At 43.1% G+C, this 144,179-nt stretch overlaps 2 protein-coding genes and 1 long non-coding RNA gene across 3 annotated transcripts in view; 1 reads left to right on the top strand and 2 right to left on the bottom strand.

Moving 5' to 3' along the window:
• Positions 1-7,642: 7,642 nt before the first annotated feature.
• On the bottom strand, positions 7,643-8,458 carry LOC113999414. Its single transcript, XR_003544868.1, has 3 exons — positions 8,232-8,458; positions 8,033-8,137; positions 7,643-7,921 (listed from the first exon to the last, which is right to left on the bottom strand). It is a non-coding gene; the product is annotated as an uncharacterized LOC113999414 (long non-coding RNA).
• Positions 8,459-17,591: 9,133 nt separating this feature from the next.
• Positions 17,592-76,171, top strand: PHF21B (PHD finger protein 21B; the record flags this gene model as incomplete). Its single annotated transcript, XM_039386207.1, has 12 exons — positions 17,592-18,089; positions 38,619-38,711; positions 51,013-51,357; positions 53,750-53,872; positions 58,377-58,428; positions 63,544-63,620; positions 66,218-66,272; positions 69,795-69,817; positions 71,131-71,289; positions 71,966-72,041; positions 72,839-72,942; positions 75,181-76,171. Coding segments are annotated over 12 exons (1,830 nt in total), but the record flags the coding sequence as incomplete, so codon positions are not given.
• Positions 76,172-88,562: 12,391 nt separating this feature from the next.
• Positions 88,563-144,179, bottom strand: part of ARHGAP8 (Rho GTPase activating protein 8) — a 60,147-nt gene continuing 4,530 nt past the window's right edge. Inside the window, exons 2-13 of the mRNA XM_027742682.2 lie at positions 132,015-132,112; positions 128,223-128,360; positions 123,421-123,508; positions 120,757-120,888; positions 119,215-119,301; positions 115,285-115,383; positions 114,092-114,202; positions 109,973-110,046; positions 98,912-98,989; positions 98,200-98,328; positions 94,953-95,056; positions 88,563-89,231 (exon numbers count right to left, since the gene is read on the bottom strand). Of these exons, the coding sequence (XP_027598483.1) occupies positions 89,034-89,231; positions 94,953-95,056; positions 98,200-98,328; positions 98,912-98,989; positions 109,973-110,046; positions 114,092-114,202; positions 115,285-115,383; positions 119,215-119,301; positions 120,757-120,888; positions 123,421-123,508; positions 128,223-128,360; positions 132,015-132,051 (1,275 nt within the window). The 5' untranslated portion in view covers positions 132,052-132,112 and the 3' untranslated portion in view covers positions 88,563-89,033. The remainder of the gene's footprint in view (positions 89,232-94,952; positions 95,057-98,199; positions 98,329-98,911; positions 98,990-109,972; positions 110,047-114,091; positions 114,203-115,284; positions 115,384-119,214; positions 119,302-120,756; positions 120,889-123,420; positions 123,509-128,222; positions 128,361-132,014; positions 132,113-144,179) is intronic.

Here is a 144,179-nt window from a genome sequence, read left to right on the forward strand (position 1 = left end):
CATCCCTCTGGAGGGCCCCAGCTTATTTAAAGGCTGAAGTGAGCTGTGGGACTGCTTAGCTTGTTTTTGACTTCACAGAGCTGGAAGGAGCGTTGAAGGAGTAGGATTTCTCTGTGGAGCAACCAGCCATATGGGGAGTTTGTGTAATATCTCCTTGTGGGGAAAGGAATGAAACAAGATCGTGATTCTCTCTGTTCCTTCTTTAGAAAGTCCCTCATTATAATCCTGCTCCTGGAAAAGTCCCCACCCTCTGACACGGGGAGCCAACCACCTTCTTAATCGCAGGCACTCCCTTGTAACACACACACACACACAATGCATGGCTCCACGCCAGGCTGTAATTTGTTTTTGACATCTATCTACTGACTAATGTGACAACCCACACAAGTATTTATTTCCAGAAGGAGGAATGCATAATGAGAGCTGTAGCTCTCCCAAGTTCTGAAGAGCCGTTTAATGAAAGGAGGGGGAAAGAGCAGCCTCCCACCCTCCCTCCCCAATGACAGGTTTTTCAAAGCCCCAGCACCAAATGCAACAACTTTGAAGTTGGCCTCGTGCATTTTTTTAGCTGCCATTTTCTCTCTGCTGTAGCTTCAGAGAAGCTGGTATTTGTTCTTTGTTGGGCTGGGGGTATTTGGGGACTTAAAAGAGAGACGTTGCCAGGATGTGAATGGCTGAGAGCTGGAAAGGCAAAAGCCTGGATCACACACTGCACTGCACATGAATGCCACATGCTCCTGCACACTCAGCTCCCTAAGGCTGATTAAAATACAGAAATCCTGGAGCAACAAGGCACCCATCAGGAATTCTGGCCATACCAGAGGCCCCCACAAACCCAGCAACCACTGCAGGGCAAACTCCTGAGCAATTCCAGTCAGAGACTGGGCTGAAGGCTTTAAGGGGGAGGGAAGGAAATTTAACTGTCTGAAGGGGTGGCCAAAGGAAACAGGGGATTTGCTGTTTCCTGAGAGCCTCCTCTCAGGGCAGGATGCCTTCTCTGGGAGGCCAGGCTGTACCTGAGAATAAGTTATGGGTCTCTAATGGGTTGAATGCCTTAGTGGTGTGCTGTGAGATGTCAGGCTGGGTGAGCTGGATCACCCTTTGTAGCCTGAGGGTCTATGGCTAGAAACGTGCTGGGTTTTCTTCCCTTCAGCTGTCCTAGTGCCACTCCTGGGTCTTTGCTTGGATGGGAACTCAGTTTATCCCAGCAGAGGTCTGTCAGTGCACTGCTGAACCTTCAGTGCCTGCAGATGTGATGTGATGGAATGTTACAGGTACCTGGCTCAAAGGCTCATGTTCTTTCAACTTACTCCTACCTATCACTGTCACCTTAGTAAGTTTAAAAGCAAAACCAGTCATAAAAGAGTTTCCAAAGCTATATTACCAGAGCAGTGCATCTTACTGGATGTTTAACACAGTGCCACAGGTGAGCTTCCCTCTGGCTCAGCTCTTTGTTAGAAATAACTGTTCTTTGAATATAAATGTAGTGTAACTCAAATGGGTTTTATTTACACACGATTAGTTAGTATAATGCATTAATTTTTTGTGAGGCAACTCTCTTCTGGGAAAATCTCATGACCTGAATCAAGATAATTTGGCTTCTGTGCACAAAATTCTGAAGGAAAAATACAACTTTCTGATGGGTCCTCTGGCCCTGTTAGGTTTTGTCCTGGTTTTGAGCTGGGTTCAGGGATCAACAGAACAAGCATTGAATTTCCCAGGAACATGACGAGCTGATTTGGCCCCAGACATAAGGTGAGGCTGTCAAAAGTGATCCCTTATCTTCTACCCCAACCTCAGTGCCCTCTGTGGGTATGGGTGTCCTCACAGGGGAAAGCAGAATCATCATCCCTGTCTTCCAGGAAAGGAACATCTGAGCTAACAGGCAGCTATTGTCTGTAGCTGGGAAAAAGGCATAAGTAGCTAGAAGCTAAAGCTGAAAATAAGATGAGGATTTTTCAAGATTGAAAGTCGTTAACCTAGTAAAATAGTAAATGCTATTACTTGAGATACTTAAATTGAGGTTTGACTTTGGTTTCAGGGTGGCTTCTGGGAAGAAAATGTAAACTTCATGCAAGAATTCCTGACTTAGGTTTTCTGATTTCTATGTGATAATTACTCAAACAATCCTAAAGTTGCCTTAAAACATTCAGCTGTGCATGTGGTCGTGTCCCCAGCACTGTGTGGCAGCCCAGGAGATGGAAACCAACGTTACAGTGATTGTCTTAAAGGTTCCTTGCCTTTCCTTACTGTACCAGGCCCAGAGCTACAGCCCCTTGCCTATCAGTTATTGGCCAGTTGACAGAAACCAGGCATTTTGAGAACTTTTTTTCCGCTTCAACGTGAAAAGGGTTTAAAAGTCACTTTAAAAATACCTCTGTATGAAATTTTGAGAAATCCTCTCTCATATTTCCAGCCCTTAAAAAGAATCACGAGCGATTAAAAAAAAATGGAGGTGTCTAATTATAGTTTAGTCACGATGATGCGAGGGCAGATTTTTGTTGCCATGAGTCAATTTTTGTTTGTTCTCGTGCTCTTGGCCAGGAAACCGAGTTTGTCCAGATCATTTTGCCCTGTCTCCTGCATAGTTGTAAAAATCCTTGTTGATAAGGTCACATCCGAGCTTCATTGCTCAGCATGAGCAGTCTTAACAGCATCAGCCACCCTCCCAGCCAAAGCTGCTCTCAGGTTACCTTGCAGCCTCTCAGAAAAGGCAGAACGTGTTTGAAGCCAAATTAAATGCTAACAGCAGCTATTCAGGAGTTTCCTCTGAACATCAGGAGATGTTCAAGCTCTAAGGCATAAAGGCTTGGACGAAGGCAAGGTGATTCTGATTCGTGGTTGGGAACGAAATTCCCACAGCTCGCTCACCACTGTCCTCCCACTGTCCTAAAATCTCTGAATATCTCACTGAAATATCCCAATTTCATGCAAACACGTCTCCCGAGATGAAGAACAGTGCATTTGCATTTGCATGACTAAACACTCCACTGTTTAATTTCCTGGGCTAGAATTCTCCAAATTTCATCACCTAACAGGGATATTTAATTGAGAAGCCCAGTGGCAGTGACAGAGCTCAGAGGAGAGTTCACTGATCACCTGGGATGATTTTTCCCTCCGAGGTGCTTGTTTATCTCCATGTAAAAGCACCAGTAGGATGTTCCCAGAGAAAGTGTGGGGCTGCAGGGTCCCCCCAGGGGGAGTGTCTTGCTCTGAGAGTGGGCACCTCATCTCCCCTTTGTGTAATAAGGGCAGCAAGGCTTGTCTGGAGATGTGTATTTGCCAGTCCAAAACAGTTGGTTTTGTTTTCCTCAAACCTAGGGTTGCCCTTGGAACAGCATAAGGACTGCACTGGCTGCTCTGAAGCCACACTTGTCAGGATCAAAAGCCTGGTTTTATTTCCCCCTGTATTCCACTCATTCCAGACTGGACTTGCCCTGTTTTCTGCAGCTTATGCATGGGTGGCACTGCAAGCCCTATTATACTCACAGACTGTGTGTTAACTGGCAAACTCTCTTAGGAAATTGCTCACGTGTGTTAAAGCACATTAAAAACCAAAACTCAACACGAATGTCTCAGTTGAGAACATATGTGCCCTCTTTCAACATATGCACCATCTTTCATTCATCCACACCCTCCCCAGATAAACAATCTACTAATAAACTTTCACTGTGTGGAGTTTTGGAGTGGAAATGCTGACAAGCCCTGAAGTGCAGTGATGTTAGTGGCTGATGCTGATATGATGAGTAGCAGGAGATGCAGTTGTGCTCACTGCTAAAATACCAGGAGCTCCACTTGCTTTCCAGCTTGGAAAAGTTTCTGTTTGCAGGTTGCTTTGCCCATGGGTAGATTTGGCTACTGCTGAGTTCAGCAGCCTCTGTCTCCTGCCACTTTGTCCACCTGCACATTAAGAAAGCATCTCTGATGCTGTACTTACTTCTTCCTGAAACTTTTAGTTGACAAACCCGAATGCACCTGCCTTCAGCACAGCACTGCATTCCAGCCCAGCCTGCTTTTGGTTCCTGGAAAGAATGCTGGCAAAAACCCCTGAAGTTTTGAATGCCTGCCCCTCAGTGTCCAGTTTCCCCCTTGCCTGCTCTCTCCCTCTGCATTTGCCTGACTTTTTTTTAGTAATTACTGCTGAGTTGTTTTTTTGATGGCTCCTGTTCCTGTGATTTATTTCTTATTCATCATGTCAGCATAAGACTGGGAGTAGTGTCTTGTAGGTGGATGTGTCTACTTGGGGAAGTTAGTGTATATTAAGCTGAGGTGTGAACTTGTAGTGCATAAGCTCTTTTGGTGAAGGTTGTCTCTAGGTAGGAATTGTTATTAGAATTATTAACTTTAACAGTGTCATAATTTTTATAATATAGAGATTTATTTTCCTAGAAATGGCTGTTGAATATACAGAATGTATTCCCTGACAAGCTATAAATGCTTTAAGACAGGTCAGATTTTAGATCTAAATGACTTGACAGAGACCTATAATCCTCTGAGGGTTGAGAGGGTAATTTATTCATTGTGTCCATGCAGCCTTTAGCCTCTCTGCTGAGTCTGCATGTTATCAGAGGTTGTGTTGTAGGCAGTGGTCACACAGGCTGCTTTTCTTCAGTTCCCCAGCTGAAGCAAATGAGTGTTGATTACTGCTGGAAGGAGCATTATTAAACTTGTTGGCCTTGCACCGAGAGGCACAGTGGCTTTGTGCTTCGTTCCTTTGGCTGAGGTGCATTGTCCTGACGGGCTCCTGCATATCTTCTGGTTCTTTCTTTTACTCTTTAATCCCTTCTTTTCCATTGCCCATTTTCCTCACAGTTCCTTGTGAAGTTGCCCCAACACCAGCACTCTCCTGGAATGGTGCTTTTCCCTCCTCCTTCCCCCTCCCTCCCCAGTCCCTCCTCCTACCACACTGGACCAGTTGTTTCTGCAGCGAGGGTGTGATCTGAGGTGGGCAACTGATCTCATTAAAAAATAGATTTTTTTTCTTTTGCCAGGTTAGCTTTAATTAGCAGGGCTACTGGTTTGTTGCACAGCTGGTTTTAGATTTGATTAGTGGAGCTACTGGTTTATTGCACAGCTGTCTGAAAGCTGGTACAGTCACATCAGCTGGGGTGTCACAGGAGGAGGATCCTGAGACCAGGAGACAGTTTTCCCTTGGAAGAACTGAGTTTATATTGGTGTGCCATGTTTGGTACAACATGGCCTATCCCCCTCAGCTCCTGGAGAAGGCCATCATTATTAGGCTTTATCTTATTTTTCCACGGTTCCTTTTAAAGGCTTTAGTGCTTTAGAGAAAAAAGGACAAAAAGCAGGTGGAAAGCAGGAATAAAATGATGCAGGGCTGGTTGCAGTCACAGTGTCTACAGAGAAGCTGTGCAGAGAGCTGCTTCTTCCACATTGAGTGTTGTTAACATCCTCACCTCCTGCTCAGCTGGAATCCCCTGGAATGAGCTAAGATCATTTTGCCCCTTATCTGGCCCGTTCTTTTTCTCCATCATGCCTTTGCAGTTCACACAACTGCAGCCCAAACTTATTCTGGGGTGGGGGCTACACCCCAGGTGATTTTGGAACATGGGAACTGGAACAAGGACTTCCTTTTTCTTTCCTACTTGAACTCAGATCTCTGGGGGCTGCTGCACAAACCTGCCACCAATCTCCTTGCCTTGTGCTCCACTCTTGCAGAAGGAAAGGTGGAAACGGCCTAAATGGAAAGGTAAAAAAAAATTAGGTGTGCTGGAGAACTGGAGAGCCAGAGCATCAGTTCTTCCTGACCACCCTGCCAGGTTTTGTACTCAGCTTCTTTGCAAAATGGCTTTGATCAGAAGAGAAGCTGTGGGCTGGGATAAAAGTTCCAGGCGAAGGAGCTGGTTGATGGAGGTGTGGAGTTGGTATTAAGTGCCTGTGATGTTTTGCACTCAATGGGAAATGTTTATTGTGATCCTTAAATACAACAAAGTCGTGGGAAAAGTTTACTGCAGCTTCTCTCAGTCTCTTCTTGCCTTTCTTTCGTGCCCTCGAACCCTTTCTCTACACGCCCGGATCTGTCACTGCAGCTCCCTACAGAGCTCCCATGGCTGGAGCATCCAAGTGCTTTCCACCACCATAGCAGGAAACAGCACACAAAATGTCTCTCTTTCTCCTGTCGCTGTTCCTGGGAGTAGTTCAGGAACTAGTTCAGACACGACTTCAGACTAGGGGCTAAATTTTGCAGATAATTCCCATTTTATCTGTGTGTTGTATAATCATCTCCATCTTGATGTGTGAAGGCAGAGGCAGAGTTGCTGTGCAGTGTGTCCTTGCTTTTTCCTTAGCCGTTTTTTTCCTCTCCTGTTGTTGTTTTGAAATGGGCCCAGTCCCTTCTTTCTCTATTCTAAGTTCCATTTTATTTACTGCCATTGGCACGATCTGCATTATTTATTGCTCCTTACTCTCTCTTTGGCCTCTGGAATAATGGTTGTGGAGTATCTTAGTTTCAAGGATCTACACAGTGCTTCATTAACAGCTCTTTTGTCTCTTTTTAATCTTCTTTCCCAACACTGCTGCTGGGTACCTTTCTTTCCCTTTAAGCATTATCTTATCATTTGCAATTCCATTAAGTTACGGTGAAAGCATATCATTCCCTTGTTTCTTAAATTTACACAATATTTTCAACATCTGCTAATATATTTGTACAGTTCAGTCATTCTAAATAGTTTTTTTTTCCATGCATTCTCTGAAGTCTCATTAAAAGAAAAATATTACATGCTGTATCCCCCTCTTGTTATGACTGATCAATTATCTGTACCTAGTCAAGTGGTATTACTTGGGATTCTCACTCTGTCTAAGTTGGCTGTTGATTTTTCACATGTGCATACTCACAGAGCATTCTTTGTCAGACTGGGGGGGGATTAGGGAGGGGAGGTTAATTTTTTTATCTGCCTAAACCACCCATGTCCCTGGAGGAACTAGGCCATTATATGTCCCCATGTAAAAGTAAAGCATTCAAGAGTGCTCTGAGCACATGACAGAGGGCTTGGAGTTCCTACTTTTCAGTATCCCCTACTTCTGTAAGAGGGGATATTTTGCCAGGGGCTCTTCATCCAGCCAGGTTTTGAACATCACCTTGTGTTTTTGATAGGACATTGTTTGATAATCTGCCTCTTGGAACACTCCCTTCTGGAAAGGCAGAACCTCCCTCCCCTCCCCGGTGCTGTGGCAGCCAAGCTAACCTGCCTGTGCCTTCAGCTGGATACACAGGGCAGTGGGACTATTCCCATTTCTGTTTGGGATACCCCACAGGGCAAATGAGGTGGTGCCACTGAAGGAAAAATGAAGTGAGGAGCGAAGGTGCTCTTCCAATGACTAAAGTTTTGTGTTTGTGATGTCAGGGTTCAGTTTCCAGCTCTGACTCCATACATTCTGTGAGTGTGTTTTTGACCTCAGTTTTAGCACTCAGAGTTGCTCCCTCTGGAGGGAATTTCTGTGAATGTTGCAGAGATGCTCTGAAATCCCGGGAAGGGACAGACAAAATCATGGAGAGTGTCATCCTCTATATATCGTGTGTTCAAAAGTAGGAAGTCTTGAGATGAAAGTCCATTGTCAACTCATCCTTCTGATTTCCTTCTGCAAAGCACCTGCACAATTGTTTATAATTCTCACTCCATAATTTATAATAAATAGTTTTATGTTATGATGCAGGAGGAGAATCTCTCAGATGTTGTCCTCTTCAACCCCTTTCTGTCCACTGTCAGTGGAGCTCCAAGACAGCTGTTGTGAGAAAGTTGGCCTTTTGTGTGTCCCTTCTCCCTTTCCTTCCAGCTTCTCTGAACACCTTTCTTCTTCAGACTTGTAGCACCTCTTTCCAGAGATGCAGTTATCAGTGGTGTGTTTGTTTGACTCTGGCCTTTGCTACATTTCTGGCTCTGGAGATTGCTTTTTATGCAACCTGTGGAAAGGAGAGTACATGTGATTACCTTTGTGCCCTCCACTTAGTTCCTTCTGTGGCCAGGCCTGCACACACAGACCCAAAAAAATACTTGGAGCTGTGAAACCTCACCTTCTTCTCCACAAGGGTTCCTTTGGAGGACATGAGAAAATATCTCCAGGCAACATTAGCTAAACAGGGCGATGTTGCACCACCTTTGGTTTGACAGCCATAATCCTGCGGGATTGGGGTAAAATCATGTGATTTAACTTGGCTTTAATGACAAATAAACAGCATTTAGTGGATGCTGGCAAGTTCGTTTTCACAGTACCTCAGTGAGGGAGATATTATCCAGTTGGGAAGTTAAGGCAAAGGGATTTCTGTAGATCTGGGAAGACAGCTCTGGTCACACCTCGGCCCTGATGTGCTTAGGCAGCAGCAGACACAGAGGTTGGGCTGGAAGGACCCTGCTCTTGGTCAAGCCAAAGGGTTCTTCGTGAGTAAAGGGTGCTGATACCAGATGGGTTTTGTAAAATACCTGTTCATAACGTTGCCTTCCTCTTTTGCCCTCTGAACTAACCGGGCTGTTCAGGTTCTGTGACCAAATCCTGAGTTCCACTGCATTCCTGTGCTGACATTCCCTTGCCAAAAGGAGCGGGAAGGATCCCTGGGTGCAGGGGTGGCTGTGCCTCTGGCCACTGCTGTCCTCGGCAGGTGTCCACGAGAGCCTGGGTTGGGAATGAGGTGTCCAGACGTAGGCACTCAGTTTGGGCTTTTTATTTCCCCTTCTGCTTTTTTTGCTTTCACCAAAACTGTGCTTGGGAGTGATGGAAAATTGGAAGTTTGCTCGGAGCGGTTCCATGAGTCCCATGGAAACGTGCCTGCCATAGGAAAGCAGCAATCACTCCAGAGGAACACAGTCATCCTAAAAACTCCTGCTGTTGGGATGAAACCTGCACATGTGGAATTGCTGGGGAAATGTCTACACCGGGTCTGGAGAGGAAGCAGGGATTTTTTTCCTTTCTTTGCAACTTATCCAGAATTTCTGATGGGAATGCTTCACAACTGAAGCTCTGCCTCCCCTTGGGGGAAACGCAACCATTTAACTTCTTTCTTCTTTCTGTGTATACCCAGGAACTGATGGTTTGGTCCCATGGGAAGCCTGTATCTGTTCACAGTTACGTTTGCTCATTTCAGGAGGATTCTGTGTTAGCTGGGGAAAAGAGGTGTGTGTGGGGGGGGGAGGATTTGGTTTGGTTTGTTGCACGGCCGGTCCTTCCTGCCACACCAAGGAAGATGTGCATCCCCAAATTTGATTTTAAGCCGGGGTGAAGGAGGGAGAGAAATCAAAGGAATGATTATCAGGTCGGGGCGGGGGTTGGGGCTGGTAGGAGGAATGGGGGGGAGGGAACGTGAATCAGGAGGCGGCAGCGTTGGAACTGGAGACAATAAATTAGTCTGATTTATTGTTGGTTTTTCTGATTGCATGCAGTTGCATCTTTTTTGCCTTGCTTCGTCATAGGAAGCAGTGCGTTTTTAAGCAAAAGTGAGAAGCCCCTGAGTTCACACGGACACACAGGATGCAAACTTTAATGACATTCATGAAGAGCAGAAGAAAATAGTGAGGCAGAGTAGTGAAACAAAGGGAGGCAGGACAGCGAGCAATGTGAGCTTTGATGCCGTTAGAAAGGGTCTGGATCCCGTGATTTATCTAAAGATGACAAGATGCCCCTCTAAAAATGCAAATGTCTGCCCTGCATCTTGTAGCTGTAATGAATGAGTTTCACACAATGGAAACATTCAACTTGTTCTAGGGCGCTGACTGGGGCTCCATATGCTGAGCTGCGTGTTCCTGGCCTTTAATCACTCTGCCTTTGTTTACCCCAAACTTAAATTAGAAGCGCATTAGTGTTTATGTGGTGTTCACCCGCGGGTTGGGGGTTCGGGTGTTTGTTTGTAGACAGTTGTTTTTGTTTTTCACCAGCAAATAAGCCGGATGAATGCAGCCCTCCTGAATTCATGGGACGTGGCAAATCCTGGGAACCTGCGGTTGGCAGCAGCAAAAGGATGTAGATTTTGAGCTGGTGGTGGCAAGTAGGACCCGGGCTTTGGGGCTGGGTGAGAGCCCGTGTGACACGACGGGGAGCCATTTAAACCCTCCTCTGACCTGCCGAGGGGGATGCCTGTGTGCTTTCTGCTTTATTCAGACTGAGACCAAGCCAAAGTTTTCCTCTGTGGCAAGTTTGGGTTTAAAAGAAGCATTTCAGAGCCGTGCAGACCTGCTCCAGGGCACAGTGACCCCCACCCGAGGGCTGTCCTTGCTGGGGGCTTTGGCTCGGGCTGCATCTTACTATTAGCAGTTTATTGTACATTGTTTTCCTTGGGATTAAGGGAGATCCATCCGTCAAATAAAATAGGGAACCAACTACTCTTTGCATGAAGATTTTTTTGGGAGGGGTTTATCCCCCACACAATATATTTAATTTCCTGGATGCAGATATCAGCGTGTGTGCGAGTGGGCACGCGTGTAACTCTGCTGCAAGTTTTAAAAGCTCTGTTTCTGGCAGAAAAGTGGGCTAATTAATAGGAGTAGGAGACAAAATGCCAGCTTGTAGATTTGTTTCCCCTGCAGAAATCGCCCCCCCTGTTTCACTGCTCCTTCTTGATCTGATGTAACAAGGAGAGAGAGTCAGCTGTGAATCAAGAGCCTTGTTCTCATTTCCTTGATCATTGACATGGTTTGAGAGAGAGAAAGGAGGAGGGATTATTTGTGAGGTTATTAAAAAAAACCCAACCCTAGCTCCCCCTCCTCCTCTCCTCCAAGATGCACAGGCACTTCCAGAATGTTCCATAATATCAATCTGACTTTTCTCATTAAATATCGGCCTCTTTCCCCCCTACTCCGTTTTAGTTTAAAAGTGCTGTTTACACGTCGCTAAGCAGCTAATTCCGAGCTTTGACGATAGATTGCCAGTTAGCAATGCAGTTGAAAGCATTGGGTTTTGCAGTCAGCAAGCTGTTTAATGGGCTCAGAAATTAAAGGCTAATTGCACTTGAGTGAATATGTGCATTTCTAAGCCCACTGTTACCATCGTTGGGGTATTTACCAGTTCGGAAAATTGTCACTTTACATAAATCTGCTAATTCTTCCTTGCTGCCCTGTCCTGGAGAGCAGCCACACCGAGAGTTTGACTTTAATCGTTGCCTGTCCTCGCGTTTCTGCGCCATGGTTTCGCCTGCGGGATCGTACAAGTTTGTTCACGTAACACTCAGGTTGTGTCCCACCCCCCGGGAAAGAGAATGGCACGTCGATATTCCCGCTAGGATATCCAGGAGATAAGGAACTCGACTGTCTTTGGAGGAACGCAAGGGTAGAATTGGAAGCGGAAAAAGTTTAGCTGTTGCGTGCTGCAGTGTGCTCCTGCAATATATAAAATTGCTGATGTGCAGAAGAGCTTGTGAATGCTTCTAAACCAGATTTTTAGCATCAGTAATCCTAATGGAAGCCTTTCCCGGAGAACGTGGCTGGTCAGAAAATCCAAAGCCGTTGCACTTTATAATAGAAAGACTGTTTCGATATTTCCTGGCATTTGCTTCCCTTCTAATTAATGTCGTACCCAGAAGGGGTAATCATTCAGCCATCTTTCCAGCTTAAAAAGAGTCAAAGATTAAAAAACAAACAATTACCCACTGTAATTAATTTGAGAGGGGATTTTGGGGGGTATGTCTGGGGGGACGCTGGGGTGGGGTGTTGTGCGTTGTTCCCCTCTTCTGTTCCAGGCAGTGTTTGTCATTCTTTGGCAGGAACGACTAATTTATTGTCTGACTCTCCAATCTGGATTCATACCGGGTAGCTTTCAATCCCTCCCCCGCCGCCAAAACTCTTCTGATGTGCTGTGTATTTGTTTGGGAGGGGAAAGAGAAGGGGGGGAAGGGAGAAGGTTATATGTTTCTGACCTGCTTTACTGCTTTTCAACTGCAAGTAAATTAATGCACACACTAGATTCCCCTCTGCTGTGCTGATTGGATCCTTGTGCCGATTAAATATTTCACACTGATAGAGGGATGCTGAAAGCACTCAGCTGGTAATGCAGTATGTACATCAGTGATACAATAACTGACTTTCAGGTTAAAGTCAAACAAAACCCCCAGTTTGCTGCAGTTTTGATTAGAATGAGTTTCACTTTGAATTTAAATCCTCGAGCCTGCTGCAGCGATGGCTAATTAACTGAGATCTGATAGAGGCAAAGGAGTACATTCTTACTTCTAATGACAGGCAGGCAGGAAGTTGTCAAAAAAAAAAAAAAAGGAAAGAAAAAGAAAGAGAAAGGAGAAGAAACCATCAGACAAAAGAAGCCTTAAAAAAAAATACTAATGCTGAGATTGTACTTCAGCACACGTAAACCTCCCTGCCCGTGTTCCACACTCAGCCTCCTTTGGCTGAAAGTCCGCCCCTGGAAGGGCTGTTTCCATCGAGTCCCAGATTTTCTTCAGCTTTTTTTTTTTTTTTTTTTTTTTTTTTTTTTTTTTTTAAATCCTCCTAACAAAAACTAACACCCGAGTCCCACCTAGTCGGGCAGTCGCTACCTCCTTGTTTATCAGTCGTGCTTTTTGGGGGCTTCCTGTCAGGGGGACAGGAGCAGCCGGACTGGGGAGGAGGAGGAGGAGGAAGAGGAGGAAGGCTGCCTGCCCCCGGGTACCGCACATCACCCCGCGCCGCGGTGACCTCTCCCTGGGGGTCATTACAATACTTCTGTCGAACAATTTCTCCTCCCTCCCCTCCTTTCTCCCCATCCCTGCCCCCCGCCCCGGCTTGGGCGTCGCAGGGAGAGCGCTTGCATCAAACTGACAGGTCATTTACCGAGCGATTGGCAGGGGGAGCTGCCCCAGCCTTCCTTAAAACGCTCCTCCTCCTTCTCCTCCTCCTCCTCCTCCTCGGCTGCACGTCTCGAACACCATTACATCGAATCCGGTGTTTCTGGAAACAGCGCACAGAACTTTTCCATGCGTGATCTTCGTCCTTGTTCCTACGAGAGCCTGCTTTAATGTCTCCTCGAGGGCTGTATGCAATAGGAAGCATTTTTTTATGGGAGCCCAGGGATAAAACACAGACCGTGGAGCCTTTTGCCTCCATGAACACCCACCAACCTCCTCTGGGTGCCCCTGGGTGGGTGTGTGCTCAGCTGAAGCCCTGCTCGCTTCTGTTTCAGTGTGTAAAGTCATGCGGGTTATTGGCTCATGGCTTAAGGTGGAGATCAGGCAGGTTCAGCCGTGTATATGGGAAATATGTGGATATTCATAGGACTGGATCAAAATCCTAAGACGCTGTACTGAAGTGCCACAGCCCGTCCACACTGCATTTGTTTGTTGTCACTCTCTGAATATTAAATATTGTGACAACTGGGTAAATGAGCAGAGGCCATGGCCCTCATTGCTGGAGAAGTCTGTTCAGCTGGTTTGCATGCAGGGCTTTAGATGAGTGCTGAATGTTAAATTATTAATTGACAAGCCATCATTTTGGTTTGAAAGTGGATGGCCAGTGTTCTGCAAGCTACATAAACTCTCAGGGTTATTCAAAATAAACTCTCAGGGTTATGCTAAATAAACTCTCAGGGTTATGCCAAATGTTTTCTCACAGCCATGGGGCCACTGAGGGAAAAGAACTGGTACTGCTCTGAAAACAATTGCAGTTTTTCACAACGAAACTGCTTTGTCAGGGTGTCACACTAGAAAGATTAATGGACTGAAGTCTCTATCACAGCACACAGGTGTTAAAATATAAATGTGATGGGCAGTGAATTTTAGGTCCTTTTTAAACAGGTCCCATATTTTACTGGGGAAATGTGAGGGTTTGGTGAGAGGCATGTGCCCGTTTTAAATCCCTGCCGTGGCGCAGGGCAGCCAGGAGCAACTCCCTTGCAGAGTATGGCGTGTTCCTGTTTGAGCTGGATGTGTGAAGGCAAGTTGACACCAGATCAGTAAAGGCTGGGAGATGTGCTGCAGCAGAGGGAGAATGAAGGAGCCAAACCCTCACAGCGGACGTGATGCTGTCTGTGTGGAGTCTGGCCGGAGCCTGCGTGTGTCCTCTTGCACAGCCGCCTGCAAATCCTTCCTCCCGTTGCTCTCCCCGTCTCTTCATTCCCCAAACAGAATGATTTGTGGTGTGTGAGAGCAGAAGCAGCATCTGAGTAACCAAATTTGAGGCTTTTAAACTGTTGCACGGCTGCCTCGTCCCCTGCAAACCTTCCCAGCACGGAGCTGGGTGGGAAGGAGGGGACGGGGAGGGGTTTTAACACGCACAGATGAACGGAAAGGCCACAGGTATTTTGATACATATGGAAAAAAATATTAGCTCTGCTTTGAGACGTTGAGCCCGTGCCACGGACAAGCTGGGAAGTCATAAACAAGTGGCAGCTTTCCAGCACGTTGTGGTGTGTTTGCGTGTGACCGGCATACATATTCCAAACTCGGGATTGCCTGTGGCGTCCTGCGGCGAAAATGAAAGTTGTGTTGCTATTGAAAAGGCGCCGCTTCGAAATTGGTGTATTGTGAGGGCTATTATGCCGAGGATGAGAAGCAGAGACCTGCTTTCCAGCATTTAAAGCCAATATTTTTTTTTGCCTTCTTTCCTCCCCCCACCTCTCTTTCGGCTCTCCCATTGTATCAGCACGTTTTCTGCTGCAGTGTCCAAAGCTCGCTTAGTGTCTTATTGTTCATCATTCCAAAAGTGTCAGAGAATATGTTATGCTGACTGACTCTCAAAATGCAGATTTTCTTTCTCTTTAAAAACCAAGACTATTCTTTTTAATTAATCTGGCAGAAATAGAATGCAGCAGATGCAGGTTTTGTTGAGGATTTTTTTTAATCTCTCGTATCATAATCTTTGTTTCTGCCAACACTCCTTTATCAACGTCTTCTCAGCATTATAAAGTAAAAATGGTTGTTACAAAGAAAAACCACCTCGTAGCTCATCTCTTAACTAACATAATCTGATTAAGGGGGTTATTTTTAAAGTTTTGGCAGGTACATTTTAGAAAATTAATAAATGAGGCACAGAAGAGATGCTGTTGCTGCTTTTCCCCAAACAGACAGTTTCTGTAACTCTCTTTTGGAAGCCCATCTTGAGCACCTGATCCCTTGTGTATGCTTCCATATTTAGGTTCTAAGATTTGCAGTTATTTAAATAAATTTATCATGACATTGTTCCCTCGGGAGGTCACAGACGTGGCCCGATTGGTCCTTGCGAGCCCATTCCAGGGACACAGCGTTTTCCCTGTATTTGCTTAGAAAAGCCACAAAACCTGAATTAAAATGAAAGTTTCCCATTAGGAGATGAATGTTCAGTTTTACAAGCATTATCCCAGCTTAGACTGAAAGCAGCAGTAACCCTTATTTCCTCAGCTCTCCTGGTTGCGTACACGTGAACAGGCGGCACTGTCAGACTATTAGGAAAATGTTAAATTCATCACATGCAAAGACACACAAAACTGACTCACAGTGGGAATGGGGTGGAGGGTAGTTTGAGTAGTGATTTTGTTTGTTCATACAATTTCTGCTTTTGTCTGTACAATCCCCTCCTTTGAAACAGGACAAAAAGCAATTAGTTGCTATTGCATTTTGTCAGGGAGTCATAATCTACTCCTACTTAATTTACTTGGGCTTTCCACTGAGCTACCAAGGACTGTCTGTCTTTTGGGATCAGGAAGTTTTATTTGCTTAGATGTTTTCCGTTGCTGAACTGCCTTGAGGGCAAAATAAAGCTGCACTAATGCCACTAGGATATTCCATATTAGGAATTTATGTGAAAACAGGGAGTCAGTGCAGTTCAGGGGTTAATAAGGTGCCGTGCAAGGAGGTATTTCATAAAGCAGGAGAGGTGGTGTTCAGCTCTCCCATATTCTGTCCCAATCCTGTTTGGCACCTACAGCACCACTGGGGTGTGGAATAAGTGCAAGAACACCAGTGGAAAACTGTGAAAACAGAGAAATAGAGTTTTGTGGAATTTTGTCATAAGCAACTTTTCCTGCCTACATAAAACATCCCTGAGCTTCCACCTGAGCACTTTTAAACTAACAGACAGTATTTCTGTGCTCGGAGGAAAGTTCTTTTATCTTCAAAACACTTATGACACACAGCAGTGTAGTCTAAGGAGAATATTGCCTGTGCTTCCTTGGGATGACTGTTGGGATAGCGGAGAATGAAAGGCTAAAGGCAAAAATGAACAAAGCTTAAAACAATTTATACGAAATCACAATTACTAGAGTAATGCTGGCATTAGAATCACGGAAGCACAGAATCATTCAGGTTGTAAAAGACCTCCAAAAAAAAGTCATTTCTGTCTAGGAAAACCTGAAGCAAGTATCTGTGGCAAAGCACATGCTTGCTGTTTCATATAAACACCAGAACCACAGTTCCTGGAGCAAACATATTTGTCCACTAGGGCTTTACAGCCTTTAAGTGTATAATGGGTTTAAAGGTAAGAAGGGATGTATTTTCATGGAAGTCAGTTAGTTTTGTATTACAAGGCTTGTACTTTATCCTCAGAAGAAAGATTTTGAGCTTTGATTCTGGAAAGAACTAACTATGTAGCTTTATATATACACACACATACATATATATACACTGCATTGTAAACAAGCAAAGTGGACAACAAAACTCTGGCTGACTTTAATAGGGGAGCACAGCAGTTTCCCAAGGCTGTACATTGGATATGATTGCACTGGAGCCCAGAGGCTCAGTCAGTTAAACAGAGGCAGAAATCTTTGCAGGATTAAGTACCTTAGATGTCAGGTCTTGTAAAAATGAGATGTTTAATAATTAAAGGTATCAAAAGGGGCTTGAACCGGCATTACCTCCCCCTCCCACATATAACTAACTTGCTTAAATGGCATTAATAAGAAAAGCTCCCGAGATCATTTAAAGTGCAACAACTTATAAAAGTTTTCTCTTTCCTTTCCAAAAGTGAGCATTTTATGCAGACACTGGCATTTATGAGAGGGCAACTTCGCAGTGCCTATAGAAATCTCAAATACAGGTTCCTCTGATAATAAAGTCAAAAGCAATGTGCTATTACAGATGACAGAATAGCCACTCTGTAGTAGTGTAAAAGAGGAATTGTTAATAAAAACAGAGAGCTGCGAGTTAAAACGGTGCTATGGAAAAAAGATAGCTTGGATAATAATAATAGTAATAGTAATAATAATAATAATAAGTATAAGTGTAATATAATAATTATAATAATAATAATACCATCACATTGTAAAAAAATCCACCAAAAATAGTAGAAGTTTGTGAGAGAAAGAAAAAGTTAAAGGGAAAGCAACAAACCGACTCCAAAGTCAGTCAGGGTGAGGGAACACACGAAGTCGCCAAGCGCTGGGGTGCGGCGGGCACGTGGAGCTGGTTCCCAGGCCAATGGAAGAGAAAGTGGAAAATAACGTTCTTTAAGCCTCTTATTATTAATTGAAGCTGCGGTATTATCTAGACCTATGCCAGGGTCATTTATACCAGGACTGGGGTATAAACCAAAGGAAAAAAAAAAAAACCGAAAGGGGAAAAAGAAGCAGTTTGGAAGCCCCGAGTGCCCCCGCGAGTCCCCGAGCGCCGAGGGAGCCGAGCCCAGCCCAGCCCTTCCCCTGCCGAGAGGAAAACCGTAAAACCAACCAAAGCCAAAGGGAAATAACCCCAAATATCCGTGCTGCGGGGGGCCGGGGGGCCGGGTCCGGTGCAACCCTGCGGTGACGGTGCCGCTTCTCTCTCTCTCTCTCTCTCTCTCTCTCTCAATCTCTCTCTCTCTCCCTCTCCCTTGTGTCTCTCCCGGCAGAAGCTGGCGGTGCTGGTGGGCAGCGGCTCCAGCGGCAGCGCCAAGCCCGGCGTGGTCCCGGCGCTCCTGAAGGCTCCGGGCGGCGGCGGCAGCCCCGGCGGCAGCCCCGGGCACAGCGTGCCCCTGGCCGGGCACAGCCTGCCCCTGGCCGGGCACAGCCTGCCCCTGGCCGGGCACAGCCTGCCCCTGGCCGGGCACAGCCTGCCCGTGCCCGCGCTGCCCGCCCGGGCGCCCATCGCCGTGGTCACGGCCACCCTGCACGGGGCGATGGGCGCGGAGCCCCCGCAGAGCGCGCCCGTCAACCTGCAGGGCACGGGCAGGGCGGGGGGAGCCCGCAGAGCCCCCGACATCGGCTCCGGCGCTCAGGTACGGCCGGCAGGGGCGGGGGGCCGGCAGGGAGGGAGGGATGGAGGGATGGAGGGATTGGGGCCGGGCGGGCGGGGGGCGGCGCTGCGGGAGGCGGGAGGGGGCGGCCGCTGGGCGGGGGATGTGGGGGGGCTCCGGGGCCAAGGGAGGTGCCAGCGGGGGCGGGGGGAGACCCGCACCTCCCTCCCGGTGCCCCCGGGATGCGGGGTCACGGGGAAACTTTCCCCTCCATCCCAGTTCCTTCGAGGTGCCGGGGGAGACTGGCCCTTCCATCCTAAGGCCTTCGAGGGGCAGGGGGAGACCTTCCTCTCCCTCCCAGAGCTCCCGGGATGCGAGGAGAGACTTGTCCAGACCTTCCCGTCCCTCCCAGAGTCCCCGGGATGCGGGAGACTTGTCCAGACCTTCCCCTCCCTCCCGGAGCCCCCGGGATGCGGGAGACTTGTCCAGACCTTCCTCTCCCTCCCAGAGCTGCCAGGATGCGGGGAGAGACTTGTCCAGACCTTCCCCTCCCTCCCGGAGCCCCCGGGATGCGGGAGACTTGTCCAGACCTTCCTCTCCCTCCCAGAGCCACCAGGATGCGGGGAGAGACTTGTCCAGACCCTCCCCTCCCTCCCGGAGCCCGTGGGGCTCGGCTCCCGCCCTGTGAAGGGAGGGTTTTTTCCTCCTGTGACGCTGAGCGCAGAGGAATTGGCCACCTCTTGTCGTTCTCCCCCAAGCTGCTCGCACCTTCTGTCCTTAGAAGCCCCAAGGTTTATGTGAAGAAGCGCCGGCGGGGTGCGGGGGCTCCCGGCGGTGCTGGTGCGGTGCCGGTACCTCAGGCAGAGGGGAGCTGGCAGGCTGTTGCCTCCAGGTCCAGGTGTATATGTATGTTTAATGCTTATGTTCACAGTAATCTAAATATGAAGTGAGTGCACTGACCCAGTGAAAGGAGGGGAAGGGGTGCTGTTTGTTTGCTGCACACCGCGTTTTGTGCAGTCCATTAAACAGCCACGAGAGAGAAGATTTTACTCCAGTCACGGTGTGTCAGGAGAGAGAGATGATGTTGATGAAGTTAAAATGTGAAGAAAACGGCAAAGCCTTCCCAAAACTTTGGAGAAGAGGATGTAAAGCATTATTGCTCGCATTGGCAATGTGGATTTCTTTTCTGCTTTCTGCACATAGAGGCTGTGGTAGCCTGGTTTTTTCCCCTCTGATTCCCCTTCACAAGCTCAGGATACGAGTCTCTAACAATCAGGAAAGGACACAGTATGGATAAGGGCAACAGCCAAACTGCACCCGAAGATGTTTGTAAGTCAAGGTTGTGTTGGAATACGTGAGGCTTTTTAATACCCAGGAAGTCTCTTCCTAAACCCTGGACAGGGCGTAACCATCACCTGCTGTATCCACTAACAAATGGAAAGCACATCCAAGCACTTTGGGAACCAAATTGTCCTGTCACTTTTTCTGGAGAAACAGCACTATCTTCAGCTGTTACACTGAGGTAGCCATGTGGGGAATTTGATTTTGAATCTCCATTCTGTATTCGTGCTGGGTAATTTCCTTTATTGAAGGTGTTGTTCATGCTTTATTGAAAAGATACTTGTTGCTATCCCAGTAGATACTTCTTAGAATCATGGAAAATAACTGTATAAAGGATAATCATATGAAAGATAAAAGTTTCAATATTACAATGGTCTATCATTTTGTGAAGGACTATCTTTTACTGTCACTGGCAGGAGCCATAGGAAGAAAAGAATCAAAAAAGTGAAGGAAGAAGCTTGAAATAACGTTTAATGTATTTAGGCTGAATAGTGAAGCAACAGCAACAGGTGCTGGAGAGCAGTGTGGGTTAGAACAGTTGGCTGCAAACTGGTGCTCCTGCACGTTTCTATTTTATTATTTATTTATTTTATTTTACATTTACTGATTGATTTAATCAATTAACATTTATTGTTTTCTCTATCCTGAAACAGTTCTTGCCCTGACATTGCAACTTTTCTTGCAAGGAGCAGCTTTGTTTCGAGGAGAGGCTTGTTGTTATTGGAATAGCACAGGAATGTTGACCAGCATTTGGGGTTTGCCTTGGTTTTGGTACAGGAAGAGGCCCAGCATTTTTCTTTAGAAATGTCTTCACTTTGCAAGTTTGCAGCCACTGCAGTTTTGTGATTTGGTATCTCTGATTATTTGTAATTTATGGAGGAAGCAGCTGAGCAGTGGTAAGTTTCTAAAGGAAGGAGAAGCTGAGCAATGGCAAGTTCCTAAAGCAGAGGACTACAGTGGTTTCACCTTTTGAGAACAGGCAGCAAGCTTGGATAGAAGCAATTAGAAATACTGAATTATGAAAGTGAACAAAAAGCAAGCTGACCTTTGGTCTTAAACTGCCACGAAGCTTAGTGCTGGATTGCATGTTAATCATCACTCCTCTACCCAAATTAAATTTGTTTTGCAAGGTTTCTTTTTCTGGCTCAATGGAGGAAAAATCTATTCTTGCTTCATGCTCAGTATTCTTGATTGTTCCTGGAGTGGTGATCACGAATCAATAATAGTAACTAACACCTTAGCTACTAGAACTGTAGTGTCAGGGGGAAATTTCATTGCTGATGTTTATCAATAAGCATTTCCTATTTCTTTTTTTTTTGTGTGTGTGTGTGGCATTGTTACAACTCAGTAAAGTTGTTTTTTTTTCTACTGAAATGTATGAAGTTTGTGAGATGGAGGATAATGACAGCTTTCTGCAAACTGGGTTAAAGTGGCAAGATTATGGTAGTAAATGAGATTACTGGTGTAGTGTAGGCTATTCCTCTGCATCTGCAAAGTGAGGGGAAGGGCAGGGGCATGAAATGTAATGTTATGAGTTTCTGAACAGTGGCTTCTGCTCGGAAGCATGTAGGGGATCAGGATGTGGATACAGTCATCTCAAGTGGTATCTAGCAGGAAGAATGAAATGCTAAATGCAACTCAGCAGAAAAAAATAGGGCATCAAGCACTATAATCTAAATACAGGACTTTCAAGTATAGATAGGATTAAATGTAAGTTTGGTACAAAATTTTCATTTGGGCAGCTGCGTGTCAGCACTCTCTTTTTTAGGCTGTTGTTTACCCAGCAGATTTTTAAAGTGATTTTGAAATGCTGTTGACTGTAATGGAAGCCATATCTGCATTGGAAAAAGTATCTAAGTAAATAAATACATAACAGATACTAAAGGATTGTTTAGATATCTACCACGTGATTTATTTGAAGCAGGAAACGAGATATTAAAAAGGACTGAAAGGTGTAAGCCTAGGAAATGGTGAGCTGCAGGAGCGAGTGCTGGGTCTGCACTCCTCCCTGGCAGCCTTTCAGTGCCAGTCCCGTGTGTGAGGACATGACTGATGGAGCTCCACTGCTGAGAGAGTCCATGCAGGGATGTCATGAGTACAGCTCTTGCTCCCCGCTTAGCAAAATGGAGCTCGGAGCTTCATTTGGATGATCTGGAGCAAGTTACGTTGGCAGAAGCAGAATTTTGCTGGCATAAGCTGAATTTTGCTGGCATATGCTGTATACACACTAGGAGTGCTTTGCCTTCAGAGAATTGCTGTTGCTGTTCTGTAGAGAGAATGCCCTGGAGCTCCTGGGCAGTCATAGGATATCAGCATGACTGTACCTACATCATATTTTGGTATAAAGAGATTTTAATATAAACCTCTCAAATTATGCTCTTATTGTAACAATATTTTTGTGGTATTTGCCCTTTCCTCTTCTTGCCACCATTTCCTGACTGAAAGCAGGATCTGAGGTTGCTTTGCTGAAGGACAAAGTCCCATCTGCCGTGCTGGAAAAGAAAATGCCCCTCTGCCGCCTCCTCCTTCTCTTCTAAGTAGCAAAACCGTGGGCCAGCAGGCATCCCAGAGCCTAGTTTGGGGAAAGCAGGAAGCCTTTGGGCCATTTGGAAGACAGTTGGATGGGGAGAACAGGCAGAGAGGGGGAACACAGCTGTCAGACCCCTCGGCTGCCTCCCAGGAGCTGCAGCAAAGACAAAAGCGGTGGGAGGGCACGTCTGCACCGGGCCATGGAGCACCACAACACACACACACGACTCCCTGTCCACCAGGACTCCACAGCCAGCGCAGATCCTGCCTCCTGCTCCTCTCTGGGCTTCCCTTCCCACACGTGTGTGCCCTGGGTGGGCTGCAGGGAGGTTTGGCAGGTGTCCCCTGCACGTGTGCGGGGGCTCGGCTGTGCGGGGAGGTGATTTCAAAGCAAAATACAGCACGAGGATTTATAGTGCTATAAATTCTTGGCAAGATAGTAAACTGTTCTCCACAAATGCCTCATTAACTCCACAGCTCACAGAACTACTTGTGTCCGTGTTTAAATTGAGCAGGCTACTCCATTTCTTTTTTTTTTCCCCCCAGGAAAAGGTGGCTTTTATGCGTGTAGGAGGATGCTCAGATATACTTCTTAGCTATCTGTATATTCAATTTGCTAGAAAAAAACTGCATTTCAGAAGTTTAACAACATACCCCTGCCCGCAATGGCCATTTTTCAGAATAATTTATTTGTAGAATGATTTATTACCTTTCTCTTTGCCATCCCACTTAATGTGCTCCACTCTGCTCTCTGTAAAAGTGCTTCCTCCATAATTGGAAATCCACCTGCGTGTATGACTAAGTCTTTTTGGCTTTTATTTATTATTTGTGTTGCAGCAGTACTTAGAGGTTTTATTTATAGATATATTTACCTGTATTGGTTATGTGGCTATATATAGCTTTTATTCCTATGATCCATGTTACAGCAGTGACAGAATACATGGCAGTAGTTAATTTAGCCTTGCAATATGGAGTTATTATGACTAAGGGGCTATTATTCCACATTTTACTGTTGGAAAACTGAGAAATAAAGGATCCATTTGTGCGGGTCCTTGATGGTTCAGCACGGGAAGCTCACGAGGGTTGCCCTAGGCAGGATCCCTGCATTGGCAGCCACACCACTGGCCTTTTTGGTGATTGTGACAATGGCTCAGATGTGTCCATCCTGTACGTGGCATCCTTAGGGATAAGATCTGTCCCCCAGGTCCTTGGAGCTACAGCCCTTTTCGCCTTTTCCGTAGCTCTTTGCCCATCTGCCTCCTTCAGCATCCATGCAGATCCCAGCGTGCCGAGGTGCAGGTGGAAATGGTCACCAGTGAGCTCAAGGAAGGACAAAGGAAAGATCCAGAGGCTCCACATAGCTCTAGGGGAGGGGAAAAACAAAGACCTTGTGCTGAGGGTTACGAGTGCCGTGGTCATTCTGGCCATCTGTGAAGCACCAGCTCCTTGGCACCAGGAGCGTACCAGGCTGGCTGGAATTGCCAAAAAAACTGCTGTGTTTCTGAGCCCATGACTTCAGCTCTTACCATCACACCAGTTGTATTTTTCCCCTGTTGACTTGGCCCAAATTGTGCTGTTTTTTACAGTCTCCTCAAACGTGAAACAGGGGCTGGGATTCCTGCTGGGGCCAAATGAGCTCTGTGAGCTTTCTCCTCCTGCCACTTTGTGAAGGTGTGGTAACTGTTCTGTGAGAAATCACAGCACAGGAGAGAACTCCACAGGAAGTTTTTTAAAGATTATTTTAGTTTTGGACCTGAAAGGATTCTATGTTACATATTCAGTCTCTTCTAACATCCTTTGATAGCTTTAAGGCAAGTTATCTTCAGGAGATATTTGTAAATGTAGAATGGGAGAGGTGACTCGGCCAAATGAAATTAATAATCATAATCATCATCATCATAATAATAAAGAAAAGCACCCCAAGGATTCACAACCCTACACACCATCCAGTGATCTTTTCCTGTCACAGGGTCTTAAGTTTTAACTCCACCATGAGAATGTTGTAAAGAGCCATGGTAATTTTAGGAAATGGATTATAGAACATGTGTGACAGATTTGACTTGTATTTGCACCCTCTTAGTTACAGGTTTATTGAAGGAGGTTGATGAATTTACTCCATATTTAAATATGGGTAGCTAAGAGCAGGATTTGGCCTTACTACTCTGATATACACTGCGTAAAAGCACTTTAAAATTTGTATTTCTTGCTAAATAGCATAAAATTACATCCTTTCAGGTTAATTAAACCGTTTTGCAATGCTGGTTGCTGTTGATGGGATATTTAAATGTCAGATTCAGAATAAGCACTTATGCTTCCTGATTATAAATGGCTTCCTTTTAAACACCCCAGTCATACGTATGTGGTCAATACATCTACAGCATGTGGGTTTCTGCTCTGCTCCATCTGCATTTCCATTTGGGCCACAATAGGGTCAGGCACCCACTGGTGTCAAAGGCTGAATGAAGAATCTCAGGAACTGAATAAGACCTGATTAGGCCCAACGTGGGATTCCTTACACAGCCAAAAATTCCCGGTGAAGGCAGCGGAGTGTTCAGCAGGAAAGGACAAGCAGAAGTGGGCTCACACTGGCTGTTGTAAGGATCCAGGAGCAGCCTTTCCAAATTTGTTTCTGTGGGAGCTGATGAACAAACACCCCACTGGCAGAAGATTAATGACCAGGGAACAACAGCAAGTCCAGGTTTTGGAGACAAGACCATGGTTCTGTCCCCTTTCTGTAACCTTTCTGTCACTAAGCATCCCCCCTGCACCTTCATGTGAAGTGGGATGTAGGTATGGATGTGCTCCTTCAGTGTTTGTGGAATGGATTTTCCTCCCGTGAGTGTCTGGGAAGTGTCTCTACCGAGGAACACGAGCAGAAGGAGATTAACTGAAAGCTACTTTTGTTTTGTCAATGATTCCTGATCCTGCTGGAGAATGATGGAGCTCTCAGCACATTTGTGTGTCTAGTCCTTATAGCCAGAATTAATTCATTGGCCTGTGTACAGAGAACCAAACAAAGAGACCAAGTTAAATGCTGTGCTCCAGTTTCATCCTTTTCTTGGGACCAGTTTTAACTGCCTAATAAGGAAAGTCTTAAAAGTTAGGAATATAAAGATTTAGAAGCTTGAGCAGCAGGTGAGGAAGGTGATTCTGCCCCTCTGCCCCTCAGGTGAGACCCCCCTGCAGAGCTGCTCCAGCCCTGGGGAACAGCACAGCAAGGACATGGAGCTGCTGGAGAGAGTCCAGAGCAGGCACCAAGATGGTCAGAGGGCTGGAGCAGCTCTGCTGGGAGCAAAGGCTGGAGAGTTGGGATTGTTCAGCCTGGAAAAGAGAAGCTTCAGGGTGACCTGATTGTGGCTTTTCAGTGCCTGAAGGGAGCCCACAAGGAAGATGGAGAGGAACTATTTCCAAGGGTGTGGAGTGACAGGACAGGGGAGGAGGGCTTCAAACTGACAGAGATGGTTAGATGGGATATTAGGAATAAATTCTTCCCTGTGAGGGTGGGGAGGCCCTGGCACAGGTTGCCCAGAGAAGCTGTGGCTGCCTCTGGATCCCTGGAAGTGTCCAAGGCCAGGTTGGACGGGGCTTGGAGCAACCTGGGGTAGTGGAAGGTGTCCCTGCCCAGGGCAGGGGTTGGACTGGGTGGGCTTTAAGGTCCCTCCCAACCCAAACCATTCTGGGATTTTATGAATGTATAGGCAGTCCCCTTATGGACGTTTCTGTGATATTTTCATACATACTTAGGTATCATCCATGTAAACAAAGTTCTGATCCCTGGTGCTAATGCTGAGAGTTTACAGCACATTATTGTTTTGATGCTAATCAGAGTATCTCCCATGGAGAGCTTTGATTCACTTCAGAAAAGCGAGGAATGCTCCAAAAACGGTGCTACTCTGCAGCTAGTTCATTGTAATTGGAGGCTGTCTGTGCCTCACGGAAATTACCAGGCAAGCATTCTTGAAAATGTCAGAATTTTCAAGTTAGTTCTATTTAAAATGGGGGCACAAGAATGCAGGGGGACGGATAGAAAATTTGAGGGCTGTGTGATTCAAACTTGAAGTGCAGTTTGTAATAATGAAAGATGATCACTTTAGGGCTGGGGAAATCATCTCTTAGGTTTCCTAAATTACAGGATGCATAAACACATCCACTTATTCTACATGTGCTGTTACTTTAATAAAAGGCACCACTTTAGAAAATGAAAGGCTTTGGAATATTGCCAAATGTCTTAGTTCTATTTATTGTCAAAAGGTGGGTTTTTTTCATTATCCACAGAGTTTGTGGGATAGTTGAATAATTTGATGCCAGACTGCAAACTCTGTATTTATCTTATTTCAATGTTCATCTTGCAAATACAGGCATGATAAGATTTCCTGTTGCTGTTCTGACTGTACCAGGATTTGGCAACTGGTCTGCTACTGATCTCGTGATGTGCCTTTGTGTCTATATTTAAATTAATTGGAAAACTGTAGCAGGAAATACTGCTCTTAAATTATTTTATGTATAAATGCAGGGGGGGGCAAATGTGGGTGGGAGAGGTGGAGAGAGAGACTAAATGCTGTAAACACAGAGTGCTGCTGAATACGCAAGTAGTAAATAGAAATATCTTAGAAGTCATTCCTGACAGTAATAAAAGCAGCAATTTGATTTCATCTGTGGGTAATAAACTGGTTTCACATTGCAATAAAAGTGGTGCTTATGTTATATTAATATTTATTAGCACTTATTGATGTTAGGGTTTAGTTGTTCTCTTTTCCTCACATCACAGCCATTTTATAAAAACTCAAGTTAAATTGCTACACAATAAGCAATTAAAATTGTTTGTGCAGGTGAGAGAGAGAGAGAAGAAAATAATCTGCCTGTGGAGATATTCCTGTAGGGAAGGGCAGCCCCTCCCTGCTTAGAGAGCTGTGCTCCAAGTGATGGAGTTCTGTCTCCCCCAGTGAAAGATCTGGCTCTCTGAGAGCACATCTGAGCCCCCGAGCTCGGCTGTGTTCAGATCAGGGTTTTTTCCTGGGTGTCCTGTTGTCTGAGGGGGTGTTTGTGTGCCCCCTGCCCTGCCCTGGGCAGTGTGGGCACCGTGTGCTCTGTGCAGTGGCCTGGCTGTGTGACGTGGGGGGGGCTGCAAACTCACACAGTAAAGTGAGTCAGAAAGTGCTCTGATCCAAATTTAACCAAATTTGTTCAGCTCCAAATTTAGAGAATAGCTGAATGGCAAGACAGAGATATTTCAATTCCCATCAGTGACAGGGACAGTGTGTTGGCGGGTGCCTGTTAGCAGCTCTAGCGTGTTTTTGATACTCATATATGTGTGTATGGGTGGGAAACAACTAGTTCCTTTTATTTATCATGAGCCTGTTTCTTCTTTGACTGCCTTTAAATTGGGCTTGATGTTCCTTCAGAGCAGATAATTCTCGTGCAGAAGGTGCTCTGTAGTCTGGAGTCACGTTTTTGGCCTCTCAGTAGAAAGACTTGCATTGGACTTGGATTTTTATCATTATGAAAACTGAAATATAGACTCTTTTAAAATAAGGCAGGTACCAGGCAAGGTAAGACAAAGCAAAATTCTTTTTGTTCATCTTACAGTCAGGCTTCAATATCAGTAATTTCAGAAAACAGGTTCGAGTTTATCCTTCACTTGAGCATAACCCTGAGTGTAACATGTGTATAATTCACATGCCTTCAGCAGGATTAATCATGTGCTTGTAACTGAGTTTGTATTTACCTGCTTTTCTCTGCTGGGGTCTTAATCTTTTTGATTGTTCTGATTCTTTGGCCAAATATTGTCCTTGGAGATTTGACCAGTGAAAGCAAGAACATGATCCCAGTGCCTTTGTACAAGATGTTTCATTAATGGGTACAACTGTTTGTTTGGGATTTTTTGCTCAGTGAGATCTTTATTATAGACCTCTGCTTAGCCTGTTTCTCTTTGGTTTTATTAAGCCCCCGTTTCAGTGACTGTGTCATCAGATTGGCACGTGCAGTGATGGATTGTGATGTTACAAACAATTGGATTGTTGCATTCCTCACTGAATCAAACAGTGAGAGTGGCTGGGTGGGAGGGAAGTTCATTTTTATCTACAAGATCACTGAACTAGCAGTGATTGAATAGGTAATACCACGACTGCATGACAGCTTTGATAGGATTTAAGCAACATCGTGTTTCCTGTGTTTTGCTGAACTGGTAATGATTATTTAAGGGTCTTGCCTTAAATGTTTGCTGTCCTTATGGGTGTAAAATAAATCCACAAGTCAGCCTTGTTTAATTTACTGTAATATTCCTTTCTCTTTGAAGAATCAGTACACTAAGATATTTTTAAAAAGCAGATAGTTTAGCATAATAGTAATGATGATATTGTAGGAATTTGGCAGGGATACTACAGGGTATGATTTTAGAATGATAATGGTAATTAGATGGTAATTAGTTAACATTTGCTTTAATAAAACCCCACCACTGTATTTGCTGATTTCACAATGTTTTCTTCAGAGTGAAACATTACTGCATTCATTCCCCCTGCACTTGTCTGTTCAAAATACAAACCAATAATCTATATTCTATATACTTGTGCCACTTTCTAACCTTTCTTGTTATATGGAAAATTAGACACTGCACTTGTTGGTGCTGCTGGAAAAGTCCAGCCTCCCTAATAAGTATGAGAGGATAAAAAGCTTCAGGTTTCTGCCCTATCTGTGTTCTTAAGTGGGCTTTAGAGCCAGAGGGAGTGGCTTTGAACCATCACAATGATGGCTCAGAGTGTTTACACTTTGTTCTCAAGTCTTGAGGCATATGAGCTCAAACTCTAATTCCTCTGTCCAGAGTCCAGAAATTGGGTTTGAATTTAGAAGTTCTTACATTGCACAGAACCAGAATTAAACTATACCATGATACACACACTGCCTTAATGACAAAGTCTTAATAACAAAGGGTTACTCAGCAAATTCTCTGAGCAATTTCACATGTGTGAATTTGGAATATCTCCACTGAAGTCAGGTCTAGTGAAGCTTGATTCATATAAGCAACTAATCTACAAGATACATCACTATAAGATGCATCATTTTCATTGTCATTTTTCTAATAACAATACAATGGACTTGGTAAGGAATTAGTTGTTGTTGTTGTTGTTATTATTATTATTATTGATGCATTTTCTTTGAAAAGGAACTTTTAACCTATAAAAAACCCCACCGTCTTTTTTATGTGTTCATCCTAATTTTTATGATATTTATGATGATTCCATGATTGTCCAATTAAAAAAAAAAAAAAAAAGAAGAAAATTATACATCTTTCCCCTTTTAGCTTTGGGAATGGCTGGGTTGAAGTTCTGATCTCTACAGTGTTATCCATAACATGGACTTTCACTGAGCTAAGACTCATAAATGCTCATGATTCTGCCTCGATGGAGACATCATGGTAGCACTGTCTAATTTGCATGCTGAAAACACAACATATTTTCTCTCTCTGTCTTTTATTTCTGGCAAAAGAGATTTAGACAAGGTCTTTGGAAGTACTTCAGTGTGGAAGTGCACTGGCTGCCCAGAGTTCAGAACTTAGATCCCAAACTCTGCTCTCAAGCCTGGGCCCAGGTGAAATCCAGGAATGCCTCCCTTTCTGCCAGTCATATTCCCAAAAAATGTTTGCACTGGGGCACTGTAGGAGCTGCTGCCACATTAACAGGGTTGGACAGGGGGGTGGCCAAAACTTTGGAATGGTTGGTTCTCTTTTCCCCCCCGGATGTTCTGTAACCACTGGGCCACCAGACCATGGTCCTTCTTCTCTCACTGACTAATTTAGCAGAAAAGCTTGGGAGAGTCTCTCTCCCAAGTTAGATAGCTTACAGAGCCATGTGTGAGTGTAGCATCTGAAACACTCCTTCCCTCAAGTGGATGATTGGACTCCCAAGAGTGGTTGAAGGGAAAGGTGGGAAGGGGAAAGAAAAGCAAGCCCGGGTTCCGTGGAGCGTGTTTGGAATGGAACTGGTTGAACGCGGGTTGGTCTCCAGGAGGGGGCTCGGGGAGGTGAATCCCAGTGGGAATGAGGCAGGTCTCCTCTTTCAGAGCCAAATACCAACGGCTGGAGCCAGTAATGCAGCTGACACCTCAGGGGTGATGTTTCCAGACGTGTCCCAGAAGCAAAACTCCAGGTGTGCGGCGAATATTGATAGTTCAGTTTGAAGCACGTGAGGATTTCCCTGTCTTTGAGGCCTGGCAGCAGCAAGGGGGGGGGGGGTTCAGGAGGGGATTTTGAAGTCTTTAGCTGGAGCCACATGTGACACAGACACAGTAGAGCTTTGTCTGAAACTCAGCCTTCTAGGACCTTGGAAGATGTCCCCGTGTCCAGGTTTATCTGGGACTAGCAGGATGAAACATCCTAAGTAGGAGCCAGAAAAAGCCCTAGGGGTAGATAGGAAACCAGAGTTGTGGTTTGACTCTTTTCTTCTTTTGTTTTGATTTCTGCACTCTAGAAACTGATATAATTTCAAGACTTGGAAACAAAGGAACCTTTGCTGACTTCAGTGTTTATAAAGCTAGTTCTGCTAGCACTGGCATTCATGTAGCATCTCAGGAAGAAAAGCAGATTTTCTATTTACTAGCTTTAAAATTTCCTGGCTCTATCCTTGCAGGGAAGCACTGGTGCTCACGTTGGTCTCTATTACAACTCTGGAAAAGTATTATGTGTAATATATTATTTTGTGTTCTAAAGTGTAGTTTGTGTAGTCACATATATATATATATGTATCTTATGTATATATTTATGAATTTTTTTAATACAAGCATAAATTTGCCAAATCCTTTTACTGCCTGAGCATAAAAGATCAGCCTTTTTATTTGGATCATCCCAGAATCAATGACATTTGTAAGCGAGTACTACAGAGTTTATCACCCTCCAAGACTAAATAAAGCTATTTTCTTTTACTAGAAGGTGGCACCTCTGTGGCAATATCTGCAATGATTTTTCACAGCTGCAATCCTAGAGCTGTGGAATACCAATGTTAGGGATTCAATAGCAGTGGTGATTCCACCATGCTGTACTAAAGCAGTATTTAGCACTGCTTTTGTTGACGGGCAGGTGGCTCAGTATTGCTGAGCAGTCTGCCTAAAAATGACACGATGCAAACTTGTGGGGTGTACTGCACGTTCAAATTAACATTTGCTGGGAAAGTCATTGAAAGTTATTGCTTTCTTTTTGTTTTTCTTTAATTATATCAACTGCATAATGTTAAGATCAGACATATTTGTGCACACTCTGTATGGAATTCAGGCAAAGTCTTCGTGTTCCTCCCCCAAGTTCTGTGCTCAAGGAAGTTACGTGTGGTCCCAACATCCAGTTATTGTGGCTGAACTGATCCCATAGCTCCCTTTCTCAAAAAAGGTTGGAACTGTCAATCCATTTTCTTCGTGGGTTTTGTCTTCCCCTCCCTGTTCCCCTCCCCACTCCAGATAAGAAACGTCGCTTTTCCCCTTGTCTGTTTTCTGTTGGATACTTTCCTGAGCAAATTCAACTTCCTTTCTCCTGGTCGGGAATCTGAATTAGCTCAGCTCCGGCCTGACAAAAGGGACTGTGTGGCAGCAATTAGATCATCTCAGGCTGTCACTTCCCTCATGTTTTCCAGTTCCTCAGAGTGACTGAAGGATGCCTGATAAAAACTCCGAGCAAAGAGTGCAGAAGCAGCTCCGAGCCCTCTGGGTGGTAAGGTGGAACGATTTGGAAGATAATCCCAATCTTTCAGTAGCTGCTAATGGGCCGTTCTCATAGGCGAGGATTCCCAGATCACTAAGGGATGACGGTCACTGCCTCTATTTTTCCTCCCCTTGCCTTCTCCTTCCATCACTCCTGCCTGAGCTCACTCGAGGGAGAGGGTAGGAACTGCTTTGTGTGACGCTGTGCATACATTTTCCCTTTGCTCAGGAATATTTCTGCAGACTGTGAACAGAGAATAAGTAATTGGAAGACATTAGTCATTAAAAACATCAACCTGGAACAGTTTGGTAGTTGAACAGCGAATCTTTTATGAATCAGCTGAGCAAGAGACTATAGGTGTGATCACAGCTGCTGAGTGTTGTTGAAACTCAGTGAGACTGTGCTCATTTGTGCAGGAGGAGGAGACTTAATTAATTGAATATGATTTCTGAATAAGGCTTCAAATCACAGAACAGGTATGTGCATGCTAATGCAGTTTGCATGGCCGATCTGTCTTTTTCTTTTTTTTCCTTTTCAAAAATTTAGAGTGTGATCTAATGGCTGTGCAAAAAATCCTGTTTCCTTCGATAAAAATAATGGTGCCTTAGAAAAAATCCTGACCAGTAAATAATGTGGTGGAAGCTGTGTTTAAGAACAGGTATTTGGCACAGCTCTGTACCTTCTCGTGTAAGTAGCTGGTGGGATTTCTGAACCAGGGAGGCTCGTGGACTGTATTCATCACATTTTCCCTTTGCCAGAATACACTGTGTTCAAACAGAGTTTGTATTTTGGAGTGCACCCAGATGGGAATGTGCAAGTGGCAAGAAGCAGTCTGAAAATCCTGAGGGCCGTGGTAAAAGCTGAGATAAATTAGGTGGTGCTCTGAAAAGCCTGAGAGCCCCAGGAAAAGCAGGACATTGTTTGTTTTATCTCTGCACATTCTCCTCTGACACCCACAGCAGCTGTGATCCCACCGTGGGCTTCCTTGCACGGGAGTGGTGGTGGAAGGGACGAGTAGGAAAACCTCAGCAGCAACTAAGAATCGGGGGTTCCAAAGCAGGTGTGGAATTCAGGGTGGTAACTTCGTCTCCTGCTGCTTGTGGCCACCCCTGTAAAGAGCAGTGAGAGCAGCTGTGACCGTAGCGGGGCAAAAGTTCGAGGTGTTAGTGTTAATTTGTTATAGTGAGGGTTGGTTTAAATGGTATTTTTAGTGCCCGAAGAAAGGATGGTTTCGAAAACACCAATATTTTGACTTGTCTCTATGGTTGGCTACTTCTTAACAATAATACATGTACATGCAGGAGCATGATGAATGAATTCTGAGAAAAGAGAGAGGGAGAGAACAAACGCTTTTAAAAGCTGGAAAATCCTTAAATTCCTGTGAAATTCCAGCGAAATTACTGTTCACACAAAGTACGTGTCTGAAATAACAGCCTCCTTAGGATACACTCTGAGTGTGAAACTGAAACATTATTGCACCAGATTATTTAAAATACACTTGTTTCAGCAGATTTTTGAAAACGAAGAGTGATTTCCACGGATTTTTATACAGGTTGAGTCTGGGAGGAAAGAAAAAAAATACATGTGTGTACGTGTCTTGCAGGAGCCTCAAAGTTATGTCCGAGTGCTCAGTGCTTTTTCTGGTGGAGTCTCTGGAAAAATGGCAGCACTGAGATGTTTGGGTGAGCAGGTATCCAGGATTAGTGAGGGAAGGTGCAGGAAGTTTTAGGTCAAATGAAGTTGGAGGCTGCTTATAGTGCTTGGCATTTATATAAAGCAAGCTCAAGGTTGAATGCAGCATTCAAGTTGTAAAATGGATGTAGAATGGGTAAAAAAAACCCCTGCAATTACTTCAGCGACGATCCATTCAGGTTAAGAATTTTCATCTTTGCTGTTGCCATAGCAATCTGTTCCCCTGTCACTACCACATTAAAAATCCATTCTGTAAAACTGTTGTTGCCAATATTGAACACATAACAGACAAAAACATTTTTTTTAATAGCTTAGGTGTCTTATTTGCAACGCGAAGAGGACCTAGATCTTAGAGAGATGCATATGTACTCTAAAAAGGAAAAGATTAGTGTTTCTGTTATACATTGTAGGAACACAATATTTGTGCTGCAGTATTGATGTCAGTACAAAATAGTTTGCAAATAATACAGCAATGCAGTGTCAGTTTAACTCAAATAATTGAACTGTTCAGCTGAGCTACACCAAACCCATACGTCCCTGAGTTAAGCACTTTCTCTGGTGATGTGCTGTGGTGAAAGGCTTTTCAAACTGTGTGGCTCTTTAACCTTCTGTTACTCACTGAGCCTGATTCTCTTTGGTGAGTGACTGGAGTGATTTTACTTATCCTGGTGTAATTCTGGAAGGGGAGGACAGTTTTACATCTGTGATCTAATCCTAAACTGCTCAAGGACCCAAGCTCAACAATGAGTTTGTATGGATAGTGAATGATAGGAATAGATTATTAAGCATTTTTTTGGTGCATCTAAAGGAGGGGGAGAAAAATCTCTGTAACTCAAAGCAAACATAGCAATGTTCTGACAAATGTATTTGCACACACTGAGTAAAATGGAAATATCTTTCAATAAAGTAGAGATACGTATCTGTGTGTATATATATATATATATAAAAATATGTATTCATTCAGGTCTGAAATGCAGAATTTACTAAAATCACAAATATGCCTAAGTCCTTGATTTAAAAACTCAGGCATTGACTAAATAAGTCAAAACATGATATTTGGAAACTGAACATATGGCCCTTACTCTGATCACTGACAATGCAAATCTCATCCCTGTTTCTGCCTCCGCATCCTTTTATCCTCTAACCATCTCTACCATCTCTAGCCCTTGAATTCTTATTCCCTGTCCATGCCACACGTTTTCGTTTCACTCTCTCTGTGTTCCACTTGCCACTGTCCCCACACTTCTGTCCCTCAGTTGTCTGTGAGAGCCTCGATCCAGGGATGGTGTTGATTTAATGCAGGAGAAGCACAGGAGGAGAAAATATAGCAAATAGCTACAATGCTATTGGGTATGAACAGAATTGAGGGCGAGAAGTGATTTGCCTTTTTAGCTGCACTTGGCAATATCTCCTAAATTTTTAATTTTCTTTCGGTTGAATTTTCTTTCGGTTGAAAGGAACTGCTTTTTTTTGTCTTTTATTGCAGCCGTGTCTTCTTAAGGTTTGGGGGCTTTTGAGTTGGTTTTCCCTTTTTAAAGTTATTATTTTATTAGTAAGTAAACCGACCACTGAAAAGGATGGTTGCATCTGGATCCCTTAAATGCACACAGTCAAACCTGAGGCCAGCTGAAACTTGGCTCTTCACTTTCCCCCACCCCTCCACGTCGTAGGTGCTTCAGGGGGTCACCAGAAAAGCCCAGAAAGACTTGGGGAGAGGAGAGATTCAGAGTTATCTTTGACTTTTATGGACCTTTTTTTATTAAAATGCTTAGCGCCGTAAATGTAGAAATAAGGAACTCGTTTATCTTGACAAAAGTGCTGCCATAAACCATTCAGCACTCATAAAATAACCTTTTAAATTATTGTTTCTGCTGGTATCGATAAATTCATACAAAGTGCTTAAAGGTCAGGCATTGCCAGAAAAATGTCTTTTCAGCTTGTTAATTAAAGGTTTATAAGAATGTGCACCCGCTTGCTCTTCGGGCAAATTGGAAAAAGAGGAAGGAGCAAAAAAATAGGCCCACAATGATGAGAATGATAGCGTGGAATTAGTGTGTGACAAGTCTGTGATCCACCAGGCTCAGCAGGGCAAGCCTGGACAGCCTGGGAGGGAAAACAGGGTGGCACTGGGAAGAGGAGGAGCAAAAGCTTGTTTTCCTTTTTGGTGGGGAGGTGTCTTGATTCCTCCTCTCCCTGCAGGCCAGGGAGTGTGAGCAGTGTTGGACCTGTCACAGCTTGAGCTGTGGGGAGTTTGTCCAGCCTGGCCAAGGACATCGGATAAGGACCTTAACTTTTTCATTTGCCAGGCTCTGCTTGTTTATTTGTCACTTGAAGTGGAACAAAGCAGTGCAAAATGTACCCAGAGCCAAACTGCCCAACCACCCTTCTGGCACCTGCAGAGCCCACAGCTGGGATTCCCTGCTTTGTACTTTACCATCCTCATGGAGACATCCTGCTCTGTCCTTAAAACCATGTCCTGAAGGTGAGGTGGCTCGGATGGAACTCTCCATGCCCAGATGAGATGAGGTTAATCCATCCCACGGATGAGACACTGGAAGTCTGGCTTGGATTTTCACCTGCACAGCAGTGTAGCCCTGGCAACATTATTTGACCTCTAAATCCAGATTTTTTTGATCACTAAAGTGGAGACAGGAATACTGACCTAGGCAAAGTATCCTGAGATAACAGATGAAATGTGTTACAGGGAAAGTACAGAGGCTTCTGTCATTGAATCCTGATGATTTAACAGCTTCAACTATTTATTGCCCAAGCTGGGAAACAATAGCAAAACAATGTAAATTGTGAAAAGTAAAATAGATGCTCAGATATCTCCCTGTCTGAACACACTATGGTGCCATTATTAATGTGAGATTAAAGTTTTGGATTTTCCCTTGGTCATATAATTTCTATACTGAGATTGTTTCCTTGAATATTAAATAACAGATCCTTTCTATAAAACCATTTGTGAACAGGAGGCTGCGTCTTTGTCACTGAAAATTTCATAACCTAAGAGAGGCATAATTTGTTTCTGTTCTCTCGAGATCACTGCAGAACTCCTACTTCAGGAAAATAAATCTGTTGAATTTTTGAGAGTGCAGGTGACAGGGCTAATGGTGGTTCTTTTCTCTGAAACCCACTGACAATTCATCCTGGCTTTGCCTTCGAGTGAAGCCGAGAGAACAGGGCAGTAGTTTCACGGTGTTTCTTGTTTCTTCTCTCCTTCCCACCTCATTTGGCTCAATTGTTTTGAAACTTAAGCCAGAAGGAACCCAGTGGTGCCCTCAGAGGCCGAGATGAGCTCCCTCCTCCCAGGGCAGAGGCATTCTGTTCTAGAAGGGGTTGATTGGTTCTTTTCCTTGCAATTGACCTTTGAAATAGTACAAGAAAAGAGATTTGTTGCTCAGACGTGGAGTTTTTGTGCATCTTATCAATTGATAACTGTTACTTAGCCCACTTCTCAGTAATTTGATTCTTATCTTTATAATCAGTTCCCAGTTTCACTGTCAGCACTTTGTTATTTTAATGGGATCACAGAGTCATTAAGGTTGGAAAAGACCTCCAAGATCATCAAGTCCAACCTCTGACCTAACACACCATGTATTATGTTGTGCAGTTAGAAAATCCTTGCCAATCCACATGTACCTGGAATAGAAATATCAGGATGTGTGTTTGTGGGGTTGGAGGCAGCAGACACCCTTAAGGCACAACCTTCCAGAAGGAAGGACTTGTTTTAACTCTCTGCAGAGGGTGTGTGTGCAGCCCAGGAGAGGCTGTGGTGCCCCTGATTCAGGTTTCCAGGTAAACCTCAGGCTTCAAACTGTGTAGGGAAAGAAATCTCATTTGGGACAGTAGGAAAATACAGATCAGACTTGTGGTAAACTTTCTGTTCCTCTAGCATGGGTTGGAAAGTTCACTTTGGTATTCACCTTAAGAAAATATGTCTTGCCTGTTTATAGCTGTTCAGCCCTCCTTGATGTTTAACTCAGGCAAATCTTAGGCAAATGCTAATCTTTGCTGAATATGTAACATCACACCCCCAAATGTCTCTGAGAGGAGTAGCAGAGTTAAAAATATAAACTCTGCAGGACAACTTCATTACAAATATTCTACCTGAAAATGCTGGGTATTCTTATCAAACAGTCTTTTACCACTTTGTGGGTGAGGGCTGAGAAGAACAAATCGACATGGACGTGACACAGTTTCACTTTCCTTGAGCTTCTATTGACAAATTTCATTAGCAGATTGGGGTAATATTAACATACTTTATTTACTGGCCGTGATCCAAAACTTTTGTTTTGAGCGGAGTTAAATTTAGAGCAACTGAGTTGGGTCTGTTCTTTTTTCCTTATTAGCTGTTTTTAGCAGCCTGGTGAGTTTTTGTGAGCGGTGACTAAGTGTCTCTTGCTGTTATGATGACAATCATCTGCTTGCTTATGCTGCCAGTGTTGTCCCAACAGCAATAAAGAAACACTAGATAGAAGTTATAAAGCCTTGCCTTGAGAATATTGGCCAGTTAACCAAAATATGAACTTTTGGGTTGAAGCTGTGGCTGCCCCAGCCCTGGAAGTGCCAAAGGCCAGGTTGGACAGGGCTTGGAGCAACCTGGGCTAGTGGAAGGTGTCCCTGCCCATGGCAGGGGAATTTGGAACTAGATGATCTTTAAGGTCCCTTCCAACCCAAACCCCTCAGTGATTCTATGAATTGTAATCAGGGATGAAAGAATGGAAGAGGTTGAAGGGGAAAAGTTACCTGTGTCCTTTACACTCATGGCACAGTGTTAAATTTATAAGCTCTCAGTTTATTCTATCTCATCGTAAAGAAGCTTTGAATAAATTTGTTAGACAAATAAATTTGTTACTCTCACCTTAGAGAGGGGTGAGTAGTAAAAATAAACATGGCTAGTAATAGCTGCTGTTTTGGCCCAAAAGGGTGTCATTTTAGCTGAATGTTGTGTTGCATTGTGTTGTAGTAGATTTATAGGTAATAATTCAGTGTTTACCAATGCCCAGCAAACTTCTCCTTGTGACCCTGGCTGCCATGACATGCATCATCTTCCCAATGCACGTGTTGGGGTTTCACTGGGGGGCATTTCAGGGGTCTTTTGAACACAAGTTGGTGCCTGGAGAGCCTTCAGCTGTGGCAGCTGGGAAGAGACAAAGAGCTGGAAGGGAACTGCTGAGTCGAAGAGATTCTGTCTGGGAAAGTTCTGCAACTGTTTTAAGCTCTGTTCACCTGTTCTAAGCTCTGTTCACCTGTTCTAAGTTCTGTTCACCTGTTCTAAGCTGTACTCACCTGTTCTAAGCTGTGTTCACCTGTTTTTCTTCCAACAGACTTTGGGAACTATCACTGCAGTGCCCATTAAGGTTCCTCAGGTCAGCTCCTTGCAGAGGTTGGCAGGACAAGGACCAGCAGTGCTACCTCAGGTACAAAATACAGTCTCAGAGGGGGTTTTTGTGTAATTTTTTGATGTGTTCTGCTCTGCTCCTGTCTGATGCCCAGGCCTGGGTATGTCAGCACACTCATTTTTGCTGGGTAAAGACTCACCTTTAGTGAGTTGAGCAGCAGAATTGTGTTTTCCTTCAATCTATTAAAAAAAACCCAACAAGATTTTCTTCTGGGAGTGTAGTATTAGCACAATGAAAAGCTGTAAAAATTGTGTGGATTCATTGTGGAATAACAAAGCACAGACGGTGGGATGTGAATTTATGCTTTATAAGATGACAGAAGTGAAAATCTGCAATCCTGTAGTCAAAAAAACGTGGTGGAAGTATTTAACCTTTCTGTTGAAGATTTAGCCCGACATACTCTTTTATTGACTTACTTGCCTTATCCCAGTCCATCCCAGTACAAAGTTTTGGCCCAGCTAAACCAGGTGCCACACTGAGGCCCGATTCTCTGGGTAACACTGAAAGGAGAGTTACACTCACGGGTTTTTAAAATGTTTTCAAGCTGTGTCTGCTTTCCTGAACACCCATCCCTGTTTCTATAACCATGTACTTTATACCCCATTTCAACCCTCTTTCTCCAATTTTTTTGGATGTCATTTTCAACACGTGTTTTTCTGCAGTTCCGTGGTTTGCTTTTCAGATTAATGATTATTAAGTATAAATATATTTCTCCCAGTGTGGCCCTTATTTCTCATATATGAACACTTTCCTAGTGTTTAAGTCGATTTTGTGTGTATTCTTCCTTTTCTTCCTTTACTTTTTTCCTAATATTTTCTTAGTGGCAGAATCTGGTAGAAGATCTGGGAGCTAAATCTGCCTGGAGGAAGAAGTATTTCCAAGATAAAGTTCTTAAATTCTCTCTTTAAATTACATTTTGTGGAAGGCAGAGTTGCGAACATAAAGAGAGGTTATAGTTTTCTTATCAAGCTCAAGGCTTTGCTTTTCAGTTGTTCTCACAGCACAGTAACTTTTTGATTTCTGCCATTTTGGGGTGGCAAAGATGAGCAGATTGCTCCTGAAAACAGATGAGGTTCAAGAGCAGCTGAAAGACCTGTAACAGGGGCCTAAATTATCATTAAGGTTGTGGTTCAGCAGTGATGGCATTGCAAATGCTGCACTCAGAGGAGGATCAGTGTTCTGGACTTTTGTTAAGTAGAAAAATTTTCATTCCATGCTAGGATCAATTTTGAAGAATTGGAAAAAGGGGAGGAAGCTGATATGCTCAGCTTTCAGAAAAGAGCACATTCTTTCCATCTTGCTGTTTAGCTCATGGCAGTATTTTGGTGTGTGTGTCACTTTGTTTCCCTCCCTTCCTGGCACAGCTTCAATTTGAGCCCTGTTTATGCAATGGTGCTTAACACTACTGAAACCCCAGCACTTCCTTGGCTGCCCTCAGCCAGAGCTCACCACATGTTCTGTTTAGTGAATATTTCACATAGCTGCTGTGGGAAATGACCACAGAGCAAACTCATTTCTGCCAAAACTACTGGTGGAACGGGCAGCTGGATGTCAGACCACTTTATCAGGGGTATGTCTCATGCTCTGAGTTTTTCCTGGCTTTTTCACAGGCCAATACCTCAGCAACAGCCTGTCCTGTTTACAGGCCACTTCTTCATGGTCTGTGTGTTCCTCTCCCACTCCAAGCTTACATGGAAGTTTAAAATTCCCATATTGTTTCCTAGTGGGAACCTCCCTCCACCCATCAAAGCTTTCTGCCTGGTGTCTTCAGAGAGATCAGGTTTTCATCTACAAGTGGAAAGTTTGGCTTCTAACTAAGTAGTCAATATACCTTAAAGATATATTGAATATAGCCATGGATCAGAGTGATGTGGAGCTGTCATTCCCCAGGAACAGCTGGATGCAGGTGACCTGGCAGGCTGTTACAAGTGAAGTGCAGCACTGTGTCCCTGTGAAAGCTCTCCTTTGTAAGAGCTGGGAGGTGAGTGCACAGTCATCTCTGGCAAATTTGGAGGATCAATAGGAATTTCTGGTCCAGGAGAACTGGAAACTTCAGATGGAAGTATAAAAATGCCAGGAAGCAAGGCCATGTAATACCATGAAGGTGTTACGGTCAAGAACATCTCTTCCTTCTTCTCCCTCACAGCTTCAAGAAAACAAGCACCAGATTAAAAATCCTTTTGGAAATTAAGGGGTGTGTACCATCTTCCAGTAGGAGCTGGGAACTGTGCACAATTAAACCTGTCAAACACTGCCATGCTGGCTGGACAGAAAGAGGGGACTCCTCTACTTCAGGGCCCCTCATCAGATCTGAAGGAGTTTTGTAGTTTTGATGCTTTTATTCTCCTCGGCTCGACAGCCTCTTCTGATTGACTCCTATGCACTCGAGCAAAAACATCCCCCACAAGTAAACTGAGGCACTTAACAATACTTACATAAAATACTGCAGACAGCTCCCTCATTTTCCACATTTGTACAGATACTTGTCATTTGTTTGGTTCATTTGAATGGGTTTATGATATGACCCCCTGGGAGCTCTTCCATATGGGGAATGAAGTTTCAAAATCTGCACATTCACAAATGGCAGCAAAATCCCATCACTTAGTGCAGAACAGCTATTAAATGGTGAGCAAACAAACATTAATTACAAGTTCATTGCACAATACAAACAATATTTCTTTAGGCATTCATTATTTGCCAAAACAAGCCTCTTTGGCAGACCTTTGTTCTTTTCTCTTTTCTTAATTTATTTTTCTTACAGAAAATGAAGTTCTTTTTGCTTCCATCAAATAAATAAAATTTCTGCTATGAGCTGTGATGTTTGGGAAGTTAATTCCAGATAGTCTTTCTCTTCTTACTTTGGCCTTTGAGGTTTCCAGCTGGGTGAGAGGCTGTGAAACTGCAGACTCTTGACTGCACTCTGAGGAGGGAATCCTGGAGGTCCTCTGCTCAAACACTGCTTTTTTTTGAGCTCTTCCTCTGCTTTGTGGCACCCACCAGCTCTAAGCAGTATGTAACTGGTTTACACGCAAGTTTAAGTTGCACTGTAGCCACCTGAAGGCACGTGGGGAGTCTTATTTTCTGTTCTTCAGCTGGAAGGTTTTAAATGAAACGGTGAAGGCGTTAAAATAAACCTCCCGTTTTGTTGTCAGTAATTTGGACCCAGTCCAATTCTCGTTCAAATTAGTGAAGAGACCTTGATGCTTTGAATAGCAGTTAAATCAGATTATAATGCTATTTCCCTGACCTATTTTTCCAGTCCTGGCTGAAGGCAGGGCTTGGGATGGCTTTGCCCGTGGCACTGCTGGTTAGAGCAGAGCAGAGCTGTGTGGCAGTGCCTGCACTGGGGCTGTCACACAGTCAGTGGGGAAAACAAACAGGGACACACAGGGCTTTAGGTGAAATGTGTGGGTTTCAGTCAACTCTTCCCAGTTCTGCTCTCAGAGGCTTCCTATGTTCTATCTTCTGCAGTGACTTTGGTGTGTGCAGTTCAGTAGGGTCTGGATTTGGTGGCTGGGCTGCAGAGCTGCTGTGGGACGGAGCTGTTGTGTTACCACGTGTTTGCTCTTCGCTGGGTTCTGGGAGCCTCCAGATGTTCCCAAAACTTAAAAACACATTCCCATTTTAAACTTTCATCTTGTAGTTCTCATGAGCACATTTCCACTGGTAGCTGTTGCTTCCCTTCACGTGTGAACCAAAGCCAGCCACTGCTCTCGGCTCCCTCGGTGATGGATGTTCTTCCTCCCTTCTGGAAGCTTTCTTGCAAGGAAAACACCTCCTATAGACAGAACTCAACTTTTGGGATGCCACTGTGTACTGGAGAAGAAATGTGGTCTAAGGCAAAGCCTCCTTCTGTTTGCAAAAAAAAAAATAAATAAAACCCCATTATTTTTAAGTGTAATGGGTTAAAACTGTACATAGCCATTGGAAAGTGGAAAAACAGTACTAAATGCAAGTCAGCCTTTTGTGAAACTGAAAAAGAAGCCAGCAGGCATACATGTTTGTATAAAAAGTTACATAGAATTGTGCAATGGGGAGACAAGAGCACTTTATTGTTTGTTTGAATAAGGAATAATTGAATCGGGTAAAGTTGTTATTCTGGTATCAGAGGGGGAAAGGACTATAATCCCCTAAGGGGTGTTGTGCACCTTTCTGGTGTATAACCCTCAGTGCTTCCAGGGGAACGTGTTGGAATGCTGGTGGAAGAGAAGAGAGAGAATCTAATTCAAAGTAACTTAATCAGCGTGGCATATAACCAGGCTAAGGGTTTTGCAGCAGTATTTAATATTCATTGACTGTGTGCATGCGGAAAACATAAGCAAAATTGCTTTTTCAAATAGGTTTGCAGAGGCCTGGCTGAAAATGTAGCCCTTAATAAATATAGTTGTTAATCTGTTTTATTCCATGAAAGCTTTTATACTCTGCTTGTCACTGTGTTTGAAACACCTTCCAGTTAATGTTAAGCACAAAGATTAACATCTGTTGGGAGCTATTTCTTCTCTCCTCCTTTCCCTTTCTGAGGAAGGAGCTGAGAGTTCTGGTTAGGATTCCTTTTTACCAGTTTGCTTGTTTTTAATGGTCATGCTACTATTAATTGCATGCCACTGTATGTTGCTGTCAGAAGACTAGACACAGAAAACATTTGGTGTAGAAAGAGTTGAGGTTTGTGCTCTTAATTCTTAGAGAAGAAGGTTGAGACAGCTGACTCAGCCTTGCTGTAGGGACTCCCTGCACCAGGGAGTGGGGCCATAAGGACATTCCTTGAGGATGGTGGTATGGCAGAGCTTGGCAGTGACCAGAAATCTGGTCTTCTGCAGTATGGTCAAAGATGGACCTGTAGGGTCTACACCCAGATGCACATTTTCCAAAGTTTCCCTTTTTTTTCCCTCGCCCTTCTGAGTGTCAGTTTTCTGTTCTTAGTGAGGGAAGTGATCCAAAAGCAGAACTGTCTGTTACTGATGCTTGAAACCTTCAGATCCAATCAGTGTTGTGAGCACTTTGAAAAGGACCTCGGTGAAGTCAGATCTCCTGATAGCACATGGAATCCTAAAGTATCCACAGAAACCTCAGGAACCATGCAAGCCATTTGAACACCTGACAGGGTTCCTTTCTCCCAGCTGAAGACTCTCCTTTTTCTCCATGTCAAATGCTGCTCTGTGAGTAGCAGCAGACAAGAAGATTTATGTCCCCTCTCTCCACTGATGCCACTTGTGTCCGTGTGAATGGGGTGGCTTCAGATCCACGTGTGGCTTGGATCTGGAGCCTCTGAGCCTCCAAGCCAGCTGTACAAGGTTGCAGTGGGTCTCTGGCCCAATGACAGGTGGATGGAAAGTTTTCTTTGTCTGCAGGACCTCAGCAAAGGCTTGAAGGAACTCAGCGTGCTGCTTCCTGTCCCTGAAACATTCGTTTTCATCTCCTGGTGTCAGCATTTTGTGTGCTTCCATCTTGCTTAGGCTGTCAGCAGACAGAAATTATTTTTGTCCTTACTTTTGTTATGACTTTTGTCTTTCAAGTTTTTTGATGTTGGCTGGTAAATGAGTTGGGGCTGGTCAAATCATTGTAACGTGCCTTTACTGTTGTCTAGAAGCAGGAAAAGCTCTGAGAGTGGTGGGCAGTACAAAGCAGTGACATCCATGGTCTTTAAGGTGACACCAAAGTGATTGCCCAGCTGTGTGGGTTAGTCCAGAGCTTGCCTATGGAAGTACAGGAGGAAAGCAGACAAATGTTCACTCGTTTGTGCCTAAGGGTTTCATGGACACTTTATATTTAAATTGGAGGAAGCTAATCATAGATGAGTATCTGTGAGAGAAGCAAGCTGACTTGTAATGCTGAAAAGAGTGGAAATGGAAGGAAGTTATTGACTGGTGTGTATAATCACAGTCTGGCTTTTATATTTCTATTGTAATCCTAAACAATAAGGATTAAATTCTTTCCTCAGAGGCACAAAGATAACTGCATGTTCAAGGACAGAATCATTGTGCAGAAGGTAAAAAAGCAGAAATCCTTGTCAACTTCAACCTCTACTTGTTATTTTTTTGAATAATATTGATTTTAATTTGCTGGTTTAATGGTGGTTTTTCCCCTTTGCAAATGGAGAGCAGCCACTTAATGAATCATCAGCTCAATAGCAGCAATGCCAAACCAGAAAATACAGGCAGTATGACTGAGGAGAAAATGTACATTTCATTAGCAAAAGTCAGTCAAGTTCCTGTGAAAATACAGTTTTGTGTTCAAAACATTGATAACATTTTAATGAAGAACTCCCACCTGAATGCCTTGTGCCAACATCCACGAAAAGCAGAGCTGGCAGATTCCCACTCCAAGCATCCCTCTCAGCAGAACTTCCATTTCTGTAGCATCGAGCAAAGCTGAAGGAGAAGAAAAACTAAATGAAAACACTTTGTCTTCTTAAAAATCGCAGCGGGGTTCTTTTAGCTGTGTGTTACCTGCCCACTAAAGCTGGCTGTCCATGACTAACCCATGGAAACACGGCAGTACCCGGCACAGTGGGAAATGCCTCACAGTGGGGGGGTGATTTAAATAGGTGTGAAAATACCCCCGAGTGACTCCTGCGGGGTGGGGAGTGTAAACTGAGACACTGGGGCTTGTTTGAGGGGCTCCTTGCAAACTTCTGGCCGTGCTGAAGTCTGTTCAGGTTTGCTCTTGGTTTTGGTCAGATTAGGGTTTATTTCCCAGTCTGCTCTGACCAGGGCAGCTGGATTGGATATGTGGGCAGGAGGAGCTGCGAGGGTTTTGTCCTGCATTTCAGACCACCCTTGTGTGGCTTCCTGGGCTGATATTCCAGGGAGATGCTGCAGAGAGGCTTATGTTGTGCATGAAGGCAGGGCTCACCAAACTGGGTCATCTTGCCTGGAGTTTCCTCACGATACACACCGAACAATAACTTCTTTCTGTGTAACCACATCAAGGGGAAGGAAGAAAAGTGGCTATGGATCCACAGTCACGTGTGATTTAAATCACAGTGTGATTTAAAATCTTCCCCCTGTGGCAAGAAGATAAACTCTGGTAATTTTGACTGTGGCCTCAGAGCCAGGCTGAAGACAATAGGAGTTTATCAGGGAAGGAACCAAAAGCCAACCAAGCTGGAAGCACTTGTATTCGAGTGAGTTGGGCACCCTGGATTTTAGGGAGTGTCACTGCTGTAAAGTTATGCAGAACCTTTTCTTTTGCACTGATTAAAAAAGGAGAGGGAGAGAGTCGGTCCTCAGCTGGCATAAACAGACACAGCTTTACTGAAGTCAGTGTGCATCTGTTCATTCTGGTGAAGGATATAATTACCCCATATTGCACTCATTTTATCAGCCATTGCTAATGTTTTCTGTGTGATCCTCTAAAGCTTTTCAAGAATGAAAGCTCTGTCTGCTGCTCCCAGCACTTTGCCTCTGTGACATATGAATTGTGCCAAATCCATTCTTGAGTTTTTGTTTTTAAGCTCCGAGTACAAGGGTGAAGTGAAAATAAAGTGTGAATAATGGTCTTTTTCTCAAAGGCAACGTGATATTGCGTTGAGCTGAAAAATTTACTCTCCTACAGATCGGCCCTGCCAGTAGGAAGGGCTGATGGATGCTGAGCACGATCCAGCTGATATCTGATACAGGGGAGGGGGGAGGGCTCTCCAGGGTTGCTGACAAAGCTATAACAAGATCCAGGGATGGAAGCTGAAGTTAGGCAAATTCAACCTTGCAATAAAATGCCGGTCGTGAGCATAATAAAATATTATAGCAATTTGTTGGTGCTCGCGATGGATTTGTCCTTAAGGTCTTTATAGTATTTTCTTTTAAAATCAGTCTTCGGTTTCTGGGGGAAATTCTGAGGCCAGCCTGTGAGCTGGAGGATCAGGGTGATCCCCTTTGGTTTTGCAATTGAAGTGCACTTGTTAACTTCCCTTCTTTGCTAGGCCTGAAGGAGAACGCATTTACCAGAATTGCCCTTAACAATTCTCACAGCACCCGCAGATCTGCACAGAGATAACTTCCTAATTAAATCCCATCCTTTAGGACTACATGGGATTGCCCACAGAGATGGGGGGAATTGTGTGCTTTCCTTCCCTTCTCCTTTCCCCCCCATACTTGTTTGGGCTGGATCTTGAGGGCTTATTTTGTGAGAGGTTTTCTTTTTCCCATATTTTTCTTTGCTGTAGCATGGGAGCAACTCACCTGTGGGATGTGCCTCAGGAAACAGATTGCCCGTGATCACAGTTGCCTCTGTCATTGGTGTTAACCCTGTCAAACCCAGCCAAACCCAACACACTGACACGCATCAGGCTCTCCCACCTCCAGCACTCAGCAATCCATTCCCTCTGCAGCATTCAGCAGTCTGTGCTCCTGAGAGCTGCCATGATGTTTGGGTGAAATGGAAGCCTTTGAGCTTCGTGCCGGGACATCTGGATGGAACTTAATGATGTGGGATATACAAGAAGTCGTCTTAGTGACAGGAACTGATTCTCTCCCGATCTGAAACTCTTTCAAATATATTAAATTAGAGGCTGTCGAACATAAGATCACTCTGCACACCTCACAGGATTGGGCTCCCTGCTAGTTCCCTGTCTGAAGAGCAGACAGTGAATGCTCAGGTCTGAGAACATCTTCTTGAGAAGAGTGCTCACCTGCTGGCTGTCTGAGCAGCACCAGGGCTGGCTGAACGCCTGGAATGAAATGTTTCTGTTGTTGTGGGCATTGAGGAAACTCGAGAACAACACGGGTTTGGGAAATCATTCTACTCAAGAAGCAGCTCTCTCTTCTCGTGCGTTTTGAGCCCTGGTAGTATCACGTTCTGTTTTGACAGCTGTCAGAAGTTAAATGAGAGATACTTGGGGAGAGGAGGGTTGAGCTACAGGAGAACTGTTATTTGCGGCGCTCACCAACAGTTGCAGTTTTCACTTGGTAACACACATTCTGTCTGTTATTCTCTTTTCTTCTCCTTTCCTCAACTTTTGCACCTTTTATTTCTGGGGCTCTTGTGACGGGGGCTGGTGCCATCCAACCCGTGCTACTTGCAGGAGGAAACGTCTTTGTGGTGCTGTGCATGTGCAGTGCCTGTCCTGCCCTAGTTTTATTCCAGCCCTTCTTCAGTGACTGCCAGCTTCCAAACTTCTCCTAGAGCCACTGTCCTCCTTTCAGTTTAGCCGTGAGGAAAAGGGTTTTACACTCACTCTTTCCTTCTTTTTGTTTATTTTTCTTTGGTCTCAGCCGACACCGTTTATCCTCGCGGATTACTGCAGCAGTTTGCTTGTAGAGGTGACACTCTGCCAAAGGTCCCTCACATAGCTGTATATTAAATACTTGCCCTTAGTGTTTATATTTCAGGGGGAAACATTCACAGGTGTTGGAGCACAGCGGCTTCTATGTTTGCTTTCTGTTTTGGATTGGCGGCCGTAGAAATTAACATTATTTACCCTTTAAATTATTTGAGCTTTAACTCGGGAGAACCTGAAACTTTTTTTTTCCGCCCTGTAGTCAACCCTTTTCGTTGTCCCGTAATTGCAAATAAATAACGCTCTGCCAAGGCCGGCTGGAGTTGGCGGGGAGTTTTCAGAGGCTGTTTCTCCTCTGCAGCACACGGGGGCAGAAGGCGCCCGGCCTATGCTCTGTGCTCTGTGCTGCACCACTTCGGTGAGTCCTGTCGGATCATTTCGGCGTGCCAGGGCTTCATAAAGGAATTTAGCACTCGGGAAAATTAAGTTGTGTTTAATTGTCTGTGCAGGAAGAGCTTATTTTACAGCCGAGTGAGGCGCGTTCGTCCCCAGCGCGCAGGGTGTGTGTTACGGGCGTGGGGAGGATTCACCGAGGTGTTACAGCTGACAGTCACTGTGGATGTGCAGTAGTGCAGAAGAGATAATTATATAGCTGGAATATATATAGGCATTTAGCTTTAATTAGGCTTTTGATTAAATATAAAAGTGCAATTAAGAGTGACAGATACAGTAGATCCTGGTAGACGACATGACAGTTTTTGGCTAGAAGAACTCCTGTGCTGATTTTTTGTCAGACTTGATTTTTTTCTAAAGATCTTAATGACTGTTCTATTGAATCTTTGATCTGAATTGCTCCGTATCCTCTCTCTCTCTCTCTCTCTCTGTGCTTATCTGTCTGTTTACAGTATTTCTGTTTGTAGCAGATGTTAGATTAATTTACAAGAAAATTGTTTTGTTTCAGGGAAGGATGATAAAATTTAGACTACAACCAAGCAGCTAAGAATTAAATTTGGATTTTTTTTGTCCATGGTAATACCTTTTAACTGTATTTTACCAAGCTTCTCAGACTTCCTTTTCTGGGTAATGATGCTATTTCTGTGAACGTGTCTCTGAGCACACAGGCGTAAGCAATTTGTTAAAGGCTTACATATGAGAGACTTACATAAGATTTAACATGGGAGGGGAAGGACATTATTATGAAAATGTAAAAGCAGATACTGCAAGATCTGCTTGTATCACTGATACAGACGTGAACAAATTGCTTTGAGTATCATGTCTCCTATTGCACTGAGCTGATGCTGATGTTAGAAGCCTCAGTTTTGCACAATGCCTGAGCCAGAGTGGGTTTGAACCAATCCTCTGTGCACTCCTTTTGAAAATAAGGCCATTAACTAACTATGGGTATGAAGTTAATAATAGAGTCCTCCCTTAAACAACTTGGCCAGGATATTTGTCTTGTATCTTAGCTGAATAAGTCAGATGATAATGATACAAAGTGATCAGGTAAAGACAAAAGAGCAGAGAACCCTTCAGTGTGCCTTGACTGTGGTTAGTTGGAGCTTCACGTAGTTTCTCATCATTTCACAGCGGGGCTCTGAGGCTTTCCAGTGTCACCCCAGAGCTGTGAGCCCAACAGAGCAGCTCCCTGGCTTTGTTGCTGCACTTAATATTTGCTGTGGGGACAAATGGGTTCAGCTCCTCCTTGGTGAGGCAGAGAATGATGTTCTGCCCATCAGTGAATGCCCGTGTTTGCATTGAATTGCTTCCTTAGGCTGGAGATTGAAGTCAGCATCCTTGGAAGGGCTCCTGTAGACTCCAGCGTGGTGACACAGGCAGCTGTTCCCCATGTCTGTCTGGTACAACTTGTCATTTGTGTCACAGTATGGGAGGTGTGAGAAGTGACAGGACTAAATAAGCACAGAGGGAAGGGACTGTTGTATCTGGCCGTGCTAACGAATGAGCTGGGAGTGAAGTTAACTTCATGTGAAGCAGCTTAAATTATTTATTTTCAATCCTGGAGCTGTACTTAACGTGTTGTTAAGGCAGAGCCGTGTTGACAGGGTGACATTAATTACCCCACTGGAAACACACCGCGGTAGCTGAAAACAATTGTTCTCACTGTCACTGATGGCTCTGGGTACAGCCTCAGCCTGTGCAGAGCCGGCCAAAGTGTCCTCCTCCACCCCTGCATCCACCACAGCTGTAAACTGGCTCTTTACTTACAGCCACAAAAGATGAGGTTTGATGGTTGTGGGTTTCTTGTGCCCCTCTCTATTTTGTTTGGGGTTTTTTTTGTGAGCTGAGTGACTGTGTGACTGATCTCCTCTCCGCTAGACGTGGCATGTCTTAAACACATGAGGATGGTCATTCACTGATCCACCAGGTATATGCTTTACTGTTCCTGTAAATCCCACAACTCCCTTAATGATTCAATCCTACTCCTTAATTCATAGCAGGAGTGTTGTGTCCAGAATAGGAAGTTATTGTGTATGGGTTTTCCATTCTTTGTCCAGGCTTTGGCTTACACATCCCTGCTGAGAACTGGATGTGACTTGACTAGCATTTGTCTGGATGTAAACTAATAAAAGTGAGGAATTGACTTTTTCCCTCCCTTCTTGTTCAGCACTGCGATGAGTTAGGGACTCCAAAATGGCCCAGCTGAGAAGCACTGGAATATATCTACAAGTCAATGAATGGCTGGCTACTTGCAGTTGCTATGTCATGTTTTTCTAGATGCTCCTGGTCCATGGTTAATGCAACCAGAGATCCTGCTGGGAGAACGTGAGTGAGCAGTGTTTGTTCCCTGAGCTGAGCTCGGTTGGTTAAAACTTGGTGGTAATAACACCAAGGTCAAGGGTTCAATCCCCTGTATGGGCCATTCAGTTAGAAGCTGGACTCGATGATTCCTTGTATCAGAACATCCTGTGATTCTATATCCACAGGTAAAGGAATGGCTGGCTACTTGCAGTTGCTAGGTAGTTTTTCCAGATGCTCCTGGTCCACGGTTAATGTAATTAGAGGTTTTACTGGGAGAATGCGAGTGTGCAGCGTTTGTCCATGACAGTGTGAGGCTGTGCCTAATAACATCTGCCTCTCTGTTTGTAGGTTAGGCCAAAGACCCTGATTCCAGACAGCCTCCCCATCTCCCCGTGCAGAGACCAACCTTCCAAGCAGCCTCCCACCTTCCAGAAGGCGACCGTAGTGAGCATCAAGAACCCCAGCCCCGCCCTCCCGACCGCCAACAACACCGTCAGCCATGTACAGCCGCCCCACAGCCAGCCCCAGAGCGTCAGCGAGCCCCTGCCCTCCCCTCTGAGCGGTGCAGGGGTGGCCTACGCCATCATCTCCACCTCCCCCAGCAATGCAGCCCCCATCAGCACCAGCGCCGCCGTCTCCGTGGTCAACGACAGCATCAAGGTGCAGCCGCTCCTCATCAGCGCCGACAGCAAGGTGGGGGCTTGTGCTGGTTCAAAGGTACACCTGCAGGGGAAATGAACCCAACTCAAAGGAGAGATTATAAATCAGAATAACAATTTAATAAAATAATACAATAAGTACGATTATACAGACAGACAGTTGGGTTTAACCCCCAAAACCCAAATGTATAACCCAGCACCCTGGGGCATGAACAGAGTGGTGTTCTTTGGGCCCCCTGAGTCCAAAGGAAAAGGAGAGAGGAAAACCTGTTGGTGAGAGAGCTGGTGCAGTCTGGTCAAGAGTGGTGGTTGCACTCTGGTCGAGAGTGCTGGTGCAGTCTGGTTGGGAGCGGTGATCTGCAGTCTTCCTCTGGATCCCACGAGTGGTTAAAAAGTCCCCAGACTCCAAGATTATATATCCTCGGGTTCAGGCAGGAATGGCCAGTACCTCCCTCAGGGTGGGGAGTTCCACACTGGGTGTGAGGACAGGAGCACCCTCTTAACAGGTCTCTTAACACCCAGTTTATAACCTGAGGGGTCAGGGCTGCTCTGGGCAGAGGGTGTAAATGGTCTATTGATAACAGTTTCTGGGAAATGGCAGGGAAGGCTCTAGAATACACAGTTTTGGGTTACACCCATACAGTGATGAGCTGGTCCCAGTGTTCTAACTAGGACAGGGCTTCACCTCCCCCTGGGCAGCACGTACAGCAACCCCGTGGCAGGGGCAAGCAGGGTGTTCCTCTGGGAGGGCACAGCCCTGGGCAAAGCGGTGGCAGTGGCTCTTCTTGAGGAAAATAATCAGAAAGCAAAGGGAAAACTCTTCAGGGGACACAGAGATGCTGGCAGACATTTGTCTGTGTACAGGCCTGTTTTTTAGTGGGAACAAAACTCATCATTCTGTAGCCTGACATTAATGGGACCATATGATCTCCCATTTCCTTAAACCAATCCTCACTAATAACATCCCTGAATTCTGTGCAGGCTCAGATTTCCTATGGACTCCCTCTTCAATTATACAGTGATAGGAGTTATATCAGCTGACCCCGGGGGAGTATATAAAATAATCAGGCGTTCCCTCCTGCACTTCCAGGGGAACACCAAATGAAATGAGGGCTCAGGGTTTCAAAACTGATCAGCACAGGAATCAGTAGAAGAAAATTCAAGTTATGAATTACTTGTCTCCTCTTTGTACCACTTTTCAGCTTTGTAATGCAAGAACTTCACCACTTACACCAGAAACAGATTCAACAAAGGCTGCCAATGTGCCCAGCAGACATTCACTGTAATTTACTACTGGGATTCCCCTACTTTTCGTCTTGTTGGCAGCACAGGTTCTCATAGAGTGCTAAAAAAGAATACAGGATGTAGGAAGGCTTTTGAGGTAAACAAGAGCAGACATCTTTCCCCCATTTCTTTGCCATAATTTATTTCTCTTTTACTTAAAAAAGCTGCTGGTTAAGAAAACCATCTCTTTTTATGCTCTAGGAACTTCTAAAGTGACCAGGCTGAGATAAAGTATCTAACAATTAAATAACATGGATTGAAAGTTAGCAATGAAATAGATGGAAAAGGCCCAGCATTCAAATCTGATATTTTTAATATTTATCAAGAAGGTGAGCTTAGGAAGGTCTTCCACAGTCCTTTGTGAAGATTTGATTATGGGTATAAACTCACATGTGGGCAGAAATTGTCATTCATTCCTTTTAATTTAATACCTTCTGAGGTAACGTGACCTGCACTGTGTAAATCTTCACGTGGTAATTCAAACATGAGCAGCTGGAGTTACTAACTCACGTGTGTGTGAATGAGAGATCTGTGTCCTAATTCCTAGAGGTTCTAAACCAGAGCTGGTTTTAATGTAAAACATGTAGTTTATTTTGTTTATGGAAAACTGGGCACCCAGTGCTCATAACACATAAAGGCAGAGGGATGAACTCTGATCTCAGTTACATGAGAGTGTCTTCCTCCCCGTCCACGGGCACTTACTCTGAATAAAGCTGGTTATGAGACTGAGATCTCATAACTGAGATCAGGTTGGCTCTGAATGTGTAGTGATCCCCTCTGTTCTACCTGTACACAGAATAAAATCAAAGGAAAGGCCTTAAAATCCCTGCTAGAGCGTGGCTGCTCAGCCGGCTCCAGAAGTCCTCCAAATAGAAAGTGTCCTCATTTTCAGAGGCACTGATTGAGTGGCTCCCTTAATCTGCTGGAGGTTTGTAATGCACCAAAAACCATTAATTTTTAGAAACTTTAGTATGGATTTAGGAGCCAAACCTAGCTATTCAGTTTTTTTATACTTTTGGGTTGTGACTTGCATTTCTTTTCTGCGGGGGTATGAAGTAACCCTTCAAAGAAGAACCCGAGGTTTCAGGCAGAAATATCCAGTTTCATATAGTGAATTCTCTTATTTGTACATTGTCTTCTAGGTTATCATTATTCAGCCTCAAGTCCAAACCCAGACAGAAAGTAAAGTGGAGACAAAGAAACCTCCTGAAGAGTCAGCTCAGGGACCCCCTGCTACCAAAAAGAAAAAGGAGGAAAATCCAGAGGTGATTTTTTTCTTTTTCATTTCTAATAAATGAGCTCCAGCATGGTTAAGTTATGTCACAAAATGTAACATAACTTGTAGGTCTCATAATAATCTTGGCACCTTGCAAGGCTGTAGCTGGAGTTCTGGTGAAAGGTGTATACAAGCTTAAGATATTTTCTTTTGGTATCAAACATATAGCATTGGGTTTACCGGTGGCATATGAGGTGAAATTAACATTTCTTTTGTCTTCTTTGTAATGAATTTTGCAATTTTTAGCTTGTATTTAACAACAGTTTCTTGCATTTGCTGTGTCTTCCCACATGTATGCAGATTCTGGTCTGAAACACGTTAAAATCCTTCAAACTGAGTAAGAGAGCAGAAAGAAGGTTATAAGATGAAAGAGATTTAATATACTGTATTTTTTGATATTCTTAATATACCATTTTTTTTTAATTTCAGCTAAAAATATAGACCACAAGTCCTTGTAGAAATGGTATCTCTCTTCAGCAGACATTTTGGTTTTTTGTCTGGGTGTACTCACATTAGATTGGGTGTACTTTTGAGGCAGTCTGAGGATTTACACAAGCTGAATCTACTGCTATTGTAGAAATGCTCAGCTCATGTGGAATCTTAACCTCACCAGTCTAATAAATGTGTAGCACAAGAGCATCCTTGGAGCTGTAGGCTTAAGAGGATTATTACGATATAAATTTATAATGTTACTTGAGGCATGTGGGTGGTCATTTGTTTTACCATTTTAAGAGGTTCATACAGTTAAATGGTGTTAAGGATAAATATTTTAGCCCAGAATATCACAGCTTTATGCAGAAGCTCTGCAGAACTACACTTAGGAGACCTCCCAGGTTTAAATCTGCCTCTCCTGTGAACCTTCACTGCCACTGAATGAGGGGACTGTGGAGTCCTGCTTTTTTTAGGCAGGTATTTCCAAAACCTTATTAATTTGGTAGCACCTTAAGGGCAGAAAGGTCAGTAGGATCCTGCTTAAAAGCAGAATGTTAGGAAAAAACATTCATTTTTCCTTGCCAGTAACTTATCTCCATGGAAAGAATATTGTACAAAAGTGTTCCAGAGAGATGCAGGGGGAGATGGTGGGACTGGGCCCACTTTTTGGTATGGCATCCATAAATTTAATGAGCTCTTTTAATTGCTAATTAGACTATCTCAACAACCTTTTTCTGCCCATGAATATCGTTCCTACCCTGTATATCCTGGAGGTCTCAGCTAGGTCTTTTTTCTGGGTAGGGTGCTGATGCCCTTAAATATGACAATTCTTTTCTTTTCATAGATTTATTTCATGGCCATAAATAGGTAGGTCTAGAGTTAATTTCTTTTGTTCTTTGAAAGTAAACTTTAGTTGATTATCATGTATTTATGCAATTAGTGCAATTAGAACTAACAGCATAATTAGTGTAAATACATGTAATGACATAAATAGAACATGTAATTACAAAATGAAATGCTTTTGTGAAAATCTTTGTTTTGCTCCGTGAAAAGATGTGCTGTGTGTTTCTGAAAGCACTCGTGGCTTTTAAGCAGATGATTAAATTTAAAGCAAAGAGTAACAAAGATGCCATATTTCTAAAAAGAAAATAGGTACTCGAGGCACTTCTCTTCAAGCTTTTATTTATCTTCAAAGCACAAAACTGAGGCAGGAACTCCAAGAGGACCCTACGTAGATGTTAATCGGGACAGAATGAGATTTAGCAAATTAAACTGCAAATCTAAAGCAAACCAACCAGAAACAGCCAGACTTACCAGTAGGCAGGAATCCCATCTGCAGGTACTGAGTGGACCTGAATGAACAGAAAGGAGTGAGGACGATCACTGTCTTTTGTTCCTGGCTTGGTCATCCTGCTGGGAAACCACCAAGCTGATCCTGGACAACGTTTGCATTCTAGAAGTTTTTTGTCTAAGAGGAAAATTACTGCCATAAATGCTGGTTCTTTCTTCTGCCAGTGTTTCTAATCCCACCTAAGAAGTACAAGAGAGATACGTGGCAGTTGTGAACTAAATGCTAATGTTAGGCCTGGATTAAAAAAAATGGAGAAACTGAAGTCTTGGTTTTGCAGCTTCCTGAACAGAGGAGAAACAACAGACCCTGTGCTACCTGAAAGGAAAGCATTGCAATGGAATTAGAATTTTGAGTTGAATCCAACAAGCTACAGGAGTGTGAAATAGCCAAACCATAAAAAACAAAGATGCTGTTAATATAATATGCTTGTTTAAAAGAATACAGCTTCTACTGGGATTTTTTAAGAAGGAACCAATTTTCAAATCCCTATAAGTGTTAACCCTTCCTGTGTTCAATCATGACTTAATTATCAAGTCCATTTGTGATGGCTCTTTATATGTAAAGCTGCCATTACATTTAACTAGGTATCTATTCAAATAATTTTAGCACGGAGAGACATTGTTTAGCAAACACTCCAGTACTAAAATAATTTCAGTTGGGGCATCAGAAAACGTGTGTTTCCCCTGCAGTTTGATCTTGGGGTAACACAGGCAATTCCATGCTCCCTTGGGAACACACAGTTGCACGTTAACCATTCCCACTTTGTGGTTCTGCACCTGAATGTTGTGATTTCTCCTGCTCCCAGCTCTGAGATTCATCCTGCCACGCTTACTTTTTGATGGGGGTGAGGTGAAGCTTGTAATTCCCCTCAGTTGACTAATTTTCTTCTCAGATCTGCACGGTGGATCTCGGATCAAATATTCATCTTTCCCTTCAGGTGTGGGGCCCCCACTGTGCCTGGCTGGTGTTTTAGGCACGTCAGGAGGGAACATTATTGAAATCAAGGTCTGACATGCAAATGAACACATGCACTTGTCATTAGCACGGCTGTGGAAGGCAGAAGTACAGCATGAATATATATTTCATGCCAGTGATGAAATTCTACAGCACCATTTTTTAATCTACAGGGAGGGTTACACGCCTGGAGGTTGTGGAAAGAAAATATTCCTGTCTTATGAGGGTGTTAGTTCACCTGTTTGACGAGGATATTTTCACAGATACAAGAGGGGTGTGGATGTCCAGTGCTGACCCTCAGGTTCTGAAGGACACACCCAACAGTCAGATCTTTCCATCTACAAAATGAGGACGTGCCTGCTTTCAGTGTCACTGTGTGACAGTCACAACTGCAAAGGAAATCATAGTTCCAGTGACTTCCTAGTTGATTTTGTCCTGAACTGAAATGAGAAGTTGAATCATCAGGCTTTTCACAAAACAAGAAGGTCAAACTAATCTTGTGTTGGAAGTGTTGAAACGTGTTCTCCTGACACTTCTTTGATTGAAACAGAATGTTTTGACCTGCTGCTGCTTAAACACTGTGTTTTAGTTTGACCTGAATCTACACATTTTATTTGGGGTGAGTATTATAATTTCATCTTCCTGTGGTCTTTGTGCACTTCATCAGAGTTGGACTGTGGGCTTTGCTTGCCTGGATTTCCCAACAGGTGGGGTTTCACAGTCAGACTGTCGCTCCTGTGGAATTGCACCTCACAAAAATGCTGCTTGGGTGACGTGACCCAACGAGATTGCTCAGCACAGCAGAGAGAGGAAGAGACCCCCGAGGCCCCTCCAGTACCACAGATGTGACTGAAAACCAAGGAGTTCAGTTCAGTTTGGCCTTGGAACAACACAGCAGAATTTCAGTTGTCATCAGAAAGATGGAATAAAAGCTCCAGCAAAACTTTTGCTGCGAGGGAAGATTTCCCAATGAAAAATCCCTGACAAAAAATTTAGAATCTGCTCTAGTGCTTGTCCTGTTACTGCATCAGCATGTTTTGAAGATTTTTTTAGTATGAAGGTGTGTTTTGTGCATACACAGTTGACAAGAGTTGTAAGCAATATTTTAGGTCAGGTTTCTCATTCAAAGTGAGTTCACCAGCATCAGTGGGAGATGTTTGTTCACTCCTCATTAGGGGAAAATATTGGATTAGTGTTCCTTTTCATAATTCATGCACATGGTGTTCTTTTTGTAACTTGGGAAGAGAAATTTCTGATGTGTTTTTATTTTGAGAGGAGGGGACTTTCAATATGCTTCAGATGTCTTGTTTAGTGTTGTAAAGCTCAGTGGAAGTTTAATATACCTTATTTTGCTTCATACAGCTTGCTCACATCCAATAAAAGCAGTGCCATGTCCAGATAGGAATAACAATACACAATGACCTCTCCACAGAGTGGAGTGACAAGCCAGCTGGCAGTTGAATTGATTTGACTGGCTGGATTTTGGTCCTGGGCTGTATAAAATCAGTAGTCACATAACACTGGCTTCAGAAATCTCTGAATTCCTGAAGTTCATGTAGTCCTGCAAGTGGGACGTGACTCACCAGGCACATCTGAAGCAAATCTTCAATTAAAGTTCTTCGTATTGCTGTGCAATCCAATAAGATACATTTCTAAAAGACCTTTACTGGGTTTAGTCTGTCAAGACTAGTTTTATTTATTTACTTACCATGATCACTGTAGTGGAAAATCTAACCCCTGTTTATTTTTTCCTTAGAAAATAGCCTTCATGGTAGCGTTAGGACTGGTTACAACGGAACATTTGGAAGGTAAGATGGCATGTCTTGTCTTACAGTTCCTTTTTGGAGAGAAATCTTTTCTCTTGGCTGCTCTGAATCTCACAGCATGGCTGAGGTTGGAAGGGAACACTGTAGTCCAACCCCCCTGCTCAAGCATCATCTGCTCTCTCCCACGTGAGATGGACTTTCAGGTCTTGAGTAGGTCTTGTCATCTTGAGAGTCCCACAGAGTAATGTGGAAAACACTGGTGAAAATCCAGCACTGGTTTCATAAGGATTTAAGCAAACTAGAAAACTCCCTCTCACAAAGAATCCCTTCCCTCCATTCCCTCCCATTTAGCCAAAAACTTAGGAGACTTCCAGTCTGATCCCGTGTTTGTGTGAGAGCTGCTCGCCCGACTTCCCAGGCTTCTGAACACGAGTTCAAACAAATCCTGCACAGAAACTAAATGCAGCATCACAGAGCCTTCAGTTTACTTCTCCGGCCTCCCAAAAATACCTTGCAAGGGTTTGCAGATTTGCAGCTTTCTTTGCCTCAGCCTTTGTCAATCTGAAATCACGGATGAGAGGGGAAAGAATCACGGATAAGAGGGGAAAAATCATGGATGAGAGGGGGAAAAAAGAGTTGGTTCAGCAAATTTGCCAGTGGTGTGAGATGAATCAATGGTTTCTTGGCAGAATGGATTATTTCTTAGAGAGAGAGACGATGCAACTATTTTTAAGGAAAACGCTGCAGCCTGATGTGTTTTAATTCCAGGCTCAGCTCAGACAAGTTGCTGGGATTCCACCAGTGTAAGGAGAGAAAGGTGGTGTCTGTGTCAGCTGACAGCGATTCTTGGTCACAAAAAATGTGAATGATAATTGATATTTACCACCCATCCCATGGACCACAGTCAGCAAAATGCTTAGGAAGTTCCAGTGTACTCAATCTAAGTCTTATGGGCTTTGCTTTAGGCACCTGCTTAGGGACCTTGCTGACACCTCCCATTTTACACCTTGATTTCTTTGCACTAAGATTCCCTGTTCCTTGGTTTTAAGCCAGGCTGTGAATTCAGGAAAAAATAGCACCTGAATTGTAAGGTCTCCTAATATATACAACGGGCTTTCTGTGGGTCTTGTTGCCATTTTTCAATGTCTTTCCTCTTTAAATCTGCATTTGAGAGAATCATTTAATGTCCCAGTGACTGAGAATTTGAAAGCAGTTTAAAGAAACTTTAAGCCATCGGCATTTTTAATCCCTTAATGGTAATGGATTGAAATGGAAATCAAAAAGCTGCAGCAATTTTGGGAGAAGATTTATAATCCAAAAAGTGCAAATGACGACTGGTTCTTGTTTCCTTTGTCTAAGGAAAATAGGACAACATTTGAAATTATGCTGAAGTGCAAATTACGCTTACAACAGAGAGGACTTCATTTTGAATAATTCTTTACCCTTTGATTTTATTGGAACTAATAAATTGTTTGTGTGAATTTAATGCTTATTTTCAAAATGCCAAGTACTGCTCTGCTCTGTTTGTTCAACACTAAGTGTGGACATGCACATTTTGAACCAAACTGCTGCAACGCTGATCCCGCGGAATCGATTCCTGCAGACAAATTCACTTTTTATATTCCTACTAGCATTAAATAAATGGCTCCAACAAAGAGCTATTTGCTATGGAAAGGGTATTTCTTCATGAGAATTGGTGATTATGACTGTCAGAGATGCCCTTATAGCTTTCACATGCTAAAGGTTATTATTTTAGTGCTATGTCATGTTTACGGTTATCAGCCGTTGCTATTTATCAGGAAGAAGAGGTCATTACACAGTTCAGCTTATTTTAATGCTCCTAATGCATTTCTCAATTTCACATTTTTGGAATTAAACTCTATCAAGATTGGGTCATTAAAAGCTTATTCACTCAGTATCATTAACTCACAGTGCTACTGCTTTTCTTCCTGTTATTCATTAATGTCGTGGAGAAGGGCTTGTGTATGGGTTTCTCCGTCTGCCTAACAGCCAGAGGAGCATTCCCTGACTGGAGAAAGAGCTCTGTTCTGCAGAGCCTGAGTGTGAGGCATCTTCTGAGGCCTTTCCCAGTAAATGAACACAGCAGCTTCCACTGACTGACAGTCTGTAAGGGGCAGCTTTCCCTGAAGATAAATTGCCATCACAGGCCCCATGGAATGACCATGCAGAGTGTTTATTGATGAAGGCAGCAGCCCATTGAAGTTTGGCCTCTAACATAAAGCTATCTGCAAATTTATTCATCTTTGTCAAATGTATTACAGTTTAATATTTTTTTCCACTCGGGTTCTGTTTTTTAAATTAAGAAACTGAAGAATGAGGTATCTGAATTCTGTGATGCAGTGTAGGGTTGTAATATACTGAATCTCTTTCCCTAGGCTATTAGAACACCTTTTAGCATTGCCATTGTGCTAAAAAGAAAAAGGTAGAAAGCAAAACTTTAAAAGAAGGCACCTTTAGTTCAGGTTGTTCTAAAAATGCACATCTTGATTTACCACAGCAAAATAAAAAACTGAAATATTTCCATCTAGGTTACTGAAATGTTTATGATTTAATTAGATAAAACAAATTTAATTCAACTTTCTTGCATCCTATTTGGAAGGCACACAACAGTTTTTAGCAGAAGTGGCAAGTAACAAAAGATGCCACACTGCTGTATGCTTTTGTTCTGCCTAGGTGTGCTTGTTGACAGACCCACTCTTAGATGTACGTAAATACATGGATATTTTTGTTCAGTTTCCATAAATAAAGTGCTGACACCGTGCTCTCCCTCCCTGATGGCTGCACAGGGTGATACACCTCGAGCTGTTTCAGTTCATTCCTCTCTCTCTTTCTCTCTCTTCCCATCTATTCCCACTGCTGTTCCTTTCACCCAGCCAGCTTTTCTCTCTGTGCCATGGCAGTGCCTCTCCCAAAGCTGCATTCCAGGTCTCTGCCATGTGTGTGATTCCAGCAGGTGTTTCTGCTGCCTTGGTGAGAGCAGGTACCAAAGAGCAGGTACCCAAGTCTTTGACTTGGGGTTGAGAAGGGCAGAGATCTACAGGCCCCCCCAAGTCCTTCTGGGGGGCTCTTGGCCCAGCTGTGTGCACAGAGAGCTGGCTCCAATTCTTTGTTTCTTTTTCTGGGCCGGTGAAAAGTCACAATGCTGTATCCCTGTGACCATTTCTGGAAGACAAAGCCTGGGCTGCCCCACCTTCAGGTGTTTCCCTGCACCACCACAGGGGTGCTGGGGTGCTGCAAGCCCTGGGTTCACTCAGTGGGTACCTGGGGCTGCTGAGCTGCAGGAACCGCAGCTCCAGCTCACACTGCTGACAGCAAAGAGCCAGCAGAGGGCCGTTCCCTCTGCTTTTTCCAGCACCAAGGCACATGGTTCCTCTGCTGTGACCTCTCTGTTACCTTTGGGCCTCGAGAGCATTTCCCTTACAAGAACGCTGACATCAAGAGCAACCATCTCTCTTCTAGTGGCTCTGACGGGCTGCTGGATGTGTGTCTGACACTCACCCTGCTGCCACTGAGGCCTGATTCCCTTCAGAGGCTGTCAGAGAGTCTGGAAGCTTCAGGATGGAGATTTCAGCATAGAGAGATGAGCATTTCATGGGAAAGACTTTTGCAGCAGGACAGAACTGTTACCCAGACGAGGTCCTCACACACAGTGACCAAGTGTCCAAGACGTGAGTGACAGCACTGACACCCTTCACTGTGGCAATGCTGAAAGTGGTACATGGGAATGATTAGCACTTGGAAAGGGTGCCTGGAAACCAGACCTAGGTGTTGGGAATCCAATTCCCATGGATCATAACCACCCTGAAAGCTGGACTGTGCCTTGCTGTTGGATTACAGATCGTGCTCTGTATCCCAAAGGCTGGTGCTGAGGATGTTCTGAGATGGACCCATTTAGCTCAAACACTGAGGAAAGATGCCAGACCTTCTGCATAACCAGATGGTGTCCTAAGTTCCTGTTGGGTGTGTTCCTCTGGGCTGAAGGACTGGCTGCTGCCAGTTCCTCTCCTTCTGAGATTTGCTTAGGGCAAGACAGAACAGAGGTATCACCATTGAGGGGGCGTTTAGACCAACAGGATCCCTCTGGCACCTCAACACAGAGTCTAAACATATAATATTCACACAGGAAACATTTTGGAGTAGAGCACACACTTCAAGTCTTGGGATGGATGCTGGGGAGCTCTCCTTGCTAAAGTATGTCTGCTCTTCATTGTCAAAATAATGGGCTATAAAAGACGTGCTTGTAATAAATCTCACCAGTCTGAACTGATGTCAAGAGCTGGAGAAAGAAATTCCATGTGATGTAAATGGAATCCCAGCTCAGATAAAAATAGCACTAAACCTGCAGGTTTCTGTGGCTGAGTAATCTGCTCCCTCTTTCTGTGTGTGTTTACAGAGGGATGCACGTGGCTGATGGTTGCTAAACGCTGTCCTCAGCACGTGCTGCCCTGGATAGGTGTTACCATTTTCTAGAAGGGAGTACCCCTGTGTCTCACCCTTCTCTGACCAGGGCTGCAGCCCAAAGAGCCCATCGTTGTGCTGCTGTTTGCAGTGGCACAGATATGTGCACAGCCCATAACAATTTACATGCTCAGGGTTATAAATTTGTATGGTTTTGGGTGGACAAATCGTCAAGCTCTAGTTAGAACTGAATCTAGCCATGCCATTCCAGCCATGCTTCCTCCAACCTCCACAGAGGAAAAGCAATGTAAATTGAATTAAAAAAGGATCTCTCTGCTTTCATATGATGGGAATTACAAGGCTTAATTGCTTTAAATGCTTCCTTTTTGTTAGTAGCAGACATCTGGAGTACTTTGACAGCTCTCTGACGATGCTTGCTGAATACGTGTCTGAAGGGATCATAATAAAAATCTTGTAGGGCAGCAGAAGTCCACCTCGAAGGAAGGAAAAAATAAAAAATGCCTGTGTTCTGAATCTCACAAGGAAAACCTTATTAATGTCAAACCTTGAACTGCAGCAAATATCAGTGCTGATGCAACCCAATTATGCTTTAGAAACCGAAACTGAACACAAAGCCCGGGGGGCTGAGGGTAAGAGCATCTCGCTTAACAAGTTAGATCTGCATTTTCCCCTGATGAATGAGAAATCCACAATTCCTGTTTCTTTCCATGGTTACAGAAATCCAGAGCAAGCGTCAGGAAAGAAAGAGAAGAAGCACAGCCAATCCAGCCTACAGTGGACTCTTGGAAACAGAGGTACTTTATCATTCACTTTTTTTGCCACAGTTCTGTTTCACGTCAGTAAAAGGTCTAAGTGCTTCTTATTGCAAAAATATATATGAATGCAGAACCACACAGTTACTTGTAAAGACTTATTGATGTGGAAAAGAAAGAAAAGATCTCATCTCAGTAGCTAAGCAACAGGTTTTCACCCCAACAACATCACTTGCTTCAAACTAGAATTCATCTTAGTTTTAATAAAGGCCAAAAGGACTAAATTAATGTGGGACCTGATTACTCTTTCACCCACGCAGGCAGTCCCTTTAGGTCAGAACTGAAGAACAGAAGCGCTGCATTATGTTCAAACTTGCATTGCTATTTCTCTTTTCCTATGTGCCAAATAATAAATGGAGAACTTCACTTTTTTTATTAGAGGCATTCATAAAAGGGATGTGTTGGTTTAAGAATCAGTGTGCTCTGCAGGGGGTTTAGAAGCCTGCATAATAAATATAATAATGCATAATTAAAAATAAAAATGCTCTGGATAATATCTGTTGTCTGTTACACTTATAGTAACATCAGAATTTGGTCCTGCATAATATTGGATTGCAAACCTGGTGTAAAAGCAGCATATAAATAGGCTTAACTTTTTCTGAAAATTTTCTTTGTTTCTGAACTGACTTATATACATTTATTCAGCTAATTAAAATTTCACTCTTAAAATTTCAGCACAGTTTGGGGTTGCTGTTTGAACTTCCTACTGAAATGAAATTCAGTTGCAGCCATTTAAGCAGAATTTCTCTGTGTTCTGAGTTCTTAAAGCCTAAAGAAAGTGATTTTTCTTTGTTTAGGTACAAGCCATGCAGTGTTTTTGGTTTGCCAACAGTTCAGATTTCTGCCTTTGTTGGCAGACAGCAGACAGATGAGGCCAAGAAGAAACCCACCTCTGTAGTCGAGCTGCTTAGTCACCTTTTTTTGAAAGTATTGGAGATTTTTATACTCCAGAGCAGCACTTGAATTCTTCAGAACTCAACTCTTCAGTGCCAATACTGATGTCCACACACCCAGTATTTAACACAGTAGGAACTCAGCCTTGCTAGCATTAAATTTGAAGTGCCTTAGACCTTTTTGTCCTGATAAAATTTTGAAAACACTTGCAGCAGAGTTTTGTGGCTGCAAATGGGTGTTTGTGGGAAACTCAGTTATCTTGGGGCAGAGGTGGAAGAGAAGATGGAGCAGGTCTGCTGCACCTCTGGTTCATCCTTCTCATGGTATCTGCTCTCAAAAGCCTGTCCTGAAGTGAAGGCTGGAGTGGAGGAAGGAATGTCTGTGGAGGAGTCCTGTGGCTGATCAGCTGTGTCCTCATTAGGAGCTGTCATTAAGGACTGACCATGGGGAATGCCATCCCAGTACAATGGAGGCAGATGGTTTTTCTCTGATCAATTAGCTGCTCAGATTGATTTGCTAATCAGTGAGTTGAGGTATTTGTGGCATTCCAGGCATTTTGGCGCAGTTTAATTTAGTCTTCTGAATGATCTTTAATTCATGATTGTTTAAATTGGAATTGCATATAAATTAGACTTTTTATTTGCCAACGCCCCTCAGAACGGCAGGAGCTCAGCATCTGCAGTGGTGCTGACTTCCTTGCTTGCAAAAATGGGATCATGCTCTTATGTCTTCACTTGAATGTTGTGTTTCTTCTTTTCAAAGCTTTGTTCCTAAAAAAAAATGAGATACCATTCTGTTTCCCTACCCTCAGCAGCCTTTTTTTATTTTTCCATAGGAAAGGGTAAAGTTTCAGGCTTGTTAATTTTTTTTGAGAAAGAAACATCTATTCAAAATTCATTTAACAGACTGGCAGGCACTCATTTAGAAGAGAACCGTTTACTCACTTCAGAATAAATCATTTGTTAGCAAAACCCCTCTAATTTTCCTCCAAGCAGAATCTAACAACATCTAATGGAGGGAAGTGGTGCTGTTCCCAGTCCTGCTGTACAAGTATTGGATGGCTCAGAGAGACAGTCAGGGCTTGTACAGACTGTTGGTGAAGGCTGGTTTGCTCTAGAGCAGCAGCTCGTGCCATCTGATGGGTTAAACATCTCAGCCAGGTTTGCAGTGACCTGTGTTTGTAACTTTGGTGACCTCAGCAGGTTGAAATCACTGTCAGCTCCTCCAGGTCGTGCATGCTCACTCCTGAAAGGGAAATGTTTTGCTTACAAGCATTGCTTGCAAACTCAGTGTGTTCCTCTGAACTGCAGGCAGGTGTCACAAAGGTAAAGGCGGTTTTCCTGCAGGTGGGAAGTCCATCACCATTTCTATGCATTCAAATAAAGATGTCATGTCACAACAACAGTTTATTACGCCGTTTTCCCCCTTATGGATATCCTGAAACCCCATCAATAACGTTTGCAATTCGTATTTCTCATCTAATGCACATCCAGCTGCTCCGTGAAGAGCTGGCTGGGAAGGTGAATCGTGCAGCTGTTTGTTTGACTGCCCCCTTGGCCAATCCAAGTAGCTGTTGGAGAGCTGGTTGGGTGTGAGGGAAGCCTGTGGAGATGGTTAACGTGAAATTTGAGGGGCAAGGAGAGCCCTTTGCAGTGACACTGTGGTTGGTTTCTCTCCCCCTGCAGCGGAAACGCCTCGCGTCGAATTATTTGAATAACCCCTTGTTCCTCTCGACAAGAGGTAAGCACATTTTAAATGGATATACTGCTATTCTAATGACATGTTAAATATTTATTAGTAGGGTTTCATCTGACTTACTGCCAGGATACCAGAGGGCATTACTTTGTGTAAGGTCCCTGCACTTTTTAGTGTGGACGGAAAATGGATGGTTTTCCTGCAGAAACAATTGAAGGATAAGGCTGAAGGTCACAGTCGTGTAGAAATGGATCCAAAGTCTCTGCAATCAGAGGAAAATCTGATCTCTGGTGGTGTAAACACCGCGCAGTGAGAGAACTGATTGAAGAAGGCAGTGTTGCCAATGCCAAGTCCTTAAAAATATGTCTTGAAAAATTGGGGTGTAAAAAATAATTACTATTTTTGGCTTTTCATTTGCCTCTTTTCACCAGCTTTAAGGAACTCCTGTCCACCCTCAAGGGCTAGAAATTTCCCATATCTTTTGCTTTAAAAACAGTGACAGAAACCCCCATGGTTTTTCTGATTCCAAGAGCTGGAGCTGGTAAATCCAGATTTGATGACCTTGAAGATTCCTTCCAATCTTGCATTTATAAGAACTTCAGATTCTGAAAATGTCACAGTAGAAGCCTCGAGAATTAACAACTCAGGGGAGCCATTTGGGGATGCTGCTGATGAGCTGGTGGGAAGAAGCCCATCCCAGGAAAAATGTGCAGCACAGAGGAGGCAAAGAGCTGGGAGATGAAACACAGAGAACATTGGGCACAGTTTAACTCTTCAGGCAAGGCCATGTGGTATTTTAAGGAAACAAAAAGAAGCCTGAGTTGCATTTCAGCAGAGGAGAGGAAGCCAGTAAAGAAATGTGATTCTGCCCTCGCTCTTGTTTTGCCTTTATAACTCACTCTACCGTGGTGCATTGGAGGGAAGGGAAGGCAGATGTTTTTCTAAGTGAAATATTATTTCAGTATTAGGAGCATTTACAGGGGTAATTACAATTAAGACGTGAAGTTTTGGCAGTTTTTCAGTGTTTTGCTTGACATCCCTGTCAGGTGTCACGTTTAGTGCTTGAGGTTCACCTCTGTGGCCCTGCCTTGAATTCCTGCACCACAGGAGCCCTGCCTGAAATGGAGCAGTGCTTCTCCCTCCCTTCAAAACTTCCCCTGCCAGATGCAGGCACTTGCCCTACTTACCATATGCCTCAAATGTGTGGGGTCTCAGAGGACAGGAGAGGTTATTGCACAGTAAACAGCTCTGATGACATCCCTCTTAGCAGGAGCCCAGGCTCGTGTGAGCCCCACTGGAAAGAACATTATTCCTGGCTTAGTTTTATCTTAAAAATTAAAATTGTAATTTATTATTTGTCTTATCATAGCACTTGTTTTACCCATGTAAACACATGTGAAAAGCCAGGAGAGGATGGAAATGTTGGCAAGCCGTGCTGGAGCCCCTGGGTGGGTTTTATTTAGGTTGGGGTTTGAAATCTCTGACCTTCTTTCCACCATATGATTCCCATTTTATTTGCAAGGAAGTAGACAAGTGTCAGAGCTCCAGTGATGCAGCTGTCTCAGAGCTGCCTGGAAATCAGCACTCTCTCTCCTTAATTGTTAATTCCTCTTTGTAGTCCTGTATCTTTGTTTTTTTCCAGGATGCAGAATCTCTGCTGGGATTCTGCATATTCTGAGAGTTTTAAGCTGCACTTCTTTATAGCAGAATTCCCCATGTCTGCAGGGTGTTTTTAGCCATATGCACCACGCTGGATGCTGTGCAAGCTCTGAACTGCAGGCAGATGCTGTCCCAGACAGTTCTCCACCTTCAGTGCAGAGATGGCTGCCCCTTCTCTTATAAACTGCTTCTTCTTTAAAAATATTGCCTTCTGTTTAATTTTTCATCAACTCGAAGGCAGAAGTGGATGTATTTTAAAAAGTTTAAAACTTTGTAGCAAAAGTGAGCTGGAAAGGCAGATAAACAAACTAGGAAAAAACCCCCATGACGTCCAGGAAACAACTGTCATTTCTGGAAATGCAGAAGGAGGAACAATTCTTGTAAATTTTGATCAAAACGTCAATTAATCAGGATTCATTTGTCTGAAAACGTCTTACCTGAAATGAGGTCGTGTCCCCTGACATGTATCATTTGTAGAAAAGACTCTTCAATTATCAAGCCTCTGTTTATCTGAATAACATTTATATCCCCCGAGTAATCGTGGTGTCATATCGTGGTGGCCCTCTGTGTGTGTATTTGTGGATATGAAGTGACATCTACAGATTTTATTGGGCTCTGATTGTTTATGGAACTCTTTGCCAAAGTATTCTACAATTCTTGGGGAAAGCAGAGAAATTTATGGAAGAAAAAAAAAAGTCTATCAAAGGCTGTTAAAGATAAACATGAAGATGACTCCCAGGTATGAGGGATCCCACTGGGGCGGCTGTATTCCCACTGGGATCAGAGAGGGAGCTGAAGAAGGACAGAAGGAGGGAAATATCAGTTTGGTTTCTTCTCTTTAGTCCAAAGAAAGGCCTCTCCATCAGGTGTTTGTCACTGGGACAGTGTGCAGTGTGCACCAGCCTCGTGCAAGGACCCGAGGGAATGGCTGGAGCTGTGTCAGGGCAGGCTCAGCTTGGATCTCAGGCAAAGGTTCTTCCCCCAGAGGGTGGTTGGCACTGCCCAGGCTCCCCAGGGCAGTGGGCACAGCACCAAGGCTGCCAGAGCTCCAGGAGGGTTTGGACAACGCTCTCAGGGACAGGGTGGGATTGTTGGGGTGTCCTGGGCAGGGTTTGGAGTTGGACTGGATGATCCTTCCAGGTCAGGATATTCTATGAATCCATGATTCTGGGAAATTAGCGGCAAAAATCGCAACCTGCTGTGTGGTTTCCACAAAGCTGTTCACGCCTTCCAGCTTTTTTTATTTTTGGGCTGAAGTGTGATGAATCCCACCAATATTTTTTTTATGAAAGGCTTGGCCTGGTTTTAGTGGGCTCTGATGGTTGATGCTCTTATCAGGCTGTGAGTGCAATCACTACAGACTCGGTTCATCAAAAGGTCACTGGCTTTTTGGGGGGGAGTATTTTGATGAGGAAGAGCTGATGATACCATCAGGCTCACCCCCCAGTTTTGGACCATTTTGGCCGTGAATCAGCTGAACATTTAAACATGTGTTTAATGGTAAGTGAGAGGCACCCATTTCATCCTCATGTTAAGTGCCTTGCTGGTTCAGGGCCACACTGCTCATTCCCCAGCAGGCTCAGGTCCCTAAGGAACACTTTTTGACTGCTGTGGAGAAGAGCTCTGGGTGAAAATGTCTGAAAATGTGAAATAGCACGTGCTCATCAGACTGTGACCCTTTAGCACCAGAAGCTCTGGACGTGGGATTCCTGCAGTGCACAGGTTTAAGTCTCAAATGCTAATTCCACTGCTTGCTGTTGCATTCTTTCCTGGCCATGTGAGTTTTGGCAATGTCCTGGTTTCCTGTGTCACAGCCCGACCAAAATTGCTCCCCTAGCTGAGAGCCAGCAGTCACTCCAGCAATGTATTTGCCACTAATCTGTTCTCTGCCCTTCTTTTATATGCTAGCAAATGAGGATCCCTTCTGGAAGGTATGTGCAGTCAAGTTTGTGTGTTAGCAGTGTCTTCCTCATCCCTGTGTAATTCAGTGCTTGCTTCTGATTATTGTAGGTGCTACCAAGGTACCAAATTTCGGTATCCTTGTGTCCCACTTAACTAAATCTTTGATCCCCTAAGCTAGAATTTCAGAGGTGAACTCTTTCATATGCAAGGCTTGAGTTTAATCCTTTTGTAGAAGCCACTGATTGAGAAATTGCTAGCCCAGATTTGTGGGTTTAATGAAAATTTTAAGAAAAATGAGTAACCGTTCTAGTTTCTAGGGATTAAATCTCTTTACCTGGAGGTTAAAATTAAGATTTTCGGAGTTTTTAAAGAGTAGTATTTTGGAGAGTGATTTTTTTTTTTATAGGACTGAGTTAGAATTTAAGATGTAAGCCTGACTAAAACCATCATGAAACATAATTAATATTCCTCAAAATGAAAATATGCTTTTGGAATTAACAAACATATAAAATTATTATTCTCCTTCCTGGCAAACCAGTAGGAAATTTAGGGTTTTTTACAATGCCTGAAAAGACATGAGAGTTTCAAAATCAGTATCTCCTTTATTAAAATGCACTTAATTATACAAAGAGTAATTAACGTTGCCACCAGATTAGCATAGCAATTTACTACATGACACTGTAACTTTGTTGATGAGTCTTAGTTCATTTTATGTATTGCTTCAGACAAAGCACTAATCAGTCTTGTTGGAGAAAGGTTGTCAGAGCAAGTCTGAGCAGAGAACAATTAGTGCCAGGGAGAAGAGAGGAGGCCTCCGGAGGAGTTCACGAGGAGGGTACCGAGCCCAAGGCTGTGCTCTCCTTCAGGCAGTGGGCATGACACATGGAACTGGGCCTTTTCCCCAAGAAAAGAACCCTTTTCTTGCTTGTTCCCTTCTGCTTTGGAGGCAAAGGACAAGGGATCCCCAGGTTAACTTTGCTTCCCCGTGCTTCAGAAGAGAGATACAGAGATGCACGTGTCGGAGTGACACACTGGCAAAAAAGAAGTGCAATAATTCCCGTGTCACAAGCTGGCTACATTAGTCAGCTCCCCTCCTGTGTTTGATTAGTTGGGTTTTATGTTTCTCTTTCAATTTATGGAACTTGTTTCTGGCTCTTTGGTTTGTTTGTTTGTGCTTGTTGTTATCATACATTATTTCTCTCTCCTGCAGAGGTCAGGGTCCCTTTGACGATTACATTCTGTGTTTGAAGGGGCCTGTCTGCTGCAGTAGAGGCTTGGGGTGCTGTACAGAGAGAAATTCTCAAGGGCTGAGCTTACCCAAGCCACCCTTCTTCTCTTGCAGAGTGAGATCCACCACGATGAGCACTGCACTGCTTGCAAGCGTGGAGTTAACTTGCAGCCCTGTGGCACATGTCCCAGAGCATATCACCTCAACTGCTTGGACCCACCCCTCAAAACTGCCCCCAAGGGGGTCTGGGTCTGCCCAAAGTGCCAACAGAAGGTGAGATACATGGAGCGTGGCGTGCCAAGGAGGGAAAATGGGACAAACCTCCAATTTGTGAACCACTAAACTGATCTAACCCGTAGTCCCAGCTTAGGGGACTGCATTAGCTACAGAAGTACTGAGAGGCTTTTAGTACAGCTTGAAGTATTTATTTCTGGTATTTTCATCATCCTAGACTTAGTTTACCTGCAATCACATCTGCTAAGAATTGTCCTTTTAAAATGTCCCTTCCATTCCTTTGGCTTTACAATTTTTCGTTTACAATAACACCACCAGCATTGCCTGACAAGGACTGTAAACCTTGGAGAGGAGGGAGGCAGTGTCAGGAGTTCCCCAGTGGGTCTGAAAGCTGTGAGGAGAACACTTCCTTTCCTTTAAATCATGTTACTTACACACAGCTGTCGATCACAGTCATGGCAGAAGTGCTGGTCTGTCTAGTTGCTGTGAATAATGCTGATTGCACAGGCAAGAAAACAATTACTAAAACACCCAAGTGTCACTAAAGTGTAGATTCTGTGCCTCAGAGTTCTTTACGTTCAGCTTTGAGATCACTGTCATGTCCTGAGACAAGGACCCAAGATCTGGTCCTGCAGAGCTGCAAGGCTGGAGGAAGAGAAATGTTAACGTGTGTCTTTGTGGAGTCCTAAACTTTTACTGTTTCCTGGGCTTATAGGTGTTAAAGAAAGATGACAACGTGCCATGGACTGGAACTCTGGCTATTGTTCACTCCTATGTTACTCATAAAACAGGTAGGGGTTAATGCAGATGCTGACAAGGGATTCCCTGCCATTTGAGTCCCTCTCAGCAGTAGTGTTAAAGTAGTGCTGCAACGCTGCCAGGTCTGATGGTGGCAGTAAGCAAAGGGCCATAACGGGCTGGGAACAGAAAGCCACTTTCTCTCCCCTTCCCCTTGATCTGCTCCTTGCCATCTTCCCTCTGAAAGGAAGCTGAGATGGAACTGTCAGGATCTTCACTCTCTGGGGGAGACTGTCATCAAAGTGGTGCCTTCCTGAGAACGGGGCTGAAAATGGGATTTTGAGGCAGAATCATAGTGTGGGAGGCAGAGAGGCACAGTCAGGCTAAGCAGAGCCATGTAATTGGGTATGTAGCACAATGTCTCAGGCACTACAGCAACAGCAGCTTCCAATTGTTTCAGTACTGTTGGGTATGGCAGTCATTAGTCTCATATGCTGTGTGACACCTGTGCATTGATCATTACTCTTTCAGTAATGATCAATGTTGCACTCTTACAATGGGCTGTTTGGGGCATTAGATCATATCCTAAGGAGCTTTGTGGAGCTTTGGCACTGTTTCAATTGTGCTTTTCAGCAGGGTCACAAACCACTGCCATTACAGGTGGCTGACCTGTTTTAAACACCATCCGCCTCTTTCTGGGAGACACGTGGTCTAAGGATGAGTTTTAATTAATCTCAGAGATGGACTGGAGCTTTTGGGTTGTCCTGTGCACTAGCCATGGGCACAGCTGCACAGCCCTGCTGTCTGTCCTTTCCTTACCCTCTGCATCCTTAATCTCATTGTTCCACAGTCAAAGAAGAAGAGAAGAGAAAGTTATTAAAGAGAAGCAGTGAGCTGAAGAGTGAGCACAGGCAGTTAGAAGAAAAAGATCGACTTCTCAACAATGCAGTGAAGGTAGGACACCTGACTGGGGACACAGAGTCTCCTGCTGAGATGTTTATAAAGCATTTGTGCCTGAAAAACTGGTGGTTTGTGGCTAGAAAATGATTTTTACCCCCAAGCTGCAGAGTTTCAAGTGTGAATGTGTTTCTCTCGGAGGAAATACACGTGGATTTCCTTTAGGCACAAAAACCAACTGCTCTGGCAGGCTGAGGAGGAGAATCACTTGAGTTCCTGTGGCAAATACACACTCAAACCCCCCCCAGATAGCAGGGGCTGCCTTCCTTGTAATGCCATAGATAGCTCTGTGACTTCTAGGCACTTCCATTCTCCAGGGGAAAAGTTTAGCCACAAGCATCTCCTCCAGGGGTAGCTGCTTGTCCATTAGCTCAAAACTCTTGAGGTGAAGTAGAAATAACCATCTTTATTTGTCTCAGGAGCTGAATGTTGTAACACCTCTCCATGACTGGAAATGGGTTCAATAATTTTCATCGTTCAAACTAATTTCAAAGCTAAATGTTGGTTTGAGGTGTCTCTCACATACATTGTGCTATGAGGACCACTCTCTAGCTAAAAGGGCTGAATTCAAAGCCATAATTCCAACTGATTTGGGGCTACCTGACTCTTAGTTTGCATGGCAGTCTCAATAAATGTTTGACACTTCCTTACCCTGGAAAAATCAAAGTGGCAGCTGCAGGAGTAACAGGTCACTGCTTGTTTTACCAGTGCAGTTATCCAGAGGGGGCATGTTAAAATATTTATCACATTTAAAACAGAGTGGAAGGAAAAGCAATAACTTATTAAAAGACATCACAGTGGGGAATATTCCCTGTAAGTGTGTTCAGGCACCATGAGCACTAATGGAAACACATGTGTATGAAGTAGGTAGGAGAGGTCAGTGGGATGAGGAGTTTGGGAAAAGAAAAGCAGTCAGTTCTCAGGTGTGTGTCTAAATCAGTAAGATTTCTACCTAAGCAGAATGGGGTTCTTTCAGTGGGCAGCACTATTTTATTTAAATGGTAATATCAGCCAATGATTAAATTTACTGGAAAGGTATCCACTTGAAAGGGAAAAGCACTTAAAGGTGTTTCAGCACAGAGCAATTTCATTCTGACATTTTAACAGAGATTTACGTTAAAAAAGAACCCTCTCATGCACACCACAGGTGCAACGGTGTTATTTGGTAAAATCAGACCATGCTTTAGCCTTCACCTGAGATTTCATCTCTCTAAACCAACTCGGAGCAGCTCCACACAGCTGCTTTCCAAACAAGTTGACTCCCAAGTGAGCATTTCCCAGTTCCCCAGGACCGGAGAATCCCTGCCCTGGGCAGTCTGGACCACGGCCAAACAGGAGCAGTCTGCAGACAAGTAACCAGTTTTGCCAGACCCCTGGGCCCACTGGGAGAGAGAAAACAGGAGGTTTCAGATAGCAGAGGCCACTGTCCCCTTCCATGCAGCAGACAGGCTCAGGGTTTGGGTCTCTCACCTGGTCCCTCACAGAAGAATGGGAAGTTGGCTGCAGCAGTCTGTGGTTTGGGAGGGAAAGGGGAATTGCTGATTCTCCTTATCTCTTCTTGGAGAAGCAGGAGATTTGGGATGCCTTTGTTTGGCCCCTGCTCTCGTGCCCATTTGCACGGAGGTTTGTATGAAACGTTCCAGGTGGTCACAGGGGGTGCAGTTTGGCCACCCTGGACAGGGGCTTTCTGGTGACTGCACCGGTGTAACAGCTGTGTCTCACAGCAAAGTTTTCTGCCACAAAAATATCGACGTAGTGAGAAAAATATTAACATTTAGTGAGATCAGTGCATCTTCACAGTACTCACTCCCTGAAGTGTGTGGCACGTACAAAATGCATCGTGGCGAGTTTGACCCCTCAGTGCCTTTTGGTGAGGTTGAGAGACCCCACTGGTGCCTTTGGTACTTTCCAGTGGCACAGCTACTGCACTCCCATGGCAGTCATCCCTGTGCAGTGAGTGCAGAAGGTGCTTGTGCCAGGCTGTCCATGGGATGAGCTTGGAAATGTCCTCTAAATGCATTTGGACCGGGAAGAACACTGTTCCCTCAGACAGCTGCTGCAGCGTGTGCAGCACTGGTGATTACTCCATTTGTTAAGCTGGGGGTTTGCTATCCCCAAAGGAGAATATACTTCATTTGAGCAGGACGTGCACTCGAGGCACAAAAGGATGTTTGGTGGAGATGTTTGACACCAATTTGAATGTGCTCTCAGCCTTTCCTTCTCTTCATTTGACAGAAATGCTTAGAGCTAAAAACCAGCCTGTTGGCCCAGCAGAAAGGGACTCAGTCATCGCTGGAACGTCTCAAAACCCTCATTAGACTGATACAAAGCGAGCAGATGATTCAGGTTACCATGACGACCACCACCACCTCCTCCCTGCTGTCGGTGCCCTGGATGAAGCCCTCCCCCGGCCCCGCTGCCATGCACAAAGCCCTGCAGCCATCGCAGGGCAACAACTGACCGCGCCGGGCCGGGGCACCGGGGACTTTGTGCAGCGAGCGGAGCGGAGCTCCAGCGGACCGCGGGAGGGGAGGACGAGCCTTGCACACCAGCCAGCCCGCTTCGCAGGGGGCTGTGGCAGCGGGTTCCCCACGGACCTTCCGTGCTTACGAGATTTTGTTTTGTTCTGTTGGCCTTAAATTGTCTTTACGCCCGAGGAGGAGCGGGAGGAGCGCGGCCGGTGGGGAGAGGGATGCGGGGGGCAGGCAGGTCTCCGTCCTGCTTTCAGGGGGGAGTTGTCGATGCAAAGAGTTAGTGAGGTAGTGGGGACGTAGTGGGGCTGAAAGCTGTGTGTGGGAGGGGAATTGGGATCCCCGAGGTAACCGGGAACTGAACTACTTAGGACTTGACACGGATTGTTTTCAGAGGAACAAAGTTGGCCCCGTGGGTTCGGGGCCGCCGTGGACACTCACAGAGCCTTCGAGACAAAAAGATCCTTTTTTTCAGTATTATTAGAGTTGAGAATTGCAGATATTTAAATAAAGAAACTGTATGAAGTTAGCGTTTCTAGTAAAATATTGAAGTATTTTCATGCTGATGCTTCTGTATATGCGTTCCGAAGTATTTAAAGAAGTATGACTGTAAAACTCCTTACTTTTTTGCAGGTCCTTTTTACTTATTTTGCTATCAGTGTATTTTTCTCATGGAGTTTTTGTGCAAGATTTAGCATAAACCATGATAGTGGATACCTTTGGCAGGTTGGGTTTCATTTTTTAAAGAGGTTATTTTGGGGTTTTCTCTCTTTTTTTTTTTTTTTTAGTTAATTTTGGATTTATTTTTTTTTAAAGGAAAAAAAAAAGCAAATAATTATTCTGGGTTTTGTTTCTTGACAGTACAGATAATATGCCAAAAAGATAACTTTACATTTTTGTACTGCATTTTTATTGTTAAAAATACGTAGCATGATTTTTTAAAAATTTTTTTTTTTTTTTTGCTTGTGGAAATATCTGCTGAAATGGTACAGGAAAAGAAAAAAAAACTGCCTCAAGGGGTTGTTTCTGGAACTGGATAATATCAAGAGTTCTGGGGGAGAGACAGGGCATGGAAAATTGAAAGGGGTGGGTTGTTTGTTTTTTTTGGAAACTTGATTCTTTTTTAATGTTTTGTTGGATTTTAGCATATTTGGGGAGCGTTTAGCGTTAGCCTGAGGAAACCCCAGTGCACCTGCTGGTTTCACTAGATAGTCTTCCTGATTCTGCAAGGGCCCTCCTGGCCCCCCCAGGCCACGGCCCCCCTCCCTGTGGCTGCCTGGGAAGGGAGTGATGGGCACCCCGGGTTTCCCAGAGCACCCCCCGGGTGCCCCCGTCCCTGCCCTCTCCGAGGTCTCCGTCAATCAGCACAACAGGTACTTAAGGAAAGCCACCAGAGCACGACCCGAGGCTGGTCTCTCACATCAACATATCACACGGTGCCGAATACCTTCTTTTTTTTTTTTTTTTTTTTTTTTTTTTTTTTGTTGTCGCTGTTTTTAATTAAAAAAAAATTAAAAAAAAACCACGCGAGGGACCGGCTTTTTCCGTCGCCCATCACCAGGCAGCACGTGGTCCCTTCAACCATTTTCACAACTCCGGGAGAAACTGTGCAGTACTATACAAATCTATTTTAATACACAGCACTCGGTTGAACAAGATTTTTATATTCTTTTATTGATGAACAAAGTGAACTAAGTAAAAAAAAAAAACACAATTGTTATACATTGGTTATTGTACGCCAATTATGCATTCTAACGTGGCTTGCAATGTAAATGTTTTCAGGTTTAACGAGTTTTCTTTTTCCTTCTCAGATGAATTTAAAAAAAAAAAAAAAAAAGGAAAAGCGTGGAAGGTTGAATATGTGAAGAATTATTGAAGAACTGTCTTGGACTGTTAAAAGTAGTTATTTTGAAAAGGGGACTGTCCAGTGGATAGTGTGCATAGGAAAAAAAAGTGTTTGTCTTAAATATGCCAATGTAGTTTTACTTCTTTATGATGCATTAAACTTGACTGACAATTTAATGGCAGTGTTGTCGTGGTGGTATTGGCTCTGAGGGGACACAGCATGTCCTTCCCTGGCCACACTCTGGCTGAGGGGGGGAAGAAATTTGTGTTGATTTCTCCACCACTCTCTTCAATTTTCATATTTAAACGATGCCAGAATAACTACAGTAATTTCTGCTTTCCTTCTTCTGGGAAAGTGACCTCTTCCTTGAGGCCATGGTGTCTCCCAGGCAAGGCACCCTGTCCAGTCCCTTGGAATAATTGTAGATCTGCTGGCAGACCCCTGGCCTTTGGTTTCAGACCTGCACTTCCAGGTGCTCTTCAAAGTGTGCGGTGGCCCCATTTTGTAAAGTCATTTATAAATCACTTCTAGCTGCAGTAAAGAATTAGAGGGCCCTCGCAGGAGCTGGCTGTTTTCTGGTCGCCGGAAGGGATGGAACTTCCCAATGAAATTACCAAATGAAATCAATGTCACAGCTGCATAAAGCCTGCACAGTGGTTAGTGCTCATGCAGAGCAGGAGCAGGGTTTGTTGGGTTTGGGTTGGTTTTTTTCTGTCAGGGGTAGGGGATAAAGAAAAGGGGTTGGGTGGATTTTTATTGTCTGGGTATGTGTTGCCTTGTCTTCCCTTCCTGGCAGTGCCATCATTTAATTTTGGGCTGCAGTCACCAGGGGGGTTCAGCACTGTGCCCCTGCTTTCCCTACAACTCAGCTGCCTCCTCCTCCCTCCCAGCCTGATTTTTCCTAACACTGCTTCCAGCATTAGAAGACACCTCTCTCCCACACCAGCAAACCCCAAAATCGTCTGCAATCATCAGCAGCAGCCGTCTGGCACCACCCTAACCTACAAACTCAGCCCGGTGCTGTCAGACAGGAGCCAATTACAGAGCTCTGCGTGTTGCCTGAATAATTAATGCAGTTGCAAGGGAGCGTAGGCTTGGGGTAGCCTTTAATCTTTGATAGTAATTTAAATGGAGGCTTTGGTGGAGGTTTGCAGGAGCCCTCAGTCTCCGTGTCCCTCGCTGTGGCACCGGGCATTGTCTTTGAAAGGAACCAGGAGCTGCGGGGTTCCCAGCCTCCCCTCCCAAGCCAAAGTTATTTTTACAGGCTGTGCCAGACTTCACAGCTTCAGAGCTCTTTATTTTCCCCTGGCAGACTGTTTTCTGTGCACGGGACCTTTTCACATGGCACGAGTTCCCTCGCAGAGGAGCTGCCACTGGAATAGAGCCTGTTGTCTGCGAGCCCGTCAGCTTCGTATTTGCACCTCTTTCCCTGATTTCACCTGCTCTTCCTCCTCTCACTGTCTGCCCTCCCTCAGAAATGAGAGGAAAAGAAACTCTTCTGTCTCATGGGAAGCAACAGATTGAGGAATGCTGACATGGCTTGTTTGTGCCACGAGCTCAGAGGGTTTTGGGCTCCGTGCTCTTGAGGATGGCCCCGTGCAGGGCTGAGTTCGACTCAATGATCCTTGTGGGTCCCTTCCAGCTCACCTTATTCAGTCATTCCTGGAGGGAGAAGCCACAGTGGATCCATTAGGACCTAAATGCTCAAAAATCAGGAAGCAAAGTCAAGATGCCTCAATTTTTAATTTTTTATTTTTATTTTTTTTATATTTAGTCCACGATCACAGCAGCAATTTTTGCATGATGGATTTAACGGTAACATCAGCAGCTTCTGTCGTGGCAGACCTTAATGTAAGGAAGGATGACAACACAAGCTCCACAGCAGCTGTACCAGGAGTTTATTCCACATGCACAGGGGTTTCTCAGCAGTTTGATGGCCTATTAGGATCGCTTAAACTTTTAGAAGAGTGTGTTATAAACCCAGCCGTACTTTTTTGTTCTGTCTTCTGCAGGTCCTCTGTAGTTGAAAAGAAAGTCATTACGCTGAAATGAGTGGCAACAGCCACATCAGATAAAGCTCCACTCACTTTAATCAAGTTTTGCCAACTGCAGCTTATTTTGCTTAGAAAATGAAGCCTGGCTTCTGAGATCAATCACTGGCGACTGACTGGTGCAAACAGAAAATGGCAGACTGCTACTGTAAGGCACTTTTAAGTTTACAGTAGTGAAGATCATTAAAGCAAAAGTTGGGATTTTTTTTCCTCCCCTCCCTTAAAAAAGCAAGCGAAAAATTAAATTGTCGTGATAGGAAAAAAATACTACAAAGCATACGCAGGCTTGACAGAGAGACTCTGGCCAGGGAGAAGGGAAAATTAAAAAAAAAAGATGCTGATGCTCTTTCTTCACTGAAAAAAAGTGTTGTAAAGCGTAGGAACAGGCTGTCCAGGGAATGGTGGAGTCACCACCCCCAGAGGGATTTAAAAGACTTGCAGATGTGGCACCTGGGGACGTGGTTCAGTGGCGGACTCAGATATTTTCAGTTTAGTGGTTTAACTCCATCTGAAAGGCCTTTTCCAACCAAAATGGTTCTGGGATTCTGTCATCACCTCTGCTGTGTGCCCTGGGCATTTGGGGCTGCCTCACACAGGGGTACCCCATGTGTTGGGGCCAGAGGGTCACTATTTTGGGGGGCAGTGTTGCTCTGGATGTGTGTCTGACACCTGTTTATTTAGCTGGGCTCAGACTGGAGCCAGGGGCTGAGCCCTGGCAGTGCCAGTTGGCTGCCAGCTCCTGCCCTGCACTGGAGCAGTAACTAAACACTGCAGCCTAATAAAGAACTGAAAGGCACATGTGAAGGCCTCAGACATGAAATAATGATGAAACAAAAAAGCAGATCAAAGCTTTTAATTTCACTCTAAGTACTTTACTCTCAGAAATTCTTATCAAAGACAGGCAGATGTCGCTGCCTCCAGGGGTCTCAACTCAGAGCTCCCCTATTTGCGTTCACTCCGCAAATTTGCCCTCAAAACTGGAGGCCTATGATGTAAAAGCAGTGGTGGGTTTTGCTGTGGCAAAGCCACACACTGAAATCTGATAGCACTGCAGAGCAGAGTCAGTGCTGATGTGGTGCTGTACAGCTGTCAACACAAACAAACCCCTGCACAAACACCACCAGGCCTCTGCACACTGGTACAGCCAACTATTATCAACCAACACTTATTTCCATGGTAAAATGTTGGCACAAGCCTTCCATTTTGGGCTTTACATTAGGCAGGAGAGGGTCTACAAAGTTTATAAATAAAATGTGCTCCCAGTTGCGCTGAGCCATGGGCTGGGCACCCACCCTTGTGGAGCTCAGCCTGCAGGAACCTCCTTTTTCTCCAGATGAAGGCTGGGGTTGCTGGGCTTTCACGTGAGGTGCTTTGCCTGGTTTTCTTTCCCACCTCTCTGGTCATCAAGTTGCTTTCCTCAGTCAGAAGCTCACTCAGTGAGTGACAGAAGTAATCCAGGTCATTGGAAATGGCATTGCAAGGGCCAGCAGGGAGCAGGGCAGGGTCCAGAGGCTGGTGGGACTCCCTACCATCAAGGCCAGGGATGCAGCACAGGCTTTTGCACTCCTGAATTTTGAAAGGTGAGGTTGCACAGGGCAATGCCGGGTCACTGGGGTAATTCCTGGGGTCCAGCTGGGTTGTTTTCTGCAGTGGTGGCAAGACAGAGGCACATGGTGCCAGCCCAAAGGGGCAGGCTGGATAGACCTTGCTCCTGAGCCCAGCTAACAGCCTAGAAAAATAAACTGTACACTCAGTCTTCTTGGAGAGAGACAGCAACACCCCCTGTGTCATAATGGCATGGTAATAATCCTAGTGATGCCACAGATGTGCTTCTTCAAAGGAAACAGTGCAGAAAAGAACTGAGTGCTCCCCTAAAAGCCTGGGGTGATTTTTGGCTACGGGCAAACACTTGGACCTCCATGGAAAGCTACAGAAAAGGGTGTAGTCTTGCTTTTCTCTGCCCCCAAAACCTCAGGGCTGCCCAGGGCAGCGGTGGAGTCATCAGCCCTGGAAGTACTTCAAAGATGTGTAGATATGGCACTTGAGGACATGGTTTAGTGGTGGCCTTGGCAGTGCTGGGTTAACGCCTGGACCTGACAATCTTAAATTTAGGTTGGTCTTTTCCAACCTAAATGATTTTCATGATTCTATGCCAGCCAGGGAGCTTTGGTTTCCTTATCTGAATCACCCTTTCCTGCATTTCAGTGGTGTTGTCCATCACGACTCCTGAGAGGAGGAGGAGCCACCTCTCCACCTCTGCACTACCCATCCTGTCCAGTGCCTGGGTACAACTGGTTTTCCTCTGGGAAGTGGCTTGATTTCCCAGGCAGCCTCAAACAGCTTGTCCTCCAAGACAGTGCTTGCCCAGCCAGGTCCCCAGTGACAGCCCTGGATGCAGGACATGCCGGGACTGCAGAAAACACAGCCCTCACGCTGGGAGCACAGTCCTATTAACTTTCAAGTGGTAATTATATGGAGAAGTTGTGATACTGTGACACGCAGAGAATGGGGTGTTTATTGCCTTCCTGGCAGGAGCATGCTGGGTGTCAGGGCTTGTGAGAGAGCTCTACAAAGCCTCTCCTCATTTTCATCCCCTCATTTATATTACTCCGTAAAAGCTCTTTTGGTGCAGAAGACAGTGATATTATCTTGCTGAATTTTAATGTTGTTTTGTAATGGAATAGATTTGTTTTGTCCTTGTGCTGTGGCCACTTACCCATCAGGGCTGGCAGTGTGCCCTCTGGACCTTGGAAGGCTTTTGCTGCAGCATTGCTTGGGAGATCAGCCACAAGCCAAAGATAAGAAAACAAAAATTTAGTCAAACTTCAGAGGATAAGAACAGAATGTAGGCCTGCTAATCCTTCTGCAACATGGAAGTGATTTTGGTAGTTCAACATCTTGGAGTTTTGCAGCAGAATAAAGTACTTTATGCAGATGGGACTGAAATGAGGGCATTTGGTGGCCAGTGGCTGCCGGTGTTTGGTAGCCCAGTGAGTGTGCAGGAGCTCCTGTACTGAAAAGGAAAGGGGGAAGGGAAAAAAGACCCCTCTAGGAAACCTAATATAGAACAAGGCAGACACAGCCCCCAGCCCATGCCTGGCTCAGCTCCATGCACGTGCTCAGAGTGATGCAGCCTGGTGAGGTGCCCTGTCTATTCTGGGTCACTAAATCCAACATCAGCTTCACTGGACATCAGCTGAGGCTGCACTTCGTCTCTGCAACACTACAGAAGGTTTTTCAGAGGACACAGGCTGATGAGGAAGGCTGGGAGCAGTGGGAATATGGAAAGGAAAAATCACCCCAACTTCTTTTCCCCTTCAGCGCAAGTGTTGGGTTATTAGATATAAAAGCCCAATCTACTTATCAAAAGCATAACCATCTTTCTGCTTCAGAGATGGGGGAAAACACAATTTGGGCAATTTCACTCACTCAAACACTGCAATCTGAAACTTCCCTACACACCCAAAGCTCCTGCAGTTTCAGTTCAGTTTATCCAGCTGCAGAACTGCCACGAGAGCCTTGGATCACTTCTACTCCCCCAGAATCCCAGTGGGGTCGTGTCCATAGACTGCTGGCAGACTGCTGAGGGAGAAGGAAGCACCTGGCAACAGGCAGAGGATGCAGCTCTTAAGGGGTGGGAAATACACAGGAAAATAAAAAACACAACTCTGGCAGGTGAAAGAGGGGGAGAACATGTTTCTTTGGACACTCCTCAAAGAGAAAATCCAAGTACCTTACTACAGCCATTACTATTTGTAGAGTTTTGGGTCAAGAAATTCTTGGGCTAAGTGTCAAATATCCATCCATCCAAAGACTTCCATGACTTGCTGCAGAAATCCAGTTCAGACACTAAAGATGATGCAGTTTGGTGCGTTTTACAATTGCTTTTTATTATCCCACTAATTAAGGGGATAATTTTCATGACAGACGACTAAGAGGCTGTAAACTGCTTTTGTGGGCAATTAAAGGTTGGAGTGCAGAAACAATTTGAGAGTACAACTCGGTATTGGGGAGCACAATCCATGTAATAAAGAAAAAAGAAAACCAAAATATAGAAGTCCTAATTTCATATCGAGCTTGAGGAGCTTGTCATTAACATCTGGGCTGGCAGCAGGTTAAATGAGTATGTTTTTGGGGATTAGGATTGAAGCATGAGAAAATGAAGCAGGCAGCAGTCTGAGCTCTGTATTTTGGAGAAGCATGTTCCCAGGCTGCACTCTGCAGTTTTGCCCCCCAAGATCTGGGCCAGGCGTCAGATCCAGCAGCTCCCAACCCTGGGATCAAGCTCTGAGCCTGTGAGTGACAAGCTGCTGCTCTGGGGACTGCAGAGAGACTGCCAGCCAGGAGAGCAGTCACTGCACCACGGTTGCACCGTGGAGAAATCAGGGCCACAGGAAAAAAAGGCAGCATTAATGATCAGTCAGCTATGTGTGTCATCTCCCCCCGGCCCCAGCAGAATTCCCTCCTTACCTCTGGCAGTAATTGCAACACCACGTGCAGGAAGGTGATGGCATCTCAGAAGTCTATGAATGGGAAGGTCTGGAGCTCTGCAGAGGCTGGAAGAGCCAGAGCTGGGCCCTGGATGAACTTGGAATTCTGTGATTCAGACCCACACAGGCGGCTTTGTAGAAGAACTTCATGATTTCTGAAAGAACAGCACCAAAACTGAGCCTTTTAAGAAAACACTTTTATTTTTCGTTGAGTTGTCATATTCCAGCAGAAATAATTTTCCAATCAGCTAATTATTTTTAAGGGTGAACTGCCAACGATTCTAGAGAGGAACAGCCAGGATAATGGGACTACAGTCCTGTGTACAAGTACCACAGCTTTCCCAGCACTACAGGGCACAGACCCCAGTTAGGAAGAAACAGGAGAACTCGTGTACCATCATGTGTTTGTGCATCTCCAGCCCAGAGAGGCAAACCAGAAGTCTTTTTTCTCAGTGACAATTCTGGGGAGCAGAATTTAGGTGCTGAGAGGCCCACTGTGTAAAAGGGCTTTTTCCCTGGTTGTATTTGAGTTTCCTGCTTGAGTTTCCTTCCTCCAGCCCAGCTCACTGTTTAAATCAGCAGCATAACCCCCAAGGCATTCCTTTCTCAAGCTTTCCAGTCTGCAAGAAAGAAGAACACTGGAATCCTTTGCTCCATTCCACACACACTGAAACAGCTTTCCAGGGCATGCACGGATGAGGACAGAAACCAAACTTTGAATGCAGGTTGTGAAAATGAGCATTATTCCACCAGAGAAGGTAGAACACCTTTTGAACACAAGGTTTACACCCTTCTCACGCTCACACCTTTTGCTTCGATGGAGATGAGCCTGCTCACAGCAGGGCTTTGCTGCTCACTGCTCTTTGTACACGGAGACATGCTAGAAATATGAGAAATAAAAATACGGTTTTTTATACAAATAGGTCTACGGTGAAGTTGTGAGATATCCAAGTTCCAAGACCTGAACTTGGGTGTCAAGGTCTCTTTCGGCGGGACAAGGGAAATGAGAAAATTCTTAAAAAATTAAATCTTTTAGGGCCATTTTGTACATGGCTTGCAGCCAACTGGGAAAAAGGGAAAGCCCCTTTTCAGAGAAAAGAAACCTTTTTAGGTAAAGACAAATACATTAAAACTTATCTGAAAAGGGTGGGATTTTGTGAAGCTATAAAATGTATGGAATTTAAACCAAAGATGTCTTTTTCCCCAGAACTCGGTGCGAGAAAGACCCAACATGTTGAATAAATTCTTCCTTGTTTCTTTGTTCCCTAAGTTTATGCCGTCTTTCTAAATTTAGAGAGAGGGATATTTCCCACAGAAGTGCACAGGGGATGGGCTGGAATGTGAGTGCCCAGTAAAGCTTCGACTGCACACAAGTTTCTCACTTCACGAATTCCAGGTGCTGCTGGTACCTCTCCCTCAACTTCCTCTCCCACGTCCCCTCAAGAAAAGAGGAGTGTTGGCAAAGCCACACTTGTGAAGACAAACCATTCAGGAAATGAAGGAGGGGGGTATGATTGCACCATCAATCCCACTAAAAGTTCAACGTGCTGCCTGAGCACACCCTGAGCACGCGAATAGAGTACCTGGAGCCTTTCTATTCTCAGTCCCCTCACGGGGGGATGAATATATTCAAGTTTATAAGGCTCTGGGAGGTTCTGGGGCAGCTGCTGCTCGAGGATTGCAGCACACACAGACAGATCCTCTGCACACGTGGAAGTGAGAGGCATTTATGGAAGTTTTTTTGTAAGAGCTGCAAAGGCCCCCCCGGTTAATGACACTGTTCAATCTTCTTACATTTCTTCATAGATTCAGAGTGGAAAAGTGTTCCCTTCCCCCTCCTTCCCTTCGGTGCTTGTTGCTAGAGGCACCCTGATAATCAGACTAATCTTGGGACCAATTTTCAACTCCTAACAGCTCAGTAAACTAAAATGCTTAGGCAATTTATTCTCTGTATATTGTCAGCTAGGTAACACTTGATTTCTCATTCCATGACTGCATTTTATTGTTTTAAACTGAAATCCAGCATGTGTGTTTCCAACAGATTATCTCCATAATCACTTTCTTTTTGCTATGGAAATGATCTGAAAATTGTTCTTTGATACGGGAGAAGAGTTCACAAGGCCACACTGTACAAAAGCTGGAATCGTGCAATTATCATTTGTAAAGAGAAACTGTTATCAAAGTAACTGCAGGGGACACCTCCAGGACTCCTCTTAGAGTCAGGAAATTTGAAACATATATTTCTCTAACATGAATTTCACTCCAAACCCTTCTGAATAATTCATGAGAGCTGATTTAATGTCATAGTTAAGTCTGGCACTCAGGACAGAGACTGGGGGGGTTCTGCTGCAGAGGGAGGATTTTGCCCATTCCTTTGGGGCAAGGGGGGACAGAGCAGAGGTCTCATCACTGGGAGGGGTTTGATACCCAGGTGTCTTTAATTTGGGAATGTCTGATCCCTGTGAGGGGTGGGATTGCAGGGAAAGGCTGGGGTGGAAGGCAAAGGGGAGCAGGAACCCCAGTCCCCTGTCCCACTCTGACCCCCAGCACTGATCAGAAGCAGAGCCCCCTCTTCTCTCAAGCAGCATCAAATGATCACACTGGGATAACAGGTGTGACCTGTTCTTTAAAGGAAGAAGGCACCTTGAGATGAGAAAATGCCATTTTGTTCTTCATTCACTAAATGAGAGGAGCCATAAATTGCTGGGAAATGGTATTTTACAAAGCCCTGCAAGGAAGACCTGCTGTTTGGTGTGTGACCAGCGCTGAGAGAGTGAGGCCAGTTTTAATTACCATCTTGGGTGTCCACAGGCAGGCAAATTAGTGAAGGGATGCTCATGTCTTGCACTTCTTACTTATAAAAGTAACGGGGTCAGAGGCAGCTGCATCCTGAGGGCTCCTGTGGCTGCCAAATTGCTGCTCCCTCCCAGTCTGGGATGAGTTGGAGAACTGAAACAATGTGGGAGCCCCCTCTCCAGCCCTTTCTGAGCAAAGCTGACTGCCATGAACTCAGGATTTCAACCCAAAGGGCTCTGGTCTGGTACTGTGCCAGAGTTGTCCAGGGCTCCCATTCCCATCTCACAGCAGACCAAATGCCATTTGGTTTAGCTGGAGTTTTGAAAGGGGGACATGGGGAAATGGAAAACAACCATTTTATAGGACTTACCAATATTTAATCCTAAAGCACTTTTCTAAAGCCAGGTGCTTCTTCATTCTTTTTTGCAGACAGCAAAACTAACCTACATGTATTTTGACCAAGGCAGAGGGTGGCAAAATACTGTGGTTTTGTTAATTCCCAGAGGCCAAATTCCTCCCCCATCAAAACCAGGTGCTGATGTGCAGAACCAGGTGCTGAGCATAACTGCGTTTGGTTTACATAACTCAAGGCAAGGAGGCTGTCACTGGTACCTCAGATGTAAACCTGATGAGTTAAAATACAAAACTTTGATAGTTTTATCCTTGGCAACCTCATTTTGATGCAATGAAACAATCATGAATGCTTGTTAATTATTCTCTTTGTGTTATGCGAGATTTTATATTTAAATGGGAGTAATAAATGGTTATTACTTGCATATATTCAAAAGCCAAAATGTTGTCTTTAAGACACTTGAGGACCTGGGCAAACACACGACTGTGACGTGAGAAGTTGGTCCTAAAACATCTTGCCCTAAAGCCTCTGTGTATTTCAAATTTTAATCATTGCCTAATGCTATAGATGACATCTACTGGGCAAATGGAGGCCTGGCACATCCAGCATCCACAGCCTCCTGAATACTTGGTTGTGTCCCGAAAGTACTGACAAGAACAAAAACCCTCTCCTCCCTCTGCAATAAGATTTTTTTCCCCTCTTCACACGGGCAGGAAATTCCAAATGGCCAAGGGGAAGGACAGAAGCACAAGCCCTCAACTCACTAAAACCCAGGGGATAAAAGGTGTCCTTGTGTTTTTGAAAGGAGGGGGTGCCTAAGCTGTCCTCCTGAGACTGTTACTTTACTGAAGTCTAAATAGTCCCTCTGTTTCATTAACTCTGCACAGAAGCAGGAAGACCAGAGCATTAGGGAAAACACCACTTACCTTTTTTCAACACTGGTTAATTTTCTTCTGCTCTGCAGGCAACGTGGTGATAACTTTGTTATGCCACAGCAGTGCCAATCAGTGTTAAACAATGAAATAGCAGTGTGTTAGAGTTCATCAGAGCCATATTGATGGCATAGTTAGAAAGGAAACACTGAAAATCTTCCCTTTATGTTGGCTAATTATTCACATTGGGACTAATAATAGACTTTCAATGTGTAAAAATGGTATTATTTATATTATCCAAGCTGTTGCTCTTAATGCTTTCTAGAGAAGCTGATTTGAAGAGCAAATTTCTATTGACTCAATCTGTAAAATCCCACAGCCCAAACGCTGGGGGTACTTGTCTCAGAATTAGTCTATATTCTGTATTATGCACTCACTGATACAGCTCCACTGATGAAAATGCCAAAAATTTAGGGGGGAAAATCAGCTAACATTATTGCTCCCCATTTGAACTTATAAGAAGTAAAAAGCTTCCACATCCTTTGCACATGCAGCTGCAGTGATTAACTGCATATATTAGGTATTTGCAAGCATCATTAGTTAGCTGTCTGCACAACTCAAATTACCCAGGAAACGTTTTATTCTTCGTGGTTCCTGTCAACAACTGCCCACACTTTTTTGTGTGTGTGTGAAACAAGACACTTCAGTATATGGGAAGATAGTTTAGAAATGTTCGTACTTAAAAATTGATTCCTCCTTTATTAACTTAACGGGGAAATTTCTAACAAACTTGTATTCAAATAAAAAAAAAAAAAAAACAACAAAAAAGAAATATGTACATTCAGGAGTGGTCCAGAACTTGGCTCTGCCCATGCAGAAAATAATGTCACATAGTAATGTCTCCAGATCCCCAAGAAATGACAGACTGGCATGTAGTGTCATGGGGGTTTTCTTAACAGTTTTTGCCAGATGCTCGAGTTTAATAAGGGGATTCACTTTGACCTGTTGGTCATTGAATGTTCATGTTCATATTCTCCCCATGTGATGAGAACATACAGGGCACTGTACTTCTCCCAGCATCTTTGGTATTCGGGAAGATGTAGAAATTTTGCTCTGTATTGAAAATTTTCTTCGCAGGAGAGAGCCCTGAACAGAAATGTCGCACCAGCTGAGGCACAGGAGCTTCAGTCCATCCTCCCCTCTGGGAGCATTAAGGTAAGACCTCCCCAGGCACTGTCCGGGAGTTGAAGATATTCGTGTAGAAATCTATCAGCAGCTCAGTGAAGAGGTTCAGAGGCACCAGAGCACTCAGGGAGGCGGTTCCTTTCGAGGGCCAGATCAGATTCAAGCCGAAGACACAGGCCAGGCTGGATGCTGTCATTCTGTTGTAGATGCTCTCCTGGGAAACCTGGAAAAACATAAACGTGAACAGGTACATGCAGACAAGTGGCCCAGACTGGGAGAGACAAGACACCACCTGTGCTGAGGGGGAACCAATGAGGGGAGCAGACCCTGGGCACGGGTACATCAACCTGGAGGGTGTCTGAAGCTTTAGAAGGATTGTTTTTCCTTTCACTGATGCTTGACTTCTCTTCTAAGTACCTCCACGTCCACCCAATTCCTTTGGAGAAATGGAGGTGAAAACAGGCTGTAGGTAAAGCACACAGCAGTGAAATCTGTTCTGCACCTGCATGATGTGTCCTACTGCTACATGTGGATGTGAGCCCAGAGCTGGTTAGCAGAGTGTTTTTCTCCGTGTGAGCTTGGCAGGAATTTGTGTGTCTTTTGTTCTCCTGGTATCTAAAGCCCAGTATGGCCTGGGTGTCCTCCCTGACAAATTTCTGCTATTTGTAAACAGCCAGCCAGCTGAAGGTGCTCCTGGTTCCTGCTGACCCAGGTAATTCAGGCAGTTCTTGCCAGGCTGATCTTGCTGCAGTTGGTCTGTAACCTGGCATGAGAAGACCACAGTCACAAACTGCACTGTGCAGGTTACACTGGAGCTGCCATTTCAGAACAGAACAAGGAATCATTGGGCAAAATCTCCCATCTATTCTTCCTGCTACAATTTCAAGTTGAATAGGAAAGCAAAAATTCTATTTCTTAGTGCCTCTCAATTTCTGTCTTGCCATAAAGCCTCCTGAAAAGGCAGCTCTGTGGTACTATGAAAAGCCTGAGGGCACTGGAGGAAAAACTAAGAAACATTATGATCATGAGAATACTTTTTAGCACAGGCATAAACTCCAGTTGCCCCCTGCCCAGCAACACAGGTTTCATTCCTCTCTATCTTCTACAGCCCAGACCCACCTTCCTTGGTGTTTTTACCCTCTTTGTCCAGCCAGGAGAGGATATAATGCCTTTCAGACACTATTTGCCTGAAGGCAGCTGGACAATGAACTAGTGCTGGGCTACAAATAAATATAACAAGGTTAAGAACTGTGTTCTGGCCCTTAAGTGGCTAACACAGACTTCACACTGTGTAATGTTGTACGTGTGAAACACCTGTGAAACAAGTACAACATATTTTTTGGTGTTTCTTTCAGTCTAAAGTCTCTACAGCATTGGGCTACAGCCCATCACACTGTGTTTTCTGTAGCACAAAAAAGTGCTGTACCCCAAGAAAGGTACCTTAGGTGTAAGGGGCAGGTACCCTGGGATGGCACAGAAGCACAGTGGAAAGAGCCAAACCTGTTGCAGTTGTCTTCCCCCAGTGTTTGGGAGTGCTCCTGACTCCCTCCACCCCACGAGCTGTGTACAGGACCTGTCTTTAAACACTGGTTGAAACACACTCAGCCTGACCCAGCTGCTGCTTTTGAAAGCCAACATTTCAGCTCAAAGCAACACCACCGAATTGCTGTAGAGCTAGATTTGTTTGTTTTCTCTTTAGGCCAACTATTTCAAAGGTTGTTTCCAGCCCCAAGATGAAACCATCTCTTCCCACCCACCACCACTCGGTGAACATTTCAAGGAGACAGTTGACATTGCAATGATCAACAAAAACACCCGTGGCACAGCTTCTCCTCCGAGGGAGAAAATCCCTGAGATAAAATGGAACACTGATTTTATCATCTGAGGCAGAGCTGCACTGAGCCTTTTCTGTGAGTCATCAATGGGGATGACTTGGGAGCTTGAGGGAGACATGGCAACGTTGCCGTGCTCCAAAATACACAGCAATCCCTTCCTCAGCAGATCCAAGGAAAAGTGTGCAGCTGAATCTGACTCTCCACAGTGACTTTGCCCACTCACCAAAAGCTGCTTTCAAGGCAGCCTCACCACACCCGTGGTCTGGCTTTACCTCTCCCCGAGGGGATCAGGCTTCCCTGCAAGGGCAGATGCAGTCAGGAGCCCTCCTCACGGGCTGCCCCTCTGAATAAATTCACCCCAAAGCTACGTTCTGCCTAAGAAACACAAATGACAGCACTTGGATCAACCCCCTTGACTCCCTCTTTGATTCCCTCACAAAGTTAGTAACCATCATCTCTGTTTCAATTGAAAATACATGCTCTGTCAATTTGATGAGCTAATAAAAGACAACTCTCCAAGGGCCTAGATCATATCCTTGACGGAATCATCTGAACATCACAGGAAAGTATTACAACAAAGAACTACACAGCTCCACTTTGTTGTTTTGGTGGTTTTTTTTCCCCCTTTCACTGGAACATGTATAGAAAAATCATTAAGTAATGACAGCCTATATTGAAAGAAAGTCTTCTAGAAAGATAAAATTTGTACATTGAACAGCTCATCATTGGGAATAACCACTGAAGTTTTAGTGCCACATCGAGGAATGCAAAATACATATTTTCACTATCCCAGGACAAACACCCAGCTCCACCCAGCAAAATTGTGATGATTTTTGATTCCATGTGCTTTTATCCTACCACCCTGAATGGATGGAACTAAATTCAGTGTAGTGGTGCTGGGTTGATGGTGGGACTGGGTGATCGTGAAGGTCTCTTCCAACCTTGATGATTCTGTGATTTATGGATACTGCAGGAGTGAGACCAGACAGCCACTACACCACCCAAAGAACTTAAACAGTGAAACACAGTGGGTAAAACAGCCAATTATCACTATCACTTTTAAAAATCCAAGAACACCACCATCTCTTTGGTTTCTCAGTGGCAGTGCTGAAAGGAACTCCACAAAACATTTTCAAAAGAAAATTACTAGATATTAAAACACTCCCACAAACTGACTGAAATTCTTTTCTACCACCCACTGTCAGCTCCCTTGCAGGTGTGCCAACTGCTTGTATCTGCTCCATGAGCCTTAGTCACCTAATCCTTCCCAACATGTCCTGTCATCTCCAGCCACCCCCAAGCTTTGCTGGAGCTGATTACACTGTTCAGCTGGACAAGTGATGGAGACAAAACATTAATTCACAGCGTTTCTTTTCCAGCCTGTACTTGGCTTTAACTCTGCTCTTTCAGCCACAGATCTGAAGCACAGCTCGTGGGCCCCAAACCCTTGTCCATATTTTCTGATTTGTCCGATTTTGTCGTTTTAAATTAAATTTGGCATGTTTTTGCAGCGGTTCTTTCAGCCCAGTCAGCCACCCTTCCCACATCAGGCAGGATTGGAGGGACAGAAAACAGCAGCAGAGAGGGAAAATGTAAGCACAGAGAGAGGGCTGTATCAGCTGGTACCAAAACCAAAGCCACGGTTATAAAAACACAGGTTAGGTGATATTATTGCCTCTACCAACTCTCCTCTCTAGAGCTTCTTTAGCCTTAGAGTGTCACGGAAACTACAATTACAGTTTTCTAGGGAATGGTTTCTGGCTTCAGAACTGCAGCCCTCAGGGTGCTTGGCCAAGTAATTTGCTTCTTTAAACCCTTTAAGTTTGCCTGTGCATTCCTGAATCTGCTCCACTGCACTTGCAGTGCAGGGCTCGTGCAACACAAACACTTGTGCACACTCATCCCTTCTGAGATCAGCTGAGCAAGCACTGACACATTTTACAGACATAATTCAGGGACTGACTTGTGAAAGCTGGTCCTTGTTTCCCTCTTGCTCCCAATTGCCCATTTCTGCCAAGGGATCTCAGTCCACTGCAGCTCCAAGGGCTGCAAATCCCTGTCCAGCAGCCAGAGGCACTGCCAGGTGGAGATGGGCTGGTTTATGCCTTTCACTGCTGGGCTCATTCCTGGCAAAATCACCCCTGATCCACAGTTAAAAGACTTGGGCCTATTTTTGAAATTCAAGTCTGTTACTTCTGTAGAAGTTGCATTGTCTTGCTCTCTTGGACTAGAAGGAGCTTTTCGTTAAACAAGTGGGTTGAGACTGCAGAGAAAATAGGAAATTTTTTTTTTCTGTTCTTCTACAAACCAGCATCAAACTTGGAGTGTTCAAAACCTGTATCTAGTGATTACAATTCATCCCACTTGATGAAATTACCACAAGTACCTCTTGCACTACTCAAGGCTTAGCTCGTGGAAGAATTAAATTGCCTCTTGTATGTAAGAAGGTTGATGCTTTCAGGTAAAAACCAGAATTATTGGTGGAGTGGTCTGTTAAAAGTTTGAATTGTGGCAGCCTGTGCAGCACCAACCTGCAGTGAATAGAAATCTCCAGCTCTGAGATTGTTTCACGTTTCCTTGACCTTTCCAAATGCAAATATTCCCCGAGACATTAAGGATGAAAAGCCGCGGATCGGCAAAAATTGCAGATCTGAGCACCGGCATCAACTCGGTGCTGCGCTTCCCATAACAAGGCACACTTAAAAATAATGCTGCATTCTGGGGCCCAATTACAGCAAACTCGCTGTGGTACTTTTGCACACCTCATTAACACCTCGAGTGCTCAGCTCTTAAGAAACGCGTGGAGATGGTGCATCTATTGCTGGAACAAAGTCACTTACACGACTCATAATGCTGAGGACAGATATCACTTGCTAAAATAATAGCAAATGACGTGAGGATTTCCTTAATAGCTTTAGGATTCAGCTAAGCAGCAGCAAACCAACGTGTGGGTATTACAGGAGCGCTGTCTGAGGGTTCTATCCACGTGTTTATCCTTTAATCTTGCTTTTCCCTGGTGCTTTGACTGTAAAAGGGATTAAATGTACTTGTTTCTGAAATAAACTCCTGGCTAGGACGTGGCAAACATGACTGTAGCCCAAGAACAGCAACTGAGGGCCAGTTCCCTCCCTGGTGAAAATCAGCATCATTCCACAGGTCTGATTGCTGTGGTGGGCTCAGGACTTCTGAAAACTGGACCCCTTGATTCAGGCACCAGCTACACCCTGACCCTCCATTTCAGGCACCCAGGTTTGAAAACTGCAACCTGGAAAAGGCAATGCACTGGATAAGTTAGAAGGAAGGGAAATTTTCAGTCCTGTGACTGTCTTGTCCTGCACAGCCAAAGGATGCCTGCAGAACTGTTTGGAAGGGATGTTCCCCAAACCCTCACACCCGTGGCTTTCCCAGAAGTGGGTTAAAAGAAATCAGCAAAACGAACAAAGTAGGACCGAAGACACATGATTTTATTTATCCTGAGCAATAAAAAAAAAAATCCTTGCAAAACAGTACATTCTAGGCTTTTAGTTTAACAGTGTAGCAAGGAATGGCTATTTTAAAAAGGAAAATGCTATTTTTAAGATTTAATATGAAATAATTTGCTGACGGTTGTTCTAAAGCTTATTAACATTTCTATAATTTTCTAAAATAAAAACTAATTTATTTGGTGTTTTAGTTGCCCAATATTTATATTTTAGGGGAAAAGGTGATTTCACCTAGGTTTTCTCCAGCACTGAAAATTACACAACCACTATTGTCAGGCTTTTTTTTTTTCACTCCAAAATAGGAAAAAAAACCACCAAACCAAATCAAGAAAAACATAGATTCTGAGTGTTGAGTGGAGGGAACAGGACTTCTAAAGACCCCAGTGCAGGCACAGTTCATTTAAATGTACACGGTAATTTTCATTACAACTAAAGGATTTCATGGTGAAGGGATGGTCAGACTATTGCTTGGCACCAACTCCTGTCAAAACTGGAGGGTTCTGCAAGTCCTGCACAAGCACCTCACCACCCTGCTTCAAATACTCACTTTTTTGGAGATGTTGAATGTGGAATTAAGAAGGACAGACTGAGAAAGAAAACCGTTTTGGGATTTGTGCCCGGACTCACCATGTGGAGGAAGCACATCAGGTATTTCAGGACGATGTAGTTGTGCTCGGGAAGCCCCTGAATGATTTGTTTGCACCTGGTGACTCTCAAACAGCTCTCCACACCTGCAATGCCAAAGCATTAACTTAACTCTGGAGCATCCAAACGTCGCCAAGAAATCATAACTTATTTATGTCTGCTGGAATGACATCTGTAAAACCGGCCACGAAATTCAGCTCTGCTGATAACCACGGCCACCACGGTGCCAGGGAGGGTTTATCCCTTGGACAGCCTCTATCACATTTTGTGTTATCATGGATCTGGCCCAGACCCACTTCCAGAGCATTTTCTCAAGGCAGTGAAACAGCCAAAATAATTTCTTTGCTCGAGAGGACTTTCAAAGACCTTGGTTTGAATCTCGTTATCACTCCATGCACTTAATTGAGATGTCTACTTTTTATGTTCTGATTTTATTCTTGCTGAGACACAGTCCTGCCCAAAATGCCCTTTTGGCAACCTACTAACTTTAAAATCACTACAGGAAACTCTTCTGCCTTGGCAAAAAAGTTATGAGAGGGCCACTTCTAGAGATGAACCTAAGCAGGTTCATTAACTCATTTCTACAGATGGGCAAACCCAGAAGTGGACCCCAAACTTCCTACATCATCTAGACAGTCCAGGTGAGAGTTACACTGACACTCATATTTCAGATGCTCTATCAAGTGACTTTTTTCCCCCCCTGGAATACCACAGTATTTTATTTGATATCTCTATTATATTTTATTATATATAAAATATTTATATATTTATATATAATTTATAGATTTATGTAATTATTTATATATAAAGATAGTTGTATATTTTCATAAAATACATAATATAATATATAAATAGTTAACTACATATTAATATATATATTAAATTAAAATATTTAAAATATCACAGGTCATTGTGGTACTGTAAGTTGAACACCAGTCTGGAGAAAGGTCTGATGATGGTAACCATGCCTAACCTAACCAGCTCAGTTTTGCTGATACTATTTCTGCATCTGTTGCATTTCTCTCTCTCTCCCTGGGAGTGCACAAGGCTGTGTGTGCATGCACAAAATTTCAGCACATTAAGTGCTTTGAAAGCACTGAATTAAACACATGAAGCTTTATTGTGGTGAACTGTGGAGATGTTTTTTCCTACTGCAAAACTACCAGCTCCTATAAAACACATTCATCTGAGTCCCAAGAATTTTTTTTTCAGTCTTCTGCAGAATATATGATGCAGAAATTGTAGCATTACTGGGTTAAAGAAACCTTACTAGCAGTTTTCATGACTAAAGGTGAAGATCTTCAACAATTATAAGCTTCAAGGTTTTATTAATTTTTTTAAGTCTGTCACTCGGCTCATTTATTTCACAGCTCCCATCAATAACACTTTAAAAAAAGAATAATTTAGATGAGACCATAAAGAGAAAATGTTCCCTATCGTTTCAGAGTGCTGTAAAGCAGAGATACTGTATTTCTGGGTTTGCAGGTTAAGATACGCCACAGACACATCACACACACACTTCCAGGAGACAGAATGAGAATTTTCAAATCATCCCAAGGCAGCTGTCTGTGATCACACCTCTCCAGAGCTCCCTTCTGCACTGTATTCACACAGAATACCTTTCCTGTGGCTTTTGAGAATACTTCTGCTGCTGGTGTTTGAGAACAACAAGCTGCTTGCCTGGCTCTCAAGCCTAAGGTCTTTTTAAATCAGGGTATCACCAGAGCATCAGTAAGAGATGGACATCACACTGCAGGCACACAAGAGAGCCCAAAGAATAATTAGTAATTCCCTTAAACTCCACTTTTCGAAGCATTTGGTCAAAATCGAAAGCACGAGCAAACAACAATAAAATGGAATGGATGTTTAACAGGTGCTTGGCCAGGCAAAGCCTCCTGGTGTCCCTGGGACAATGCACTGCTCTCAGATTATTTTCAGACTTGTTCCCGTTTTTTGCTTAGCTCCATCACAAAGTAATGTCAGCACAGGCTTAATTCAGTAAAAATTAGCGTTTGTACATCCCTTTCCCAAATTTCCCCTGTTCTTTCCAGTCCCTCCACTCCTGCCACCTGCTTGTGAACAGACCTGTTTTTCTGAGTGCCCTGAGAATGTTCCCTGTGTGAGCAGATGAGTCTTTGATTTGGAAGGTGGTGATCTACAGACTTGCAAACAGCAAAACAGCACAGAACTCCAGAGGACTCTGAACATGCTGAAGTTTTTTAGTGGAAACACATGAATAAAGTTAATGACATGAAACTCTACGTGAGGATGATAGTGATGGGCACAGCATTAGAATTTGACTTAGAGTATTTAGGCACAGCAAACCTGCTGTGCTTCTGCACCTTACAAACATGGAGCAATTGAGATTTATCCCCAGCCTGAAGTATTTTAATGCCCTATCCCAACAGCAACAGCCATTACAGTGATGATAACCTACACTTTGCAAGAGCATCAGCCCACAGTTGCCAAAGGCACACCAACAGACTGCTGGAAAATGTACTCCATTTGGATAAATTCCTCAAAAAACAGGTTTTGGAAAAATGTGTGCTTGTGACTGGAAGTCCTGTGGGTTCCCTGCTGTCTTGGCTATAGCCTGGATGGCAAAACCTCAGTCTACCAGCACCAGGCACCAGTTCCCAGGTATTCTGGGATCTCCCAGGTGTTCTGGGATCTCAGCTATTCCAGCTCCATGGATCCCCACTAGGATCAATGCCCTTGCTGGCATTATAAACTCCCAGTCCCTGACAAGGCCATAATTCATAGTTCAGGTGGTGCCATATCTTTAGATACTCAATGCCTTCTCATGGCTTTAGATCCTTTCTTCCCCAATATGTTATCCTATGGAAATAGTTGCAATGAAAAGAATCCCCTCCCCACCAGAAAAAAAAAAACAACAACCAAAACCCACCACAAAAAAACCCCCAAAACAACCAACAAACCAAACCAACCAACCAAAAAACCCCCCACAAAAACCCCAACCAACCAACCAAAAAAAAACCAAACAAAAAACCCCAAACCAAAAAAAAACAAACAAAAAAACCCCAACACAACGAAACGAAACAAAACAAAACAAAAACAAGCCCAAAGAAATATATAAATGACCGAACTGAATTTTGTTTCCACAACTCTGCTGCTGCACCTTGGTTAGCAAACAAACAGCAGTGGTAATTAATCAGTCAGGTCCAGTCCTGCCTGCTGTACAAATTTCTCTAAACTTATTTATACTCACTGGTGATTCCAAGGATGTGATCGTAACAGTCAAATGTTAGTAATGGCTGGGGGAGTTCCCTAAGGAAAGTCTTCAGGATCACAGCAGGAATATGGATATCATGATAGTCATCAAAATTCACAGATTTGCCTAATAGGAGAAAAAGAAGAAAAGAGGTGTTCAATCATATGTTTTAGTTTTTAACTACTGCTTAAACACTGTTTCACACTATGTTTTGAACAGCAAACCTCTTGCTTTTCTGCTGCTGTAACCCCTGATATTTAATTTTTATATTTTTTCATAGAGCTTTATTAATCTTGCTGTAGGAGATTCTCTCCATAAAGGCATTTCATAAAGTGGCTTCACAGGGAAGTCAGTGACTTTCACAATTACTTCACTACATTTCATAAATTCTTAGGCAAAATTGCATTTCTTTGCCATAACCAGAGGCACTGTACTTTGTAACTACAGGAAAGTAGATGTTCATGAAAAAATAGACCATTTTTGACTCAGACTCATCATTCATTAGCTGCTACAGGTTTTGAAGGCTCTGGTGTGACATCAAGGGATAACCATTAAGTGCCTGTTGCTCTCTCTCAGTTTTCTGCACTAGTGCTCTTATTATTTTATATTACAAATGGTTTTGTGATTAATTAATTACAAGAAAGCTGGCATTTCTGCCTCACCAACAAAACCCCCCCACTGTTACTGGCAGTGGCTGATGAGAGCTTACCCTGATTGTAGAGTTTCTGCACATCTTTGATGGTCTGGAAGCTGGCTGACCTTCTGAAGAGGCCCTCTACTTGTAGTCCTGAAAAAAAACCAATTAATCCAGGCCTCATCTGCAAAAGCTGCCTCTCTTTTGTTTTTCTCTTTAGCATCAGTAGAAAGCAGAACAGAGGGAGAAGACCTGGGAACAAAGATCCTCCCTACACTCACTTTTTGGAAAGAAAATCCTTGAGAACAGAAAGCAGGATCAAATCATGTTTCAGCACTGCCTTCAGCACTTTCTTTAATGGGTCTCACAGAAATACTACTGCCTTGCCTTAAGCATTTTAGAGAGTCTTGACAACTAGTTTTTGTTTAAGAGTAGCTTTCAATTGCACCTAATGGCACAGAAGCAGGTTCAGGATTTACACACCCACTGCCACTGACCCCAAACCACACCTGTAAACCTGCTGTTCTCCTTGCCTTAAACCTTTAACAAGCTGAAGAGGGTGTTTGCAAAGATTCCCCAAGTTCCTCCTTCTGCCAGGGGGTGAGACAAGGTCCTTTGGGCTGGGGAGTGTTCCACGGGATCTCTGGTTGGAAGAACCCATTTCTTGCCACTGGAGAGCTGCCAACTTTGGGGCAGATCTTTGCTCCTTCCACCTCTGGAAGTCAGTGGGACTCAGCACTCTGCCTGCCCCTGGGATTTTGAAATACCTGATTTCAGTCTTGAGGCACTCCTGAATTCTCTGTTCTGAATCTCCTGAAGGGTGTCTATCTCATGCTGTGGACTAACTGGAACCTCGCTTCAGCTCCAGAAGGAAAATGTCAATAAAATGCATCCAATCAAGGATATCTCCTTTGGATCACAGCTTTCAAGGTAAGTAATTTATCTGAATTATTATACAAAACAGGATGGGGCCAAGAATGGCTACTTTTCATGAGACTTGTGGTACTTCTTGCTTCTGAGTTTGGTAAAAAACTCCTTTCTCTCCTTCCTGCTCTCCAGTTTTTGCTGTTCCTCCAGCAGGTAACACAGCTTCACTCACTCATGGTCTGAACTGGGGATTCCTACTGGAAGCAGAGTAATCTAAAATATCAGCCTGTGCTGGTCTGACAAAACACCAAATTGCTGCAGTTTGGAGAGGGTTGGCAGCCCACCCGCTGCCTGGGGAGACTGCTGGACCTTTCTTTATGGGAGTGAGGAAGATCAGATCTAATTTTTAATCTTTCCATGCTTCTCTTTCAGCAGATAAGCAGCCAGACTGAAGCCAGTGTTTGTGTATTCCAGCTGAAGTACACATGGGTCTTTTTGCATGAGCAAGAATCTCTATGGTATTCTAGAAAAATTAAGTCGTACATTAACGAAGGATAATCAGTCATTCTTGTGAGCTCACCCGGGTTGCAGGAGTATTTCCTACACAAAAAATTAATAATTAAATTTATTTGTTATAAGTTATAATTGTTATGTTATAATTTATTTGTTATAATTAAATTTATTTGTTATAAGTTTATTTGCAAATAATTAAATTTATTTGTATTAAATTGTCTGTAATTAATGAACCCATTAATTACAGACAAGTATTTAATAGTATGTACATGAGTTTACAGAATACTAGAAGAGCTGATAATATACCATTAAAATACATTTTCATAGCCAAGTTTCAGAGACTTGTGCCACAAACCCAAGCTCTACTTGAAAGTGCTCCACAGACTAGATTTAGTCTCAGCTGGAATTCAGCTGATTACAGCTCCCAGTTACTTCCTAGGAATGTGTGCCCTTGCCTCTTAAATCCAGGTTGAACATTAAACCTTTAGCCATGCACTCAGTTCTGGAAGGAGGATGACATCTCCAACTGAAACATCCAAGAAGGACACGTGTGGTTACTAAAGGAACCAAGTGGACAATAACTGTGATATATTTGAGCCCTTGCCTTATCCTCCATCAGGTTGTGTTTCAGTTGAGTCAGGGTACAGCAAATAAACATCCCTGCAGTAAAACTGCTCCCTCAGATTTAGGGGGCAACCTGTTAAAGACAGTTTTGGAAGTGGCAGCTGTGAACTGCTCGTCAAGGCACTGCCCTCAGCAAACAAGAAATACAATAATTTCCCCAGAATTTGGGGAATTTTACGCTGCCTGTCAGTGGACAAGAGGCTTTCTGTGGAAACAAGTCTCTCAGCAAATGGACATCATAAACGCCTGCAATTTGGTTTGCAGGAGTTGGTTTGATGGTTAATGTTTTTATCTGACGTGAATCTCGCTGTAGGGACTACAGAGCAATAAATATCAATTCTTAACGTGTTTATGCCTTTATTGGCTAAGCTTTCAAGTGTCTAATTAAAGACATTAATCTGTGGCACAGACAACAGCTGTACTTGTCTGGCCCTGCATCCCATCAACGTTACTGTGATGGTACATGACATCCAGCTGTTCCTGGATGGTTTTGGAGGTGGAAAACAACTTTTATCCTCATCTGCAGAAATCCGGGATACAGGCACTATCCCTGCTTCTCCCAGAATCCATTTACCAGGTCAGCTGAAACGGGATCAATATTCAGCAATTTGTTTGATCACAAGTGGCAACGTGCCAGCCACCAAAGTAGAATATCCCCAGTGCTTCTGGCATTTGTGGGCAACCCAACCAAATGACAGGACACTAATTAATTGTAAGTGCAATTCTTAGGGAAAAGGAAAAGCTATATTCTGCTTCTAAAGAAAAAGAACCACAACAGCAAGAAAGTCACATATTTTCTTTTGTGTGTGTGTGTGTGTAAAAAATGCTTAGGCCAGATAATAAGATATTATAGCAATTTTTAAATAGTCAACAGCAATTATGCTCTTGAAGGAGGAAAACAATAAACAATAAACTGTACAATGTCAGACCTTTTTGCATTATATTTTTCTGACTTTTGTGGTCAAAATTTCTGCTTCCTTATTTCTGTGATGCATATGAACTTTTGTGATGCACATGAGCAAAGGACACTTTATTTTAGAAATCTGTATTTCTATTAATTGCTCCCAGTGCTTTCTGTGTTTCAGCTGGGCAGGGGAAGGGTCCCTAAAAGCATGATTTGAATGATGGTCTTTCTCAAGTCACATAACCTGAACAGCACTAGCATGTGGTCCCATAATAAGGGAGGAGAAGGAGGAAAGGGACCCAAAGCCTCTCGTTGGTTATTCCCTGTGATGGATAAATAGTCTTACACACAGTCAGGAAACACCTTCTCCAACCCAGATTCTTTTCAGACACTGTGGGAAAAAATCCCAGTTCTTCTAACACAAGGTGCACACACTAAAGCAAAATAAATCACTTTGTCTTCTTCTTGCACAGAAAATACACATCAGAGCCACCAGAGCTACGGGAGGAGGGAACAAAATTGGCTGAAGGCAATCCTGGGCATTACAGCTCAAAGCACCCATTTTTGCCCTTTCAAGGAATAATTTTGAAGCAGCCTATTTAATTTTTGTTAGCAGTGTTCTTCTATGAAATCCTGTTTACAGCAGGCTCCTGTCAGCTGGCTCTGTAAAGAGAGTTTATTTTTTCTCCTGTTTTGCCATGAACGGCGTGGGTAACACATTCCCCAGGGAACAGCCACCCTGGAGCAGCAGTGCTTGCCAGAACACTGTGAGGGGGTGGCAGAGACGAGCAGATGTGATAAACACACACCTGCACACCACTCACCATTCCACCAACGCTGCAGAGCCTCTGCTGAGACCTCAGAATCACAGAATATTCTGAGCTGGAAGAGACCCACGAGGAACATCGAGTCCAACTCTTCAGTGAATGGCCCATCCAGGGATCAATAACTCAGCACAAACTGCTCCCTGCCCCTCTCCCCAAAACTACAGATACACATGGAGATCCATGGGCTTTTGCTGCCCTGCACTGAACTCTCCAGACCAAAAAGAGTGGAATTTTATTCTAAATATTAAGTGCTATATGGAAGAACATAGTATGCGAGCAGTGAGGGAGCCATCTGTGCTCAATGAAAAGTGATGCTGCGATTGAGAACTTAACTGAGTAATTATTGAAATGTCAGTAATCACAAATGAAAACAGGCAGGCACTTCATTCCACACTGAAATATAATGGCTTTTACTACAGCAGACAAAATTTCACAGTGCCATGACACAACTGTGTCACACTCTGCATTAATAAAATGTTGCTAAAAATACTTAACCCCCCTTCTATGCCCTCCCCAATCAGTTGTCCCACAGGAAAGACACAGAAAATCAAAACTGATAAAGATAAATTAAAGCAACACATGCTGTCACATTGCTGCAACTTGTCAGAGAAAGAGAGACGAGAAAATTACATTCTTTTTCTTTCAATCATCCTTGATTTGAGGGTTGCTGGCATCAAAAACCTTTGTTAATTTGCCTGCTTTCAGAAGAGAAATGGCAAAGAGTGAGCATCTGAATTCCTTCTGCCCCAAATTCAGTTTGGAAATGTTTTTTTAGACTGGGGTCCTGCCAAATCTTAGGAAGTGTCCATCCTGATTTGGAAGTGGTTTTCATTCTCATTAATACAACCCATCTAGACATCTTCTCGCAGTTCACCTAACTGCAGTAAGGTTCATTTTTAAAAATTAGAACCAACTTATTTCTAATACGAGGACCGCAGAGTTTATATCTATGAAATGCCCAAAGCAGCATTAACTTTTATCTTCAGACAAATTTGAGATTTCTTGTTTTTTTTCCAAGCTGGAGCACGGCATGGGTTTGAGGAGGAGGAGGTTGCACGGCCCTCCTTCCCCTGGTGCTCTGTGCAGTGACTGCAGAAGAAGGAGTGTGATGCCTGCAGTTTGCAGAGGTGGTTTGCTCTGCAGAAGGTGCACAGCAGATGGAGGGCAGAGGGGAAGGCAAGGGACAGCTCCAGCCCTGCTGAAAGCTGAGCAGCAGCAGCAAGGATGTACAGCTGGGCATCCTCCCCAGAATCCACAGTGTGTTTGTGTCCTTGCAGTTCCAAACAGTCTCCAGCCTCAGAATTTATGAATGAATATTCTCAGTTTACGCTTGGCACCTCTGAAAATAATTGATTTGCAATTCCTCAGCACCAGAAACAAAAACTGTGCTTATCACAGGGTTCGTTTTTACTTGATGGCACACAAACCGGTCTTGGGATTTATCTCATCTCCATGAACCCCAGGTAAAAACATTCCCATGGAAACAAAAGAGCCAAGAACTCAGAAATATTCCCGTGGCCAATGTCAAGCTTTGCCAGTGTTGCATTTTTTAAAAGATATTTGATTGATCACAGGAAGCTGAGGCCAGGAGGCAAAGCTGCAGCATATCCACATGGATTCGGGATGCATAACCATCCATCTCTACCCATTCTGACTATCACCACCAGGATGTATTCATTCACATTAAAAAATGGAACACAAACTTCCTCCCTCAGCAAGATTTGTTGTGATTCATGGAAGGGAGGAGGAGGAAAGATTAATCACTGCTTACCACTGCTTCTGCTATTGAACAGATAAAGGACAGCTTTAGTTGTCATTATGATCATACAATAGGACATTTATTACTTTATCATTGAACTCCTCTAGCAGGTTTATTACCATTTCATTTGGAAGCCTTAGTCATCGCCCAGGACTCTCCTGTGGCACCAGGAGACAGCACAGAACAAAATCTTTGTGCTGCAAAGCACTTCCAGTCAACAAAATTGGTGAGGTAAGAGAGAAAGACTGGGCCACGGGGGCCACTGTGAGATAATTTTCCTACAGGGGACAGTTATTTTTTCTGCTTTGCAATTCTCTGGTGTGATTCCTTCACTGTGAGTTTATTGTCCCATCACTTCCGAGCTGCTGCTGATCTCACACCAGCTCTTTAGTAATCAGTTCTCCGTGAAATTTTGCTGTAGCTGTTTCCTTATATGGCCTCTTTATAGAATGCAAATGTTATTAAATCTTGGAAATTTTAGTGACAATCACAGCAGGTTACGTTTGGTTTTAATTTTTTTTTTTTTTAAACATGAACAAGCATGTTGTTTATACCTTTGGGGGTACTCTCTACAACGTAAAAAACAATAAAAATAATAATCCTACCAATGTATTTAAAAAAAACAAAACAAAACAGAACAAATGACAGTGTATTAATGTTTGAGATAGGCTTGAACAACATCCCTGCCCTTTGTAACCTGTTTGACATCTTCATGCAGGTCTGAACAGTGCAGTTTATACACAAATTGAATCAAATAAAAATTCCCTTAAAAGCTGTGATCTGACCTCCAGATGTTGGGGGGTTTGCAAACAAAATACGAATTTTGCCGTGCAGTTTTATCCTCCACGGAGTGGCATTACTTATATCCCTGGCTGCTAAAATAGTTGCTCAGAAGTGACAGTCTCATTTCAGCACCAAATAGATGGTGAGGACATGTGGGGACATATTAACCAGAGAAAGAAAATTACCACCCTGTGGCTAAGCTGGACTTCTCAGAGAAAAGGGCCTGTGAGCAAAACATCAAGATCATTCCCACCAGAGGAACGACACCAGGTTAGAAACACTCATGAATTGTTCTGACAAGAGAGTGGATATTTAATTAAGCAATGCAGTTTCTCAGGGCATGGTAGAGAGAAGATAGTAAACGCACAAAGAAATCTGATTTAGTGCAAGAGCAAGTCAAGCTTTTCATTTATAAGTAGAGGGCTGGACAGGTTGTGGGTTTGAGGCTGTGCATAGGAAAAAAAACATCCTCTAGTTTGCTGGTTACTATGAAGATCAAGTCACAAATGTGCTGTTAAACCTCTTTGGCCTGACTAAATCATTGGCCGGCTTCAGGATGATACCATCCCTTTCCTTCTGAAATTAAGGGCACTTCTCTGGTTTGGTCCAGAAGATGAACCTTGAGGTTTAGTCTTACTGAGCTAATAATTTTCTCAGATACTCAGAACACATTTTAGGAAAGCAATTCTTCCCTGTGAAGGTTAGAAGAAACCAAAATTAGGCATTTTTAAAATTGAGTATTAAAAACATTTTTTAAATGGAGCTAGAATGAAAGTGGCAAAATGGCAACATTTTATTCCCTCCTTGAAAAAACAGCCTGAAAATTAGAGAAATTAAGAAACTGGGGTATATTGTGTTTATTTTAACAGTGTCTGAGGCATCAACCATAACAGATCTTGTTTCTAAAATACAAAACAGTGTTAATTTGCTTTTGGGGATGAGGCAGTGCTTGCTGCTGTCAGAGCCCCCTCACGAACTGGGTACAAGAAGGGCAGTTTTGGCTCATTTATGCAGGTGACAGTGACTCCCCAGCAGGAGGAACTTCTGCAAACAGTGTTGTCTGTAAATGAGACACAAAATTTAAATGCCAAGGAGGAAGAATGTGACCCCAAGGAATCTGTCAAAGGGATTGGGGTCATTAGGTTAAGAAGAAGGGTGGGTGAACCAGGAGTCTTTCGGAGAGATACTCCCAGTTGTCCCACTACGATTCGGGTGATATGGTTTAGTGGTTTAGGGATTACAGTGGTGGTGTTGAGCTGATGGTTGGACTGGATGATCTTAAAAGTCTCTTCCAACCTTGATGGTTCTGTGATTCTGTAACTTCAGAGACTGAAAGCCTCCTTAGCCTGGTACTCGCTGCTGCAGGAGTGTCAGCACAGCTCCTGCTCCAGAGCTGCTCAAGAAATAAGAGCCCGAGCAGCACAGAGTGGACATCAGAGGGTCTCTGATGTTTCAAGAACTCCTAGCCCTGCTGATGAAGCACGATTTTGCAGGAGCTTTTGTGATGCCACAGTTTCAGAAACAGGCTTCAGGCAAACAGATGTGAAAATGCAGCAACAGGAAGAAAGAGTGGAAACACCGCAGCAGGGGTGGAAACCAAACCCCACTCCCTGCTAACCCCGCAAGGCTGGAAGCTCTGCCAGAATCAAATGGAACAGGGGAACGACAGTGAGGGTTTGTCACTTCCAGAGGATGAATTGGAGTTTTCACTGTGCTCACAGCCACGTCTGGAGTGCAAAGAACGCTGCCAGTCACCCTCCGGGGCTGTCAGCACAGCGACCGGCACAACTGAGATATTCCAGCTTTGGGGAAAGACTTAAAATCATAGCAGACAGCAGGTACAACAGATACCTGCACACTTACAATCCTAAGTGCAAAAAAATGCATGTCTGTCACCCACTGCTTAACAGCCCTGGCATGGCAGGTACTTGGCTTTCAAGCATCATCTGGCTGGGAACGTCACAAACCACTCCACCTGACAAGGCATCTCTGTTCAGAAATCTGCTTTGTGGGAATCTCTTTATGATAGGGAACATGACAGCTCTGAGCAAACCTGGGCTTGGCTGGAAAAGAACAGCACTGACAGAGCCCGGACCTTCCTTCCTGGGGACACAGAAGGACGGAGAGGAAAAATGAGAGAGTCAGGTCAGCAAGTGCCTGGAGTGTGCACTGGTGCCCCTGACCTGTGCAGATGCACAAGGCAGGGCTTGTTCAGAAGTCTCATCACACCAGAGTCCATCCCTCACAAACTGTGCTGATGCTGCTGACACCAAACAGATGAAATTTTAACCAAAAAAGGACAAAGTTTGAAGAGAGCCCAAGGATGATTCCTGCCTTCAGAGTAACAAACATTTCATCCGGAAGAAATTCTGCAGTGACAAAGTCGAGATACCCCCCCCCCCCCTTTTTTCTTTATCATAACCATGAGAGAGAAAACTTGCTTTTTTTAAAAACTGCACTGCACATTTAGCTTTGCTGCTTCAGAAAACTGGACTCAGATATTGTTGAGAGTGAAGAGTATGAGATTGGTGCAACAGTGATAGGACAAAACATCCAGAAACAACAAAAGCAAGACATGGAGGAGGTTTTGTTTCAAATTAATGTAAGAATTACTAGTTACTTGTCACTAACACATTATAATGATGGCCATAAACCTCCTATTTCTTTAAAACCTTTAAATAAGCCCAAGAACGTGCCAGATATGCAAAGCCTTCCTCCTATGCACATGCAAAAGATTAAAATAATTAACATTTTAGTGACTAAATTTTCACTCAATTCCTAAATAATACCAGCTCAGAGAAGTAACAGTGTTAGTGCACATTCATCCTCATTTTAGCTCTCTTGACTCCTGTGATTAGGGAGGAAGAGGTATTTGCCTACTAAGATAAGCTAAATATATGTAAGGATGATTGTTTCACAACAATTTAAACCACAAAAAAAGTCTGCCTTTCATCTGCAGATGGGGCACGCACTGATACACCACACAGGCTCTAATTATCCACTTAGGATTATAATTACAGGGATTGTCTCAGGCTGCCACTCACTCGCCTTCAACATCCTTAGTCCTGAACTGTTTACATTCCCTGTATTCAGCCACGATATTGGATACAACTCCACCTGCAAGGTTTTCATAATTAGCACCAGTGTGGAAACAGCACAGCCAAACAGCTTTGGGGGTTTGAGTGGAAACCCCGAGTTTGGGCCACGGGCACTTCAGTAAAGTCTGTTAAGGGCTCCCCACCTGCTGCAGATCAGTTGATACCTTTAACAGCCGAACTGGCCCCGCTCCAGCCTTGGCTGCTGCAGGTATTTTGAAGATAAATCAGCAATTTCTGACTATGTCTATTTATTCCGTCCTCATTTAAATCCACATTTTCTTGCACTGACGGAAACAAAGCCAGGATTTCCCTTCCAAAGCAGCAGTAAAGCTGAGAAGCACTGGTTTTTCTTGCCTGCCCCCTTTGGTCTTCACAAACGTGAAGCCCGCTCAGTACAGGTTTTTCAAAGGTTTGTAGTTTCTCACCTAGGGTTCCAATAAGCTCAAACTCAGAGCAAACCCTGGTGGCAACAGTTAAAGTGAGCAGAGATCCTCACATACAGTTTGAGCACTGAAAGCAAAATTTACTTTGTTCAGGACGACCGCTGAAGGATGAAAATTAAGAATTAGGAATATTGTGGGATGCAGGTTTCTGTCTACAGAAAGACACAATTTACTCAGAATCTGTATTTTATATCATCCGTGTGCTGTCAATACAAATAGCTCTTTAAATGAGGAAAATTTCAGGTAAAACTCATCTAACAGCAATACAGGGACGTGAGCCTGGTTTTTGTCTTAAAAATGATGCTGATGCTCAAAATTCGTTCAAACGTTAACTAAACTTAATGGCATACTAAATGCCAGTGATGTTTCCTTTTTGATTTTCTTCACTTGACACACCTATCAAAAATCCACACCCTTCTTCCAGGGGTCTTAGGAATCATTCCCAGTTCCAGCCCTGTGTAATGTTGTGCCAGTTGTGCTCTGTTTCTGCTCTGTCACCTGTAAGATAAGCTTGGTGGCAAAAGCAGAGGTTCAAAACCCACCCTCTCTTTGCCCTGTACCTGAAGGTGATAGAGAGAACTCAGACTTGGATGCTCCCATTTTAAATATGGGTATTTTTGAAATATATATATATAAATATATATAAATATTTATATATAAATATATAAATATATAAATATATAATGTAACTACAGACATGAATTGCAGCCAAAGGGTCTGTAAATGCCAGCAAAAATATTTTTCCCAAGTGAGTTTTTATAGCTACTGGTCCTAGAAAAATAGAACTCACTGGTTTTTATTGGACATTCTACTTTACTCCAACACTAGTATATGGGCTTACCATGTATAATATTTCAAGACATCTCCCCAGATTTGCTATTCCCTAGTTAAACCTAAGGATTATTATAGATAATATTTAATTTATACAAATAAATAACATATTTATATTATTTTATATGTATTCTATACTATAAAATAAATTAGAATAAATAAGAATAACTAAAATACATAAATAAAATAAATCCTAAAAATATTTTGGTTTTGTTTGGGTTTGGTTTTGTTTTGTTTTCTTGTTTGTTTTGGGTTTTTTTTCTTTTTTTTTGTTTTTTGGGGTTTTTTTCAGAGTGAGACAATAATCTGATAATAATTATTTCCTATCCATCAAAGCTCTCAAGACAGTGCCCAATTGCCAGTAAAGTTTTCAGGATATAAACATGTCCTGTGTAGTTGTAATTGTTGCTGAATCAGGCACTGAGTGTTATATAGTTTCATACTACTGAAGGACAGAACTCACCTTTAGTTTTGACCCAGAACTCACCTTTACTTTTTAGGTAGGATACGGTTTCCTTCATTACTGGGGGGATTAGTTCACCTTTGTTTTTGTCCTTGATACTGTCAGGGGAAAAAAAAAATAAAGAAAAAAGAAAAAGCAACAGCCTTTAAATGGCATTTATAGACAAAGAGTCCAAAGTAAGACAGAACAGCCTGAGCAAAACCCAGAGAGGAATCTGAGAGCATACATTAAATTTCACAAATTAAGGAGCCTGTGCCCAAGACAAGAGTCTTTCCCATCCGACTTTATCCCTGCTGGAGATTGGATTTGGTTGGATGCTGTTGGTGGAACGGGGTTTCAAGGCAGCTTAAAGGCAGAGGAGGAAGGAGGTTGCAGCAAATGCTTTCCAGTAAGTCTTGATCAAGGGATGCTGCAAGTTTAGGAGCCTTTTATCATGCAGATTTTTCTTTGTCATTTGGCTCTTTTTAAGCCCCAGTGTATGTATAATTAAAAGGATATTGTACTATTTGTTTTGAAGGCAAAGCGGGGCAGTGAGATTATTAACGCCTTGAATGATTTCCATGAAATGAGATTTCTTTCTCCTTCGTGAGCGAACAGTTGAGGCAAAAAAATGGAACATGGCATTTTCTTGATCTAGACAGCACAGAAAATTCTGCAATTATCCTCCTCATTTAAAAAAAAAAAGTCTTTGGCAGCCTAAAAATATAACAAGAGTATCTGCAGAGTATTATGCCACACTTTACAGTAATCAGCAACAACATAAAGGACCAATCTCAGACTTTAAAGTAGCCTTAGTACTTATTTATGTGGACAATGTTATATATTAAGTCTGCTGCAAAAACATAGAACAAATGACTGTACAGCCCATTAATAACTTAGTCTTGCTAATAAACCAGAGAAGGAAGGAAGTTCCAGGGGTTCTTTGCATAGCATGCAAAGTTGGAATCCCCTGTGAAATTATGTCTCCAGTAAGAGACTAAATAAGAAAAAGGGCTGGGAGATGAGGTCACTGCTGGGGTCAGGGTTTGGGATACCAGTGAGGAAAAGCCTGCAGCAAATCAAGGTGAGGGAAAAAACCCTCACACTAATTTTAGCTTTTCTAATAGGGGAGTTCTAACACTCTCCTTGTGTGTTAAATAATTTTATTTCATGTATTCATATCAGGACCCTAAACACTTAGGGCAGCTTTTACCAAAATTAGTCAAAAGCCTAATTGACTGAAATGGGAACATCATCAAGAATTTAATGTGCTTGGAAGCTGTTACATCTTTATTATTGACAATTTAGGCTCATGGAACCCATTCTCAGCCTCTCTGAAGTTGCACTGATTGTGTTTGCTTTCTTACAGCTGCTCACTCCAGAGGCACCAAATAGCAACCCAGCAGCTTTTTATAAACATTCTCTAATTATTATTGTTACCCATAAATGTGTTTCCCATTTCAGTGTATAAATAGCAAACTGATTATTTACAGCACCGGCTCCTGCTGAGCACTAGTTTGTCTGTCAGAGGTGAGACAAATAACTGGGCTATAATTTGTAATAATAAAACCTACACACAACTTTTCTTTTTTTTCCCCCTAGGAAGAAAGGTGGTGTTTTTGCACTTCTAACATTTTCTGCAGGATTCCCTTTGAAGAAAGGTTCTGTTCCCAGTACAGTGAAGGAGGTTCTCCAGATAAATGGTGTTTTAAAATGGAGTAGGGTGTCCACTGACAGTCCCATGCAAAGGTTTGTTCTGTTTGGGCAAGCTGGGGGGTGTATTTTCAGAGTGTGTGGGACCCAGGGTTGGCTTTGCTGGACCTGAGGTGACAGAAAAAATCGCAGGGACGTTAGTGCAGGTATTGTAAAGCAGAGCAGCTCAGAGGTCAATGGAATTACCCCTCCAGCCTCTCTCTGTGGATCCTGTCAGCAGCCAGGAGGGTGAGATGAGCAGCTGTGCCCCGGGATGGACAACACAAACTGACACTGGGGGTCAGCTGCTGCCGTGGGAGATTTGAAATGAGAGGCATCTTACTCTCATCTCTTCTTTCTGCTTAGGTGAGGAGCAGAACAGAGTATTTCAGTGCATGGCACAGCTGCTGGGACTGACTCAGGGATCTCCATCCTGCTGCAGCCACGGCAGGCCCAAGAGGTCTGTCCTGGCACACAGAGAATGAGTTCTGCCCACTCTAGGATCCCTGATTAGTTACTGCAGCACGTTACACACCCAGTGACTCACTGCTAGACAGCAGACAGCTACCACACAAGGCCTTCACACGTTGTTCTCAAGTGTCATTAAGTATTCTTGGCTGATAATCTTTCTCTCTCTTTGCTTTCCCTCTCCCTTTCATTTTTTCCCTGCTGAGACATGCAGAGGTTTGCTTTAGAATGCAATCCTTCCTCCCTGGGCACACATGCCCAGCATGCACAAGCAGAAAGATCATGGCCAAAAGGAAGGCACCCTGAAATGTTTATGATAACCACTCAGCAAACAGCAGCTGGGCAGTTGTGGCAATTTTGTACATTTTCTCTGCCCCCTGTCCCCATCCGTGGCACAGGTGGGATGTCATTTTGTCATTACAGTCCGCAGAGATGATAAGAGGAGAGGGAATCAGCAAAAACAATTCATTCCTCAAGATGAAAGTTGATACCTTTTCCTTTGGTTCAGATTTTAGAAGCTCCCAGCACATTTTGTTCCCCATCCATCACTAATTTTACTTTCCTCTAAATTAATTCCTTTATTTCTGATTTAGAGCTTGCAGGGGGTTTGTTTATTTGTAATTGCCAGTGGTGATGAGTGAATCTGGACAGGGGTGGGCAGACAGGAGGAACTGCCATCCCCATGTACATCCATTTTGGGTGCTCAAGTGCTGTGAATTGGACCCACACACGGAGAGCATCTGTTTGTCAGTGCCTCCATCCCCAGTGCTGGAACCCTCTGGAACAGAAATGATAGCAAGGCCTTGCTTGGTGTTTCCCTACCCCCAGATAAGCCCTTTCTGAAGTAATCATCCTTTCTATACTTTGTGAAAGCCAAGGCAAGCGGTGAGGACACAATTTAGTGATGGTAACACAGCTTCGTGCCTGAAAACAGTCCTGGCTTTACTAATGTGGTGGCATAAAACATTGTCCTGCCCAATGACCCAGTGGAACCCACCTAAAAGACAGTCTCTGGCTTAGGGAGGTGAGTTAGCCATGTTTCAAGTGTTAGGCTGAGCTCTAAAGGGGTACTGTAAAAGTTCATGTCATAGCAGCTCTCACACAATACGTATTGATTGTACTAATTCCAGGCCTTCCAGAAAGCAGAGGGAACGTAATTTTATATCTCATTTACAGCTGAATCATTAGAACCAGAAAAGCAGACTGGGGGTGGGAGGGGATTTGACAAAAGTCCATGTATCAGACAGCCTAAATTGCCTTCGCTGAATGTGAACAATATTCTTCAGCTGTTTTTTGAGGAGGATGACAGAGAATGATGACAGAAATGACTGTGGGTAGGAAGCTAGGAGGTTTTGTGGGCTTTTTTTTTTTTTTGTGTGTGTGTTGTTTTTTACCAAAATTGAATCTTGCAAGTACTATTGCCATCCCATTCCTCTTGCAAAGTAAATCATTTTTTATGCCACATACAGTGCTGTAATCTAGGCAAACAGCTGTCAGGGCATTTCTGGGAGAGAGTGATTTTATTCATTCCATCAAACTCTGATCAGAACAATCTGTGAGCAACAAAAAACAACAATGTATAAAGGCTCAAGCATCCATTTGAGCTTTAGGCAGCCATTGTGGAGCCTGAAGCTTCGTTTTGGCTTTGCTATCTGTCATCTAAATATCTCCAAAACACTTCCATGCTGCCAGCATCCACCAGCAACACATTAGCTCAGGGCTCTGGCATACATGGCAAAATGTTCTCCACTGGGAGAAAAGTTGTGCACTGACTACCACTGAGAAAATGGAAACATGAAGATCAGGCAGGTCACTGGGACTGTGAGACCTGTCCTGAACTCACAAAATATATTGTCTGGCCTCATAGTTCTGTGGCTTTCAGAGAGATTGAGAAACTAAACACATAACAAACAAATTATTTGCAGGCAGTCTGTCTGGTGAACCTGCACATCACAAAGCTGTAGGGTACAGAGATCTCATATTTTTTGAAATCTCCTGGCTTACTATTGCAGGCTGACTCCAAATTGCTGGGTAGGTAGAGGTGGCCGTGGTGGAGGAACCTTAACCACAGGTGGCAGTTTTCCCTTCTGTTTCCTCCGAAGGTTTTCATCATGTCTGCAAAAAAAAAAATCAGGGTTTCATTGATTTTCTGTGCAGCACGGATGACAGAGTGTGTGTATGAACAGCTGTAAGTGCTGCTCATGATGCTGATCTCCTGACAATAGTGTATATTCTGCAGGTCTTACAGAACTTGCATTTAATTTCAGCGTGAGGAAATTTGTAAGTGGTATTTGTGGTAGAATACCTAAGCACGACATAGAAGAGCTCCTTTGCTTCAGCCAGTGGAGCGCAGCAATAAACACGTCCAAAAAATAGGAACACGCTATAATTTGCTACTCAAAACACAACCCTCTTTTCTTTGGCAACCATGCAATCCAGTTTATAACCTTAGAGCTGCAAGGTGTTTTCTGTTATTCCATATTTACACAAAAGGTGTGTAAAAACCTGCCAGGCATCAGCAAGAGTCGCAATCAAAGCTTCCAGTTCCTTTCATTCAGCAGTGACACAAAATCACTTCCTGTCAGCACATCAAAGCATTTCCATGTAAAGCACCGTGTTGGGGAGATGTTATTGACACCAACACTGGCACTTGACAAGCACAGCCCTCTGCATTTCCTTCCCTTTCCTCTCCCACCCTCCACTCCAGCAATCCTCCCTAACGCACAACATATAAAAATAATGGAACCGCTGACAACAGGTACCTCCATAAAGTTTAAAATCAACCAACACTTCGCTGACTGGGAATGCTCTTAATGAAAGGAAGTCACTTAATCTGCTACGATATGCAAGGAAAGAGGTCAGGATTACAGCTCTGCCCAAGGAAGTTACACGATGCTCATAAGCAGGAACAACGTGTGGGTTGGTTTTGCTGACGCTCACAGAGAAGTTGCAATGACACGAAGGAAATGCTCCACAACTGAGATGGAGATGTTCCAGACCTGTAGAAAACTAAACATCTGATGCACCTCAGAACATGTTTGATGCCAATGCAGCTTTCAGAATTTACCCAACCAAGCACAAGCAGGTAAATTAGACTTTTAATCGCTGAAGAAATAGGTTCTGCCCAGATTACAGTGAACAGGATGCAACTCTACCTGAGGAAAAGCCAGACAACGTGGATTACATTTGCCACGTACCGGATGACTTCCTGAGGGATATTTAGCTGGTCGTATTTGAGATGTTCTGCCAGCTCACTTAAATAGTTCAAGTAGGTGACCTTTTTCCCAAACTTATGGCTAAAAAAAAAAAAAAAAATAAAATATTGAGAAAAAAAATCACAAAGTAGTATAAAAATCAGCATGGGAGGAACATTTACAAAGGGTTTAGTTTCTATTACAAAAATGTAAGTGCTGATGCAACTCAAAATTAGACTGTAATTGAAGCAGCAGGAGACGTAAGATGTGTTTCATTTCATATGATCAAACATATACAGTGCATGCCTGAGAGTCTGATTTGAATAAAAATAACTGCCTTCCATCTGAGTGTTTTGTGATTTGCATAGATATGAAAAACATCCTTTTAAAAGCCACTGAAACCCAGGTTTCACACAGCATTTAGAAAGCTCACTAAAAGCACTGTTAACTTTGGAGAAAATGTTACACAGGCAGCAGAACAATGTGTTTGTATTATTTAGGCATTCCACCCTAAAGACAAAATAACGGGGCTGTGGAAATAAACCATAAATCAGTCAAGCAACAGGCAGTACTTTCAAGGCATTGATAGTGTTGGTTCACCAGCTTTATCCATTTTGAAAAGGGCTGGGTAACTTCTGGGAAACACCATGGATGATAAGATTTTTCTCTGAGCTGTACAAACCAGACTTCCAAATCTGAAGTGTCACTAGTTGGCCCTTGAGCTTTAGCCAGAATATAGGACTGTACAGGCTGAGGTTTTCTAACAAGGGTCAGTGACACGTTTATACACACGGTCTGAAATAATGCAATATTTTTCCACAACGCCAAGCATCTGTACTGTGCTGAAGTGCCAGGAAAAACAGCAGGTGTTGATGATAAAAAGTGCACTTTCCTGCACCTTACTTCCACGGTGAAATTGCAGAAAAGCCGCGTGTGACAGAGTTTATCCCCGGATTGTCCAATCCACATACACACGCTCCCCCTGGTGGGACACGGCGCAAACATCAGCCACTTCCTTAAATTTTAGATTTAAACTGAAACGAGCTAAATTTTCCCGAAAGCAAAGCAGCTTTGGGACACTGAGGAGTATCAGTCTGTGCATGCACAACTTCAGAGCTCTCCAGAGCCTCTTTGATCCAAACCAGCCTGGGCTTCCAACAGCTTGCCCAAGCCACGGGCTAGCACAGAACTCAGTGTTTAATCACCTCTGGTAATGCAGGACAGGTCACAGAAGTAATTTGTAATTAGGAATTAGGAATTAGTGCTGTTCCTTAACAATGCCACATCACCACCACCACCTAAATGTGTATTATTTGTGATACAGGTGGGTGGTCTCTGTGAGCTCATGCATAGCAGTGTGGTCTTCTTACTGTTGTTTTGCAGCTTGGATAAAATACACCTGACTGAACACATAACCTGCTTGCTGGTTTCTTTTGGGACTGGAAAGAAGATCAGTCAACCTCAGGAGCTTGAAAAATTTAATGCATTTACATTTTCTTAAGTCCTTTCAAATAAAAGAATGCTAAAATACTTACTCCATTTGTCTTTCACTCTAATAATTCTGTTATTTGTCCAGTTGTTGGCAAACACATTAAAACATCATGTAAAAGTACTTAGGCCATGTGCCAACAGACACCAAATGTACTAACAGACCCCTGAAAAATAAATACTTGCTTCTTCATAATGAAATTTATTTTACATCTGCTATTTTTATTGGCAACACCATCTGCAAATGAGTCTGGGCTTTAATTCAGCAAAGGTAGGAAACAGAGGGTGTAGAGGGCTTTTCTCCCTTGCTTTTGTGGACTGGATTAATATTGACACTTAAATTAAAAGCATGATTTGCCAAGGTAAGATTAATCTAAACTGGAAGGGAAAGGTACTGTGAACAAATTTACTATTCTAGTAAATTAACACTGTTAATAAGTTTTAGTCTTCAATGAGAGTATAATTTAGGGAGATTGTACATGGGCCCTTTCACACTTAAATTTAAAATTATATCCTTAAATTTTCCCTTCCTTGACAAACCCAAACTAGAGTCAACCCAAAATGCACAATGCATGTGGACATTTAGCTATTAAGATAGAAAAGGAATAAAGAGGTTTTTCCTAAGCTTCAGCTAATTCCTGCTTTCTGGCTTATGGAGCATTTCAGAGTTTCCTCATATTTCCAATCACTTTGTCAGTCCCCGTGTACAAATAGCTTTGTTGCTGTTGGTTACAGAGTTTAAACACAGAGAGTGTTACTAAATTAGACTCAAAAGAAGTATCCAGGTACACAGTGGTAAATGTCAGCACAAACAAAAACAACCAATCCTGACAAAAACAGAGTGTTCAGAAGGTCAGTTTGATGCTGCTGCATCTGACAAGCCCTGGTTTGAATTGTTTATGCCAGATAGGCTTCAGCTCATCAGGATCACCCATTTTCATATTCAAAGCAAAAGAAGATTTCAATGCCAGTGTACTTTCCAAGAAAAAAAGGTGTTTCACTTGTTTACACATAGTTAGATCCAGGGAAAATGAGTATTTGGAACAGGTACCTGTAAACTTTTATTTTGCAAGAATTAGTGACCAATTATTGCTGTAAGTCAACTATCACACTGAGTGAATTAACATGCACTGAATGAAAATCATCAGTGTCCTCAAACCCCTTGCCTGGAGTTATTCCCAAGGAACTCTTGGCTGCCTCTGAGAAAGAGGTTGGTTCTCCTGAGTATTGTAATATCCATCAAGAATTTTTCTTGTTTGATTGTTGGGGTTGTTGTTTATTTTTTGCCCTTTTTTTTTTTTTGTTTGTTTGTTTGGTTTTGTTGTTTGGTTGGGTTTGTTTCGTTTTGGTTTCTAGAAAGCTCTCCATACCCATCCTAAAGCAAATCAGGAACAAACAAACCATGCAAACCCATCCCCATTCCTAAGCCACCATCAGGTACTGGGCATCCTGTTTCTTTTCTCACCATTGCACTATGTCCTGGATCACTGACATTTATTTTACTGCTAGTTAAAATATAGACCTATAATCAGTCTTCTTGTTTCAAGAGCAGCATATTCTGGAGTGATTTTAGCTGCCATTTTTATTTTCACATGCCCCTTACACGTTCCAGCCTGCCTAGAAGTTAAACTTCCCTTCTCTAATTAATTAGCTTTCTACCAGTCAGAAATTGAACCAATGGCAAGTTCCTGCAGTGGATGGTTTTGGTTGGTTCATTATGGCTTTTCAAGATTTGCTGTTTTCATCCTCCAGCCCTGAGGACACTCATAATATAATCAGCAAAATGTCAGAATTACTTGGGAAGTGACAGAAATTCGGGAGCAGAAGCTGAGCAAGCCCAGCCATCCTTACACTTATCAGTATCTGCCCACTGGTGGTGGTTCCTTGTAGGTAGCACCAACTTCCCCCATGCAAAGGCAAAGAACACACAGTAAAATCCATCACCTTCACCGTTATATCCTCCATTTCAAATTCTTACAGGCACTTCAGGGCTTATCCATTAACTTTGAACACACAATTGTATCATTCCTATTCATGTCACCACTGCAGCTCCCCCTGAGGGTTAACCATTCATTATCCACTTTGCTGCACCACCCAGTAACTCCAGTCACACCCCCCGTTCCATTATGGGAAGTGCTGTCAAACATGACAAAAAAAAATCATTCGTGGTCCGCAGAATAACTGGTTTTTAAAGTGATATTTACTTTAACATACTGGTAAAACTGCTAAGAATTGAGACTCCCTGTTCTTAGAAAGCAAAGAACTCTACCCTCTTGTTCATACCCCAGCTAAAGCTCACCTCACCCATTAATCCCACACAGTTTAAATGGGTATTGTGCTGTTACCTGACATATTTTACCTCGAGCCTTTTTAAAAGCAACTTATTAGAGAACAAACCATCCTTGAACTAAACGGGAATAATGTGTTCAATAAACTGCCAAGTACCTTATAAGAGGTTTAAAGATATTCCACAGGATTTTTATGAAGTTGGTTGGATGTACAACATAGAGTGCTTTAAGGTTTTTCTTATACCTGGGAAAAGAAATTGAAATTGTTAGAAGGATGTTGAATACCACAGATGGCAGGACTGAATAGCCACAACTGAATGGAAGGTATTATTACAGGAACATTACACAGCATTCTTTTCAAATACATTCAAAAGACCTAATTCAGAAGAAATGGAATGTAAAATGAAAAAAAAAAAAATCAACCAACCCATACACAATTTTGAAAAATGGTCAGCTTTGACAATAGGCCAAGTTAACACCACTGTGTTCCTAACCAACGTCCACCATCTCATAGATTTAATATCAGGGGGACAGAAAGGAAATTAGGCAATTTGAAAAAAAGTACTGATAAGAGAATGAAGAGTCTATTAAAAAAATCTGTCATGTAAAAAATCACTTTCTTTCATATCCCTTTATTTTCTGCTTATGGCAGTTTCGTGTTGGAGAAAAATTCTAAATTTTCAGATGTAGAATTTACACCTGATTTTTTAATTTTACCACTAATTGTGGCCTGTTTTGCTAGTAATTACTAAAGGTGAAGCCAAGTGCTATTTGTTTGATATTGCAGGGTTCCCTTTGTAAGAAACAAACCCTTCCTTCATTATAGATTTGCTTGATTCCACAGCATCACTCCATGATCAATAAACAACGGATTCCAGCAGGCCAAAATGGAAAGCAGGCTGCACACAAAGACTCTGCTCTTATTCAGTGTTATTGCAAAACAAAATTGAGAAATGCATAATGATATGTCCTGCTTTTATATATGAATTGTTGCCTATTACTCTGCCAGGTTTGCTTCCTGTTCTCCCCCCAGGAGTCAACACTCACTGTCAGAAAACAATGATGGGGGAAAAAACGTGCTGGTGAACTCCTAAGGAAAACCAGGTTATGCTAAGAGGGGGAAAAAGGGACCGACTCAGAGACTGCAGGTTTTCCTTTTGGATTTTAACTGGGCAAACCACTACTCCTGTGCAACTGGCCCTGCTGTGGACAAGGACCCGAAATCCACAATGAAAACCGACAAGCAGAACACCTGAGTAGCTTTACTAAAGTTTCCCTTTGGAGTTTGTTTTGTACCTTGCAGTGAGGGGCATAATCTGCTCACTGGGTGGAAGTTTACGTTCTTCACAGTTTCCTAGATTACAATTAAATGTCCAAAAGACTTCAGTGAGCCTCTGCCCTAAACCTTCCAAGATCCATTCTTTTGAAACTATTCCTGTTGAGCATTTGCTTTCAATGCAAGTTCATTATGTCATCCTTTGTACTCTCCTCTGTCCTCCCTTTCCTTTGACCCCAGAAGTCTGAAAGGAGCTATTTTTGTGTTTGTTTTCCAACAGCATTCACATCTCTATAAGAATCAGCAATGGCAAAACGAGCTCAGTCAGCTGTGGGTGGATCAGGACAGAGCCACTTCCCTCATGGAAGTTAGTTACAGACATTACACAATCCTAAGAGTAAACCAAATATTTGGGAGCCATACTTCCTGTCAAACTCCTTGTAGGCCGTTTGCAACCATTTCAGAGATGGTTTATTCAGACTCTTCAGGCCATAGTGGAAGTAGACAACCGTATAATCATTCTCTACATACTGGTCCAGGGTGTACTTTAAGTACCTGAGGAGAAAGATAACATTGGAGTTTTAAGACAGTTTACTGGAGGAGATTTTTGAAGCAGTGACTGCGCTGTTATTGCACAGTGACTGTAAATTCATATTTGCTTCAAGGTATCTGACAAGTTCATCTTGCTCTAATGGCAATGTGGCCAATAATTCCACATGATTGCAACGCCTGAAATTGTAAAGAATGTGCTTATTTACAAAAACACTGGTGCTCATGAATCACTTAAGGATGAAGACAATACGGGACTGTGTTTGCCAAGAAATTTTTGAAGAGATGCATTTTAACTAACAGCAACTTTTATTTGGCTTTTTTCTGGTCTTTGTAAAGTCCTTCCTTTGAGACAAAGCAAAAAAAGTGTCATTTTGCCTTTTCCAAACAATAAACAACACATCTTGGGTTTTCCTCTCAATTTAAAACTTTTTAAATCCTCGAAAAATCCATTACCCCAAATTACTGCCAATTACAACCTGTTACTGTAAACTGCTTTTCTTGACTATATTTGCCTTTCCCTTGTTTGCTTTGTGGTGCCTGCGTTCATAGATCGTTTCCCTTAGAACTAATTTAAAGAACTACACTACTTATCCCATCTTGAAATAATACTGCATGTTTTATAAGCAGATTTCTGTGTGCTCATTCTGTTATGGCACAGTTTCAGAGGCTTTTCTCTTCCCTTTCTCCCACAGTTAAGAGCCCAGGATGGCCTATTACACAGCTCAATGACTCAAACCAAGCCCTGATGGAGCAGTGCAATCTGGCCTCGTGTCTTGCTGTGTCAGATTTCAACTTTCTCATGTTATTTTCTTATGCTGCAACAGAGCCTTTAATTGTAGGTAAGCAATTTTTATTCAGTAAAGCAGGTAGTTCCACGTGCCATTTATTAAGGCTGGGGCTATCTGCAGGGCCACTTTGACTATCCACCTTTGCATGGAAAAGTCCATAACTTCACTTCTTACCCTCCCAAAGCCTCATTTATCTGCTTATTGTAAATTTTAGATTGCCAGTATCCTGGGACAAGGATTGCCTCTGCAATTAATATAATGATGATTTGATCCCTGACTTAAGCATTAAATGGTATTTTAATGGAAGAAGTAGTAGTGGTGACAGTCATTCAAGACTTTTTTTTGTTGTTTTAAAGAATTTGAAATTAAAATATAGCTAAACAGATATTGTTACATACAGAGTGCCTGGTGTTTTATTTTACAGCATGTAAATTCCTTGTCACATTGCATCCAGACAGCCTGTACTTTTAAAAATAACTGAGAGTGTTTTGTGGGCACACAATAACCAGTATTTTTCTACAGTCGATTACCTACTCCAAGGCTGCAATAGAATTGCAGGGGCATTACAAAAGCTTTACCAAATCAATTCTTTAAGTGATTTCATCACAAAATACCTACCAATCAGGGCCTACTCTGCAGCTTTTCCTCAGGATTCAACACCAGAGTCTAAGTACCTAAAAGCAGATCACTTGATAGCTGTGTTGCTACGTCCCCATTCAGACACCTGCCTTCAGTTCTTTCAGCTCAGACTTTCCAAGTGAACTTGATGTGGGCTCAGATACAGGAAAACATGTAAAATCTTCAGGTGCAGAAAAGCCTAAGGGCTGGAAACCTGAGTTTCACCAAGGCTCCTCCTCACAGAGCTGAGGAGGGTTCCTAGATTTGGTAGAAATATGGTTTGTCACACTCCTACTGATCACTGCAGGTGAGGAGGTGACTGGTGGGGCTCCCCCTCCTCCCTGGCACTAACACTCCTTGTGTGCTCTCAAAACCATTTCCTAGGTAATATGTAATATCCTTTCCTCTTTCTGAGAAGTTGAGACAAAAGCACTTCTGTCCTTTCTGGTGGGTGCTGACATTTGAAACATTTTGCCAAGAACATTTGTACAGGAACTCCAAACACGTTTAAAATGCTTAGTAAGGACAGGACTCTCACGACAGAACAGATCTTGTAGTGACAAACTACAAGGCAGAAACAGCAAGTGTATAAGGAGGAATGTTGTAAAGTTACCTGTTCACAACCTCTTTTAACACAAGAGACCCAAAGTGAGATACACATAAAAATGTTAAGCATAGTATACTGAATGAAATGGAGATATTTTTATAAAATAGAAAACCCACTGAATGGAAATAACTAAACAGTGCTCTTCCTGAGTGATTTAGGAGATAAAAGATAGCAAATTAAAGCAAACACGGCTATTCAGGAGAACATGTGTACGCAGCACTAAAATACCAGAATTTCACTTCATTGGTCCTCATTATGATTTTTTTTTTAAATATGATAAGAATTCTTTAATAAAATCAAGACAAGTTAATTTCAGTATACAGCAAATGGCTCCTTCCAGTCAGGGCAACTGGCAGTGTCATCATCATCTCATTCACTTCATATTAACACTAGTAGGTCTTACATCCTTTTTTAACTTCACTCCTTGCCTCCTGCTTCTCTCCTCCTTGAAAGCTCATTCTCTAACAGAATTTTTCCCGTCAAGTGTAAAGGAGTCCATGCAGGAGATGCAAAGGAACTTACTCCAGCAGCCTGGTGTGGTTGAGCTGATGGGAGGGGGGCATGCGGCAGCAGCTGAAGGTGATCACCTTCCTTCCGGAGCTGTCGTCACCTGGGGGACAGAACAGGGAATAAAGACAACTCATTCTCAGAGTTCTGGAGGAATGGGGTGGATCCTGTGATGTTTGGGGCTACCTCTACCTCCTGTTGTTACTCAAAACACGCTGTGGGACTTCCCTGTCCAGTGAGCTACAGAGAGCACAAGGCGAGAGACGAAGCAAAGCCGAGGGAAGGTCATGTCCAGAGGTGGTTGGTGGTGCTCAGCTCAGGACAGGGAACACTGAAGTCCTGCTGCAGCACTCAGCTGTGGAAGAAAACAGGCCAGCTTTCCCCAGAAGTCTTGGAAATGACCTGTTTTCAACCCCTCCATGCTTTATATCCGGAATTTATTAGAATGCTGCTCTGCCTACAAGAGCTTTGGGCATCTGCTCTGTCTTGCTTCTCTGTCAGATGTTTTTAACCAGCTTAAGCTTTCTCAGATCCCCTCTTTCAGAAGCACTGCTGCATTCAGGTCACATTTAAAACACATCAAGCAAGGCACACAGGTATGATTTTCCATGTATCTACAGGAAAGATACCATTCCTTCTAAGGCAATACAGAAACACCCCATAAAACGGTCAGACTGAATTAGTATTTGACACATTCTTAGTCTAACTTCAATGTTCAGAGCAAATGATATTCAATACCTGCTTCTATTGCCACTAAAACATCAAAGTTTGGCTTTGATATCGGTAGAAATACAATAAAGAATTGGGGGGTTTTCAGACAATATTTATAATTATGTTGTTCCCCTCTCACCCCAAATTAAGTAGCTGTAGCATAGCAGTGTAGTTTTGACTGCTAAAACATTCCCTTCTCTGCTGGCTGATTCTTTCTTCCTGTTCTTTTTTGGCTGGATGCTTATTTTATTGTCTTTCTCAAAGGTTTTTTTTATACCACAAGGCTTGATGTCCCTTCCCACATTAAAAATAAATTCTCACTCCTGGGTTAAATAAAGTGCTTGAGCACCACTGCAAGAAGAACATGCACACCACCACAATTATAGGTACCCAGGTATGTCAGCATATTGTTCTTAAACAGACCATAATTTATTTCCCAAAGTTATTTAAGTGTCTTGTTTTATATTCTCAGAGTACTTATAAAGGCATTATAATGTGACATGCATTAATATGAATGATGTACTTAAATTAAATTAAAACATTAATAAAAGATTGCTTTCTAAATCACGGCTTGTTTGTGGAAAAAAAAAAAAAAAACAAAACTGCTATGTCACAATGCACTCCAGAACATTTTATCTGTGAGAGGTATGAGCAAAATAAACCATAGAAAGGTTTCCAGATAAATTATTAAATCAGTCACTAATTGTTACTGTTGGTCACATCTGACTGCTTGAATTAAAACCCAGAAAAAAAAACCTCTTGGGCATGGTCCTGTGCAGGGCTGAGGGTTGGGGTTTCAGTAAGAAAGCATGTCCATATATTTTGATGTAATTAATTCAGTTTTGTCTTTAAAAAAGACAGTACAACCTACAGGCTGATGTTCAAAGCAAGAGGTGCAGTAAATAAGGATTTATTTCCTTTCCCATTCTGAGAAGAAAGTAGTTGGAGAAAGAAGCAAGAGAAAAACTGGTGCAGAACTGGGAAAACCCAAGTTCAATTCCTGCCTGAAGGGTTTGAAAACACGTTTTTATCACTCAGACAAGTTCCCTCTTCACTAGAGCAGGAAATGCTTTCCACTGATATCAGCCTTTACTCCTGCTCCTGAAGGTATTGCAAGAAGTAGCAAAGCTGTCACTGAGATGGACTGAAAACTATTGGGACCTGTGCCTTAGGCTTATTAGATAATTCACTACAGTTTCTCCTCACATGTTACAAAAACTAAATTACAACTTTACCTTTCACAGTCTGATCTACATTCTACTCTAATCAGTTCCTAATGCACTGGTTCAGAATCAAAAAGGGGCATGAAATCAATTGGATCTTGAAGATAAATGTGCACAGTCCCTGCAAAGGCCCAGGCTGGGGACCTCAAACCTTTAAATGTAACTAGAAAAGCAAGAGAAAGCTAAGAAGGGAAGTGAAGATTTAAAACAGTAATGGCTTGGATTCCATTAAAAAGTTTTATTTAATACATAAAAGGATGTCACTGGCAGTTGATGAAAACACAAGCATTAGAAACAGAGTCCTATGAAACAAGAATACATTCAAATTCAGGCACTGCAAAAAGTTGTCAGCAATCATATTATAGAAGCAAACCAGAGAAAATTAGGGAGCTTGATGCATCAGGAATGAATAGGAAAAACAATCTTGAGCTTGTTTTTAGGCAACAAATTGGAACTTCTCCCTCAAAACAGAAATAAAAAGAACCAGCACAGCAGCACTGTTTACACATGCTTAGAGTCATCAGCTGCACACTGGTATTTATGACATAACTCAATCTCTAATTAATAAACAATTAATAAAGCTGGCATCTTTTTAAAATGTCCTCTATTCTGTTTCAATTAATTGTATTTTCACACTGTGTGAATGCAGCCCAAAAAATTCCCTTTGCATATAGTCAAAACTATTGTTAAGGAAGGCAGGTGTACGTGATTTTAATTTTTGAGAAGCAAGAAGGAATTTTAGGTTTTTTTTTTTTAATTAACTGTTGGAAACTAGGTAACTGCAAGAGATGGATAAATTACTGCAAATATTTTCACTCAAAGTTTTCTTTTTCTTCAGTCATTTCAAACAATGCATCTCATTGTCTTTCCATCACGGAATAAAAATGAAGGAACAGCTCCCTGAATTGCTTTAACACAGCCACTTCAAGCACTGAAATCATACTTTGTCTCATTCAAAGAGATGAAAACCACTACAAACCAGGCACAAATAATTTAAAAGCTGCTTCAAAAGGGACTGGCCTCTTCCAGGATGGGAAGGGAAGAGCTCATCCCTTCCCCGTTCGAATCTAAATCCAGAGGGCATTCAAATATATCTCCAGCCCAGTAAACTCTGGGGATGGGGAGATCTTTTTTTTGTGGAGGGTATTATTTCACCTTCTGTGTGTTCTGCATTCATATGCAGAACAATTCAATATTCATCAAATATTTCTGACTGAAATGGCAGGTAAGGTCACTCTTTTCTGGGCTTAAACAATGGCTGAGGGACTGTTTTTCTCCTACAAAGGGCTTCAGTAGTAAGGACAAAACCATCAGAGGCAATCCAACACTTCAGGGAGATTTGCTCCTGTATATTCAAACCAGGAGTATATCCAATGTTTGGACTTTATTCCAAGCAAACACTGACAACGAGCAAGTTCCAAGATGAAACCATGGAAGCTACAAATAGGTAAAAAACCACTGTGGCTTTCACTCCACTATTGCTGAAGCAATTCCCATTCTCTGGCACAGGAATAAGGCATATTCCAAAGATGGAGCCAGGCAGGAGTGCCCAGCAAAGGGCTCCATCCCCACCACGTGTTCTCTCTTTCACCAGCCATAAAAGCAGGGATTTTCAAAATGAGCTGTGCCAGCAGATTTCTAATTCCAAACTCCTTCCCCTTTTTTGAGTTCCCCCACCATTTTAACTTCCAAACCAAATGACAGTTCTTCTGAGGCTATGAAAATTAGGGGGTTTTTGCCTTGATAGTAAGTAAACCTATCATATCTCATTATTTTACCCATCACAAAACCAGTACTTGAGCGAGAAACATCCTTGTGAGTTAACAGGCAGCAGCTTTTGAATCACAAGATTGTGAATTGTTATTCCCCTGCTTGTGGATTTGAGTCTTATACTGGGGGCTTTCTTGTGTGTAACTACCTTCAATGGGGAAAATTGTCCTCCCACTCCAAGTCAGAAGTCAAATTCCCATAGATTTCTCTGCCTAGTCAATCAGCCCTCACCAGAGGACTGGTTTTGCTAAGTGGATCTTCACCTGGGGCATCATGGCTTGACCTCAGGAAGGTATCTGTGTATAACCTGAGTTCATAATTTTCCTAAAAAAATCCTAATCCAGGTTTTAGTACCTAAAGTCTGAGGTACAAAAAAGTGTGCACAATGCAACACAATCTTAGACTTCATTAGGATGGATGTTAAAGACCACTGATTGTTTCTTATTGTATTAATTTCTTTAGTTCATGATTGTGATTATTAATGCTATTTTAACAGCACTTTGATGCCAAAAATAAGCCAGAAGGAAAAAAAAAATAGGCAATGCATACTTTAAAGAGGTGCTTTTATATCATAAATATGGCTGCATGTCTCATATGTTGTCAGAATATTTTAAAAATAAATAACTGTAAACATGAAAGGATGCAATACTGAAATAAGCTACGGATCCATAACTTCTCTCCAAGTCACAGCAGAAAGTCAGATGATAAATGCAGTTAACATTCATGTCAACTGTTTCCGTGCTGCCTTTCGTTAGTTTTTGCACACTGAGCCATATCTCTTTGGCTGGGCAGACAAGAAAAAGGATTATGTGTGGCTACACAACGCTTCAGGTGATTCAGAAAACAAAACAGCTTGTCACAATTGAAGAACAGATCTGTTCCAGTCACAGTTAGGCCTTAGATCATAATATATGGCTAGAGTTATATTTTAAAGCAAGATTAAGCTCAAATAGTTCGGCTCATAATTCCCCTGCAGGAAAGCCCTGAGTTCACATTCAGCTGCTTTCCAGGGATGAAAGCACCCACGTGATTCCTGTGCATCACCCGGAGCACAGGGAGAAAACTGGGATAAACTGGGCACTGAGGCAAAGCCACACGATTTTCCAAACGTACCTGCCAGCTGGATGATGCCATGCCTTGCAACATCATAATAGGGGTGATTGATGTTTAGCTCAGGATCCTCAGGTGGTGGAGGCGTAAATGTCTCCTCCTGCCCTGCCTGTGTGTCGTCTGCTTCATCCTTCTGCAGCTCTGCAGGAGCAACAGCAACACGTGAACAGAGACAAGCTCTTGCCTCCAAGACATTATTGAAGGGTGGAATTTTGGCTCAGTTTGGTAAAAACCTGGGCCTTTATTGCTGCTTGTCACAGCTACAAATCAGTCGGTGACCCTGCTAATCACGACTGTTGGTGTTGTCTCATCATTTTTTTAACAACCCCTTAATCTCCAGCTTCTTGCCTTTTATTCCAAGGCTGCCCAAGCAGAGAAGTCAAAGTTTCAGTTCACTACCACATGCACTGACAGCTACCCCACATTAACACCTTGTGTGAATCCTCTCCGAGAGCAAACTCGTTATTTGCATAAAGGAAGCAAATTGTAAACAAATCTCTGCCTCACCTCCCCCACAATCCAGTTTCCTTGAAATCCTTTAACCTTCTGAACCTGGAATACGAAAAGCAGCCTAAAGTCCAACTAGAGGCCAAGCAAAGGTGTAAATTTCTGCTCAAAATCCCACCAAAATGGCCATCCTTCCCCCAAATTTCAGTGGATTCTGGACTAAATCCTAGAATTAAAATTTACTCTGTACTGAAATGAGCAACACAATGGTAATCAATCTTGCTCCTGGATTTTTGATTTTGTTTTGCTTTTTTATTCCTCCCCCAAGCCTTTTCCAAACTGTTGTAAGGTTCAAAAAAAGCTGGTGTTACATGCATATCCAAATGCTCATATTCTGGGATAATTGCCATCACTTCTGTGCTACTCAAATGAGTGTCTGCTAGAACCTGAGGGGAACAACACTAAATGGACACACAAATACACAAGTGTGTATTAGCCACACGTGAAGAGAAAAACTAATGTTCTGATAAGGTGCAGCAGCCCTTGTACACCATCCATCTCTTTTTATCACTCAGGTTTTAATAAGGTAGAATTAAGAGGTTTATCTATGAGTTTGGACACACTGGAGATACAGCTGGACATGGTGCTGGGCCTGTTTTTGCAGGTTGTGCTGTTGCTAAGAAAGGTTGGACCACATGACCCTTTAGGTCCCCTTCCAGCCTCGTATTCCATGATTCTATGATCTCAAACATGATTATTGCCACTTTAAAAAGTACTTCTAGAGCATTTTGTCTCCTCATCATCTGCATGTTTCATGTGCCTTGACCACCAGTCAAGGCCCAGCGGGGCAGAGAAAATGAATTAAATATTGATTTCAGCCAGATTTATGTGCCAGTAGCTAACAAGTGTTAGAGAAAAACTCGCACTGAGTATTTTGGAATGCTTTCCACTCACAGTTTCTCAGTGTCTTTCTATCCTGCAAGCAGCCACACGGAAGCTTTATTGTCTCATTTTCATTTTTAATGGGATTTGTACCAAAAAAAGGCATTTCACAAGGATGAAAAACACCACTCGTGGCCGTGCTTCTCAAAAACACAGAGGATTCAGGAACATGTGTACTACTTTTACATTTCTTTATGTCTGAATTCATAAAAGCCTTCTCAAAAAGCAGTTGCATAGGAAAAAAAACTTACTTGCCTTTAGAAATACAACATTAGAGTCCTCTTAGTAAACATTAAAAGAGTTTAAATTCTTATTGTCTCCAAAATGTGTATTTTTCTACCTTTAAAATTGTATCATACATAAAAAGCTACACTAACCTTACCTGGAAAAGTATTCTTTCACTTTAAAGAATGTTTTTGTCCCAAGAGCTGGGAAGAATAATAATATGAACATAATGCAGTAGATAAATATTTTTTTTTTAATTAAAACTCAGAACAAGGAAAACACTACTTTGTTTTTTTATTTTTTTTCCTCCATGTCTGAGCACTGTAACCCCCTAAAAGAAGAAAAAGTTTCAAAGGGGAGAGAGAAAAAAGGAACAGTAAATGCCAGTCTGTGGGGATGTGGAGAGGGAGCTGTGAACCATTTACCATAACCCACTGAAAACTTAACAGGTGCTCTTAAAATGAAGTGTATATTCAGGTTAAACACAACAGAAACAGCCAATCTGGCTCTGAGATGGGCCAAAGAACCAGAGAAGCAAAATAAATGCACAAACCCATTTGTACAGCACTTATTCCCAGGGACTAAAGAAGTCCCAGCACTAACCACAGCTGCTGAACAGCTGGAGGGCCCTGACCCAGCTCTTTGTATATTTTATTGTATATTTTATTGTATGTTATTGTATATTTTATTATATATTTTATTGTATATTGTATATTATATATATATATACAGAGATAGCTCTTTGTATATTTTGTTTGGGTTTTTTTTCTGTTTGTTTGGTTGGGTTTTGTTTCGATTTTTTTTTGTTTGGTTCGTTTTTTTTCTTAAAGTGACAACAAGGGCACTGCAGCTCAAGAGAGTTTTCGTAATAAACACAAATAAAATTCATTATTTTACAAACTGAGGGAGACCTCAGCTCTGTTTTTTCTCCAGCAAGTGACAGAGGAGTTTACTGTCCTGCTCCACAAACTGCAGCAGAGGATCATCTGTTATTGCTCTTTAACCCAGCCTGGGAGACAAGGCGAGGGGCTGATCCAGAGCTGCCTTGAGGAGCACAACTGCTTTCCATGGGTTTGCAATCAGCCCCCAGGAGTGCAAAGGCCACCCAGCCCCTCCTGAAAGCCATGGAGTGCTGAAGTCTGAGGCGAGGGACAGAGAAAGGCAGGCTGAGGTGGGGGGGTAGGAAAAATCCTTGCTTTCAATTTATGAAACGGCACAAAATACCTGCAGGACAAGGAAAATGGCAGCAAGAAATTCCTTATGGCAGCGCTGGGGGTGCAATCCCAGGTCACGTGGCCTGGAAAAAGCACACCCCGTTTGAAAAAACGCGCCCTTTTTGTACCCTCCTGGTTAGATAAGCTGTTAAATGTTTGACAGGTGACAGGTATTTTAGCTTAAAAGGTAATTTTTTGAACTCAGGAGGGGGTGTTCCCCTCCCTCCTGATTGACTGATGACATGTACCTGTACAGGGGGTCTCTGCACACAAAGGCCAGCCATGTTTCCATCTTTATATTTTTCCCTATCCCGCCCACAACGTTTTCCCTGGCGTCAGGACCAGGTGGGCCTTTCACCTTCCAGGCTCCACGAGGTGCCTAAAAAACCTTGGAATTAAACGAAAGAAAAGAAAATTCCACCACCCTCCTTAGTTTTCCACTGAATTCATTTTGCTTAAGATAAAACCAGATTATTTATTTCTCATAGGGGGGATCTGGAAGACCCTTGCTCTGGGCTCCAGCCTGGCATCTTCAGAAACTCCAGGGGAAAAAGAGGAAAAAGTGATGCTGATGCTTCAAAACTCTGCTGCCCTGGTGCTGTGGTGGTACTGCTCCTCTGCATGGACACCTTTGGAAGCACCAGGCAGTGCAGCAGTTTCTGGGCTCATCCAACACTTGTCTGCTCGGAGAAATGACTCCCATTTGTGCCACAACTGTGGTGATGTGATATTCCAACAGCCTGGAATTGCACCACCCATCAGTCACAAAAGCTGCATGTATTAAACCAACCTTCAGCCCTGATGGCTTTAACAGGGTACACACCAGTACAGAGGCTGTAACTCGGCTTGGATTGCTCCAACAAGGATTCAAAAACGTTGGAGAAGCCTCTTGCTTACTGAAGATGCTCCATTAAATCACCTGTAACTCCGCACAGACCCCGTTTGAGGTGTAATAAAAAATATTTACCTATTTCAGCCAGCTTCTCATAGTCAATCTCAGACATGTTTCCCCTCAGGAACAAGTCTGTGCAGACCCTGCAGGATGAAATAGTCCTTGGGTCAGCCCTGCGAAAAGAAACAAAAGGAGCTGCTGTGATATTGTGGCGTATTTTATCCACCATGCAAACATAAAATGAAAACAAATAAACAGCTCAGAAATCCTACTGCTGCAGGGGAAAAGCCTCGTCAGCACTTGGCCACCATTTTCTTACTAAATATTATAAAAGTATTTTAAAACAGCAATCCAAAGAAGGAAAAGCCATGAATTAATAATTAGACTTTGAAAAAATTGACCTGTTTTTCTTTCTGGGGGGTTGTTACTCAAAATACTTGTATATTACACATTTTTAATGACAAGCATCAGAATTTCAGACTAATTCACTTCTGGAAACAACTTAAAACTTCTTTTTTTTCTTAGTGCAGATGATCTATACACTCCATACCCTCTCACCAAGTCACTTATTCTATAGCAATTCTCAGTTTCATTACAGGAAACATTCCATACCTCACATTTCACAAGAAAGAGCTTCATGAAAATTTCAAGTGAGCATTAACATATAAAAAACCTGAAAAAGCAGCAGTTCCTGCATAATCACTGCTTTTTGTGAAACGCTCTGTGGAGTGCTCTGCAAACAGAATATTAAGGAACACACCCGAAGTGAGCATCAGGAGAGAAAAACATGATTTAGAAGGTCTGTTTTCCCAAGCAGCTGCTCCAAAAACCCAAATGAGTGCTTCCTTTAAATTAAAACCCCAGACTCGAGAGTGGAAGTGAGAAAGAAATTGAGTTTTTATAACTCTCCTTTGAATTCAGTTTAACTCCCTTGGTTTAAACCAGTTTGGTATCATCTGAACATGTTAAAAAAAAAAAATAGGCAAATTCATGGCTTGGTCCTTGAAAAAAGGCAAACACAAGCACGTTATTCCCCTCTGCCAAGAGGCTGGAGTTTGTATTGCTCCTTCAAATCACTGAAGCTGCTATTTTGGACCTAAAAAAAGACCAGAGAGTTTGCCTGCTTGCTGCAGGTTCCACCACTTAGAAGGTTTTCAAACATTTAGCAATTATTTTGTAACAATCTTATTTGTTCCTTGTTGAAAACAATTATCTGCATTTACAAGAAACTCAAATTAAAAGTCCATACACAGGGAAAAGTCCCATTAAGCTCAAAATGGAAAATTACTCAATTTCTCACTGAGCACCAACATTCTTAAAAGAAAAAAAGAAAGCAATTCTGGGCCGGATGTATTTCAGTTCATACTAATTTTACCACATGGTATTCAGAACCATAATTCCATTGTCGTTTTAAAGTTATTATTTGTATTATTATTATTGTTAAAATAATAATTAAAAATTATTTTTATTTAAAAATACTTAGCGGAACTTAACCACAAGAAGCTCTTTGTGACTTTTTTTTCTGTTATGTTTTCCAATATAGTTTTCATTGACCACCACCTGCCAAACTTTCAGAACAAATAAAACCAATGTTCAATATATCTGAGCTTCACAAACTTCATCCCAGCCAAGTATTTTCCAAAGTTCTTGTAAGGAAATGGGGCTCTTCCTTCTAAAGTGTCTATTTACACCAGGTCTTTCCAGCCTACCGAATTTTAACCATAAATCATAAATCGAGTCATAAGCCACAAAAATTAGGCTGTATCTTTGACACTAAAATGCTTTTCATGTGATGTGAGTAACGAAAGCCTAAAAGAATTGATGGAACGGGGGGGAAAAAAAGCCATTTCCTTGAAGCCCTTTTTGAAGGAAAAAAGAAATACAATCCTTCTGTAACATAGCATGGAGCAAAAACCAGTTTATTCTTCATACTAATTCAGTGTGAGTTAGAAGAAGTGGCTCCATCTAGGGAGGGCAGATTTAAATCTCTCCCAAAACCTGCTGGAAAGCAGCAAAGTTACCGTCCAAGTGAGAGCCACTCCCACGGCACCGAAACACTCGCAAACATTTTCCACACGCACAAAGTTCTTGGGAAGGTAGGAACAACTCCCATGGAACCGAGGAACAAGGGGAGCGGGGAAGGAAGAAACCCTCTGCCTGCTTTGCCGGCTCGCCGGTCCCTCGGGGCAGCAATCAGAAAAGTTTCCAGTCCCGAGGCAAATTTAGCGCAGCCCCCTCGGTGTCCCCGGCGTTCCCTGTTCCTGGGAGATAAGAGAATCTCCTGAAGAGCCTCCCACGCCACCCAGCGCTGCTCCCGGGCATCCTCAGAGTCCGCCTTCCCCACCTCGCCCCTCCAAAAAGGCAGCAACGGAAAGAGAAGCCCTGAAAAGAGCTGAGCTGCGGGCCTTTTATTAATCAGAGAGATCTGAAGGTGTTTTACAACGCGCCCCGTCCCCATATTCCTCCAAATGCAAGGTTATTGCTCGCTGACATCCCTAAAGCAGTATCACCCTGGTGAAAAGGGTGTTATTTTAGTGAAAATGAAGGCAGTCACAGCAGAACTGCCTGATAATGAACTCGAGAGGCCGAAAAAAGGCGAGGGATTCCTCCAACATTTGTCAGGGCTCAGGCGCCTCTGATGCCTTTTCTTTTTGTTCACTCAGCTGTCAGATACGTTCTTCTTCAAATGTAAATAGTGTGGTTTCTCTTCGCTTCTTTTCCCCCTGATGTTCTTTGCCTTCCACTGATATCCTTTGTTACTCCTAAACGGCGTGACACGGCTCGGGGTGCAACATCAGCCTGCAATTTCCATTTTGAGAGGATGAGAGTTCCCTGGATCTGCTCAGGGGTATCAGACACAGAACCAGGTAAAGGGGTGCCAGGAGATTATTTTATTATTTACAATACTGCAGGAAATTCGCTGTGGAACTGATAAACACAGCAATGCATGAGCTGAGTCCATAATGTACTCCTGAAACACGTATTCAAACCATCCTCCTTTTCTTCTAAACAAGGTTCAAATCAATGTGGGTTAAGAGAATGCAACAAAATTCCATTTATCATCTTTAATAAGAATGCTTACTCTTAGGTAATAAGAGTATTTAAGTGTATCAAGAGTATTTACTAAAGTAAATAAGAGTATTTTTCCTCAGTGTGTCTCCTGCACAATGTCTACCAAGTCCACATTCTTTATAAGCAGTTGATTTAAGGCATTTGACATAGTTTATTTTCATATTCTTTCCTGACCTGCCACTCTTTGTTGGCAATACATCGGTGAAAATCAGCCAGACCATGAATAGCAAATAGACACCAAGACTGACAGTGAGAGCTCTGGTTCTTAAGGTCTCTGCTGAAATAATTCAAACAAACTGAAAAAACCCCCAAACGATTTGAAAGATGATGTCACACAGGTTGGTAAATTAATATTTACAATTAGGGAATTTATATTTTGAAAAGTTCAGTGCAAGTTTACAAAAGGTTCTACAGCTGTGTATGGATATTTCAATCAAATTTAAAAGCATACTATTATCCTTAATTGGAACTATATAAATTGATTTCCTTATCACCACAGAAAAATGCCATACTAATATTTAAAGCAAAATATTAGAAATATTCCTGCAACAGTTCAGTGTTTACTGTGTTGATGAGTTTTAATATGGTTTAAGTTGACACCTCTGTTCTTTCAGAATCAACAAAATCAGCAAAAAGTTCATAATGGTTAAAACTGCTAGTTCTCCATACAAAATAATACTGTGATGTAGCATCACCACTCTGTCCCAGAAATAATGTAAAAACTTACCTGGTTTTAAGGCTAAGATGAAAAATATTATGTTAAAATGGAAAAGGAAAAATAAAAATTAAATACATATGACCTTAAAAAGAATCCAAAGACATCAGTTTGGGGGATTTTGAGCTTCTTTTCATATAATGATCAGAACCCCCAAAAGTTGCAGACCCTCCAGGAACAAAGGGAATGAAAAGCCCCTTATTGCAGGAAAAGTTTTCTGTAGTCACTGCATTTCTTAGTGCTACTCTGATATTTGTTGGACCAGAATTCTGTCCAAAACTTGCAGGCAGATATTGTTGTACAACTTCCCAAATTAAGAATTCATCCCACTATATTTTTCTGCTTAAACTGTTAATGATGTAACCCGTCTGAAGGAGTAAATGTATTTGTTGTACCCGTAATTATACTGACAGGTAGAATTGCAATTCCAAGCAGTGGTTTTTATTTGTGATAGAGTGGCTGGGGAAGCTTGATGGCTCAGGAACCTGGTACTCAAACGATTTTCATCACAGTGAATTCAGTGAGAGTACAAAGCAAACTTTATTTTCACCCCATGGGTGTATAGCAGTAAAGGTAGGAGAGTCTGGGAACTTAGCAGAAAGAGTAAGCATTCTTATTAAAGATGATAAATGGAATTTTGATGCATTCTCTTAAACCAACATTGGTTTGAACCTTGTTCAGAACAAAAATTTAGTAATGCAGAAGGGAGGGAGGGAGGAGGTGGCTACATGTTATATTGCACCTGTTCTGAACACAACTCAGATTTCAGTCTCTGATGCCACCAACCAGGTAATTTTTAACCAGCACTGTGTTCACTTAAAACAAATATCCACTGTACATAAAGCAGATGAAGCAACTTTTGCTACACTGTGAATCCTCAGCAGGGAGGATGATAAAAGTGTAGCACACTCCTGGAACCAGAAGTTTAGTTTTTGTTGGACAGAACTATTTTTGCTCTCACAGAGAGCTTTGAGGGAGAACAATTGGACTCAATGGGCTGTTTTACACATACACACTTTTGTATATAAAAAAATTCAGCACATAAACACCTAAAATATGAGAGATGCTGGAGTGAGGAAGAGCTCCAAAAGCACAGTGATGCTGCTGAGTGCAGCACTCACACCCCTCTGTGGCAGGGGCTGGGCTGCAGTTTGGGGTGTCCTTCCCAGGCTGCCCTGGCCAGGAACAACCCCAGGGGATGCACCAACCTAATTCTGGCCACTCACCTGACAAAACATTTTCCTACAGTCATGCACTACGTCCAATCTCAAAGTATATTGCAATATTCTTTGTGGCCACTGTTGCAGGACAGCAGCAGGTAAGTAAACCTTAAACCTTCAGTTCTCTTAGGCTGCCCATCACCAGTTTTCCTCTGCTGGAAAACCAGCACTGTCATTTCACTGACCACCAAATATGTAGGCATGGTCTCTTCTCCCTACCCTGCCATACCTTCTCTGCTGGAATGAGTAAAAAAAAAGAAAAATCTATTTATGGGAAGAGTTAAGCACGTCAGAGTGAAATAAAAAGTGTTTCCCTACTGCACATAAATATCTGCACGTGTCAGCCATTCCCAGTTCTGAAAGCACCAAAGTAGAGGGGCTATTTCTACCCATTACTAGCAAAGAGGTTTTGGAAATACCCTTTTGTTGTCTGAAACAGTGCAGCTATTTTCTTATCACATCCTCTCGTTCATCTGGCATATGGGCAAAAAAAAAAAGTGCCTAGTGTATAACCAATTGACAAAAAGCTATTTATGCTTGTGTGTCATTAGGACAAAATTATCTGAACATGGATAAGTGGCTGCAATACAAGACACTACACTATTTTTTTTTGATTCAGCATAAATGTTTATTGACTAAACAATGTAATCATAGTAAACATTAATGATCAGTCATCTATGGAACTTGCTCTCTAAATTAATATATTGTAATACACACTAATGTGGCAGAATTATGTTGGCCTGAACTCATGTTTAACCAGCACTTCCATCTCCAGGGATTACACACTTTCAATTGCAGACAAGTATATTTTTAGGACTGTGTTTTTTAATTAAATTCCTCTGACAAGTTACTGGACAAAGGGTTTTGTGTACTGTGATAAAAAGGGTTCTTTAATTGCATAATTATGCACTGGGGATTCCTCTGGCTGGAATAAATCAGGGCTTTTAAAATAAATTAATATTCTTCTTATATTTATGCAACATAGGCCAACGTTTCCAGTTCTGGTCAAAATGTGGCCCTTGTAAATGGTGTCTCTCCATCTTCCCTGCGGGTTCCCTTCAGGCACTGGAAGGGGCAGGCAGGTCACCCCGAAGCTTCTCTTCTCCAGGCTGAACAATCCCAGTTCTCTCAGCCTGTAATGGCCCATGTTTGCTGTGCCCACGCCTTTTAGAGGTGTAATTCTCCTGCCTTGAATGGCACACAGACAACTAGCTCCAAAAAGACTAAAATCAGCGTGAGAGGAGCCTTGTGTCACAGTTCAATGACACCTTAACTGTTACTTTGAAGTTCCCTGTCCCAGATCAGAAAAACTGAGGTCACACGAAAGAAAGAAGTGACACAGCACAAACAAAGTCTACCAATTCAAACTTGTTCACACAATTTTGGCAGGTTCACTTTTTTATCAGCAAGACAAATGTGGCATCAAGTGTGTCCTGTCCTCCCAAAGCTGACATAAATGGGGATTTATGCTTGCTTTGCTGCCTCAGTGTCCTTTGACTAAATTGACAGAAATGGGATTGTGCATCGCTGCATGATCTGGATCAAATTCTTATTGCTTGCATGTACAATAATATAATAATATATAATAAAAATTGGGGGAAATTATTGTGGAACCACCGCTTCATTATAAAGGCTTCTGCCCTGAAAACCTCACCACCTTATGCAGAGGTTTTTGTCTCTATTTACACACATTACAGAGCAGTTCTCAGGTAAAAGACTGTGGCAAAAAAAGATTAAGCAATAGCAGTAGCAGAGTAGATGAAATTATTAACTGGATTCTGCTATCAGACCTTTTCCATACTTCAACAAAAGTAAACTTCAAAAGAACCCTTGCCAATTCCCTACTGTCATGTAAAATTACTTGTTGATATTGCACCTTTCTGCCTTTAACTGCACCCCCAAACAGGAAAGAATCAGAAGTTCTATCATGTGGAAAACAATAAATCCTATTTCCCAGGCATGGGAATGCAGGAATGATGCACCTTGGCCCATCAGAGGCACTCGGCAACACTGGTATCCAGCTGTTTTCCAGCTTTCAAAGACACATATGTTAATTTTTACTCAAATCTAGAGATACAGGTGTATAGACACACTTCCTTAAACCTGTGCTAACACCTAATAAGGCCATGTGGCTTATTCATCATTCTTCTCTGGCAGAGCATCAAAAAATGGAAAACACAGACATTTGATGTTACTGACATTTTGAAGCAGCCTTTGGTGTTGCTACAGTCCATAGTGTTCTTACTATTACAACAGAAGCAACACAAAGGTCTGAATTCAAGCAAGTCATCTTAAGGGTTTTTATTAAATCAAAGAATGTAGCTGGGTTTAAAAAAAAAACCAACAAAAAACCAAACCCTAGGTTTTTCAGGCACTCAAGCCCTTCAGGTGACCTGAAAGAAAAGCTTGTGTACCCAGCAACTTATGATATTATGCACCTTCCAACAATATTCCCTTCGATATATTCAATAAATATTTAATAAGCAATATATAAACATAAGAGTGCAGAGTTTGAGAAAAAAAGCCAAGAGATAAGGACACCACAAGCCATCTGTGGAAAACTGCAAGGCCCTGTAGCAAAGAGGAACACACAAATCAGTCATGAATGCAATGATCAGTAATAAATAAGGTCATCAGGTGAGGCTCTTCTCTTCTAGCTGCCGAAATTCCAAATTTATCCTTTTCAATAACCCCCTAGTTTTCCTCGAACAACATTTACACCCTTCCCAAGGATGTGGACACACAGAAATCCTACGTCACACGGTTGCTTTTACCAATGTAGTCGGCAAGAAAAACATCATTTCTTCAGAGTGATTAGTGTATGTGCTGCCTTTGTCTCTGCTGCTGGCCACAATCAATAAATGCCACAGGAAACAGCCAGAATGAGTACTAAGCCAGTTTTATTTTTTTATTTTTTTTTTTAGAGGCTGCTTAGATGCCAAACTGTGGAAAGAATTCAAGGCCAGGATGAAGAAGCCTTGCAGCCCCTCAGAGAGTCAATTAAACTATACAGCACACACACACACACACAAAAACCCCCCAAACAACAAAAACCAAACCAAAGCAAACCCCCCCCCCCCCCCCCCCAATCTTGCACACTGCACACCAGGTTAATATTCAGAACAGTGACACGCTTCAGCACAAACTTTGAGAATTCTGTCAGTGCAACAAAGCACTTGACAGTGTGTTCTGCCTCTTTCCAAACATGGATTTTAGCCTTTTCTTCACTTTTACTTACGTATTAAGGACACCTCCCTGAAAGCCACCTGCCATGCCTCAGTTTAAAAGGGATATACAGCCCTATTAGGGTATTTCATTTTAAAATGGCCAGTAATTTATCCCAAGGGCAGATAAATATCATTTGGCTCCAGAGCCGCTTCCTCTGTGCTGGGAAAGAAAGAAAGAGAGAGAGAGAAAGGACACAAAAAAGCCCCTGAAAGGTGAATTTATAATAATGTCATTTATAATAACTGGACCCTACCAGGTTTACAGCTGGAACACGAAGCTATTTTAACCATTCAAAGGCATCTAATGATTAAAATGACATTTCCATCCCAAAGCTGTAGCTACTGTGGGCACAATTAAGAGCAAAGGTAACTACAAGAAATTAAGGGTAAGGTTTTCCCAAGTTTACAATTTCTTTCTTTCAGTTGTTACTTTTAATGGTTCCCAGTTTGTACCATTCTATACTCGGATATCTTCACAGGTTTCCCAGTAAACAACCAGTTTCTTTTCTTGGGATTTTAGCAGAAGGGAGAGAAGCCTTTTTTTAAGTGACAAAAATGATAAGGGATGAGAAAAGTCACCAGGCTGTCAGATAAAACAAAAAATGCAATATGTGGAGCTAATTACAACTACCTACTTAAAAATCACTAGATTGCAGGTTTTCTTTCTAAGTGCATCAAATAATTGCACATTTATTCATGGGATGTCACCAGGTCACAGTAAACAATCAATGAGGCCACCACACCCAGAATTAATCTTAAGACTTATAAAAGAGAGATCTACAATATCATTGGCATTTGTACAACACCAACATCCAGCACTCCAAGCTCTGCTTGCAAAGACAGATGTCAAATCAAGCACAAAAATTTAATTTCTTTCCTTTTCATTTTTTCCTGCAGTATTTTCCTCTGCAGGTCTTAATAACATATCTTTTATCCTGACTTGTACCACTTCTGACTGCAAAGATAAGGTTACAACTGTGAGTTTGTCAAGTCTGCTTAATCTTTCTGTCAAGCAAAGCTGGATGTATAATAAATCCAGATGCAGAGACAAACAAACAGAGCCACAATTTACTCTGCTACCTGAACACTGTCACAAAAGAATTTTCCTACCATTAGGCAAGATCAAAAAACCAAATAAAGGAGACAGAGCGGACATACCAGAGCAGGGAAGATGATACTAAGCCTTGAGGCCTCAAGGTTATTTCTGGCCTCAGATGAAAACTTGCCTCCAGGGTTGATGGCATTCATGCAGACACAGAGTGAGATTCCCTGCCCAAAGAATTCCCCACAACTCACACTGAACTTGTAACTCCTGCTGACCTCGGCAGAGCTGGGAGAGGATCTCACCCCTGTGTTGTCAGGCATTTTCCTGCCAAGCACAGGATCACTGTTTTTGCCAAAAACCCTCAAGAATTATCCACCTTCCGTGGCAAGTCACCCTTCCAGCACCCAGCTTCAGCAGCCCATCCAGCATCCCATTCCATCCCATCCCACCCTGAACACAATCCCAGCCAACCTGCAACAAGGAGGTTGAAGCTGCCAGTTCTCAGCTCCTGAAACACAGGGTGCAAACCCCAGAAACCCAAACCAATGGAATATCTTTCAGAAAAGAGACCTTTCAGTTCCCATTTCATCCAGTAAATGCTACATCCATGCAAAAGAGCACAGCTATTCTGAAAGGTCGGGATCAGAATCGCAGGCCATTCACTTCAGAGCTGGACTTGATGACCCCTGTGGGCTCCTTCTGACTCAGAATATTCTGTGATATCAAACTGAGGTTCAAAGCTAAAGCCCCTGTGGTTTCTGTGCTCCCACGTGTTGAAAACAGAGATAACCAAGCTTCCAGGAGCACCAGGGTTCTCTGAAGCTACAGAAATCAGCCCTTATTGCACAGGCTTTGTTCAAAGGCAGCTTTGTAGGGAACGTGCCAAACTCCTGAATTTCAGCCTCAAACTAGAGCTTCCAGCAAGTGGCTTTTTAAGCCTGGGACAGCTTCCAAAAGTGGAACCTTGCCTGACACTACAGACTTCCATCAGCAAAATTCACCACATGAGAGAGCAAGATTTAGATTAAAAAACCCATAAAACTCTTGACTTCTCTCATTGTTTCAATTAATTTCTATATTTAGTATGTGTACACACATAGAAGATTAGGCATATAGCAAACAAATAAATTTTTTGCTTTTTCCTGCCTCACATGGTAGATTAAAATACTGAACAAAAGTAGTAAAGATGGATTTGTAAAGTCTGTGAGCAAAAACACCTTAGTCTTTTCAATTCCTTGTATGGCAGGCAATGCATTCTTCCATAATAATTCAATGTCTTAAAAATAAGAACAGACTCACTAAGTTTGGGTTCTGAATTTTCTCTGGTTCTTCTCAGCTGTGTGATAAAAGACACCAAGAAGTATTTCAGGATGGAGTACCCAACACACTGGATTCTCAGGGTGCACATTGCTGTGCATTTTTAGACCTTATATTCAGTGGTCTAACAAACAACATGTAATAGATTTTCTTCCCTGTTCACCTAGAGGTGGCTCTACAGCTTCTAGTAGACATTTCTATGGCAAAATTTTAGTAGACACACATGGATGTGAGAGTGCAGCATCAGGAAAAACGAGGGTATTGTAGATCATATACCAGGAGAGTACTAAGAAGATGTGGATATTTACTGAGATTCTTCCTTGGAGACTCAGAGGGGAAAAAAAAAACCTATTTCCTTGTAAACAGCCTTGCCTGTGCACCCATTTCACACCTGGCCCAGGCTTTCCATGCTCACCATGGCCCAGTGTGAGCCTGGGATGGCCAGCAAAATCCCCAGCCGGGGACTGCAAATGCCTGAGAACTCTGTAAGGAGTTTAAGGTTTAGTTTAATCTTTTGTTTGTTTGTTTTAGAGTGTCTACCTGCAGAAACTTGGTATGTGCTGTAACTTTTTGTCTTCACTGCACTGTGCTGTCACTTTGTCAGGAAATGTCACTGTGTGTCACAGGACAACTAATTCCTGGTGGATGTTCTTCCTGGTGTTCAGCTTTATCACCAGGGTCCTGCAGCATCATTCCCAAAGACAGTGGGAATTCCCAAAGCCTGCTGGTTGTGTGAGCCACGTGGAAGAGAAAGCCCCGAGCTCCTCTTCAGGCTTAATTTCAAAGTTAGAAAAAAACTAGTGAAACACAAGCACTACACAGCACACAAAGTCAGCTGCAGCCTCTGCTAAGAATTTACAGTTAAAAGAAGTATTCCCAGAATGTATTAATGTAAAAAAAGGATAAAAGATATCTCCAGAACTAACAAATCACAGCAAAAGCCCTTAGGGCAGATATTGCTGAAGGGCAATGAAGTTACACTGCAGGGGATTTTCTCTGCTATGGGCAGGGTTGGTAGCACAGCCTGGTTGGTATCACCTGAGCTTCCAAGTCTGACATCCTATTTTTAGTTCTTCACAACTTTTTTTTGTGGGCTCAAATTTTCCAGCCTCAGAAGATAAGAGTTCAGGAAAGGTTACTGAGAAGGCTAAGTGAAAGAAATGGGATCTGAACAAGATAAGAGACTGGAGATGAGATATGAGAGAAGCTGAATGAGTCCCAACAGGGGATAATAAGCAGAAAATCTGTGTCCACTAATGTAGCTTGAAATGAAACCCGAGATTGTTCTGTCTCACCATTTCTTTTTCTATCAGCACATCAGCTGCTACATCCTCTTCCCCTGCTTGGTCTCAGAAGTAGCAACCTACAATTCCTATCTGTTATTCCAGCATGTCAAGGCACAGGGGCCCATGCAGCTCACCTTGAGATTCAGCCTTGATGACGACCTACACCCGGGTCACTGTGACATCCCACAATAGAATTACAACGTGTTTTAAAAATTGGAAGTTTATTTATGCATCCAAAGGCACTGAATTTGTTACAGGAGTATCAATGCCCTTCCTAAGCCTAGCATGCAAATCTTCAGGAATTCCAGAGATGAGTTTGCCTCAGCAGTGGGAATTTTAGGTGCTTGTGCGTGTGTGC

This window comes from Pipra filicauda, unplaced genomic scaffold (genome assembly GCF_003945595.2).
Source record: "Pipra filicauda isolate LSUMZ 115617 unplaced genomic scaffold, ASM394559v2 scaffold471_size599564_pilon, whole genome shotgun sequence".
Taxonomy (NCBI): domain Eukaryota; kingdom Metazoa; phylum Chordata; class Aves; order Passeriformes; family Pipridae; genus Pipra; species Pipra filicauda.